This window comes from Heliconius melpomene, chromosome 19 (genome assembly GCF_056956725.1).
Source record: "Heliconius melpomene rosina isolate 202511_hmr_F chromosome 19, ASM5695672v1, whole genome shotgun sequence".
NCBI classification, from domain to species: domain Eukaryota; kingdom Metazoa; phylum Arthropoda; class Insecta; order Lepidoptera; family Nymphalidae; genus Heliconius; species Heliconius melpomene.
The window spans coordinates 3,762,270-3,906,448 of NC_140407.1; the positions used below are offsets into that span (position 1 = coordinate 3,762,270).

The 144,179-nt window shown below is 30.7% G+C and overlaps 8 protein-coding genes, 1 long non-coding RNA gene and 2 other non-coding genes across 14 annotated transcripts; 6 read left to right on the top strand and 5 right to left on the bottom strand.

Annotated features, from left to right (window-relative positions):
• The first annotated feature begins 4,438 nt into the window (after window positions 1-4,438).
• Gyc88E (Guanylyl cyclase at 88E) lies at window positions 4,439-54,715 on the top strand. 3 transcript variants are annotated; one of them, XM_085203399.1, is made up of 16 exons: window positions 4,439-4,673; window positions 39,023-39,195; window positions 39,901-40,182; window positions 41,440-41,645; window positions 42,433-42,556; window positions 43,222-43,363; window positions 45,864-45,990; window positions 46,839-47,043; window positions 48,623-48,769; window positions 48,955-49,087; window positions 50,158-50,385; window positions 50,683-51,075; window positions 51,414-51,528; window positions 52,010-52,091; window positions 52,404-52,491; window positions 53,301-54,715. In XM_085203399.1, exons 2-16 carry the CDS (start codon window positions 39,028-39,030, stop codon window positions 53,600-53,602), a joined length of 2,742 nt encoding a protein of 913 aa, XP_085059525.1. In that variant the 5' UTR covers window positions 4,439-4,673; window positions 39,023-39,027; the 3' UTR covers window positions 53,603-54,715. The 3 variants fall into 3 exon arrangements, 2 of the variants coding, with proteins under 2 accessions (XP_085059525.1, XP_085059526.1); XR_014879112.1 differs by lacking the exon at window positions 53,301-54,715 and having other exon boundaries at window positions 52,034-52,091; window positions 52,404-52,484; XM_085203400.1 differs by lacking the exon at window positions 52,404-52,491 and having other exon boundaries at window positions 53,301-53,552.
• On the top strand, window positions 39,576-39,649 carry TRNAI-AAU (transfer RNA isoleucine (anticodon AAU)). The gene has a single exon. It is a non-coding gene; the product is annotated as a tRNA-Ile (tRNA).
• TRNAA-AGC (transfer RNA alanine (anticodon AGC)) lies at window positions 40,874-40,946 on the bottom strand. The gene has a single exon. It is a non-coding gene; the product is annotated as a tRNA-Ala (tRNA).
• Window positions 54,716-55,824: 1,109 nt separating the features above from the next.
• Window positions 55,825-58,773, bottom strand: St2 (Sulfotransferase 2). Its single transcript, XM_085203404.1, has 5 exons — window positions 58,434-58,773; window positions 57,925-58,001; window positions 56,937-57,131; window positions 56,571-56,724; window positions 55,825-56,396 (listed from the first exon to the last, which is right to left on the bottom strand). The coding sequence occupies exons 1-5, from the start codon at window positions 58,639-58,641 to the stop codon at window positions 56,035-56,037; spliced, it is 996 nt and encodes a 331-aa protein (XP_085059530.1). The 5' UTR covers window positions 58,642-58,773; the 3' UTR covers window positions 55,825-56,034.
• Window positions 58,774-60,011: 1,238 nt separating this feature from the next.
• Window positions 60,012-61,360, top strand: LOC146528386 (transmembrane protein 216-like). The gene is made up of 2 exons (XM_085203407.1): window positions 60,012-60,567; window positions 60,742-61,360. The coding sequence occupies exons 1-2, from the start codon at window positions 60,333-60,335 to the stop codon at window positions 60,933-60,935; spliced, it is 429 nt and encodes a 142-aa protein (XP_085059533.1). The 5' UTR covers window positions 60,012-60,332; the 3' UTR covers window positions 60,936-61,360.
• Window positions 61,335-62,413, bottom strand: mRpS10 (mitochondrial ribosomal protein S10). Its single transcript, XM_085203406.1, has 3 exons — window positions 62,225-62,413; window positions 61,897-62,141; window positions 61,335-61,639 (listed from the first exon to the last, which is right to left on the bottom strand). Exons 1-3 carry the CDS (start codon window positions 62,237-62,239, stop codon window positions 61,387-61,389), a joined length of 513 nt encoding a protein of 170 aa, XP_085059532.1. The 5' UTR covers window positions 62,240-62,413; the 3' UTR covers window positions 61,335-61,386.
• A 185-nt stretch (window positions 62,414-62,598) lies between these two features.
• On the top strand, window positions 62,599-64,093 carry LOC146528388 (uncharacterized). The gene has a single exon (XM_085203403.1). It carries the CDS (start codon window positions 62,763-62,765, stop codon window positions 63,885-63,887), a length of 1,125 nt encoding a protein of 374 aa, XP_085059529.1. The 5' UTR covers window positions 62,599-62,762; the 3' UTR covers window positions 63,888-64,093.
• A 140-nt stretch (window positions 64,094-64,233) lies between these two features.
• Window positions 64,234-65,595, top strand: robl (dynein light chain roadblock). Its single transcript, XM_085203408.1, has one exon. It carries the CDS (start codon window positions 65,101-65,103, stop codon window positions 65,392-65,394), a length of 294 nt encoding a protein of 97 aa, XP_085059534.1. The 5' UTR covers window positions 64,234-65,100; the 3' UTR covers window positions 65,395-65,595.
• Window positions 65,596-65,688: 93 nt separating this feature from the next.
• On the bottom strand, window positions 65,689-78,496 carry mle (dosage compensation regulator mle). Of its 2 annotated transcripts, XM_085202530.1 has the most exons (23): window positions 78,279-78,496; window positions 77,879-78,129; window positions 77,513-77,760; window positions 75,795-75,968; window positions 75,207-75,286; window positions 74,775-74,957; window positions 74,488-74,582; window positions 74,167-74,289; window positions 73,706-73,854; window positions 72,816-72,942; window positions 72,353-72,502; window positions 71,840-71,984; window positions 71,284-71,387; window positions 70,630-70,863; window positions 70,035-70,190; window positions 69,771-69,901; window positions 69,036-69,205; window positions 68,659-68,852; window positions 68,167-68,281; window positions 67,746-67,897; window positions 67,157-67,348; window positions 66,553-66,711; window positions 65,689-66,218 (listed from the first exon to the last, which is right to left on the bottom strand). In XM_085202530.1, the coding sequence occupies exons 1-23, from the start codon at window positions 78,352-78,354 to the stop codon at window positions 65,754-65,756; spliced, it is 3,873 nt and encodes a 1,290-aa protein (XP_085058656.1). In that variant the 5' UTR covers window positions 78,355-78,496; the 3' UTR covers window positions 65,689-65,753. The 2 variants fall into 2 exon arrangements, with proteins under 2 accessions (XP_085058656.1, XP_085058657.1); XM_085202531.1 differs by lacking the exons at window positions 77,879-78,129; window positions 78,279-78,496 and adding an exon at window positions 76,363-76,437 and having other exon boundaries at window positions 77,513-77,562.
• Window positions 78,497-79,283: 787 nt separating this feature from the next.
• Window positions 79,284-85,776, bottom strand: LOC146528391 (vesicular integral-membrane protein VIP36). Its single transcript, XM_085202800.1, has 6 exons — window positions 85,552-85,776; window positions 85,368-85,483; window positions 84,058-84,255; window positions 83,162-83,324; window positions 81,837-82,003; window positions 79,284-81,506 (listed from the first exon to the last, which is right to left on the bottom strand). The coding sequence occupies exons 1-6, from the start codon at window positions 85,676-85,678 to the stop codon at window positions 81,294-81,296; spliced, it is 984 nt and encodes a 327-aa protein (XP_085058926.1). The 5' UTR covers window positions 85,679-85,776; the 3' UTR covers window positions 79,284-81,293.
• Window positions 85,777-102,160: 16,384 nt separating this feature from the next.
• Window positions 102,161-115,458, top strand: LOC146528392 (uncharacterized). The gene is made up of 3 exons (XR_014879072.1): window positions 102,161-102,482; window positions 103,002-103,051; window positions 115,291-115,458. It is a non-coding gene; the product is annotated as an uncharacterized LOC146528392 (long non-coding RNA).
• The last annotated feature ends 28,721 nt before the right edge of the window (window positions 115,459-144,179 follow it).

The window sequence follows — 144,179 nt, forward strand, 5'->3', positions numbered from 1 at the left end:
TAAAGATATGGCTTGAAATTTTTAATTAAAATAATATAACTTTTAATTTTTGTTATTTTCGTGTTACTGAAAGTGTAAACACTGTGGCATAGGGAATCGAATCCATAATCATGGAGTTTTTTATATAGCAGGGCAAGTAGGGGAAACCTAGTGTTAAGACACTCCGTTCCTTGCGCATTGACCCATTTTCAAGACATTGCGTGGTGAGTGGTTGTACACAACTTTGCGCTTTGTCTTATTACCAGATGGAACAAAGCAAAATAATTTATTTCCCCGAGTGAGAATTGAACCCATGTCCGCTGCGTTTAAAGTCAAACGCTGTGCCGCTGCGCTACAACGGTTATTCAATGAGTTAATTATATTTTAGCTCTTTCAACTTCAGTTTAGAAAATTGAAGAACGTCGTCTTCATTCTCTCCGTCTTCTCTACAATACGGAGCAGAAAGCAGATAATGATGAACAGAAAAACGCAAATAGGTGTTATCTCGAGAAATGGCTTGTCCTACAAGCAAATTACATTTCACCTACACTATATATGAAAACTTATACAAATGTATAGCTCAGTTTAAACTCCCGGATTATATTAATCTTTTTAAACTCTTTTGACTACATTATGAACCAAAACATATTAAAGTAGAATCCTATGTGTAGCGTACCAACAAAAATACTTTGGACAAAGGAATTTTTAAAATTACTTTTTGGTAGAAACCACAGGAAAGAACAGGAAACGACAGCAACAAACATGCGTTGTTTATATAACAGATAGAATGTAATATATGAGAAAACTCCTAAATGTTGCTTATTTGCTGACGTGCTGGAAAGAAAATCCCGCTACCTTGGATAATTGTATAGAAAATATTTATATATAAAACAAGTGAAAAAAGCGGGAAACAGACAAGCGGAGAAATAAAAATATAAATTTCAATAAATATAATTAATAAAAAATATAAAAAATTGTTCATTTGTTAATGTAAATTGTTGTAATGATTTTTTTTAAATGCTCTTTTAGTAGTAAGCATATACGAGTATGCAATTTCGTTATTAAAAGTAATGACTATTTGCTCGCTAATAGTATTAAGTAAACAAGGTCAGCGAGGGCAGCACTGAATATCAGAGGATAGTTTACTTAGCAAGCTGATTCCATTGTTCTATCCACTCAATTATAACTAACGACTTCCTTAATCAACCCTGTAGAATTAAAAGCGTTCGCACACAAGTGTTTTCATAACAGCTGTGAGTAGACAGGTAATATTATTTTAAATATTTGCAAGTGTTTTTACACTGGGCTCCTTCAGTGTACTCTGCTAAATGCGGGCCTTATGCTTAAAAACAAGTTAGTAAAAGAAATGAATATCGTTATTATTACTAAAACGTGTTAACTTTTTCAGAAATGAAGTGCAAGTAAATTGGCAAGGATAATTTCATTAATAATTACATTTTAAGTACATATATGTAAAGTAGAATCCATATTATAATTTATAACTCTATCTGAGGAGAAAAAGCAGCAAGGAATGACATTTTCTTAGAAGCCTCCATAAATATTGCGATGTCGTGTAAACTGTAAAATATATTACAATACGAATCGCGCTAGTTGTTAAATTTTATTGAATCAATCCAATCTGTATCTACAAAGTTCCAAACACCATAACTCGCGCCCTGTCTCATTACTTTGGAATTGTGCAATTTAACTATGTTTTATTTGTCTTTATTGAAATAGCCAGGCCAGGCTGGCAAAGGTCAGTTGTGGCGCGGGGGCCTAAGCGTGTGACTGTGAACGCTACAGGTCGTGGGTTTGATTCCCGCTCGAAGAAATGAGTGAGTATTCGAAGGTCTGAAAGAGCCCCCTACCATAGGATATGCCGGTGTCAAGGATTTCGCCTTGAGGGAAGCCATTTAGCAAGTTGGTCAAAGTTCAACCATAAATAGAAGTTTATTCAATATTGAGTCAAAAGTTACAGTTTAGAACTTTCATATCAGAGTTGAGAATAGTAAATGCATTTATTTTCTTAAAAATTTCCTGCGTACTCCCTCGAAAGTTAATTTTATTTTTTTAATTAAATATAGATTGATTTTCTATAACTTTACATCAAAGACGAGGGCAGCTTCAAAATATAATATCTTGGGTTAGTAAAGTCATGATGGAGGAAGAAAATTACTAAGTTTAAAATGCGTTCGTTTACTTATTTAAATTGTTCTCAAAGTTAAATGGAAGTCTCCAATGACATTGTGTTGAGTTCCGGCTCTAATATAATTTAGCGATCCCTTAACTTAGGCAAGACTTGAAATTTAAAGCTAACAATATTGACACTTTAGGTGTCTGCCTTAATTCTAAAACGGTTATCAAAGACTAATATAATAAAAAGTATAACAATATTAATTTCAATTATAACCCCAAGAAGTTACTTAGTTTCTCAAATATACCTACAAAATTAAAAATTGAAACGTCTTAATATTTATTTAATAAAAAAAGGACAATATATTTTGTCCTTTTTTTATTACAAGCACGTTTTGAATCAAATTTTAATTAAAATTGTGCGTAGTTGTTTTACATTAATTGTTTTAATTAAATCCAATTTTTTTCACTGGTCACGTAATATATTCTTTAACAACAATCATTTTCTCAACCTTAACCTAGTTATTATGTAATAATTTACAACTGTGGATTTTCATTTCTTCGCAGTGGTGTCAAGACAAAGTTCGGCGCTGAGTTCCGCCGCGCAGTACACACACATCCACACACGCACGCAGGCAAGCACACTTTAAGCACAGTAAATTTTAAAACATGCATTCTTCTATTACGTAACTTTATCTCTTTTATCCCGTACAACCTCTTTCATGTGTTCTCAACACAACGTGAAATTGACAAAGCGATTTTGTGCTCAACTGGCACGCTCGAAACACCGTAATTAAAAAGAAACTAAAATACAAACCGCTGGTGTGCGCATATCCTGCCGTTTGCGTGTGTATCAACCGTCGATTAAGTGTCGCCTAAAATGAAACAATTGTTTAGCATCCTTGTAGGACACTAACGATCTACGCTACTGTAAATGTATAGAGACGATGTCAATATTGTTATACTCGTAGCTACTATTATACTTATTATATTTGATATAATGTCACTGCTATAGCAATAGAGCCTGATAAGTAAACATTTTGGACGGTTATTACAAACAATAACATACAAATGCCAAGGTGAATTGAATTCATGATTAACTGCTTTATTAATTAATGTTTACTGATGTTGTAAATTATAAATGTCCCTTAATTACCTCAAATAAATAAGATATTAGTCAATTTCACAAGATTTTGAGTAGTTTTTTTTCCAGCTCCACGCTTAGGGTACTCCGCTCGTTACTTTCCGCCGAATTCTGGAAGTATTGCATGTAGAGTGGCGGAACCTAACACCGCGGTTTGCCTCGACACCAAAGCAAAGAAATGAAAATATTAAATACTTATTTAATTTTATAGAGTAGGAATCAGATCCACAACCTATTGCGCTTAGAGTAACACGCTCGTACCTCTCCGCCACGACTGGCCTCGAATAGATATGAAACATTATTGTCTAAGTCTGCGAAATCGATTTGTAATCTATTTCATGATCTCTCAAACTCTTTATATAGGACTTTTATGATCACTTATTATTTATTGAAGTAAAATAAAAATTTACAGCTACTAAAAATATGTAAGTAAAAGATTTAAGTTCTGAAAAGTAAGCCAACACTTAAAATAAATTCATTGGGGCATTTATACTAATATTTTTCATATATAACTTTTTATTTGAAATTTAATAATAATTTTAGACGTACCTGTGGTAGTGTAGTACGTTTTCACTAAATATTTTCGTTATATTACTTGTTTTCGGATTATAATGTTATTGTTTTGAAAATCAGTGTAAATTCATGTTTTTTGTTATCTCTATAGTCTTGGTCCTATCAATATGTAGCGAATTGTAAAACCTAAATATTAATAACAATATGAGTAAAGATTATTGACTACGAAAAAAAACATTGAATTCCCATTTTCTTCAGGCCATAGGCTACTACATTTTATTGAAAATGAAGTTGATATTTTTTGGTCTCCTAATATTTTTTCATTCTTTTCCCAAATATTACGAAAAAGTTAAGTGTAATTGCTTGAAATAAATACTTATTGCGCATTTATTTGGCCTAAAAAATATTCTATTGTATTGAAATATTACTTAATAATGATTAGAGAAAAAGGGCAGCGCTTATCTTTTGTTGAATCTTATTCGTAATATGAGTATTTCATGTATAATATATTATGCTTAAACAATATTATTATGAAAAGGAGATAAACAAAAAAGAAACGCATTACGAAATGAAGCCTTCCCATTCCCCCATTGGTCTTCGAGTTGGTCGTATTGGTCCAATGTTACTAGCATCCGATCTCATCGTTTCAATTCAGTTGATGTAGTCGCGCCTCCGACTGCCGCCGCGTCGCGCGTGTAGTGACGCGCTACAGATTAAATAAAATACATTTTCCCGCGTTTAGCCAGTGACGTTTATGTGACGTTCTGAAATTTTGTGATAAAAACAAATAAAAAATAATAAAAAAATTGTGGGCGATATATAGTTTGCTGGATTTTATTTTTAGTGGTTCTTGTGGATGTTGCTGATTTGTTTTTAGTTATATTTGGCAAAAATAAAAAGTGAGGTAAGTTATTAATTTTGTACTAAATGTTAAAAAATAGTAGTAAGTACGCATATTATATTTTATTATATTTATTTGAGCTCCAAGTGGGTTCGATCTCCACTCGAGGAAATGAAATATTTATTTAAATTTATATTTCCATTTCTTCGCTCTCGTGACCAGGCAAAGCGTGGCGTAGAGTTTCGCCTCTCGACACGCATTGCCTCCAACATTCGGCGGAAAGTGGGGAACGAAGTGTCTTAACATTAGGTTCCCTTTGCCTACATTGTTGTGTTTTTATATTTATTTAGGTGTAAGAACGTAGTTTTATTGCATAATAAAATTCTAAAAAAGGCACACGTATATATTATATGTGACGCGCAACCATATGCCTATATAAATTATTATTTATGTTTAATGTCACGTGTGAGCACTTCCGGTTGATCATAATACCTAAGGCTAGGCATCAATGGAGATGGTTTAATCAATTTAGAAATAATTATATAGTTATAACATTACAATTATATAGAATTTTATTTGTAATAAAAAATACAGAATTACTAATGTTTTTTATATATATTATACGAGTACATATCTTGTTATAAAGTTGATAAATTTCAGAGTTTCGTGGGCGTGAATTAACATAAAAACTTTTATCATGTGAATATGCTCTAACTTTTAAATATAGTTGTGAAGTGAAATGATTACAAACCGAGTTTTTGAAGTCATTTTCTCTTACGTCTGGTGAATATTATTACGAAATTAGAAGGATATTTTATTTTTAGTGTTGCTGCCTAAGCAGATGTTTAAGAAATATTTTATATTATATCAAAAACGTAAATACATATTGTTTACTAATGCTAGAAAAGCAAACAGAAATGATGAAAAACTTTTGGTTAAAATCTTAGTACAGGCTATTTCCGATATTAAAGGCTTCGACATGGGAGACATTGCAAACAAAAAAATAAGAAAAACTTCAAAGTAAAATACAAGGGCAAAACATAAATTCTAGCTTGTTTTGTCATTATCCTTCCTTTATGGTCACTTCTAACTTTTGTTTACTGTAATCTCAAGGTTAAAATAGAATTTCTTTTTTGTTTTTTAGAAAATAGACAATTTGTGTTGATGTTCTTTGAAATTAAAGTACAAATTGAAGTATTTTTGTTTATTATTATGTAACCAATTAGATATAATTGCCTCAAAGAGTAGACCAGATATCAAAACCACAACCGTCGCTTTTAGAATCACATGACAACGGCCTTTGTACATTTTTTATTTATTTTCACTTTCTAGTTCTTATGAAAAATATACCTTTATCGATTTTGAATAAACATATTTCAAAAACTTTGCTATCGTAAGTTCTCCTTATATTCTTTGACTTAGTGACGTGATTAGCAACTTAAAACGAACATAAAATACGAATCGTGCTATTTGGTGTAACATAAATTCAAGTTAAGCCAGTAATTGGACCGTCTTTGCGGTTTTTATTCGTTCTGAATCTAGTGAAGGGACTGAGGCACTTACTCCTGATTTTTTAAATATTTTTTTAGGATTTCTTTCAACAAGAATCGTAAAATTACTGAATTATAGTAATAATATGATTCAAAAGTAAACATATATTTATTTGTATATTTGTTTTATTTTAAAAGTTAATAATAGAAATATCTAACATTCAAAACTATTTCCAAATTTTCTTGTCTCCTAGCCATTTCACTTTTTAAACTTTACGCATTATTGCGTTAAGATACTTGTATGCATTTTTAATATTTACTCGTAAGTCGTAGCAAGAGTCAATCTTCTTACGTTCTACGTTCTTCATTTTTAAAAATAAAAAATAAAATAACTTTGTCGATATTATAGACAAAAAATCACTAATACATAGACTTAAATGACAATAGTTACACTCGTACGACTGAAAGGCAATCGCTAGGTCAAAGAGATGACATAGCAAACGAATATAAATAGGAAACTTAAAATTATATATATATATAATACGAATCTTATTATTTTAATTTAATATTCGTAATTTAATTACAAAGGCTTTGTAATAACATAACAATTACAAAAATTTAAAAAGAGACTCAAAGAAGCTAAGTCTATCAATCTTTCACAGTCACTGAATTTTCCTAAGATTTAATATGTTTTCATAGAACAACCTTTGACATTGGCGAAACGATTAGTGCTCAAATGGCACGTTCGGAACGCCATAATCAAAGAAGAGGGAGAAGAGCACAGAACAATCTTTTCATATACAATTATATACTCCAATTGATTTTAAAAGTATAATTTATATAGCACAAGTCTATAAAAAACAAGAGTAGATTAAGTGTTTTGGTAATTCTGTATCCTCTGAACCAGATGTTATTTTAAGTTAATGTATTTTTATTACTAATGTCATAGAAAATAATTGGTTGTATATATATGTTTTTATTTCTGTACCTACTACCTTTTTTAAAAAAGATAATTCGTTTCGAAATTCCGCAAGCGATCACCTTTATTGGATATTGAAGTAATCGTCGTATATTTACGCGAAATTTATAATTTAAATGCATACTAACTTCGTTAATATAAGCAGTTACCACTAACATTTTTGTACTAACATTGTTGTCTAGGAGGCTGGATTCTAGGGAAGCGTCAGTACACGTTTACGTACATACCTGTTACTGTGTAGGTTGGACCAAACAAATATTTGTTGTATGCGAATATTACATAATATACATGCCAAAGGAGCTACAGACTGATGCTCTTACGGGTCGCATACATAGAATACCTAAAACAAATATTTTTAGCTTTACCCTCACTTAGCATTAGCAGGTCAGAGGGAACCTGAGAACTCGATCTTAAGACCCTTTGTTACCTGTGCTCACGTATCCTGATTTCTGATGCCGTTGGAAAGGAGTGGAACAGAGTCTGACTACAAATATAATGGTTATGAACTTATGAGTCCGACTCCCACTCAGAAAGAAGAATTATTTTAATTTTGAGTTCTGCTACTCAACATGCAACATCTCAAATGCGAGTGGATAATGGAGTAGAAATTACTTTATAGAAGAAAGTAGATATAGAAGAATTTTAGATTTAAACCAATTTAATAATGAAAACTAGCATTTAATTTTGCGTATATCTTAAAATTTTTATTTGACCACATATAATTAATAATAATGTGGTTATTTATAATAACAACTATTACATTTGACTTGACGTTATACAACACTAGCGGCCCGCTCGCAGTTTCACCCGCGTGAACTATTTTATTATTAATTTCTGTCTCCATGACTACGTCCTAGTGACGTCTATCCAGAATTTGAGACTTCGAGCATTTTGTAGTAAAGAAGTTTCATACAAACTTTCAACCCCAAAAACAACCCCTTAGAAGGCGAATATTGCAAATTCCCGTCTTAGCGAGTACCTACGCCATATAAATAACTCCTATGCAAAATTTGAGATTCCTAGCACATGTAGTTTCTGAGATTTCGTGATGAGTGAGTGACCTTTCGATTTTATATATATAGACTAGCGGACGCGCGCAGCTTTGCTTGCGTATTTAAGGGTGAATTCTAGAAGAGAATGAAGAAACTGGAGAAACCCATGAAACATGTGTTCAATGAAATATTTTTAAGAATCTAAATTTAAAATTTTATAATAATCGGTGGCGTTTTAAAGATTTTTCCGTACAAACTTTCAACCCCTTATTTGCACCCTTAGGGGGAGAATTCTAGAAAACGATGAAACACGTGTTCAATTAAATACTTTTAAAAATCTAAATTACAAATTTTATAAAAATTGGTGCCGATTAAAATTTTTTTCCATACAAACTTTCAACCCCTATCTCATCCCTTTAGGGTTAAAATTTTTCAAAATCCCTTCTTAGTGGATGTCCAGATTACGAAAGTAAACATCTCACCAAATTTCACGTTTCTACCATCAGCGGTTAAGGCTGTGCGTGCGTCTTACCTCAGTCAGTGAGGACAAGTCCTTTTATATATATAGATTATGTTTGTCTTATGATTGTTTTGACTAAACTGAAGCTCCCAAGGTCTAGTGAAAGCCACAGCTAAGACTCAAATATAATTTATATTTGCTTTTAGTATAGTTTAGCGGTACTTACAAAGTACACAGATATACATAGCGCTTTAGACAACTTTAAACTTAATACATGTGTGTCAAATGTATATTCTAAGAAACTATTGGAAATATTTAATAAAGTGGGAAAGGTAATGAATTAAAATAAGGCTTCAAATAATTATTAAGCAACTCGAGGAAATTATCTAGCAGTCTAATAACAGAGCAGGCAGAGTGACGTTAGCGATCTTCTTCTTTCGGTCGCTGTTGACAGCCTTAAAAAGTGGCAGCCAGTAATTAGAGTCGTTCTTATATAACCCCTATGGTCATTATTTACTACGGTTGACGAATCGTGATTTTCATACTTTTGATTATTTTCTTCCGTAGTTTATAATGCGCAAAAAAATAGGAAACCAACTTCAGGGCGGCCAATACTCGCCGACCGTGTTGTACATATCTATATAATTTATAATGGTGTGGCGTAACGCGTACCAGCAGGTGCACGTCCTTCCTTCGTTACAGTTGTCTGGTGATATGATAATACGGAGGATGCTTCATTCACTGAGGATATTTTAGTGAACATTATGTTTATTGTAATAAAACAGTGAAAATTTGTGTCTGTACTTTGAAAAAGTAGCGAAAAAATAATGTATGATGATGAGAGCTTTGATCAAGTATATACTAAGTGTATAGTTGATCGAAGGTAGAGAGGCATAAAGATATAAAACTTTATAATTTATATAACCGTTTTTTGTCATAATGTACTCGTAAGAAAAGAAAATCAACCTTTATATTATTTTGTATAGTATATCAATACAAAACAATTGGCGAAATTTTAAAAACCTTATTATACGTGGGTATACTAATAAAATATTTTAAATGGTTTTTTGTCTGTTTTAAGAATAGGCTGTTAGCAGGCTTGCAGAAAATGAGCTAAAATATGTATAACTACTGGAATTTTTATATGTATGTACATTTTTTTAATTAGATACAAGTACCTATACAATTAAGTAGATATATTTAGTCAGATTGTGCTTATTTGTTTGTGTTATTTGCTATACTAGCATATCCAAACCTAAACGATCCGGGTCGAAATCGGACAACGGGAGGCTATTATCCCTAAGTTTACTTTCATCCCAAGTAAGGGCGAGCGAAGCTGTAGATATAATAAAATAATATTTCATTGCCGAAATTAAATCGTGTAGAAAAATCTGCATCCTTTGAAAGAGGGACCAGAGTTACCCAATTCCGATTTTCCTTTTCAATCTGGATAATAAGTAAAAATAACTTGAATCTGTTTTTAAGTGCTAATCAAAATTCATATTTTAAATAAATGATATTTTAATGAGCTTAGACTTAGGTTAAAAAAATATATGTATAAAACAGATAACTAGGGGTAGTAGTAGTAGTATAATTGCAGTAACAGTTCTCAATATAATAATAAAAAAATAAATAAATAAATAGAACGCAATTAATTTCTATCATTTTTAAAGTATCATTCCATTCTATGAAAAGAAAAATATTTTTTAGAAAACGTAAAAAAAATTAAAGTAGACGGGATTCAAACCTGTGTCTTTTGGGTACCGTCCCAGCGCCCTTACCACTATGCCACAAGTTGTATTGACAATTAGACTATTTTAATTTCCAACATCCAACGCTTGACGGCTGCAGAATACAGATTATTACAAAATTATAACAAAAACTAATTTTCATTCCACATTAAGTATTATAATTACTTTAAATAATTTAATTTATAAATATACCTAATATTGGATGAAGTGAGCAATCAACTAAAACTTGAAAGAATATTTCTAACAAATTTTCGTTGGCTGTCTCGCGGGAACTCTCCTTTATATTAGAAAAAATATTTTATATAAGCGCCTAATTCTTTCTTTCCTTTTGGTCACTTGTTTTTAATTGAATTAAACCACAACTGGGGGGTGTTTTGAATTAATCCTTTATTGTTTGGGGAGACATTTATACACAAATAGTTTTATAGTGTGCGGAAAGAGAGGTAGAGGGAGACATCGGCTGACCTCTGAATATTACAAATGTTAATGTAAGTTTGTTTGTCACGCTTTTACGACAAAACTACTTAACTGATTACCACACTAAAAACTATCATAAAACTTTTGTCCACATTCTTAGAGATATTTAAGGTTATACGATTATTTTTATTAAACAAAAAGTGATAATAATAATAATCCTTTGGGTATAATATAAAAATAAAAAATAAACTTTAAGCGAGCGAAGACACTTTGCGTCTCTAGTGTCTAATATCTTCATAAATCGGTAAAGTTATCTTTGTAAACAACTAACTTGCTCATAATAAACTAAATAGGGGGCATTTGCGGAATTTTAGTATAGATAGATAGATATACAATATACATGTATGTATAATTCCATGTATAATTTCTGTGTAGGTGAGATTTGTTCAGTTGGATTTCGTACACGGCATAAGGGCTTAGGGCAAGGGTAGCCATATATATTAAAATTTCTGGGATAAAATTTGATACAATATTCAAGATATTATTAGTATTTTAACAATGTATGTATGTAGGTTAAAGTATCCGCAATAAATAGGTAAATAATAGTTAATTATTTATTATTTTATATATTATTAATTATTATATTAATGTTTATATCATTAATTACATATTCCTAACAATTTCATAACTAGAGAGTAATGAGTAGACAGCACAATTTATTCGCTTTAATATGATCTATCTTTGTATATAGAATATCGAGGGTAACTGAAATTCTTCGTTTATTTTGTAGAGCTTATTATAATATTAATTATTTTATGTTTAATAGGGACAATTTAATGTTCGGGTTATTTTTTATAAATTTTACTCCGTTGATTAAAAAATATTTGTATTTCATTATATTAAAAGCGTCGAATTTCTTTACCTATTTCTTTCGAAGAATTGAATATATTTTCGGTAGATACAAAGATTAAATTTCATTATTGCTAAGTTCAAAGCATAATAATATAAAACAATAAATATATTATGCAACGGTTCAATTTTCCCGTAGAATCTTAACTATATTATATTATTTTTAATTACGTTTTGTTTTGCCATTCAAAAAGCCATATTACAAATCAGAAATCGAGACTAGAGCAATTACAGTCTTCCTGTCTGTCCTGAAAAATATAATACAGTTGTTAAGGAAAAATAATGAATACAATAAATAAAATATCGAAATTTAATATAGATATTAATAAAATAATCCTTTTCTATAAAAGAGCCGAACAATATCAGCGAATATAACTTTTATTGGCAAAATGGTGAACTTCATTTCAAATCGACGAACTTCAATATTTTAATAAAGCATTGCAGTTTTACGCTGCAATGAGTTTCATTATTAAAAGCATAACAGAATTCAGGTAAACCGCAATAAATATTGCTGCAAATACTTGAATATCAATAAATTGCAAGTAATTTAAAAAAAAATGACAATTTTATTTCAAATATAACAACACCTTTGCAAATTTTCTACTTGCTGATATATTTACCTACTTTAAACTTTAAAGTATGATTGAAAACGAAAAAATCTATAAGTGGAAATTCAATTTAAAAGTTTTTATTTCGTCAGTACAATTATTGGGCTTGTATATATTTTTAAATCTTTACGCACATGTTGTCAGTTTTTCTTTATTAAAAAAAATCAGCTTCACGATGTGTAGTAGGTAGGTGGAGGTAACCTGGTGTTAAGATATCCTGTTCCCCACTTTCCGCCGAACTTTTGACGAAACTCAACGCCGCGCGTTTTGCCTTGGTGCAAGAGCGAAGTCATGAAAATATTAATAAACAAAAATTAATTCCCCCAGTATGGATCGAAGTGAACTGTGTATTGCATACATGTATGACAAATAACAGTACTATTTCATAGTGTCAGAGGCAGCGTATATCGTTCTCTTTGATATAAGGGATATTAACAAGAATAGAAGCAGCTTCACTTTGTCTTTATGTAAATAGATATTAACTTCATAAATTTTGTTCCTTTCTTTAATTAAATTTAAGAACACATTAGATATTAGGCCTTTCCATATAACCATTTTTATAGACAAAAAAAATTGATTAAACAAAAATCCCTTATATTTTTAATATAACGCTACTGTACTAAATTCGTGTAAATATAGGCTTACAACTGCGTCGCCGGGATAAAAGGATTATCCTCAAACTCACTCACTCTCGTTAATAACTTTGTATATCGTAAAACGTTTATAATTTGGTTATATAGTCTTTTCACGTTATATAACCTGTTCTATTTACAACTTTTTTAATGTAGTTTTATTTATATTTGAATAGTTCAACGAGGAAATTAATTTGAAGGAGAAAATTGACGAGAATATTCTCAAGGATAGTGATCCTTAAGAATACTCGTCAATTTTCATACAGTGGTATGATCGATGGTTTAAATTATCCCAAAGTGCCCAGAGCTTCGTTTAGTCTGAGCAGAAAAATACTATTCCTATTATATGAATTTAATAATATTTTTTCTTAAAATATTTCTCAAATCTTTAGCAGTTAATAAAAAGATAATTATTAAAATTGTTCAAATATAGCTTAGTTATGAAATTTCAAATTTTGATACCTAATTTTGTATGTGGTCATTATTATTATTTCTCTACTATATGTATTATTTTAAGAATCCATAAGTCAAGTCCACTCAGGAGGAATGGTGATAAGCCAAAGTCAATCATGTTCGAATAAATGGAAATAACAATGAGTTCATACAAATCACGATCCTTTTGTTCTCTTTTTTTATATTTATAGAACTTTCAATAGCTATAGCAATAGCACCTTAATCTATTTATTATATAAAATTCTGTTCGCAAAGCGCGGAGTTCAGTTGCGCCACAATGCCTCATCAGTCAGAAAGTGGGAAACGGAGTGTCTTGTCACTCTTTTACCTCTGCCTACCTTACTATAGACGGGATTCATCTCTATCTATTCACCAAAAAAGGCCTATGGATATTTTGCAGCTCAGCTAGAAATAGTTGATTTATAAGGGATTATTTTTTGTTAAACATTTTCCTATCGTATATTCAAGCATTTTACGAATTTTTGCGATGTACGCCGACTGAATCTTATATTAAATTACTTTTATCATTTTCCGCCAACTTAGAAATTGCTGGATTGTAGAAATCGATGACAAGTTTGGCTAGAAAAGGCTGGGGAAGAAATATTTTTCATATTCAAGCGAGTGTATGATCTAAAATATATTTAATATTATTAAAATGTTAAAATTATTAAATGTATTTTACTTCAATCCCTGATTTCATTACATAAGCTATATATTAAATAAAAAAAACACTGAAATAACCAAAGTCAAAGTCAAAGTCAAAATATCTTTATTCCATAAAAATGCTTAACATTCACTTGGACATGTCATAAAAGATAAAAAAAAATGGAAAACAAAATAACCAAAAAAAATGTGCAATTTTGACTTGAAAAAAGCCCGTTCAAATGGTTGAGCTCATGAGAAGATACAGGCAAAGAAACTCATGGCCACTCTTTTTAAATGCCAACATTTGTTATAAATCACAATTAACAATTTTAACTTAGAAATAGAGCAACTCATTTTCAAACATCTTTATCGCGAACATAATCTTTAACAGAGTAATAAGCTTTTTGGCAGAGCCTGTGCTTTACCACTTTTTTAAATTTGTTCAGTGATAAATTAACCACGTCGTTTGGAAGTTTGTTATAAAAGTGTATACTTTGACCTACGAATGAGTGAGACACTTTATGGAGCCTAGAGAAGGGCACAGCAAGCTTATTTTTATTTCTTAAATTATATTGATGGAGGTCACTGTTTTTATTAAATTTATTAATATTCTTATGCACATATACTAAGTTGTCGTAAATATATTGGGAGTGTAGTGTGAGGATGTTAAAGTCTTTAAATTTATTCCTTAGTGACTCCCGTGGACCCATTTTATAGACTGCTCGGACAGCCCGTTTTTGGAGCACAAAAATGGTATCTATGTCAGCGGCACTACCCCAAAGTAATAGGCCGTAAGACATAATGCTATGAAAATAGCTGAAGTATACTAAACGCGCGGTGTCAACATCGGTCAGTTGACGAATCTTGCGGATAGCATACGCTGCCGAACTAAGTCTACCAGATAAAGTTTCTATATGCGGACCCCATTGTAACTTAGCATCTAATGTTATACCTAAGAAAACAGTTTCATTAACTACTTTAAGTTCCTTATTGTTCATCAAAACCCTGGTTTCTACTTGTTGAACATTCTTAGTAAAGAACCTGATACATTTAGTTTTACTACTATTTAAAAGCAAGTTATTGGCACTAAACCAGTGCAATATCCTAGAAAGAGCATTGTTTACATCGTCAATTTCCAATTGCTGTCTATTAACCTTAAAAACTAAAGATGTATCATCTGCAAACAACACCATTTCACAGATATCTCTCATAAGGTGAGGTAAGTCATTAATGTACAAAAGGAACAAAAACGGACCCAGAATAGAGCCTTGTGGCACCCCCAATGCTACAGGTGACCCGTGTGATAGTTTCCCGTTGACATTTACCTTTTGAATCCTATCACTTAAATAAGAAGTGAGAAGATCCAAAGCAATGCCTCTTATACCATAGTGGTGTAGCTTCCTGATAAGAGTTTTATGCTGCACACAATCAAATGCTTTGGATAAGTCACAAAACACCCCAAAGGCACACCGTGTCACAAATTAAATTTAAATGGAAAAATAATTTAATTTAACATTACCTTATCTTTGTCTACCTTCCAAAACATGCGAGACATAAGAAGATGAAAAAAGCTATCTTCTAGTAATAAATATTAACATATTCAATTCTACCTTTGTTATATACATATATATTATGATTGATGACCGTAGATGGCTTAAATATAAGCTTTTATTGAGATCCATCAATATGTCAATACAGGTAACTTTAGCGTTGCTGATGTAAAAATATGTATGCCAGTTGAATATCTGAGTTGCCATATAAATAAAATACTACAAATATTGCTGCGGAAAAAGCTCCAAGAATGTTTTTTTTTATAGAGGGAACCTTGTGTTAATATACTCCGTTCCCCACTTTCTAAATTCTTTATGCATTGCATGTTGAGTGGCAGAACTTACTTTACTAACGTCGTGGTTATCCTTGTTATCAGAGCGAGAAAATGAAAATAAAATAAATAAATATATATTTTTTATCATATCTCATTACATACATATTATATTATGAACTTAATATCGCTGATAATAAATACGTATGTAGATTTAGTAGTTAGTGCTTATAAGGGATCTTGAAATAGTACTGTAAATAATAAATGTAAAATTGAAGCCGTCTAGTATAACGTAGTTTGCCTCAATTTTAAACAACCTTTAAGACGCCTGGCGAGAGTAAAGGCCCACATAAGGGATCTGGTATAAATAAACAATAGATTTTTTACATTATTTTAATTTAATAATCTTAAAAATTTCAGCTTTGCCAAAATGACGTAGGTCTAGGGGCCCTGGGATCTCGATCTAAAACTAATGTGAATAGATTATATATAATAATAAGGATAAATTCAAATTCAAATTCAAAATATTCTTTATTCAAATAGACTGTTACAAGCACTTTTGAATGAACATATAAGCAAAAAGCTACCACCGGTTCGGAGGGCAGTTCTGCTGAGAAGAGCCAGCAAGAAACTCAACAGTTGCTCTTATCAATGGTATTGTTATAAAGAGTTATTATGTTTCTATCCTTAGAAGTACGTGCATTGCATCGCCTAGCGGCACCCGATCGCCTCGAGATTAAATCGGAAAAAGATTATTTGTATTATCTCTATCTTTAGTGCTATTGGAGACCAGCTCTGTGGAATATAAAGCGGCTGCGAATAGGAACTACTTTTAACTATTATTTTATCTATCGACCTCGTTTTAAATAATGTTATTTATTCAATGTATTTATAGAAAAAAGATTTGCTGATAAAAAGACTTAGGTACAATAGTAAATTTAGAAAAATATATATTTTTTTGTTATTATTTGGTTTATTTATTTCGCATTAGGATAGATATTCACATTCGGATAAATTTTGGCGGACAAAATATTTGCAATGGCTTGGAAACTCTAAAAATCTTTTCAGATGTTTTGCAAAGTGTAAACATAGGTATTTTTGTGAACTGCAAATATATAGCCGATAGTAGACAGGTCAATGTCGAATTTTACTATTAAAAGATTCTTAAATAACTAAGAGGTATTATTACATTTTATAATATATCTTTTTAATTATTTACTTATATTAATTTTATCTAAGTCGAAGGGACGTTTTAATATCAATAAGGCAATTGCTGCAATTTACCAAATAATTATTATAGGGTGTACTAATACATTTTTTCAGTTTTACGCTGTAAGCTGTGAAACCTATTATTAAGACACTCCGCTCCCCACTTTTAACTCAATTTTTGTTGACTGGCGAAACTGAACGCCGTGCTTTGTCTTATTACTCGAGGAAATTAAAAATAACCTATTTCCTCAAGTCAATATCGAACCCACAACCATCGCGTCATAATATGTTAAACAGTATAAAAACCCATACTGGTATTTTAAATAATAAAATAACGTAAAACTAATACATCGTTGCAAGTAAATACGTTAATTCAAATACCGTGTTTTCCACACGCTTTTGTTGAAATACTCTATGTCAGTGGATATTTATTCGTGTGATTAATTAAATGTTTGTTTGAAACTCGTCGGTAAACGTTGTACGAGTACGTGCTTTGATTTGGAAGAGATGTAATTTAGGTTATGTTATACAGACTATTTGCCACCAACTTATTAAAGTTGCTGATTGATTTAGTTCTGTCACTAATATATGTAATATATTATAGCTTATTTCTGTTTGTGAAGAGAAATATAGGAACTTTGTTTACTTAAATTGAAAGGTAATGTATAAAAAATATATTTAAAAAATCAGCTTCACGCTGTGTTCCGCACACAACAGGGTAGGCAGAGGGAACCTAGTGTTAAGACACTCCGTTCCCCATTTTCTGCCTTTGCTACATATGTATAATATGTTAAGCTGAAAGAAAAACAACAGATTTATATGCTTATTTTGGATCAAAATGGTATCAATTGTAAAAGTGAAAATGACACTGAAATATGTTAACAATAAAATATTAAGCAAACGCTACGAGGCTCTACGATTTGCATATTAGCTACGAGAGCGCTACGTAAATGCAACTTTTATGTTTTATAGGATATGTATTCATTAAAATCTTAAATTAAATTAATTTATGAAAGATTAGCAGTATAATTAATATATAAAAATGTGTAATATGTATAGATTTAATTATAATAACATTAACTCCAAAATAAATGTCTCAAGCATGTCTATTTTCTTTTTTAATAAGTGTTACAAGAAAATAACAGGAAAAGTGAATTCAAACGGGATCAAACCAATTCCTATTCATGACGCGTAAAAAGCTTTTTGATCGTAGACTGTAAGAAGGTAGGACTTACTTTCAATATCATCTGTATTTTCGACTTATTCCTTTAATATAAAAATAAAATTTCTATATTTTAATAATCATTTTGTAATATATTAATGTTCTTGCTATTTTTATGAAATTATAGCTTATTTCTTTTATGCTAAAAGATCTTTTCTCTCTTTCTATCATTTTTGCAATTTTTAAGTAATTACTTTTAGTTTTGTAATTAGTTTTAGTTATTAATTCATTAAGCTATTGATTATTGTTGTGCTAAATGAATTAACTTAATAAAATTCTATTTAATAATCTCCATTTAAATTTAGCCCCTGGGCTACGAAGGCTAACCATAATATGTTTAATTTTTCTTTTAAGCGAGAAACTAAATAGGATCACACTTTAATAAAATATTCTATACAATATATATCAAAGCCAGTTAAGCAAAAACAATTATTTTAAGCTTAAATTATTCATTTGAGTGCATCAACAGTAAATTTAAATCTGAAATAGCTCATGTGGAAACATTTGGACCAGACCAGCCTTTTATATAACTTGAAACATTCGGCAAAGCGAAATGAATAAATTCCTAGTATTTTTTTAAATTATAAGACAGAGATGCTTAATTTGGTTTTTTATATAACTTTTCAAATGAAAATGTTGACTCTAGTATGCAAAATTACCATAAGTTCTTAGTTAATGGATATTTTATTTTCAGCAGTTTTAAACTCGGCTCTGTAGATCACCATTTTGCAAATGTAAATGCAAAAACCATTTCGCTTTTTATATTCTAGCTTCAGGAAATTACTTTCTTTATGTCTACGTAATAAAAATTCTTGCTATTCAGCTTCACGCTGAGGGAACCTAGTGTTAAGACACTCCGTTCTCCACTTTCTGCCGAATTCTGGAGGCATTCCGTGTTGAGTGGCTCGACACAAGAGCGAAGAAATGGAAATATAAACGTAAATAAATATTTCGCTATTCAAAAACGACATTTTGTATTAATAGATTGGAAGTAAATTATGTAATTTGTTTTATTGATAATTAAGAATCCATTAGTCTAAATAAAAAATATATTAAGTAAAGTATTGTCATCGTGATAATACAATGTGAATGCAACTGAATGCAATAGATTTAGGTTCCTACTAAAATATTTTTCAAACAGAGGCTAGGCTGTCTAGAATTGGAGAAATACGAGTAATATGTCTATTTTACTATGTTTTTCTTGAGATACAAACAGCAAACAATATAAGTTGTGGATTTTCGAAAGCGATAAACAAAAATAATATATGGAACAACTAGTCACGCGAGCCGGTAACATGTGTATTCATCATTATTCCTTTGTGCTGACATTACTTGTTTTTCATATGTTTTTCATAAACTACTAGAATATACTCTTCAAGGACTATACTTGTGGTTAAAGAGTTTATTTATTTCTCGAAAGAAATTATATTTAACTTAATACAATTATCTTAAATAGGTACATATTAATTAAGCAAGCGTTGGAATCAACCAAAACGTATAAAAATAATAAAAGGAAAACAATATAAAGTATAATTTATTAGAAAATATTGTATATACTTGTACAATAAATGTGGTTTAATCTGTTTCTAGCTGCAGTTAGAGGTTTCATATGAAAAACAAGCTTTTTGTGGAAATAATTTAAATAAATATTAAGTAAAACCTTTTTAAAGCTTTATGAGTTCAAACTGTTTGTCAATCTTATTAATATAGCAAAAAATAGCTTCAACTACACTTATTACGTCGCTGGCAAATTTAGGCCAAATAAATCTTAACTTTTATCTTGGGATAAAAGGATTTTTTAATATTTCCACAGTTTTTTAATTTACGTAAAACAATATATTTCAGATTAATTTGGAAACATTACTTACTATACAAGTGTTTAAAATGTAATTTTATATCCACTTAGTTCCAGATCGCGGTCCCACATCTAAGTATGTGAACCATAAAAACGAATCGAAGAACTTAAGTGGATTAAACTTTTGCTCTTTTTCTACTCACTTGTATGTACGAATATACACACATATTATAAAAATATTTGTATTATATATAATCATAATAATCATAATTATTTATTGTTTTATAATCAACCTCACTTTTTACAACAGCCTCGTTCGTTTAAAAAATATATTTTTTTACAAATAATTTAGAATATTTTTTTTTGCAAATATTTTTTTTATGTAAAGTTTTATCTTTAAATAAATTTTGTAAGAAGAAGAATATAAGAATATTATCTTAGCTTCATAAAAACCATTTAGATATTATAATTACTTTAATAATTATAATAACAATTTTTTTAAACATATTTAAATTTCATTATCTAAAATGAGGTCTCAGGAATAAAAATGGTATTATAGGTAAAATAATCGTGGAATTTAGTTGAAAAATTACAAACCTAAATATTAATACAAAATTTTGCGTGAGTGGCCATCTTTTTTCATGACTTGAAATATTGGATACTAAATTGAAGTAAAACCTCGTCTATACACGTCGCTCAAAAACATAATTTTTATGTAAACAAATTCTAACAAACAATAAACTAACTTGTTTTCAACAACTTAATGTCCATTTTAAAGATATTTAGTGTGTATAAGGAAATAAATAAAACTGATTATATAATTACTTATATAATTTAAAATTAAAGTAAATTTTAAACATATCAATAATAAGTGTTTTAAAACTATTTTTATGTAAAATGTTGCCAAATGATCCGCACTGTTTCAAAGTTAACAGATCTCGTATAGAGCCATATAAGTATCCAATTCAACACGCCCTAACTATAGAGTTACATAGAAGCCCCTTACTTCACAAACTCTACGTCTAAGTCAAAATGTATGAGTGCTACTGCAAGGACTAATAGAAACACTTAACACACTTGCACAACAAACACGGTACAGGGCAGGGTCAAACGAGAATATAGATAAATATATACGAGTACATCTGCGGTGTTGAGGTCCGCCATTCAACATGGAGTCTCTTGAAAAATCGGCGGAAAATGGGGTTTGGAGTGTGTTCTACTTACTACATTCCTACCCGGCTTTGTGCGGGATACAGCGTAAAGCTAATTTAATATTTTGTTAAATATATATTTGCATGAATGTACCCTAAGAAAATAGGACTGACGCACTGAAAGAGTAATATGTCTACTTGTCAGCGAAATATGAAAAGCTTTTACTCTTTTAAGAGGAGACAATAGTGAGTATTCTATTTTTATTATTACTTCATTTTGAAAGGATATATTGGGGATGAAAAGCTCGAGTATCTAGTTTTAAGATCATACAAAAGAAAGAATGTCCATGAATTAATCAAGAGCTTATTTAACGCACATACAAAATATCTCAAATTATTAATGTTATTAAATATATATTGTCTACAACTATATATTATTATCTATATGTTTTCGGAAGCTTGCCAGAATCCAATAGTGAAAACAGTATCTAAATGGGTTAAGCTGATTCTGAGAATAGCGATTACAAACGCACAGACAAATAGACAAAAATTTAAAAAATCATTGTTTTGGGTTCTATTAGGTTAATGAAGGTTCCCAATAACATTTTTTTTTAAATATCTTCCAAGTTCTTCCAAGACCCTCTTACGATTTTATTATAAGTTTAGATATAGATATTAATGTTAGGTATAATAGCCTGACTGTGACAGATGTAGATATATTATTATTATGCACGTCACCATTTGTCAACAGTATTGGTGACGCCATATGTTGCTAGCAAATGTTATACATAATTATATAGATATTTTAAGTTTTATATGATAGAAGCATATTATATTATAATTATATTGACAAAGTTTTTAAAAACGTCTCTAAGTTGTCTAATAGACAATGACAAAACAGAGAAATGGACACCAAACACCACGGAACGCCATACTGTATTAATAAAATTACTCTTTTTTCATAGAAAAATACAAGGTACGGATCACCTGATATCAACCATGAGTCCATATATTTTTATATATTTTATAAGTATTAAGTTTTATTAAGATAAAGGTTTATTATTACTTGTCGTCGCCCGCTACCTGGTTTGTGTGGACTGTACTTTTGTCTATGTCTTGTCTGTTAGTTACTCATCAAGCAAATAATTTTATATATTCATGTAAAATGTATATAAATATATATATTATAATATAATTCAAGTTATCTTCGAATACGAATGCATTTCACGTACAATCATCGCTTCAAGATATTGTCAATTTGCTAGATTATTGGATTATTGCGAACGAATTTCGAAATATCATTCAATAGCTCTCTGTGGATTTTCAGACGTTTAAATTTATCGTTCGCTACGTTTGTAGAGTTCAATTTTAAAATAATAACACGACTTCTATATTTTTCTATTTAAAAGCTTTTGTTTAGGTAGCAATGTTTCTGTAGGTCAAATATTGCAAGTAAACGTTAATTGGAAAAAGAACAAGAATAAATATTTACTTGCTGTTTAAATTCCAATAACGTTGGTTCTACGCTCAGGACTGACCCCAAAGTTCAGTTACTTCTTTACCATAATGGCGCACCGGGTGTATTCAAACTCTTGGACCTCATAGGGCTCCAATGACTAGTAAACAACGACCTAATTCTCTTATTTGTTTTAGTTTCCGACTTTTCCACAAACTGGCGGGTGAATAAAGGTTCCCATATATTCTACAACGGCTGCGAGAAATTGATTTAGGCTAACAGCATAAACAATAAAATACTTACACATTCAATAATAATAAAATTTTGATTTTAAGTCCGTTGTTAGTTGAACATAAACAAATAACCATCGGGAGCTAACATATGCGTACTCGGAACTATGGATATGTTAAAATTACCGTATTATTAAAAATATTAATGGGTAAGTACGAATAAAAGCCTATATAATATTAGGTTTATATAGAAAATTCAATTATATTCCCATAATATTGGGTTTATGTACAAAAAATAAAAACTATATTAAGTAAGTAAATAATATTTTATGATAATTAGAAAATCTGTTCTGAAAGATTTTTTATAAATATCTTTTTATATATTTAATGTCAATAGTAATCATTAAAAATTAGAACAAAACAAAGCTTAAAAATATAGTACTTATGAAAATATTAATTACAAAACAGAGGAAAAATCTAAGTATTTTTCTGCGTAAATTCTTTGAACTCACAAAATAACATTTCAATAGAATGAAAGAACGGGGTCACGGGCGAGATGAGGAGCGTAAACAGATCGCAGATACTACACTTGAGTCGGCCAAAGAAACTATTGAAAGATCAATGTTCATTTATTTTGGTATGGCTATTTTTTTATTAATTTTAAAGTTCCGTAACTTACAAGTAAAACTGGAACGTTTATAGGATCACTTTGTTGTCCATCTGTCTGTTTGTTAAGACCATAGATCTTGAAGCTCGTGGATGTATCAAGCTGAAATTAAAATCAAATATTCAGATCTATCGTCCTTTGTCAAGTCAATTGAATCAAAAAATACCAGCATTTATATATACATAGTTTTTGCTGCATTTTATATATATATATAAAATAGGGTAAAGGGTACACTATCTATGGTTATGAAATATGGCACGAAGTGAGAACTTCCGAGTGAGGGTCCGAAGAGCTGAGGATCGAGTGTGATGACGGGAATTGGGGAAGGCATAGGCCTTCCCCAATTCCCGCCGTCCAGCAGTGGATAATCGATCGCTGTCGATGATGATGATGAGAACTTACAATCAGGAAAAAATCAAAAAGTCAAACGCTGTGTTCCTACGTCTCGGTGGCTTCGATTTTTTACTAGATTAAAAATAAAATCGTTTTAAAATACTTCAATTTCATTTGTATTTCATCGCTTCTTCTTTATCATAATGCCATATTTCATGTTTGCGGCTTCCTACTGTTTTTTAGAATTTGAAAGTGTTTTTGTAATTTTTTTACCGCCGTTACTCTAGTAAAAGCTCAACAATTTCAAAATAGATGTATTTACGTAACTGTGTTAAAAGTGTATTGAAGTGTATAAAATGTTATTTCGTGATTTAAGCCACTGTGAAATCGTTGAAAGTGAATAAGAATAATTAATTAATTATTGTTTTAAGCTTTTGAACACACAATATTAAAAATAAAATGTATTGGAAAATAAATATAACCATAAAGAAATTACATTTCATACAATATGCAATATTTTGATAATTTAACTAATATTTTTGAAAGATATTTTCAAAAATTTAATTCATATAAATAACAGTCGACGTAAAAAGAGCTGTTGTTGTTATTGCGAGTTTCTTTCATTATTGGCTTGAACTAATACCACAAACTCCTACAAGATTGAAAGAACAATTTGGGCGAAAACTATGAAGACAAAACGCCGACCACTAGAACTTAATAAAATTGGACATCGTTATACGTGTTCTTATAAGTTAATGAAGAAATAAATCAATGTTTATAAATACAATAAACCTCGCAAAAACTTACGTACTCTTCTTTGTTTTATATATTGAAGAAATAAGCGCTTTGAGATAGCTTCTGATTGTGTGATAAATCTTTAAATCAGCTTCATGCTGTATCCTTCATAGCAGAGTAGACAGAGGGAACCTAGGGTTAAGACACTCCGTTCTACACTATCCGCGTTTTTCAAGACATTGCGTCTCTAGGAATGTTTTTTTTTTAATGGCCTGATTTTGCGATGACAGGCGCAAAATAATCTGCCAGTGTCACGTATAGTAGGAAGCACACGAATGATATGGTTCAGTAAATTTTGAGAGGAAATATGAACTGATATATAGGAATGTTATAATTTGCATTTAGTTGATTCTTTGAAAACAGATTGACGTTTCACCGAGTCTGTCAACCCTACAAATGGATGGAGTAGATAAAACTCGATATAGATAATTTTAGTTTTAATTCTTAAATTACATTTTGTTTAGAGTACAACAGTATAAATAATTATACTAAAAAAACTCCCTAACATAAATAGACAGGTAGTTCAGGCGTGCAAAGCCACGAGTGCGCTAGTAAAAAATATTTTTGCTTTAATATACATGGACTTTTTAAATTTTTTAACTCATAATAAATGACCATACAGCCACAAAATAATCAAAAGTGCAATTCTTTTAGAAAAGTTCTTAGCAAATGAGAATACCTAGTATATAAAACATTCACAAGTGTCGTGCGGTCCCAATTCACATTAGTTTTTATAGTTAATTGCTTTTTTATCTCTAATAGAAAATTCCGTTCTTAATTGGTATCGATGTTGATGCTATTAAATACAAACCTAATAAAAAATAACTTCTATCTAAATAGACATTTGAGTGTCATATTTTCCTTTGGACGTTCTTGTGGTTATATTATACCATAAGTTCAAAGTTTTATTTTTTTTTCTGGAATTTTATTTTTCCGACTGGTAACCCAACTAACGAGGCGAGTTGATTTCTGCCTTTAAGCAAATGTAGTTTCAAATTAGAACAGAATGTAACAGTAGGTGTTGAAAATAAGAAATAATTACACTTAAAGGTAGCACAGTACACTTTAAATAGCTTCACGCTGTATCTCGCACGCAGCAGGATTGAGTGAAGGAAACCTAGTGTTAAGACACTCCGTTCCCCATTTTCATGATTTGTGCGTGATGATTGGCGGAACTCATCCACTTTTTGGCTCGATTCCGGAGCGAACGAATGAAAATATTAAATATTTCGTTTCCTCAAGTGGGAACCGAACCTACAACAAGTAACATTTACATTAATGCGCCCCCTATGTCACGACTGGCCTCAGACACTTTAAATAAACTTTTAATATATTCTTATAGCTAATTTACTAAATTTAATATTCAATATTGGCAATTTTCATTATTCAAAAAAGAAATTAATGAATAGATAATGAAAAACGAAATTGTTAGAAGAATTTAAATGACGAATTTGAACATCGCTTATTAAAGTTAAAATAATGAAATTGTTTCAAGGCACTTACTTTTCCACAAAGTCCTCGAATTATAATAATGGTTAGACAAATACCAGTGGAAGATTTGATTTCTGATTTTCTGGGAAGACGATAACGTAATCATATAATATGACCTATTAAATTTCAAGTAAGTATATCTATCTCAGAAACTTCTGGCGTGAGAGAAGTGAAGAAGTTTTCATATATCTACGTAAAAATATTTAATTCAGCTTGCATAAATCAATATTATACAAACTTTAATGAGTTTCCCTCTGTATCCCGCATACAGCAGACAGAGGGAACCTAGTGTTAAGGTAAAGTATACGTTAATTGGTATTTCTAGTTCTTCGCCCAAAACGCCATTGCCCCCAGAATTCGGTGGAAAGGTAGGGGAAGTGGGGAACATTAGGTTCTCTCTCCGTACCCTGCTGTGTGCGGGATACAGCGTGAAGCTGAGTTATTTTTTATTATATCGAATGAGTTCACAGCGTCCACGCATCGAGTTAATTCGTAATAACTAATGACTGGCAATCGTCACTTACATCAATGGCGGGTCAATATTTATTATTTACTATGGCACCGCCTCTGAAGCGACGCAAATAAATATGACGGATATTGCGAAAATTATTTCTGTCTGTTCGTTCGTTCGTACTTTGGTTTTTAAGAAATTATAGATATATATTAATCTATTTGATTTTGAGATGCCAATCGTATCGCACGCAGGGGCACAAAGCACGAGTGGTTGTGGGTTCGATCCCCACTCGAGGAAATGAAATATTGATTTAAATTTATATTTCCATTTATTCGTTCTGTTGTCGAGGCAAAGCGCGGTGTTAAGTTCCGCCACTCAACACGCCATGTCTTGAAAAATTTAGCGGAAAGTGGGAAACGGAGGGTCTGAACACTATGTTCCTTCTGCCTACACTGCTGTATGCAGGATACAGGTAAATTTCGACACCATCCACAAAATATGACCTTGAAACAGCTAAGGGTGGTCACGAAATCGGCAGACCCTGGATTTAGTCCATATGTCCCCAGTCCGCCTATATTTTTCCCTTTTTTCCGTCCTTTGTGAGAAAAATTATTATTCATATCTGAATCTAATTTTCAAAACAAAATTTACCAAAAAACAAATACCGAGTAAAACTCAGTGAACCAGATACTGTCTTCGTAAAACGTGACAAGCCTATCCTAAAACGTGTTTCGATACAATTCATGGAATATCTTGTTTGTACAGTCTATTTCTATATACTAGTATCGGAAATAATGGTGGCTGTACTCTTTAAAATATTAAAATTATTGGTTGTTTATGTCATATTTATTCTATTTTTGATTAAAATTAATTTTTGAGGCCGTGAGCGGCACAAGGGTGTGACTGTAACGCGACGGTTGTGGGTTCGATCCCCACTCGAGGAAGTGAAATATTTATTTATGTTTATATTTCCATTTCTTCGCTCTAGTGTCGAGGCAAAGCGCGGCGTTGAGTTGTGCTACTCAACACGCAATGCCTCCAGAATTCGGCAGAAAGTGGGGGAACGGAGTGTCTTAACTCTAGGTTCCCACTGCCTACACTGAAGTGTGCGAGATACAGCGTGAAGCTGATTTAATTTAATAATTTAAACTTATAATTCATATTAAACTCAGTTTATTTGCATTTTAATTTGGGAGCTCTTATTTTCCATCTTAAATTATAAGTTCAGAATAAATAAAAAATGCTTATTCATAGTATATTCTAAACATGTAACTGGATCAAAATATAAATAAGTATTTTATTTTTCCCGGCGTCGGGAAAATAATACAGCATTTCTTTATTTAAAACCTTTATATTATTTTCTTTATCGCTTACGGTCAATGTGTGACAACGACTGGATTTAGAGGGCGTGCTGTCCATTTTATTTGACGCTAACAAGGCGGTCGGTGTAACGAGACCGATTCTGGAAAAGAAGAAATTATTCTTTTTGTTTATATTTATGAGTTGACATCTAACGTCAACAATTAATTGCTGTAGAGTATTATATAAATAAAATCAACTTCACGCTGTATCCCGCACAGAGCAGGGTGAGCAGAGGGAACCTAATATTAAAACACTCCATTCCCCACTTTCTGCCGAATTTATATTACATTTATTATTCGTGTCATATAACCGATAATAAAGGATTTCACAATATACCTAAAGGTAATTTTATTATTCCTACTCAAATAGAAGCTTATTATCGCTGTGATAGTATTTCATTAAAACACCCACAAATAGGACATGGACCTCCATGGTGCTATAACCATAAAATATCTCATAAAAGGGTTTCCAGCATACAAAAGAGGCCATTAATTTCACATTAGCACCTCATCAACATTGTTTTATTTCGATTTTCGATTATATTTACAGGCTGTATGTCAATTTAGTCGGTGCTCGAACGAAATGAGTTTGAAATTGTCCCAAATTTTCCTTCTTTATTGCTTTATAAATAAAAAAATATAATAATATGGTGTCGGTAATATATTCTAATATAGAATTGAATTTGAAAATAATTAATTGATCTTTAAAAAAATCAATAATCGTACTAAAATTTTTTTAAAACTTAAAACTTTCAGTTTAGTTATAATTTCCACTAGGACTACTATACTCTTTAATAATAATCAATAGATATTGTTATATAGCTTAGTGATTGCATATATTTCCTCCATTATTTTTTGTGGCGTCGGATAAAACTAATCGTAACATAACATCGGTCTCTGCTTAATCTGAAGCTTTGGTTCTTAAATTGCGGAACCTAACGCCAATTTTTAACCTGACAAAGTTTTAATTTATATCTTGTTTCAATTTAATCTTTCTGTCACATATTGCCACTTACACATAGGCTTAAAGGCTAAAGGCAATATCAAGACGCAAAAACCATACAACGGTAAATGAAATCAGAAAAAACGTAATACGTTTTTTTATTATCAGTATAGGTAATAGGTATATAAAATAAAAGCTAGAAAAAAAAGAAAATCTTTCAGCGACAAAGAGTACTCTACCTATATAACATAATTTTGTTTAGAGCTTTGTGTTTCCAAATCATAGACCATGAAATATAATAATTTAGCAAATTTGGGCCTTTGAATATGAAATTATTTTGATCTTTAATGCCACAAAGAGTGTATTATTTAAATAATTAAATATATTACGTTACAAATTATGTATGACATTAGAATTGTAATATAAAATAAATAAATCAGCTTCACGCTGTATCCCGCACACGGTAGGTAGGCAGAGGGAACCTGGTGTTAAGACACTCCGTTCCTCACTTTCTGCCGAATTCTAGAGGCATTAAATATTGAGTGTGAGTGGAGGTGTGAAATGGAAATATATACGTAAATAAATATTAAAAACAAAATATAAATATAAATTTACTTTATTACCTTTTTTGCTTCGAAGTAATGCAGAACACAGCCCACTGTTAAAACAGTCTTTACTTTACTTTATTAGCTCTCGTTGTTACTTTTCAAAATAATCCTAATTTTAAAAATGTTCATTATACATGAGTAATATCTATAAATGCAACTAGTTTGCTATTTTATTTTGAATTATTAATTTGTATTTTGTCTAACTTATTAATTAGAAATTTAGTGTTTCGTAATACCTTTTAGGGGAAAGCTCTGGCTGCCTACAGCCGTCAAAAAAATAGGGGCCGCAGGAAGAATGTATTTAAACAACCCATAGGATTTCAGAAAGTGGGGCGAGTATCCCAATTTATCTATCTCGGTTTTACACTATATTAAAATAAGTTGTTTAAAACATTTAACTTTAACCAATAAATATGTTTAACTAATAAAATTAAAACAAAATATGAGTTCATCTACTTAATTTCTTCATTGGTTTCATATAATATAATGATTGGGTTATATGTATGACTCAAATTGTCATGGTTTCTGCCACCACGGTGTGAAGCCCCATATTGATTTATGATTTACGTAATAAAAGGGCTCATGTCAATTTATTAGATTACTGCCCTACTTTCGTTCTTTGTGCAAATTTTATGGTATAAAGTGGGAAAATTACTTCAAGTTTGTTTTAACACTTCTAGACTAATTGTGGATTTATAATTTCATTATAGGTTTTGGCAAAAAGTAATGAAATAATGAAAACAACTCTAGAGAATTTATTTATTATCTAGTATACCTATAATATTATTAAGAGTCGTTTAGAGCTTACGTAGGTTACATACATATCTGTTTAAAGCTCAATTGATTGAGAATATAGAATTTTCCCAACAAAATATCGGTATATGAATCAGAAAATCTGAAAATAATAGGATAGAAGCTATAACTAAGTTTCAGTGACTTACGATCATTGTCGTTTGTATTTTCTACATATTTTTATACTTTATTAAACCTAACAGCGCCTCCCAGACACGTTAATTAACGTTTAACTAATATTAAACAGATACAAATAGACAAAATTGTACCTATTAAAGTGAGTTAAATCGCTAATTACTATCTTTGAGTACGGACACAGCTGTGAACGCATAAAACCTAATCTAACCTCTTTCAGGCGCTCATAATTTTATAGCCAACTTTTATATTATAACAACAGTAGGTAGGTAGAAGGCTGTCGTGCATGTGCATGGGCACAAGGATATGATTGTAACCCGACGGTTGCGGGTTTGATCCCCACTCGAGGAAATTAATTATTATTTATTAATATTTTCATTTCTTTTGCTCTTTCACCAAGCCAAAAACACGGCGTTGAGTCCCGCCACTCAAGACGTAATGCCTCGTAGTAATCGACGGAGGGGGAAACGGAGTGCCCTAACACTAGGTTCCCTCTGCCTACCCTGCTGTGTGCGGGATACAGCGTGAAGCTGATTTATTTGCTTTTTTTTTGTTAGTAGGTACTATAATAGTCATAAAATGAAATTTAGTTATTTATATATAAATTATAGATAAATTATTATCTAACATTCTAAAAATAACAAAACAATATTTTGAATAGAATTCAGTTACCACAATATTAATCGTTAATTACTGCGACGACCCAATTTAATTAAAAACGTTTACGTGGCAACATTAACTATATTATATAGCAGTTTAAAATAAATTAACTGAATTCATTTATTTTTAGATTGTAATAATTACAAACAATTTAAAATAAATTATCAAAGTATAATAAATAATATATTAATAGTTATTTTAAAAAATAATAGAACACGAGGTAAAAAGCAAAAAAAAACAGCTTCATTACCTCGAGTGGGGATCGAACATCGAACACAACCGTGCTTACAAAGTAGTGAAAATTTACTAGTAAGAAAAAACTTATGTGATATCTTTCTTCGCAAATATTTACATAATCTTACATTTTTCAGTACACTACATTTTATATACTTTTGCGACACCTCACTTCGTTATGTTCCTCATCTATCTGGCATCATACTCGTATATATAAAATAATCTTTATATTGCCACCATCATGACAAAATAACTTTGTTTGATTGTACAAGCGATAGTATTGGGTAATTCTGGAGGCATCGGAGGTGTTAAGTGGCGGAACTCAACGCCGCGCTTAGCCTCGACACCAGAGCGAAGAAAAGAAAATATACATTTAAATTAATGAATACTTAATAACTCGATTGGGAATCGAACCCACAACCAGTCGTGTTTACAGTCACACTTTGTGCCTCTACGCCACGACTGGCCTCAAAAATTTCAATTAAGTTTTTTCTTTTACTCTAAATTCTTTATAGCAAGTTAATGTGAGATCAAAAGCTTCTTTGTTTTTCATTAATTAATTACATTGCTAATATACAAAGGCTTTCTGCCATTAGATAAGCTTTTCGTACAGAATACTAAACGATAAGATGGCGGGGAAGAGATCTTCTGTGTTTTAGTTATAAATAAATAATTAATTAAAAAGTTAATGTTATCGTAACTCAGGCGAAACATGGTCCAAAGTAATTTTTAAGGCTATGGTTTGAAAAACGTAATTAAATTAATAATAATCAAGAAATTAGGTTTTTTACTTGATTTGGTTTAAAAAGAGAGAGAGACATTTGCTACTCTCAAAACAGAAACGCACAAATTCTATTTTTGTTAAATTCGCGCTGACCCGATAGGCAGAAGAAACTTAGTGTCGAGGCACTTCACTCCCCACTTTCCGAGATAGTGTCCCTGAGTGGAAATCGAACTGTCAACCGTTGCGTTTCGGTCTCTAATAAATAATTGAAGAATGCTACACAAAAATTCAATATATAAAAAACATTATCTATTTTGACACAGCTTAGTTGCCAAATCCGTCCCCAATATAAATACTTATCCAATTGTGAAATACCATAATATCTATATCGAATACTAAATTAAATAGCATAGACCCGTTATCCGCTGTCCCTGGTGTATTTTTAGACTTGACCTCGGAAAACTGTTTGTTATTCTGCAAAGCGATTGTACCAAAAAGGGTACAGCACGTGAGGCTTTTGTATGATAGAAAATATGTTTTTCAGATTTTTGGGACTACCATTGTTTTGGCAACGATTGCAGAATATCGAATTGACGAATGTGTCGATATTTGGTAATATACTTGTGAACGAAATAAATAAAATCTGTTAGTTATCTAATGTACTAATTCGTATTACATTGGAACGTTGAAGGAAGGTTAAGTAGTGTTAAAAGTTGAATTTGTTAAACTAAACTACTTATTAAGCTTCTATAGCTTTAAAGTTTCCTTATAGATTTAAACAAAAGTTTATGAGAATATCTATTTTAGCTTTCACGAACAATAAATAAAAATAAAATATTTTTCTTTTTTTATAGGCACGTAAATGTTAATATTACAAATGTTATTTTAAAGTTTTATGTTAAAAAATCATAATGAAAGTTAAAAAGTTCATTAAGCAATAAATTAATTTTATCGCCCTTATTCTCTGTACCCTCGACGTAAGGTGTTATTTACAATGCTGTGGTCATTCATATTCTGTAGGGTACAAGAAACAAACCACTATAACAAAATATAATTTTCAATACATATAAAGTAAATAATTTAATATTTATTAATTTAGCTCAGCCCTGTATCAGCAGGGTAGGTAGAGGGAACTTAGGGTAAGACATTTGTTCACCATTTAAGAAATTTTCGAGACATTACTAGTTGGGTGGTGGAACTAAATACCGTGCTTTGTTTCGCAACCAGAGCAAAATTAATTCAGTTAGAATCGAACACACAACTATCAGTCGTTTACAGCGAGACGTACCACTGCGCCTATATGGTCTAGAGACATAGGTCTAGAGATTAGATAGATCTAATAATCTATAGTTTTAGATTACAGCCATTACTTTATACTAGTGACGCGGAAACTATAGATACAATTGCTTATTAATTTTTACGAGCGCCATATTCGTAAAATTTTTTTACGCCAGATTTGGCACAATGAAACAATAGCAGCTAATATTAGATACCATTGTTTGATAATGGCTGTTGCTAAGCAGTTGTTAGTTTTTGATGATTTTTTTTTAAATAGTTTTTAACTTGAATTATTTTTAGTACATTAACTTCACGCTGTATCCCGCACACAGCAGAGTAGGCAGAGGGAACCTAGTGTCAAGTCACTCCGTTCCCCACTTTCTGCCGAATTCTGGAGGCATTGTGTGTTGGGTGGCAGAACTCAACGCCGCGCTTTGCCTCGACATCAGAGCGAAGAAATGGAAATATAAACGTAAATAAATATTTAATACATTATCAATAAAAATTTAAAATAATTCTAATTAAAATAAATTATTTAATGTAAAACTCATAGGATAATCAAGCAGTAAATATGTACAGGTACTACCATGTTCGTATTACAAACAAGAAGCTAAGCCATTACTGAAGCTGCCTAAATGTAAACTGGAATAGTATTGAGAATTTTATATTTTAGGGCTTATTTAAAAAGGAAAAAAAATGGAATCCTTCAAGGATCACTTTTGTTGTCCGTCCGTGTTGTCCGTCTATAAAGCCGGTATAAAACTAAAATAAATCTATACTGATATAATAAAGAAATACGGAAGAGTTTGTTTATTTGTTTTTTTTTTATTTTCATCTATAGATGTTAGTTAGATAATAATAATTAACCTTATAATTAATTTGACATTCTTTTTAACATTAACTATTTTGAATGCTTATGAATCAATACCTTTTTTATACTATTTATTGTAGTTATTATTTTCAGTTCACTATAAAAATATTAGGTAAATTTAACTGATGATTAATGATTATCTTATAGTTAGCTTTTACGATAAAGTTTTAAACCAGATTAATCTTTGTAGTTAACGAGATTCCCACGTTTTTCCAATAACTCACAGACGGGAGATTTATGAGGTGATAAGGAGATAGGGACATGATCAGCCTTTATTTAAGTTTATCTAAATATAGTCTACCTTCAAGGTATCTGAGATTAGGCTAATGAAGCTTTTACGTTTAAATGAGAACCTTAATTAAGTAAAATATGCGAGTGTTCAACTTTTAATATAGGTATTATGACGCTATTTGAAGATTTTATATTTTACCGTAAAATATTTTAACTGAGTAAGAAAATTATGAATAATATATAAAATAATCTTTTATTTAAAAACTAAAACGCAAATAACTAGCTCAATTGCTTAGAATTTTGTCAAAAGTAATATTCATCAACTTACACTATTAAAATAGTTTTTTTATTGATAAAATATTATAATTTTGTAAAATAAAAGGATCTTTCCTTTGCGTCGTCTCACAGTGAAAAAAAAAAAGGTTTAATTAAAATTTAATATAACAAATAAAAACTACTGTTTTGTCCGCTTAACAGTCATTCCGTTCTCCATTTTCCACCTAATTTTCCAGAAATTCCGTGTTGAGTAGAATAAGACACCGCGCTATATCTACTACAGCAGACAAAATTAAAAATATAGACATTCCCCGAGTAAGGATCGCACCCAAAATTTCACATCACGTTAAAAAACAGACATTGTCTCACTCCAGCCACGTACCTAATAAATATCATCTTCATCTTATTCCATAGAGATGTACACTGTATATACCTACCTAAACACATAAAAGTTCATACAATATTTATATACGTTTATATTTCTATTTCTTCGCTCTGGTGTCGAGGCAAAGCGCGGCGTTGAGTTCTGCCACTCAACACGCAACGCCTCCAGAGGTTCCTTCTGCCTACCTTCCTGTGTGCGGGATACAGCGTGAAGCTGTTTTTTTTTTTAAGTTCATACAAAATTGTATGTTTTAAGACCCATTTGTATTATAATCACGTATATGTTGTAAAAATACTAAACTGAACTCTAATAAATTATTAGCATAATTATGTCCAATGAACTTTGTTGCACAATAGTTCATTCATCGGCGTTCGCCATAGAGATGTTCGCACGTCATGAAGGCTTTTAAAGTATGTGTATTATGGGAACAGAATTTTTATTGATTCGTTATAAATCTGTTATATATAATTTATATATGTGATCACGTAGGCATTGAATTTTAAAGATTTAAAAAAAAATAAAATATTTAATCTTTAGTCCGTCGTTCGTTATTTACAGTCGGAATGTAAATGCGAAGGTTGTAAGTTCAATTCTCACTTTTGGAAATTAATTATTTTGATTTGTCGCTCTGGTAAAAAAAGAAAGTTTAGAGGTTTTAGAAAGATTTATAATAGGAAAAAATTAAATTGTTCACTAAAAAAAGTTCCACAGTAAACAAAAGATAAGTTGCGTAAAACCTTATTATGAAATTTTCATTTCATTGTTTTATCTGCAAGAATGAAATTTTCGAATTGTTCTTAAATGCACTTTTGGATATTAAAAATAGACAAAATTATTTTATCGTCGTTATGAAAAAAAATTAAAAAATTCACATAGAAAAAGTTTGCTTCTATCTACGTATTTATACGTTATAATTCAATCAACAGGTATTATATATATTAATATAATTTTAATACTTACAGCTTTTTTACAATAAAAAAGGTCCTTCCGATATTAAGGTAACAATTTATTTCATTCTTTTCAACTGTTCAGTTTACGACCCACTATATCGTTAGTGTTGGACATTAAATTCTCCAAATAAAATATTGCCACGCCGATTTGGTCCTTATCACGTTTGGATACAGTATATATGTTGAAATTAAAAATTATAGCTTTTGGATATCATCATAAAAGGATTCTAATGTTACTTATTCTTTAGGTACGTCTGATGACATTTACAATGAAATATACATTTGATAATGGTGGTACTACGGGTGTTAATTGTTATAATAAATTTATGTAGATTTAAATAACGAAACACATCTCTGCAATTAAACATTATAATAGAAGAATAGGTGACAGATTTAATTTAATTTTGTGTTAAAATAATAAGAAAATATTAAAGATTAAGCTTTTCACAGATGCTAAAGTTTATGCTTTTCAAATCAGATTTGGGAGTTTTCAACAGAAAATTACTTGAAACTACCAAATATTTTTAATATCCGTCGTACTTCGAGATTCTTTTCATTAAAAATAGCCACTATAATGAAGGTTGAAATTCTGGTGTTTGTATGGCAAGAAAAGAATGATTATTGTTTTCATTTGTAAAATAATAAAAAGACCACTTTTTACTATAACATTTTTTAAAAATTGAAAAAATTATAAAAACATACATACCTTTAGAGTTTATTAATTAATAATCAAAATATTCGCAATTTTTACTTTTAGATAAAATGTTTCATTTATTATTACATTACATTTAATATTAAAAATGTTATTTTGTAAAAAAATATGAGTAAAAAAGTATGACAACATATTTTTCTTTCTTTTCAAAATTTATATATGAACAAAAAGGACGAAATGCGGAAGGAAAATTCTTTATATTTCCAATAGCGGAACTAAAAAGATTATACATAAACGCGTGCCAATAATAGCTTATGGACCCCATACAATCTACGACGTTATATTAATAACAAATAACAAAACAAGTACCTATAGAGGCCGTCGCGGCGTCTGTGACTGTAAGCGACGGTTGTGGGTTCAATTTTGTCGAGAGCGAAAGTTAGTGTAAGACACTTTGTTCCCATTGAGACACTTCCATTCCCGATTTTCTGAATTATAGAGGTATTGCGTCTTGAGTGGCCGAAGTCAACGGCACACTTTGTCTCGGGAAGAATATGAAAAATTTTATATTTAATTAATTCGAGTGGGAATCGAACGCACATCCCGTAAAAAATATAAATAATATTCCAGTATTACAATATAGTACTAAACTAACTAAATTAGTCGTGGTATTTAATTGAAAATTACAATAGAAAGCCTATTTAAGCGAGCGAGTTAGAGTTTAAGCTATTAATTCTTTGACTATCTAACCCATATTAGATATCCCTAAATCGAAATTCAGTGAAACTATCACCTAGTAAGATTTATTATAGAATCTGACCGCTTATCAATTATGTTCATGCAATCCAACCACAGCCATTTATCCAGACCATCCTATTTCCGTATACAATTATGACGATAATGTCTTTGATGGCTCGCCTTGTTTCTCTTGTCGTTTCTCTATACACGCTTATAATTATAAGTATAATATGTATGTTAAAGTTGCTGATGTGTCTTCTATATAAAGTTTCTTTTTTAGGGTTCCTTACCTTAAAAGAAAAAGTCCTCCTGTAAAAACAGGATGGGTGACATCGACTTGCATTTCAGTAGGTTTTTTTACCGACTTCTGTGACAAAAGGAGGTTATCAATTCAACCTTGGACTCGATGTTTTTTTTGTTAAATTATTATCGTAAGTATGATGGTTGTGGGTTCGATCCCCTCCTCGGGGTGTTAATTATATTCATTACCTTGTTGTGGTTAAGACAAAGCACGGTTTGAGTCCCGCCGCTCATCATGAAGACATATTGTATGTCTTATTCAGGCGGAGAATGCCGAATAGGTGTTTTCACATTAATTTCGTGTGCGTTTCGTGAAAATAGCAAAAAAAATCAAATACTCTCACAAATCTTGTTATATATTTTTTTAATAAGTAAAACATACTTTATATAAATAATTATAACAAAATAGTATCTTGTTATAATTATTACATTTTTATTAAAAAAACATAGTTGCTTTAATATATAATCACCAAATTATGAAGTATTCATTTACCTATAAGCTTCAATATACATAATCATAAGAAAATTATTTAATTAGGTATAATTCCACTCGGCTCCAAGCGTTCTTGAAATATACTCCCTAAAGAGTTTGGTATCCTTGAGGCTTTGCAAATAAGATGTGAATTTCACTTTCAAATTACGGAGATATATGACTTTATCTTGATTATCATAACACATCGTTATATTATTATAAAAATTGAAGATTTGGTTTTAATTATGAAATATAACTATCTGTTTTTGTCATCTAAATAGTTAAGCGCATACTTTCTTTATTTGCACGTAATCAAAATCGAAAATGAAGATGAGACAGAATCGAAAAGAGAGACTTGAGAATTTGAGCTCTATAGCTATATACCTATCCTGCATTTAATAGAGTAACGAGAGAGAACCCAGTGCTACGACATTTCGATCTTCACTCATCTTCGTTCATTGGCGAAACTCACCCGTGCTTTGTCTAGATGTCTCCAGAATCAAAAAGTGAAAATCGTTCATTTCCCCAAGTCAAAATCGAACCCCTAATCATCATATTTCATCAGACACTGTACCACTAAGGCCATTTGTCATACATTTAATATAATTTAATTGATTCTAAGAACATTTAATAGTTTAAACTTTTAAAGCTTTACATAAAGTTTTTTCGAATATTGTTATCTATTGCGTTAACATCAATAAAAATCGAGTAGTCATTTTACTAATTTTATAAATCTTCTTTTGCTGTATCCCGCAGACAGCACTGCAGGGAATGAAAATATATTTGTAAGATTGTAAAGTATATAATTTTAAAATCAAATTTTTTATTAATTTTGTTGCAGCCATCATGTATGGGCTACTGTTAGAGAACATGGCGGAGTATATCCGCCAGACGTATGGAGAAGAACGATGGGAGGACATCAGGAGGCAAGCCGGTGTCGAACAACCGTCGTTCTCTGTGCACCAAGTATATCCAGAGAACTTGATCACAAGACTAGCTAAGAAAGCACAAGAAGTAAGTTTGTAGTACCTACTTATATATTTTTAAAGTTTTTATTTGTAATAAAATTATTACTTTCAATATAATTACTTTTTACATTATTAAATATAGATAAAAAATATATTTGAAATATCTTTCAATAGTAGGACAAGGGTTCGGGCTTCCGATTGGGAAATCTCATAATGATATGCCTTATCGGATCCATCTATTCTTAATCCAACAGCTAAGCTTCTGAGATATTGGTCAAGGCTTTTTAGTTCTTATCATCAATTTTGAAGAATACAAGAAATTTTCATATTTAATAAATACAATTGAAATTAATTTACATATACAAGACAGTATAATTTACATTTACAAAATATTTTAAGACTACAAATTTTGACATTCTGCTCATCGGCCCATTAGCTCAGTTGGTTAGAGCGTCGTGCTAATAACGCGAAGGTCGCGGGTTCGATCCCCTCATGGGCCAATTTCCTTTTTGTTTTAAATATTTTTTTACATGTTTTTTTATTTTTATAGTATTATTAATAAATTTTAAAATAGTAAAAAAAACTTAATTCAATTTTAACAAGTTTAAAAAAATATAATACCTACACTACAAATGTAATAAAAATTTTGCAAAAAAATCTTAAAAATTAATAATAAATAAAAAAAAAACAAAAAAAAAAATATATCAAAACATTACGATAACAATATTAAAATTTATACATTTTTTTCCAGGTACTCGGTATATCAGAACGAGAATTCATGGACCAGATGGGAGTTTATTTCGTCGGTTTCGTCTCACAGTACGGCTACGACAGAGTTTTATCAGTTTTGGGCCGTCACATGAGAGACTTCTTGAATGGACTGGACAATTTACACGAATACTTGAAATTCAGTTACCCTAGGATGAGGGCGCCCAGCTTTATTTGTGAGAACGAGACCCGACAGGGATTGACGTTGCATTATAGATCGAAAAGACGTGGTTTCGTTTACTATGCTATGGGGCAAATAAGGGAGGTAAGTTAAAAAATTATATAAATTTAAGATTTATATTGAATATCTAGAATAATAACTTGTATCAAATATTTTTTTTATATTATTGTAGTATTTAGATTAAAATGTATATTTATTTCTTTTGAAATCATCCAATGTTATAAAGTTTTAAGTTATAAGTTACTATATTATTTTGCGATAAGAATCACTCACGCCCCTAAGAAATGGATCCTTATTTATTACAATATATATATTTTTATTTATTAATGAATATATGACACAAATAGCAGCGTAGCGTTAAGTTCCGCCATTCAATACACCGACAATATCCCGCAAATTATACAGCGTGAAGCTAAAGAAAAAAGATATTAAAAAGATATCTAGATATTTGTGTACATTTGTTACTATATAATTACTTATTTCACAGAAGTTTCTCCAAATTATCCTAGAACTTTAGTCTTTAAAATACTTTATGTAAATGAAGTTACGACACTATTCAAACGTACGTCGTTTATAACTAAAGTTAAATGATAAATCACTGTTAGTAGTTTAAAAGGAAATTGTATAAGTAGAATTAGTTTACAATTCGCATCATTACCTTGTTTAAGGAAATATACATATACTATGAAAGGATTATTATATTAAAAAAAACCCTAGATATAGGAGAACAGATGCATATTATAAATTTAGTAGTACAAAAAATATATAAAAAAATTGGAGGCGCCGGGTATCGATCCCGGTACCTCTCGCATGCTAAGCGAGCGCTCTACCATCTGAGCTACGCCCCCGTTGGTTCACTACGTAAATTTTAGCTTTACATAACTATTATAGGGACAGATCTTAATATCTTACATCATATATTAGATGGCGCTATAAAATACTTGTGATTCCTATACTTTGTAACTAGATGGCGCTTTTAACTAATTGATAAAAATTGTTTTTTTTTTAGTTTAAAATTAACTTAAGGTCGTCGATTTCCATTTTATATTTTCATTTCGTCGCTCTGATAATTAATAATGCACGGTGTTGAGTTACGCCATTCTTAGCGATATCTCTCTTAAATTGTATGTAAAGTATCTTTAAAATAAGTGCTTATGGTTACCGTCCCGTGTCATATACCGATACAGTGTGAATCTATAAAAAAATATCTAATGTTACCCATCAAAGATGCAATATATGTTTGTATATAGGAAAGAAAAAAATTCAATAACAAAATCTTTAATCTTCCTTTTTAATTAATTAATTCTATATAATATATATATTTAAAATGAAAATTAACAGGTAGCTCGACATTTCTACCACAAGGAGATGCGAATAGAGTTGCTTCGGGAAGAGCTGCTCTTTGACACGGTGCATGTGACCTTCCAGCTGACCTTCGACAACCGTGCCTTCACATTAGCCTCGCTGGCTATGACCAGAGAAGAGAAACATCTGCCGATAAGTGCATCCGTGTTGTTTGAAATATTTCCATTTTGCATTGTTTTTGGGTAAGTAATTATGTAATTTTTATTCATTACCTAAGAAGCGTTCTATACATTAGTAACTTCCATTAAAACAAATACGCTATCATGTTTACTAATTCCGTTTCTCTATCAAAAGTATTTATATAAACGTACACTAAGCCATTTGCTTAAATTTCTACACCTACTTAAGCACGTGTAGAAATTATCTCCCGTCAAAGGAGACAAGTTAAACAAGTAGACTCAGTTAAACTAAAAATAGCAACAATAAATATCAGGAAAGAAAATTAACTTCGATTAGGAGTTACAAAACACCCACAATATAAATTTATTTCTTAAAATAAATAACTTCTTGATTCTTATAAATTAAATTGACTTCTCTCTATATATAACTTTATATAGATAGAGAGATTCTTTCGCTTTATTTTCGAGTCTTAAATTATGGTTAAGGGACTTAAAACTTGAGTTTCAAAGTGTCATATAGAACACTTTGCTGTAAAAACATTTTATAATACGTCTAATGTTATGATAGTACCTGAAAATATTCTCCTAGTTGATCCTGGTGCTATAATATGATATAGATATTTTATTTATGACGACATCATTATAATATAGTAGGACAGCATCTGTAATAAAAAACGCAATGTTTTGAGTTTGATTACCACTTAGAAAAATAAATTATTTTCATTTATTTGGTTTGACCATTAAATATCTCATCAAAGTAAAGAAATTGGCGTATTTAAGAAATTCACCTCACATAACATTTTTTTATTTAAAAATATAGTTTTTTATATGTTTATTTTTTTTGTTGTAGCTCCGACATGGTAGTGCGTAGTATCGGCAACTCCCTCATGGTTATCTTGCCAGATTTAGTGGGAAAGAAGATTACGAACTGGTTCGACCTGGTGCGACCCTTGATTGCGTTTAAGTTCCAAACTGTAAGTAAATCATATTTAGGTTGTAAGGACATAGGACTTTGGACAAGAATAATAATTTTCATTCGCATTTTTATTGTTATAAATATTTTTTTGCATTTTTAAATGTTGAAAATCGCTACTTAAATGCACTGGTTGTATGGTATCATAATATATATAACAATATGAATAAGGAGTTTATGTACTCGTATATAGAAGAAAATTATATTTGAATTTCTAAAAGAATATTAAAACCATTCATAGTTTCCAGAAACTGTCGGCGACAGCCATTTTGCTCTTAACTCGGCTAACTAAATTATTGTTTGTGCTATCTGTCAATTAAAGCTGTAGTACGCTATCTGTGGTAAAGTTATTAGTTATTATAGAAATTGTTCTTGTTGAATGAGTTATTTTAAGGATTATTTGTATATTTATAACTATTGAAATTAAAATAAATATATATATTTTTTATATTTGTCTAATAAACTTATGAAACAAAAATCAAATATTATGTGTGACATTCCCTTTTTCTCATAGCACGTGTGAAATGACAAAAGCATTCTTTATTGCCATTTATTTCTATTATATAAAAAAAAACAAAATAATAACTAATATACTAGTGCGAATTCTATTATTCTATGATTTTATTACATAATTTTAAAGAAAATAAATATATTTAAATTTTGTAGATCTTAAATCGCACAAACAACATATTCGAGCTCGTCACTGTGGAAGCCGTTATGCACGAAAAGGCGCCCGACAAAAGGAATGAATTGGTACGACTTTCGGACGAATCAGATTGTACAACTGAGAAGAATTTAAGATTGAAAGGTAAGATTTGTTTAAAAGAAAGAATATATACTTATTTAGAAAAAAAAAGTATATCTAAATTTCGATTTTATATGATCCAAAAAATTAAAAATTTCATCGTTAATTTAATAAAATTATCTTAAATAAAATAACAGTATCAAACGTATTAAAACAGTTCGATCCATTGTATTTTATTATCAAATATAATAATATCCAAATAAGATAAAAAATTAAATAATGATTATTACTTCAAAACCAAATAAAAAGTAAAAATTTTGATAAAAAATATTAAATAATGCACTTTAAACATACCAGGAGGAACAATTGCTATCGTCATCGGTATCCATTTTCTTGGAAAGCTTTCATTTCCTGTAAAAATGGTACCCTCATCAAACTGACGAGGGCGTGAGTCTTTGTAATGAGACCTTTATCTCATATATCCACTAAAAACGTTGTGTAAACAATTTATTACCACCGTTTTTTTCACGTAGACATAAATTAATTGTAGCAAATTATTTAACTTGATTTTTAGTCCTTCCTTCTGGTAAAAATATTAAATATTTCATTTCCTCGAGTAGGAATCGAACTACAACCTATCGCTTACAGTCGCACGCTTGTGCCCCTGCGCCATGACTGGCCTCTTAAACTAAATATTTAATTGCAGCAAATTTAAAACTATAAAATTAACAGCGTTGAGTTTCGCCGCAATATCTCCAGATATTTATATTATAACGAAATGTGTTAACACTAAGTTTTCTGTCTATACTGCTATATGGGGACATAGCGGGAAGATCAAATAATATGATTAATTAAGCTCAATAAATCTACAAAAAGATTTACTTAAGCTATTATTACGAAAGTTTTGCTTATACGAATATGACGTAGAAGGTATGTAATTATTTTCATTAGATATTATACTAATAGTTGTAGTTAAAACACTCGTTACCTTTACATTGACTTGTAACGAATTAATGGCATATAAACGTTAATTGTATACTTTAGAAACAGACATTTAAAGCATATAAAATGTATTATATTATGTTATAAAGTTACGCTTAACAAGCAAACTTTCTCATCTTCTCATCCACATTATAATTATATAGCTGTACTTATCTAATGTGTTCAAAGGTAAGGCAATCATTTTATTTAAATGAAATATATGTCCGAAATATTTGTTTAAAAATTATATAAAAAATTGATACAAAGAAACGTAACCTAAGCAGGTATTTGAAGAAAAAAATGAATATAGAGAAAATAATAAATTATTTATACACCATCCGGATTCTAAATCTTACCCTTCTCATATTCACACAAGGCAAAGAAAAGAAACTTTTTATATGAATTTTTCAGGCGTAACTCCGAAGAAACGTTTTGCGTACGATGGAAGACGATTACCTGATGTTATAAATTTACATCTGAAAGGTATTCTGTGTATTGCGATGTGTCGTTCCCCTCACTTTAGGTAGAGTTAGGCAAATTGGAAGTGCCTTTGACAATTAAATTAAATCCGAATGTTTGCTTGTGTGGAAATTAACAATTAATTTCCGTAGAATTATTAATAGTTAATTGTTATTTCCGCACAAAAAAATAATCACTTGTTAATATTTAATTGTTATTTGCAGTTAAAATTTTCCCACCACTCACATTAAGTTGATTTCCGCATAGTTTTGTTATCACGGTAGTGTTAATTATAGACGCACTCTCCTTAATTGTCTTTAAATGGACAATATTTTTAAATCAACAAATATCTACTTATTATTTTATTAACATCATTTGAAATGATTATTTTTTTAAACACAATTACGCACTTGAATAGATATTTTATATTATATTAAATAAAGATAAAATTCAAATTATTGATTTTGGATACTACATCAGTTAGAAAATTGCACAATATTCTTGAAATAGCACTTCTACCGATTATTTTTTTACATATTTGATACTTAGCTAAAGCAACTATGGGTGCGTAATGTATGATATATTTTAACCTAATTCATTTGACTTTTTGTATTTATTGCTTTATTTATTACATAATGATATAAATGTTCTCCCTTCTAAAAATTAAATCATCATTTGTCAAATTGTCATTTACAGATGTTATTCAAGTTCCGAAAACTAAAGCTCTTACTTTGCTTACCCAATTTAGATAAATTTATAATAACTATCAACAACCTTTATAATTTACAATAACTATCAACATAGTTTACATAATGTAGGATTTAAGCTGAAAAAAACAAGTGTTCATTTAAATTATTAAAATTTTAATTGCTTGTAATGTTTATTAAGAATTGGTTCCAAAGGAAAGAATCGTGTTTAAAGTCTAATAAATTCAAAATTTCTCACTAATTTCGGTATGTTTATTTATATAAAGATCATAATATTATGATACTGATTGTGAACTATTTTTAAGTTCAATATTCCTCCTTTTCCTTGCCTTTGAAAAAATTTTATATTTTCCTATACTGTAAAAGGAATCACCCAGGATATAAATTTTTTTTCATTCTTTCTTTTTTTCATACAGGTCAAATGATATATATGGATAATTGGCGTATGATGATGTACTTGGGCACGCCGGTGATGCCCGACCTCGCTGCGTTGGTGTCAACTGGACTTTATATTAACGATCTGTCCATGCATGACTTTAGTAGGTAAGTCGCTGGTGCAATATATTAATCACAAAATACAAGTTGGAAATAAATAGCTTGGAATAGGAAGTACTGGAACTTGGAATAGGAGATACTCCATTTTCCACCTTCCGCTTTCATAATAATTTTTTTTCTCAGTTTATACCTGATAGCGAATTGGTGTAAAATTTCCACAAAAATTGTATATGTATTACTTTGAATATTTTATAATTTTTAATAAAATATTTGTTAACGCCAAATTCGATATTTTCCCAAAAAAGTGAAGTGAATTATAACCTATAAAGATTTATAAAGAATATAAAGACTGACTAATATAAGGTTCCCTTTACCTGCCCCTACATAAGAAGATTATGTGATTTCAAGCTTTATACACCGTGTACATATTAGTTGCCAAAATACTTAATTATAAAAAATATTGAGTAAAATATTGAGGACTTTTACAATGTCAGTCATAACCCGTAACTAATAAATGACTAATACGGCGACGTAACCCAAGTCTTATTTGCAATATTTTGCTCAGTAATATTATTTAACTAGGAATTTTACGACGTTCCCTCTACTTTAGTGACGTTTACTTTACGACTTTCAATGTTATGAACGTGGTAATATGATTTTTAATAATGAAATAGATATACATATTACATACCATATATTAAAGTCATATTTATAAAATTAATTATACAATAACTTAAAAATACTTCATAGTGTAAATAAAAAATAGTATCTAATTAATAATACAAATAATTTAAAATGCGACTCTTGCCGTTTTTTTTAATAATGGAGAAGAAAATTATCTAACACTACATCATCTATATTTAAACCTTTTTTAATAATTATTTAAATATTTTTAGAGACCTCATGCTAGCAGGAACGCAACAATCTGTTGAACTTAAATTGGCACTCGACCAAGAACAACAAAAGAGTAAAAAATTAGAAGAATCAATGCGGAAATTGGATGAAGAAATGAAGCGGACGGACGAACTGTTATATCAGATGATACCCAAACAAGTTGCCGACAGATTGCGTAACGGAGAAAATCCTATAGACACTTGTGAAGTATGTATTTATTTAGATTTTCTAAACGTATTTAAATTTTCGGACCTTTTTAACCTATTGTTTTTCTGTGAAAAAAGTATATAATTCTACATGCTATCTTTTTCTCATTAATAGGGAAAATAAAATCACGATTTAGAGTTTTGAATAATTAATATAAACACGTATGTCTAAACGGGAAGAAATGAAATATTTAACATTTTTATTTTTCCACTGTGGTATCGTAGCAAATAAGTTGAATATAATAAAATTACAAAAATGTAGCAATAATAATAGCTGCCTTTATTTTAAATATCTTACAAAAGTTATTTACTTCAGAAGTCAATTTAGGAAGAAAATGCCCTACAACATTTATTAAAATGGCTCTTAATTAAATTTAATTAGCGTTAGGTGTTCTTGTAAAATTTATGGTGAAATATACATGTTTTATCCTTCTGTAATTTAAATACTAAAAACTTATTTACCAACCATGTGGATCAGCATCTAATTGTACACTCAGTAGTTGGGGGTTCGATCCCTATAAAGCATGAAGCTATTTACAGGTTTTCCTTTGTTTATTATTAAAGGAAAATTGTAAGGATGTATTTTCTTAATGATCCCGTTCCGAATTCCTATTATATAAAATAAAAGACAAAATCTCCTTTCAATGTCGTTTGTAAGACAAGCTCACTTGTTTCAAAGATAAGAAGGAATTATCTAAGTTCTGAGTTAATTAATTTTATTGTTTATTTCTTAAGATAACGATAATACTAAAATGGGCGTGTAATCATTAATCATTTATGTTAAAAACCTTCACAAAAATATTTTTCCAACTTGGTAATACTTTCTTTTAGCAAGAAATATCTTATAAAGCAGACTTACCACAATACCACAATCAACAGTATTATTTTTGTCACTTCTCAAACAACAACTTATTATTCTTTTATATAAATTATTTAATAATTTAGTTATTATATCTATAAGTTAACTACGACCTCTTTAAATAAACGCTATTAATAATTACCGCAAGAAAATTAAATAGGCACTTATCCCAATCACAAAGCGATCTCATTTAAAATTATGTCGGCATATTAAGCTTTTAGAGCTTTAGGGCTGTCACCTTTTTCTTTGTAAAACAAATCTTAATTAGTAAAGCTATAATATATAAACCTATGGCTTTTTTTATTATACGCTACACCTAGCTACCTAACTACCTATCTATTACCTACCTATTCTCAGTAGGTTACCGAATGGAAAATATTTTTACAGGGAAAAGCATAACAACGCGCGATGATATATTTAAATTTTATACTCGGAGCTGTCTAAATCAATCTATAATTTTAAAATTACACATACAGAAAAATTGAAAACAAAAAACTTCATTCTTCATTCAAAAAAAAAGAAAGATATTTTTAGAAATTAAATATAGGTAGGTCTAGTTCTAAACCTATTTTAAGTGGCACATATAAGTAAAAATGTATACGTACTTAATCAGAGGAAAATCTTACGAACCACGTGTGTCTAAAATAATAAAAGTCTTCTTTTTCGTCCATTGTTAAAATAACTTTTTTAAAAAAGTTTAAATTTTAATCCTCCATTTCAGATGTTCGATAGTGTGTCAATATTATTCTCAGACGTGGTCACGTTCACGGAGATATGCTCGAGGATCACCCCAATGGAGGTTGTGTCAATGCTGAATGCTATGTACTCCATATTTGATACACTCACAGAAAGAAATCGTGTTTATAAGGTAATTATAATTATTTATTATTTTATTTTTAAGGGTAACTAATAGTAAAATAAATTATCAAAATATTAGATACTATTTCAATAAATATGTATAAATTATTAATATAAAAGTTTTTATTGTGAATTTTATAAATTAATTGTATAAAAAAGAACAAACGAATATAATTGTTAATCACAATTTATCAGGTCGAAACGATAGGCGACGCGTACATGGTCGTATCCGGTGCACCGGAAAAAGAAGACAATCACGCTGAAAAAGTTTGCGACATGGCCCTCGATATGGTAGAAGCGATCACAGATCTAAAAGATCCTAGCACTGGTAAGGTTCCTTAATTATTTTTTTTAAATAATGATCGTTGCTCGATGAAGTTGAAGAGTTTCTTTAAACGAGCTGAACTTAGGAACTGTTGTTTTGAATTGACTTTTTTTGTTGTTGGCGTAAATCGTGATGTTGTCCACTGTATTTGCGCTCAGCTTCCTCTCGCACTTGTGTCATGTAGATATCTTACATAATTCTTATTTATTTCTATTTGAGAATGGAGGTGACGCTACAAGTAGTGGTAAAAGGTATAAATAGATTTACAAGTTTACCTTTGGTTTTACAAGTTAAAATTCGAGTATTAAATATCGAGTAAAATATATAATCACTTAAACGAAATAAATTTAAGCCCAAGAACGCGACGATCTGGTCTTATAAAAAGCTGAAAGATGAAACGTTTAACAGATAATATTAATATTAACATATTGATCATGTATAATATGAACATTAAACACAGTACAACTTTTCAAACGTCGTATCGGGTATTTCGAAATCCCAAAGCACTTGACCGAGGAAGATGAAAATAGATTATGTCCGTAATTTTCTGCTCTTTGGAACTGTATCATGTTTTGGACAATATACGTACATGCAAGAAATAAACTTGTGAGACTCCTAAGCTTAAAAAAATCATATAGGATTAGAGGAAGATATTAGGTATTTTTAAAAAAAAATGATGTCATGGTGCAGTGGAACTGAAGCTGACTGTGAAAGCGATGGTTATGGGTTCGAGCCATAAATAGGGGAATTCATTATTATTATTTCTTCATTTTGGTAAGATACAGTACTTGTACAATTAGTAACGCGGGTGAAAAGCGAACCGGGTTTTCTTTTCCTTCCCTGCTACGTGGAATATTGCTTACTTCTCTAAAGTCAATTATTGTGGATTAAATAAGTGAATTTAGTTCACAAACTATTGTAATTTATTTGCGTTTAAATTATGAAAATAAAAAATGTGTTTTCAATATTTTTATTAATTTTTATATTTATAACTTTATGATTTCGAATATTCTTTAATAGATTAGTATGAACTCATATAATATTTACTTAATGGTAATCACATTTTTTTATAGGATCCCATTTGTCAATAAGGGTAGGAGTTCATTCTGGTGCAGTGGTCGCTGGGATAGTTGGTTTGAAAATGCCAAGATACTGTCTATTCGGTGATTCAGTGAACACAGCATCCAGAATGGAGTCCACATCTGAAGCAATGAGGATACACATCTCGCAAACAACTCAGGAACTACTTTCTCCTTCGTATATTGTGACGGAACGCGGAGAAATACAGGTCAAAGGCAAAGGTAATTCAAGAAACGCAAGAGGTAAAAATTTAATTTTAAGATTATTAGCTAAACTTATTTGTATTTACTTCTATGAAATTGATGTGGATATCCCCGATGGAGCTTACTTTGCTTTTATTTCAATACGTTTTTTATCTAATTAAAAAGGAAATGTTTATTTTTGTCCACCAATAGCCAAGTTATATTTCTATAACGAAAACTGTGATAGGTATAGGACTTTCAAGTATTTTCTTATACTCTAATCGATTCTCCTCATTTCAGAAAAGTGTGTCTAATTTATACAATATTGTCCTATAGGTGCAATGAAGACTTACTGGCTAGAAGATAGGGAGTCTCGACCTTCCCTCACGAAGACGATATCAAAACAGATTAGGCCCGTATCCGAATTAGAATGGGAGAGAGCTGCCGACGTACGGGACAGTATCGCCGAACATTCAGCCCAAAACCTAAACAAAGATAACAAGGAACTTATAATTAAAGAATTAAACTATCATCTTCCAAATTCCATAAATTCTGGACCAAATTCCATAAATAACGTTCCAAATCAAATAACATTCCCTTCGCCGACTGTAAAGACTCCGGTGATGACGTCACCGGTGGAAGAGAGACGGATGTATTCTCCTGTCACTTTCCAAGATGTCGCTCGGCGGAGTATCGCGAATTCGCCGAATAGAACCGACAAAGATAAAGGTGAGCATAATATATTGGTGGATAAGTCTTTTTTTTATTATCATGAAATTTAAATAATTTATCAAGATAATTGTTTTACAGCCAAAACACAATAGTTATGGGTTCGAGTCCCATTCTCGGGAATGAGTTGCTTTTATTTCCTCACAAACAAAACGTTTAACACTAGGTTCCCTTTTCTTAATTTGCTATATAGAGTAGCTGTAGATATACTAAGAGTGAAGCTAAAAAAGATAATTTAAAAGATATAATAGAAATTGATGAGTAAAATACCTAAAATGGCTATATCATGATAATTTAACCATTTTATTTAAATATAGCATGATTATTGTTTTTCAAAGATTTCCGACCTTTCCCCGAGTCGAGATCAACATCAACTAGTGTGGGCGGCGTGTGGACGGACGCTGAATCGTTAGAACCGCAAAGAACACTTGACAGCTTGAATTCATCTTTTTGGTACTTTTATAAATATACTATTTCTATAAATAGCATTTTTTTATTATCCCCGCGACGATTGTGGGTTCGATCCCGACTCCAGGAAGTGAAATATTTATTTACGTCCATATTTTCATTTCTTCGCTCTGGTGTCGAGGCAAAGTGCGGCGTTGAATTCTGCCACTCAGCACGCAGGTCTCCGGAATTCGGCAGAAAGTGGGGAACACAGTGTCTTTACGCTAGGCTCCCTACCCTGCTGTATGCAGGATACAGCGTGAAGCTGAAATAAATAATTAACAATTCTCGAATTTGCAGTAAAATAAAGGAGCTGAGATATAAATGAGTGCCAAGTTCTATAGATAATCCTGGAATTTATTTATAAATATATAAATTTACAGCCGAGGCTTTGCTTTTAAAATAGATTAGAATTAAAAATAGTTTTGAGCATTTTATTTAAAAAATCTATCAATGAAACAATTTTTATCCAATATTAAATCTTAAGTTACAGTTCCACGTCCCCTTGCAGAGCCTTGACTGCGCCAGCACCTAAAGATCGCGATAATGACTTCTTTGCAGAGTCCGTGGTAAGTTTTTCTAATAAATTTTACAATAATTAAAGAAAAAATGCGATCTCATCTTAATTAAAAATTATAAACTCTTGAAAAGGAGTTGAGGAATTCACAATACCTAACCAAATTATTTTAAATCTGCCACTGCATAATTCTCAACTGTTTAAGATTGGGTTCGAACCCTGGGTCAAGGAAAGCTTTCTAAAGCCCAATCAAAAAGCCTAAGCTTTTGTATTGATTTCGTCTCCTTGTATGGAACAAAATAATGCAATACATTAAAATCTATGTTAAAATGTAAATATATTAAGATATCCATAATATTATCAGTGTGTGCGAACATCGCCTTCGCATTCAGCGCCGTTGAACGTCGCACGTCCATCGTCCCCTGCACCGAGACATAGCGTCGATGATATCGGTACTTACTGAAAATGAGTGTTGTGTTTAGATGTTTTAGATATTTTGTGTTTATTTATTTGTCTATTTGTATATTTGTAAAATATATTCGTAATTAATTTTCGTGTTGGAAAGATTGGTAAGAATACTCAAGCTTTACTTTTATTTTCAAAAAAGTACATTTTATTCTTTACAAGAAAAACCAAAAAAAATAATAAATTGATCCACTATGTATAATGCACTATGAGTCTTGTTTGACTCCTTACATTAGTTAATTCTATAGAATGTAAGAAATTTTTCGTTAAATCCTTTTACTTTTCATAAAAACTGGTCTAGATTTTGGTAATAACTTCTCTCTCAAACTATATATTTAGAGCACAAACATCAAAAACATGAGATTCGAAGATCATTGCCATTTTGCCAATCTTTCTGCAGCGAACAGTTGTAATATGTATTACACTTTTACCGCATGAGTCTAAAGCATGACATACCTACAATAGAAGTCAATAAAGAAACAATATAGTTATAACTGATATTAATAAAAAAATATCGTAAAAAATGTCTAATGATGCTTGTTTGTTAATCATTACATAAAATTCATTGTATTTAAATTACAATAATTACAATATCACAGTACTAACACTCAGAACATTTATTTGTAGTACTTGACTAACGTCAACAGTAAATTTACAGGTGATTAGAGTTTTATTACATTTTTACAGGTCGATTATAAAAATAGCACACAATGTGTAAACTTTAACCATTTAATTAATGTTACATGTATTCATTAAATTCAATTGCTGTATGTTAAATGTTATATAATATTTTCAGAAACAGACACGGAATATCAAGATGCTCACGCAGATGTCAGCCATATCTGTGCCATACCAGAAAACATTGAACCTCCGAAACAAGGGAAAGTTGGACGCTTTCGGGCTCGAATAGCACCTGGACACCACAAATCCTGCTCATCTATGAAACATTCAAAAGACTCCATAAAGGAAAAAGTGTCCAATAGTGTTCAGCCTCATGGTCATCATCATACGAAGAATGTAAACCATCATCAATGTTGTGGTGCCTTCGGAAATCCCCACGTAAGACACAAGTCAAGTTCAAGCTGTCATTTAATATAACTTATATTTGGAAATTACTATGACGTGTTAATCTTAATTAAGCTAGACATTGGTGTTATTAGTGAACGTACACGCTTACTAAACCAAAAAAGAAATTACATATACCGTTTAAGAAGAACTTGTAGTCGTAGTAAGTACTAAGTACATTTGTTCTATGGTTATTTTTACTTAAAAATATTTTTTTACTATTTCTTATTTGACTAAACATTGACAATGAAAGCTTGAGGTTAGATGTAGGTAACGTTCAAAACGTAATGTATGTTTTGTTTCGCATATATTAGACAATTTTATAAATTCAAACAATAAATAATAGTAGATATTAAATATTATTGCGGGTCTTATAATATAAGTATGCAATAGAATTTCATAAATAAACGCATATCTTATTGAATTTCCTATTTTAATTATATTATGTGAGGAGTTGCGGACTAAGGTTTATCTTTTCTCCAGAATGAAATTTTACTTTTATTTAATAGGTATGTAAATTATTTATTTCGTATAAAAATATCTGGCGTATAAAAATATATAAGATGAAATTAATATTATTTGTATGATATATAGTAGTGGCCAAATCCAATCCTATATGTTGGTAAAATGTTTTTTAAATTCGTTCCCATTTTTTTCATAAATTTCCAAAGCCTTCTTTGTATTTTTTTTAATAAAACCACCATGCGCTTAAACGTTTGATGTTTCGATGTTTGTTAAATATCATTGTCTTTGGCCTAAGAGGCTATTGTTATAAATGTGAAAATTTTAGCATCTAAGTCGTAGGCACAATATTTTTGTACAAAATTAAATGTGTTGGCTTATTTAATTACACACGTATAATGTGTAAATAAATACATACTTGTCTTCAAATATTGAAATATATATTATTTTTGATATTAAGCTCATTCAGTGAAAGTATTATAATTTTTGCTGTGTTTTTTAATTCTAGTAAATATTAATTTCAATTTTGTATACAGATTTATAAAAAAATAAAACAAAAACAATAAATATAGCTATAATTCATTTATAAAAAAAATATAATAGTCGTAAATATTACTTAAAAATGTGATTTATTACAAGTAAAACTAGTCGTCACAAAGATTTTTATATTTTTTTAATATGATTTTTTTTATAACATATCGTACGAAAAATTATGTATTAAAAAGATTTTTTATAAGTCATTTTAAATTTCATGTTTTCTTAAATAAATAAATTATCTGTCAATATGTATACGTTCCGATATTTTTCCTTTAACAATATTTATTGTAAAAAAATATTAATTAGTATAATTAATTTAAGAGGAGCTTTACAATTTGACAATAGATAAGTAGCTGACATAAATCTATATAATATATTTATTATATCGTGAAAACTGTGTAACAGTAATGGTTATATTTATTAAATAAATTTTGATATTTAATTATACTGTCTAACTCTAACTTAATATACCTTAAGTTAATTATTATTATGTCTAAACTAATTGTTAATTAAAGCAATTAGCTAACAAAATATTTTAAAATAATATTAAAGAAATAATTTTTAATGAACTTGATTGATACGCTGCCATGCACCCAATTCCGACGGCGGCCTGTCGCCATAAACTTTTGACATGACTATGTTTAAAAAAATATATATTATATATTAATAAAATCTCTTATATATTATATTATAATATATTTTAGAAATTAGCATATCTTTCTCGTACTCGAGTAATTCAAGTTATATATTTGTAAGCACTTCGAAGTATACTTTTAGATGTACTTAAGTATAATTGTTTGGTATTCATTCAACTTGTGAGTTAAAATCACCGCGTAAATAAATGTTGTGAGTCAATTATGAATTCTAGTCGTTTCGAGATTACCTAATTAATACAATTTTGTAGACATTGTACTTAATTATCTATATATTTGTTTTTATTGTTAATACATTAATTTAAATGGATTGTGCTGGAATATTTTAATTTATTATTTATTTAATATATCCGTATTTTATACAATTACCGATACAATAAAAAAAAACTAACAAATATGAGTAACTAATATTATAATGCGCAATCCATTTAAATAATTCCAACGTTAATACATTCTGTTATTTTTTGTTAAATATAATTTTGAAGCGAAAGTGTAAAAATCTCCATAAACGTTTTTTATTAAGCTCTCTTATATACAATTCGCTTATGATGTGGAAAATTTAGTTTTATGTTGTCCTCACTATTGTGAAAATAAAAAGCGATGTAAATATGACTAAATTATTTTATTTATTCTATGAAAAAAAACAGATAAATACGCAACTTTTCGTTTAATTATTTTTGATAAGTATTGGTCTGATAAAGAAGTAATAAACAAGTTAACCTTAAGTGAAGCTAAACTAAAGCTTACTTACTTACATATTAACTTACAGTTGCTTACGATAATTAAATTTGTTTAAAGCTAATCCTCTAGAAATTACTCGAAACTTAGTTCACTACCCTTTAAATTCTCTTCAGCCCAATTATCAAAACGTCGCGACATATCGTCCGTCATAAAGTTCTTCCAGTCACCTATTTCACCTTTTCTTATAAATCTGAGTGGAGTTTGCTCTAAATAGTTTTTTCCGAAAGATTTTTCCAGAACTGCTTCCAAGTTGACGGCCCTATTGTTTTTCATGTTTTGGAACGACAGATGATCGCATAACTTGTAAACCTCCTCATCGCTGATATCTTTATTCAGGAATTTGGCCGTTTTACGAACGACTCCCGCTAAATCACGTTTCATTTCCTCGAATTTTATGAAGAGGATGTTGGGGTCGTTGCGTCTCTTCCAAAAACCTAAAAATATTTTTTATCCTCAAAAAACTTTACAGTAATATATTATCTTGTCCATCATACTAATACGTTGGGTAAAATTCATGTCAAGATTTAGTATAATTTGGCTATAGCAGGTATAACAATAAAGTTACGCGTGCAAAGCCGCGGGTGAGCGCTAGTACACTATAATCTTACCTAGTATATGATTCCAAACTGGGCCAAACGGAGCCCTGTCCCGTACGAAGATGTCAAAGAAATCTTCAAAAGTGCCTTTGAGTCCGTGCACCAGCGTGCAATAGTGATAGTAAGATACCACCATGTCTTTGGGATTGCGGGAAGTGTATATGACCTGGTAAATATGACATCAAATGAAAATAGTAAAATAATTTCTCTTAGTTAGAAGGGAATCAATCGTCATTTTTGCCTTATGCACCGGAAACATTGAAGTTCGAACGTTGAACTTCTACCATTACCGATAATATATAATTTTATATTAAATTATTAAAAAACATAAAGATATCATTATAATATAGGGCAAACCATATTTTTTATTTCTTTTACCTTAGGTTTTACAGATCCGTCTTCATTCAATATATCAATAGGCAGCAAGTCCCAAGGCAGGTGGCTGCGAATATAACGCGGATGAGGCAAACGATGTTTCACCAGATCCACTGAAGTACCTCGCACTGATTCATCATGCCATTCCGCGTGACCATCTACCATTATACATGATAGCTCTACCAAAGGGCACCGAATCTAAGGACATATATATTTTTTAGCTTCCCGCTGTATCAGAAAAAACAGAGGGAACCTAGTTTGTTAAATCACTTCGTTTCCCACTTTCCATAAATTTTTTGAGACATTGCGTGTTTAGTGGCGGGACTTAACGCCGTGCTTTGTCTGTTGTGTAACCTACAGGTTACTCATTGCTCATATGCAATACATAGTTTATAACAGGATAAATAACTAATGATAATTATGTTTTTATAGAATTTCATTGGCCATGCTTCATTTAACTGTAATTTTTTTATTCGCAAGTCAAATCGATTTTACCTCACGCACCCATTTCCTTCTTTAATATTTCCTAGCGAGTAAATCGATACAAAATATTAACATAATCTTATTAAAACGATATGTTACTTAGGATTTATTCGATTAAATACAAAGGCAAAGTGAATTTTGAATATACTTTTGAACTGGATAACATTAATGATCTAATATATTTATTATAAGATACTTTTTTGTTAAAACACTTTAGCATTATAATAACTTATATATTTTTTATTTTGTAAAATTAGTTTTTTCCACTTCCGTAAAAATTTTGTCAAACCCTTCTTCCAATAAATGCAGTGTAGATTTGGCTGGGCGTTCTGTGTCAGTCACACAGTAATTAATGTTACAATATATCGAAATATTATAAAAAGTTTTTGCTATTGACATATTTATATATTCGTATGAAGGGTTTCATGTAAAGTTTCCTTATAATAAAATAATATAAAAGACCTGTATATATAAATTTTTAAAATTACTCTTAAGTTATTTTACAAACCTGCTGTAAGGACTTTGCACCTTCATAGTCCAAGTCGTGTCCAATAAGCCAAACCATTTCCTGTGCCCAAGTTGATCCTAAACAATACATAAATTTCTTATTAATGACATAATACATCAAATACGTACAATCCACGTCGGGTAAGCTGAGCTTTGCATTTATGTGAGTGACCAAAAGTAGAGCCAGGAAAAAAAATAAAAAAATATATATTACCTATTTATTTTAAACCAACATAATATATTAGACTTTATTTCTTTAATTTAGAGTTCAAAAATAATATCTCGCAAATAATTTCAAAGTACCTACTATAACACGTTTTCATCATTTTTAAAGTCTCATTCCACACAAATAGAGGATAAGTATAAGCTCGTACATAAATTTACTATTAGTTTTATTCCCAAATTCTACTACAAAAATATAACGTATGACTATGATTGTGGATTTTCGTCAACTGTTTAAAACGCATCGACTTTTTTTTTATGTTATAGGTTTTATATATTATGACTTACCAGTTCTAGGATATGAGCACATCCACACATCCTCCTCCAAAACCTCCATATCCAGAATGTCTTGACCAATATTCATATAATCTGCTGGTAAAATAACACGGCCGGGATTAATTTCGACCATACAATCCTCTTTTTCAAACATTCGATCCAATTTGGCCCTCGTCTCCTCATCTAACTTCGAAAATGTCAAATTCGGTTTCGTCCTCATTGTTATGGTAGATGTTAAAAAATGGAATCTTTAACGCATTTATTGAGTTAATATAAAAATATTTTATTTATTTGAATGTTTGTTTTTTAGCGGAAAACACGTCTTATTTGTGGCAGCTAGAAAATTGCAATGGTCGCGTGCATAGTGTTACGCATCGTGTTCCTCAATTCTCTCCGAACAGGAGTGTTCACTTTCCTATTTTCTAGGAGCTATAAACAATCATAGCTATTAATTATATTTATAATATATTATGTTGTTATTACTTGTACGATGAACTTTTTTCCTCTGTACACCTGTTACCTGTAATAAATGAAAAAAATTAGGTATAAATTAAATGCTACAAAATCATTTTTTTTAAATAATATATAATTTCTAAATTAAAATAAATATAAACGATTAGGTACTAAGATAAATTTATATCATAATTTATTGTAATACTCGTATTAAAACAAAATAAATTTTACAATTTAAGCCACCTGTATAAAGTGCATAAATGCTTCCGCGACTGCTTCCTGACCAACAAGTACCTTCGTTGCGAGTGCAATACCCTGTTACGCACTTAGTTTATATCTTTCTGTATAGGTATGCATTATTATGTTTACTATTTTATTTTTCCTATTATCTACGATCAATAGATGTCCCATCAGTCAGAAGTGATTAGTGCTGAACTGGCACGCTCGGGACGCCATAAATAAAGAACAACAACAACAACAAATTACAGAAATCAATGGTTTAAAAAAAAATCACAAATTATTACAAACTAGTTAATAACTAGCCTCAGCTTCGTACTGTATCCCGCATACAGCAGGGTAGGCAGAAGAAAATCTAAAAACTAGATTTGTGATTAAATCCCAAAAAATAAAAGCCTAAGAAGGGCAAAATTTGGTATTAAACCCGCTAGTTCAAATGAGGGATGAGATGAAGGGGCTCTGGCTAAGCTAAGCCTGAATTTCAGGAAGAGCTCAAGATCTTCAATTTTTGGACGGAACCGGTGGGCGAGCCCGATTTGCGCTTGTCTAGTTTTTTTATATTCAATTCTCCATTTGTTATAAAAAGGACAACGTTAAGTTCCGCCACTTACTTGATTTCAGATGGAACGCAGAAAAAGAAGAACGGAGTGTCTTAACAATATGGCCTCTCTAAATATTTTATTTATTTTCTTAACAAAAAATACCTAACAATTCATTCTAGACTTGGGAATTTCTCTATATTGTAATCTAATAAAAAATGACACCCTTGTGAATTGTAATAAAAAAATATTTATAAGTTCATATGATTTCAGTATAATAATAGTCAATAATCTATATAATAATAAAGTATAAATAGGTTGCATAACAAAAAACGCAGGCTACATCGCTAGCTCTGATACATAACGCCATTTGCGGGCTGAGGAATAAGTATGGCGATGAGAAAACGCTATTGCGTATTTTCAACTTACGTAACCATTTCTAAATTATCCTTTTAAATGTTTATGAGTAAAGAAGTTAAAAATTGTAATAAATATTTCGACTATATACATTGATTATACTTTATTTATGAAGTTATAAGGGTGTTTAACCTTAATTGTTTCGCGCCATCGATTCCTTCCCAGTCGGCATTCGGGAGCCGACCCGTATATTTACTTCCGCCGTCCGCGTCTAACCCTCCAAAACGTCAGCGAGACCACAACAAATAATATTAATGAATTAAACATGTCCAAAATGGCAAATGTGAACTCCAGTTTGGCATACGAAATATTGCTTTATCTAAATTCATTTTATTTAGGAATGTTTTTCGTATGTGAAGTCGCTATGGGGATATTAAAAGCGATAAATGTCTCGTATCCAGAAAACGCTTTACTAACCGAAGCGGGGATATTTTCTGCATTGTGTTTAGTTGAAATTATTCGCATTTTTCTTGGACGACGAGGAAATTTAGCTAGTAAGAGTAAGTAATCAATGAAATTATAATTTATTTATTGTGTATATTCTGTGTGTACTTATATAAACAGTATAAAATTATTATTAAAATCCTTAAATAAAACTTACTTGCTTACCTTTTAAATAAAATATTATAATTAAACTGTAATTTAATACATACCCAATTTCATTTGTTTTACAGAAATCCCAGTGTTTTTCTCAGTAATACTAACCATACCCTGTGCGGTGGGTGTCTGCTATTTCCTTATTTACCAAACATACATTTTAAGACTAGAATACATTTGGTGTGCTGTGATGTTGATGTTCCATGCTTTAGAACTAACATTTGCTATTTTATTCATCTTTACCGTTTGTAAAAACCAACAATATGAATAGAACAGGTTTAAAAGTACCTCCTTGCCAAACAAATATTAATTGTCATATTTCTGTTTATATACAAAATGTTACAAACATAATTGTAAAATCAGAAACTGGGGAGAGTACTTTTATAATAGACTGTTGTAAATAATTCTTAGGATGAGCATTTGATACTGCAATGCTTATAGTGCTTGCTTGCTATTATAAAATAAGATAGTCTTTTTCGACAACTGTTAAATGTACTGTATCCTATTTTAATTAAAATATATTGTTGGATTAAGTAACTTAATGTAGTATGAATTAACCGCCATGTACATATTTTAGTATAAGAATGTTGATATACGTCCTAAACAATACAAGTCCATGTTATGTAATACATTCCTAATGTATCAATCAGTATTAAAAGAAATAAAACTGTTTATGTTTGTATTCAATTGTTTATTCTATTTCTACAAAGCTTATAATCTAATTATTCTTCTTTTGGTGGTGTTATATGTTCTGGTAGTTTTTGGCATTCCACTTTAGTGACTTTCAATGCACAACCTTCTGGTAGATTCCTTTCAATATATTCCAAGAATGTATCACATGTAGAACCTGTGAGTCTTTGTAAATGTATAAATCTGAAATAAGTTCTAATTTCATATTGAACTCTATGTTTCTTGTAAATATGAACACATCTTAGTAATGTATGCCTCTCCTTTTCTGCTTTTCTTAAGGCCCAGCTGTAAATAATACAATTGGCTTAGTAAGATCATTGTTTGTTACTCATACATTTTATATTATACTAGAAACCTGATGTTCCTAACATTTCTCAACAGTCCATGGTCACAGATATAGCGCTCTTTACATATAGGCCTGTGACCACAAGTTGCTTTTTGCATTTGAATTACTTAATTGTATTATGTATTTTATAAATTGTGATAAATTTAATTAAAATAATGTTCTAACAATAGGTTGTTACTGTCTACTCTGATGTTACCTTTTGGTGACTTCAATACCCAAATGAGACGCTGCTGCAATGCAAAACCAAGAATAACTTAATAATACAGCAGGATCAATGCCGCGCATTTCAAGCTCAACTCTTTTATATAATTTATCTAATTCTATTGATGAGGGAACTTGTTCAATTTGTTTTATCGGCGTAATAGTTGCAGTAGAAGCCAAGGGTCTGATCAAAGTTTGAGTGCTAATTACATTTCTTATAATAGGTGAACGCCACAAATTCTGCAACAATTAATTATTTAATCAGTAATTTTCAATTGTTATAGCAATATTTGTTCGTACAAAAATATTATAAAAATACTAACCTTAATTACGTTCATCTTGTAATATAATTTAGTAGTAGTAGTTTAGTATATCAATACTTAAAACACCAATGATTTTATAATAAATTTATAATGTTTAATTGATTTAAATAATGTTTGTTATTTTTTTAGCAAAAATAACCTCCTTCGGCTCGCAATAAGTGAGCCTTCATTTTGACATTTTGAGTATAGAATACAGATTATATTTTTAAATTTCAATACTACCGTGGAAAATATTTCAGTTGAGTTACTATAAGTGGAACTTAATACTGTGTAATAGATAATATATTACAAAAAAAACATTTTCAAGTTTGACTATTTATTTGTTAGACATAGCACTAGTTTTGTTAAACTTAAATTTAACTTCCTATTGGTGCTAGAAATTCATTAAGTCATTTGCTGAAGGATGCTGTCATGTGTCAAATGTCATAAATTAAAATTGTTTATTATTATATTTTCCTATAAAGTATACGTTTTACAGGCCTATATTTAACTGAATTATTTATGAATTAAAAGTGAATATTCACATATAAGTTTTAAAATGGTAGGACACCTTATGTTATTAAAAATATTACACTGCAAATTACACAAACGTCGAAAACGATTAAACAATGAAAAAAAAGATTCGCCGTGTTTACCTGAACCTGAAACATCAACGGTTAAAAAAGAAACAAACGAAATTGATGATCATCAACAAACATGTAGGGTATGTTTAAAAGAAGGTGACATTCCTATTTTCGGTAATGAAGTATCAGAAGATATTTCAGAAACACTTATATCCTTCACTGCCATCGACATTAGCCCCTACGATAACAATCCAAAATTTCTCTGCCGGTCTTGTTACGCTCTTCTACAAGGTGCTATTTTACTAAGAAAAACTGCACAACAATCCAATATATTGCTACAGCAACCTCACCAAAATATATCAGATAATGAAAATAATTTAGATGCAACAGATAATTTTGATACATATAATATTGAAACATTTAAAGAACAAAATGACTACCATTGTAAGAAATGTGCATTAAGTTTCGAAACATTTAATGAGTACACTGATCATAGACTTTCAGAGGAACATGAGAATATGAGACAGACTTGTCCAATTTGTAATAAATCCTACGCTACACTTTATTTTAAGAGACATTTAGCTTTACACAAAGTAGATACCTCATACATGTGTGATATATGTGGAAAAAAGTTTATAGTGCAAGGGCAATTTGCCAGACACAGGATGACTCACTTTTACAATTTACCTTTCAAATGTTCTGTTTGCCCATATAGAGGTAGATTTAAAGAGTCACTCAAAATGCATATGCGTTCACACACCGGTGAGAAACCATACCAATGTAGTCAATGTCCAGGAAAATTTGTAAATAAAAGCAATTTAAACAAACATCTGTTAACTCATAAAGGAGATCATGATTTTAAATGTGAGTCCTGTGGTCGAGGGTTTTATACTAAAAGAGACTTGGATTTACATTTTAAAGTGGACCATACAGGCATTAAAGACCATATATGCAGTGAATGTGGCAAAGCATTTGGTTACAGGAAGCAGATGATGAAACATCAACTTAAAGTTCACAAAAGGGAGAAATTAAAGAGTGGTAGAATGCCCTTGTATTTACAATTAGAATGCAAGAAACAACTAGCAATTGAACCAGAATAGAATAATCTTAAATTTAAAGAGGTTCAACTTACAATGTTAAATTGGGACAGAAAGCAGTGAACAGAGTGTTTGACACTTCATATGCAAAATAAAATGTAGAGTTAAAAAATTAAAAATAACATGAATTTATATAGGCATATTTAATAAACAGTATTTAAAGTTTTTGTATAGCTGCTTTTCAAAAATTAAAGTTTTATATTATTTTTTATTGTAGTTTAATTTGTCTATAAATTAAATGACTCTGTACAATTTACAATTTCCTTTTGATATTATAAAATTTTTTGCAACTAGCTTTTACCTGTAGATTTGCTATGAAAAAAGCTAACCAAGTCTAACTGAAGCTGTTTGTTTCTCTACAAAAAGTAATTACATATTGTGCTTTTTATTAGGCCCATTATGCTGAAACAGTGGCGTAGCTAGGGGGGTGCGAGCGGTGCGGCCGCACCGGGCATCAAAAGAAAAGGGGCATCAAAGTCGACGATCACTTTGTTTTTTTTTTAGAGCTCATCAACAGGAAAGGGGCATCAAGTCCCCTAAGCCGCACCGGGCAACAAATATCCTAGCTACGCCACTGTGCTGAAAAACTTTAATTAAAGCAATGTTTCCATTTGTTGTATAGTTTAGCCAAGCTTTTAACGTTCGTCCTCAGATACTCCATATCTTTAAATTTTGTATGTCAAAAGAACAGTTCTACCCACAGGGGTAGGACTAGGACTGCAGATCTTCGATGTTCCTACATTTGATAGTTTTCCCTTTATGTGGGCAGTAAACCTTACCCCTGTACTAAATTTCAGCTCTGTAGATCTATGGGAAGTACTAGTTCTATCTTGATGATCAGTATGTGAATCTGAGTTGAAATAGTAAAACTTTGCTTTCGCACTTCTTCAGAAATATATGACCTACAAGTTTGAAATTTGAGGATCTGGTGTCTGCTTATTACTAGAAGACGATAATTTAAAACCTCTAAATCCTTCCAAACCTCCTGAATTCATAATTTAAAATACGTCAAAATTTGTGTAGCGCTTGTCTTGGTGCTAAGCAAAGCAGAATAATTGATTTAAAGCATGTAGAAAGCATAATTCAAAATTCTTATGAAAACCTTTTTGATATAGTCCATTTATTTCTATCCAACTAAAAAAAAAACTAACTGACAACTTACTTATTTAAATAATAACCATCACATTGGGTTATGTCAATGCGACAATAATTTAAAATGGCAAACGAGGCTGAGGAGACCGTACGCAAGCTTTCCTTACACAAAGGAGTAGTTGGTGTTATAGTTGTGAACGGTGAAGGAATCCCAATAAAAACAACTTTAGATAACCATATCTCAGTACAATATGCAGGTTTAATGGGTGCTTTAGTGGACAAAGCCAAAGCTGTAGTACGAGATCTAGATCCGTCGAACGATTTAACATTTTTACGTATAAGAAGCAAAAAAAGTGAAATTATGGTGGCACCTGATAAGGATTTTATTTTGATTGTGGTACAGAGTCCTACTGACTGATTTTTATTTTATTTTCGTGTGCATATATTTTGGTATTTAGGCATTATTGTATATGAGTGTTAATGGCTTATATAAAACAAGTGAATGTATATTTTTAATATTTTTTTATCTTAAAGGACAGAAAACATGAATTACGTAATTATTTTACTCCCTCATTGGGCTTGTTAATATACAAAATAATTCAATAAATGGAATAATCAATTGTCTTTTTTATTCAAAATGTTCAATAGCCTAATTTACTTAATAATATTTTTTGACTAAGTACAGTAAGATAGAGATAAAAAAAACAACAAATATCATTATTTTTTTTATTACGTCAATAAACCCAAGTACAATAGTTGTAATGGAATGTAATTTATTCAGTTTCCGAATCCTCCGTAACCACTTCTGCCTCTGTTGCCTCTACCTCTAAATCCATTACCTCTTCTACTCCAGGATCCACTTTGATTACCAAATCCACCTTGGTTACCAAACCCACCTTGGTTACCAAACCCACCTTGATTATCAAATCCACCTTGGTTACCATAACCACCTTGATTACCATATCCACCTTGATTACCGTATCCACCTTGATTACCGTATCCGCCTTGATTACCGTATCCGCCTTGATTACCGTATCCGCCTTGATTACCGTAGCTTCCTTGATTGCCATAGCCGCCTTGATTACCGAATCCTGCATTACCAAACCCGCCTCTAGAACCGCCCCCCCATCCTCTGTTACCACGTTTAGAAGTTTCTGGACGGAAGGAGAATGTGGCGGCATCGCGATGTATTCCGTAATCACCTGCATCCGTGACGCATAAAGCTCTTACACATTCTATGACCTGGAATATTTAAAATAACAAATCAATAATAATATTCTTTACTAAAATCCAAAATTCTTTAATAAATTCCAATGAAAATAGCCGAGTGTTGTGTATGACAACATATTCAGTAAGTAAAGTTAAATGATTAACTTGACGTAATATATCAAAGTAGTTCCCAAGATCACGCGTTCAACTAAACATATTATTTAGCTATATAACATTAAGTACTATATAACCACCGGCGACGAAAGCAAAAGCAAAAATATTACGGAATAATATCATTACTTAAAAATTAAGAAGGCAAAGATCAAATCTAGAAAGCCCAATTAAAGGGCGGCAATACAATACTCACTTTTCTCTCTTTTGGCGAAAAGTTCAAAGCGCCGTCGGGCTCGGCGGCCGCTCGCTCCACTATCTTCTCAATGGCGGGTCTTAACGCCGTCACCAGCGCCGCCGTACGTGGAGACATGTCGAAGTTCAACCAGTTGTCTAGGCGAACTACTTTGTCGATCTGAAAAGAATATTTTTAAATTGTAGATTAGGTGCAGGCCAGTCATGGCGCAGAGGTACAAAGTATGTTGCAAAATCGACTGGTTGTGGGTTCGATCCCCAATCGAAGAGATGAAACATTTAAATTAATATTTCCATTTTTTCGCTCTGGTGTCGAGGCAAAAACGCGGTGTTGAACTCCGCTACTCAACACGCAAAGCCTTCAGAATTCAGCGGAAAGTAAGGGATGAGATTGTTTTATTACAAGGTTCCCTTTGCCTACCTACGCGGGATACAGCGTGAAGGGGTTTCGATTGTAGCAGGGCAGGCTAAGGGAATTATTCCATTTTCCCTCACGCCAATAGTGCAGCGTTGAATTTCGACACTCCAAACTACTTAAAATTAGACTTCCCCTGCCTTCCCTACTTACAAAAATACCGAATAATATAAAAATAAACAAAACCAACCCATTCTACTTTCCTACAAGCAAACAACAGCAAATGCAATGGCGCCACCATAGTAGTCTGTTTACAGGATATGGCGCGAGTCCTCACTTTTTCACCGAACACGAAGAGAGGCGACGGAAATTTTTGCTCTTGATTGGAACAGTTTACGGATGTTTTGTGGATTAGGGCCGGTTTTCCTTCCGTTGTTAACACCTGTTTATAATAATAAGTTACGAATATTAATTATTTCAATAATAATAAAGCTTTTAATAATAATAATTGAGAACGCCGTGACAGTGAAGGGACGGTTGTGGGATCAATTTCGATACGGGTGGATGAACTACGTTGAGTTCTGCCATTTAACGTGCTATGTCTTGAAAACTGGACGTATCTAATACTAGATTGCCTGTCTACGCTGCTATATCTGGGATTGTTGTGTATTAAGGGTAGATTTATAAGTAAATAGTGGCTGCGCCCAGTATGTCGGATGCGGAGAGGCGAATAATAAAGTGTGTATCAAGTTATACGTCGTCTCACTTGTCCACGTACTTATACTTAACAGAAATAAACGCGAAACGCCTAAAAAATGTATATACATAAATAAACCAACCTTCCTTTTTCCCTGATGTAAACAGACATTAGGATACAATCCCATACAAAGTAACGCTACAACGAGATCTAGTACGGGATCGCAGACATTTGGATTCCACCTTTGTGGGATACAACATTCCTCTGAGAAACCTACTGCTGTTGTCAATATGTCTGCAAGCAAGACAGAAATTAGTTTATAATTAAATACAACAAATCTTTTTCTTCAGTCTTTTTTAATTGTACTTCACTGAATGTAACTTTCGAACTTCTGAACCAACTCAAAAATCCTCTAAAATAGTGTCGTACGTAGTCTATCATCGTACTCAAAAATTTTTTACATGAGAAAACTACTAATAACTAAACTTAACGAAAATAAAATAAAAATATTAAAACCTCCGTCAATGATCTTATTATTAGAAAAAATACCATAAAAAAATTACTTATAAGTTGGTATTTAGCTTCAGAAGTGACTCGCAATGTTGTATGCTGGACTCCCTTCCACTCGCACCATTGTATTTCCGCATCCTCGCCTTTAGAACGCTCACGTTCCCACATCTTTAAAAGAATATTATATAAAATAGGTACACGTTTATTTTCCTACTGATTTCTGATGTCATCAACAAAAACACAGACAGGATAAATTATTTGCATGTAGTTTCGAATCTCAATGTATGGTACATTGAGATATATATATATTTATTTTATTATTTGCTTTACAGTTTCACGCTATATCATCAGAAAGGTAGGAGGGGGGGAGAGGGAAACTAGTGTTAAGACACTACTCGCGTTACCTTCCACCCAATTTTCCTCATTTCACCTAGTTATTACTAACAAACTTTAATATCTCACATGAGCTGGACATTTAAATGATATACCAAAAATATAATAACCCAAAAACAAAAAAAAAAGAAGAGAAAAGTGTTAATATATACCTGAAATGCATTCAACATTGCAACATGGTCCGAAGCCCTATCCCCGGCCAAAGCACGCTGATGATAACTGAGCCGCCTTCTACCTTCAATGAGGAATATTTCTGGGAAAGTGGTTGAATTGGCCGCCATTGTTGTTAATGCATCCCCTACGCCGAGCACGAAGCCAAGTACCATCATTTTACCAAGACGAGGTTCTAGAAAATATACAATTATATATATATATATATATACAATTATATTATTTTTTAATTCTCAAATATAAAGATCGTGGTAATTCCTCCATTTGATACCCACTAGAAACTCTGCCTAATTTGCTTTATACGAAATACATTATGAAGCTGAACAAAAAGACCCCACAAAAAAAATAAAAAAAATACCTATAGGCAGCTTAGCAAGTATTGTCCCCAAAGGCGTTAGGGCATCACTATTATCCAAGCAACCCAATTCACGTAGAAGAGCTTCAGCTTCGATGACTGCGTCTAGTGGTGGAGGTTCAGGTGCTTTTGACAGGAAGTGACCTATGTTGCCTAGGCGTAGGAGTTTTATACTGAAACATTCAATATTATGTAAGATTATATTTCAATATTTTATAGCTTAAATATAATAAAAATATATTGCACATTAGTATCAAATTTGAGAAACAAGGCTCCAGTAACAATAGTATCTCAACAAATATAGTAAATCTGGTTCTGGCAAAGTATAATACTGACAACAGAAGAGATATACAAGTAAATAAATTAATTACATATAAATAAAATTCAAGTATTAGTCTGGATTTCAATGCGTTTTATATACAGTTATTTAGACAGTACTAAAACACAAACAAACAATTTTAAATTTCTTCCGTTTATCTTTTGCGGGAACGACCAAGAATTCTAAGCAATATCCAATAAATATCCAAAAGTATAACAGTAGACAGCTGTATAGTAAAATATAAATTTTCTCCTAAACACACTGATAAAAAAAAGCGGACGAAGCCGTGCTGGGCCCGCTAATCAATTAATAAAAAATTGTTATACCTTATTATTTTAGTGTACATATACATCCATCCAAAAAAAGCAATCCACTCCACTATATACGCAAAAAACTAACAAGAAATATAACAAATTCACCTTAAAGCTAGTTCATGAAGTGGTGTACGGAACATTTCAGCAGTTTGATGCTCATCGAGGCGATCGAAGCGAGCTCGAGAACACAGAGTGAAGCACACACCGGGACGCACTCGACCAGCTCTGCCTTTACGCTAGAATTTTTTGTATTTTAATTATATAGAAATTTATGTATTTAAATTATTTAAATTTATTTAACTTTATCTTTTTTTTACTATTTATATATTGTGTATGTAGGGCTTTTATTAACAATAAATATACAAATACCTGTTCTAAATTAGTCCGACTGGCCCATACAGTGGCGTATGACGTCATATTATTGTGTGACGTAAACAATTTAATCTTGGCCTTACACGAATCTATCACGTAGACCACGTCGTTGATTGTTATTGAAGTTTCAGCTATGTTAGTTGATAGAATGATCTGTAAGAGATTGATAGTTGATAAATAATAATTATTATATGTAAATTTTTATTTAATAAGGAAGATTAATTTTAAATTTTTTTTGAAGATCATCAGTTCTTTTCTAGTTTATCAAAAGATGTAACCAAAAGAAGTTTTTGTGTCTATTGTAATAAATCTTTATCTATTATATACCATCTATTATATATATTATACTACATGTATTGGTTCAAACAAATTATATTATGGATGTCCTAAATATAAGCAGCACTTTAGCTTAAAATATAATAAACCATTAATATAAAAATAAACTAAAAATTAATTTCAAAATATATAACTTATAATTCTTTGATATTAAGTCCTGTCAGATGCATTTAATATTTTTATTAGGCAAATGAAAGATTAATAAATATATTTTCTTTAACTCAGTTACGTAATTTAATAACTGTTAATATTATACCTTAGTCATCCCAGGCGGCGGTGTAATAAACACTTTCTTCTGATCATCCCTAGGTATTTGACTGTGCAAAGGTAATATTACATATTTGTCAGTATTACCAAACGTTTTGTTTTGAGATAAATGCTTCATCAAAGCAAATATTAGATTCCACCCCGGTAAGAATAGTAATATGGCGCCTTCGTTGCCCAAAGTATTTATGTATAAGAGAATAGCTTCAATTAACTCGAAACTAAGCTGAAATAAGAATGAAAAACACGTTTATTATTTATTACTATTCTATATATTGTAAATATCAATCTTATCTCTTTCTTTTATATCATAAGACGCAATTTTCATTAGGCTGCAATTTTTAATTAGAATTCCATTCCCATTCGGGAATATTATACAGTCCGCGAGGCTAATGCTGCACTTTACATTTGTGTGTCATTAAATGTAGAAAACTAAGAAACGTCTTTAAAAAATAAAGGTTATTTAGTTACCAATCTACAATATATGCACACTCACACATATGCAAAGATCAGTTTACAGTGTATTATATAGTATTAGATGTGCGTCTTTGTCATTCTCTGTATCGGTTACATATATTTTTTTTTAAGTTATGATAACTATTATTATTATTATTATGATAACTACAACTTATATACATTTACTTACATCTTTTTCAGATAATTTGGACATAGCCTCCATTGTCTTTGGTGAATAATTGTCCCCTAGCTGAGCGTTAGCGTTTAAATCTTCCTCTTCATCAACACCCTCACCTACGTTATACACAAAAAAAATAGTCAAAATATTTAATTTTTTCATAATTCAATTTGTAACCATTGTGGTAAAGTCAGCTTTTGGGAGATATATGTATATTTATAATACAAGTTTTTTGACAATAATTGTGTCGTTTATATGAAAATGAATATTAAAAAGATATTTTAAAAATATGTAAAATATGAACATAGTACTATTATTATGTATTAAAATGATTTTGATTTTTATTTAATTTATTTTTGTGCTAAAATCAAAATAATTGTATTGGATTGAATTGTGCGTTGGATCTTACCACCCAATACACAAAAATCTCTGACAATTGATAAACATTGCGTACTGAACACGCAATATCTCAAATCCTTGCTTTAACCAACGAGGACGAGAACTTTTTCCAACGAGGAATGGAATAACTTAACACAAAAAAAAAACTATTGTATTTTGCTATAAATACCTTCATCATCATCATCCTCGTCATCTCTGCTCGCTTTCTTTCCAGACGATTTTCGTTTCCTTATGACAGGTGGCGGCATGAAGCTGGTCAGTTCTACACAATCTTCTATAAAATACTGTTTCACTGGATACGTACGACCGGGGACCTTTGGATCGATTTATTGCAAGTATGTATTATATGTTAATGTATGTAAGATTGGTAAGAATGAAACTCGACCTGGAATAACAACTATTTCAATACAGTGAAGCGTATGACTGTAAACGTAATGGCCGTAAGTTCAATTTCCACTCTGAGGAATTATATTTCAATTATTTTCATTTTCCCGCCGCAAGGTAACCAAAGCGGAGTATTAAGTTCAACACGCAATGTATCAAAAATTGATCCAAAAGTGAGGAACAGAGTGTCTTAAGACTAGGTTCCCTCTGCCTACACTCCTAGGTTTCACTTTTTTTACCGATTTCAAAAAAGAGGAAGTTCGGCAACTGTCTTTTTAAATAAATATAACAATGATACCTCAATAACAGGACAATTTCCGAAGTAATTAACAAACAGCGTAGTATCAACAGTGGCCGACATAAGAATGATTCTCAAATCGGGATAAGTATGCGCCATGTCTCTTAGCAGTATGAGAGCGAAGTCTGTATCTGCGTCACGTTCATGCACCTGAAATACAAATATCGAATTACAATTGTTAAATAAATCGATTGTAGGGTTTAAAATCGATTTGAGGTCGATTTTTGCGTCCAGAAATCGACGCTCTCATTATTTTTATTTATCTTAACTAAATTTAACACCTATTTATTCCATATTAGAAAACAAAATAATCGCGAAAATATCCTTTCCACCGAATCTCTGTACCAGTCTACATTCTATAACGCTCGGCCGCCTATCAGACGAACGAATTATTATTATAATAATTGCGCCTGTGACACCGCTATATAACAAATATTAATAATAAATAAGAAAACATTATTACCTCATCTACCAAAACATGGCTGACACCTCTTAGTCCTCCTTCAAGTTTTCGTAGTAAAACACCAACAGTACAGAATAATATAGAACCGTATGGGCGGGGCAGCACCGATTCGAATCTTACTGAATACCTAGAAAATGTAATTAGAAATATAAGGGAGTAAACATAAATGTCACGTCGTCACAGGTCACTAATTATGATACATATTTCAGTTTTCACATTTAATTTTTTTTTAACAGAGAAATAAGTTACCATCAATAAAATAATAGGCACATAATATACATAAAAATATATTTTATACTTAGAATTAAACTTTTTATACATCTACTCTCTTTTTATACAAAAAACTCTTCTTGTTTGTTTGTTTGTTTGTTTGTTTGAACGCTAAGATCTCTGGATCTACTGGTCCGATTTACTTTGTTTTTGTTCTGTATGAAAGCTGCATTCTTCAGAACTGCTATAGGCTATATAACATTACATTACACATATAAACTAATATATTTTAAAGTACTTTCTAATTTGACATGCAATTTATTCTGCCATGTTAATAACAACCGTCGGGTCGCTACGCGACCGTTACCGCGACATTTTGATATTCATCCTTATGAAAATAAATATAATAGTCACTTTTAGCATTTTATCTAGATTGAAATTATAGTTTACTGTATAACATACTTATAAATAATTAAGTAGATGTCACTGATTCGAAATGACCTAGCCTACGGGCAGCACAGTATGACCGACGCGAAAATATTCTTATAGTTCAAGCAGGCGTAGCCGCGTCCGGGTCCACTAGTCTTTTATAAATATTATTCTATCCAAGTAGAAATACCGAAAATACAAAACATATAAAAAATATAAAAAGCACATATAAACAGAAATAAATTCCTTACCCAATACTCTCCCCTAAATTCTCACAGCGTTCATTAGCGACCCTCTCCGCCACACTAACGGCTGATATACGGCGGGGTTGAGTTACGCATATGTTAGCCCAGGCGCCTTGACCACTCGCTATATAGTCATCTAGGATAAATTGACACACCTGGATAAAATCGGACAAATGTTTGTTTTTATAATCAAAAGATATTTGCCGGGGGTGTTGGGCCATGTATATAGTCTTTGAGAAAGAATTGACATGAGATTTATTTTTTCAGAAGTGAATCTCTATTCCAAATATATCAGGAGAAGCAAGGGGATTCTAATATCAAGACACTCCATTTTCTGTCTGACTTAGGAGACGTGTTGAGCGCCGGAAGCCAATGTTAAAATAAAAAAAAATCCCATCAAGAAATCAAACTTAGAACTGTCACTTATAGCTATACGTTTAAATAAATAAATAAAGTAAATTAAATACCTGCGTAGTTTTCCCGCAGCCGGTGTTACCGCGTATAATGACGACAGGATTGTCGTTAATGGCCTCCATTATTTGTGACCGCATCGCGTAGACTGGCAAACTTTGTCTCTCTTGAACACTTTCCTAGAATAAAAGGTATATTTTAGGCAGAGGGAACCTAGTGTTAAGACACTCTGTTCCCCACTTTCCGCCGAATTCCGGAACCATTGCGTGTTGAATGGCGGAACTCAACGCCGCGCTTTGCCTCGACTCCAAAGCAAAGAAATGGAACTATAAATTATGCCCCTGCGCCACAATAAAAAAGTTATTTATCATAACTACCTGGTAAAGACTGCTATTTTGGCAAACGTTGCGGTGATGTTTTTCCAAATTTGAACTAATGTCATCCAAGCTGGCTGTCGCTAAGGGGCCTTCGTCTGTGAAATTATATTACTTTTAATATAAAACTTTAGAATTTTCAGTTTGGGGAAATGAAGTATTTAATATATTAATTTTCTCGCTCAGATGAGGAGCAGAAGGACGAAGTTAGAGGGAACCCCCTCTGCCTACCCTGTCCAAGACGACACAAAATTAAATAATTAGTTAGTAATTAACATAACATATCTTACCAAGGTTACACCCAATCCACGCATTCCAGTTGGCCTGCGGCGGAGACCAGGTCACGACACCGGACGGTGTCTGCTTTGCTTCCCTCATGGCCTTAGCCCTGTCCACTTGGAGAAGGGTTATGCCTTGACCTTCTTGAGTCTCTTCTTGAGGTGCGTTTATGTCTACAGGTTGTATGTTGATTTCTGTGAAAACAATAATACATACATATATGAAAATATTGTATTTTTTCAGCTCAAAACCGTGGAATAAAAAGAAAAAATATATTACTTCTTTTTAAAATAAAGCCCAAAAAGTATTTTTTGCATTTATTTGTGTCAAAAATGCCTAACAAATAAATCGTCGTGATTTAACTGTTTTGCTTGTTTCAATAGTCCTAGCAATAGTACATGCAAATTAAGTGAAGTTAAAGGAAAATTATAATAAAATCATACCATCTAACGTATCTTCTAGCAAATGTTCCAACTCAGGGCTAATCGCCACCTTATAGGGTTTCATGATGCCTTCGGATGACCTAAAAATATAATCTCAAATTATATACAAATTAAATATAATAACTTTTACATTTCTCCAGATTAAACTAACAGTAAAAAGTTTCCCGACTCATGCTGGAAGAAACAATAGGAATATAGTCTCTATTTACACTTGGACAAACAACAACACTATGGGATATTAAACTGATATAATATACGTCCTCCTGTTAAATGCAGATGTTCAAAATAATTGTAGTTCATAGTAAAATGGCCATCGAAGCGCAGTGGCACAGCGTGAAACTGTAAGCGCGACGTTTATGGGGTCGATTTTCATACAATAATTAATAATTTCATTTCCTCGCTCTGGTAAGAAGATAAAAGTTGAGATTGACACGCAATGTCCCAAAAATCTAGCGACATGTGTGGAACGTAGTCTTAGCACTAAGTCCTTCGTCCTTTTGTCTTTTAAGCAAACTATATGCGAATTAAAGCATGCAAGAAAAAAAAGTAAATATTTGTAGTTCAATTGTGTAGTTTCTGAACACATACCTGTCCTTCTTCAAAGTGCCACTGAAAGCTTCAATAACACCGAGGTGGTACAATTGCCTCACCAACGACAAAGCGCACGACTTACTAGCCGTTTGTTTGTTGGAGGCGGTCTCGCGCCCGGTCACATTACGTCCCAATTGATGGACGTATATCGTCATTTCACAGCAGAAGCTCCTGATAAATTTTGAGTAAACATTAGCACATCATATAAAAAGTAGTAAAAAAATATGAATGCAAAAGAAACCTGACTATGCTTAAACAAACAGTTATACGAGTATAAGTAGTTTTTTCTTTCAAGAAAAATTACAGTATGAATCCATATAATATAACAATTTAGCCAGTCACTGAACGATAATTTCAAGGGATGGGGCAAATGATCGACATCCACAACCTTGATTATCCAGGAGAGGGAGAGATGAAAATCAACCAGAATAAATGGAACAAACTTCAACAACAACAAACTTCAACTACTACTACTAGCAGATACTTCAATTATCACTTTTGTTTTTATGCTTTTTTAACAAAGTTTACGATATGTTTGTATAAATAATAAAAATCTACAACTTACCATTGTTTTTTGATGAAAAGTGCAAAGTTCTGGGAGTAAGGCGAAAAATACAATCACCTTAGAGAACTCTAGCACCTGTATTAAAAATAGTTTAAGACAATTAATTTAATTCCCAGGTAATATTATTTTATTTTATTTTAAGAGCCTTTTAAACATTTAAAAGAGCACCTAAAATTATATTAGATTTTGTCTTAAACCTTGTTATATGCCCCTTATAGTTCTCCAAAGTGACTGCATATATGTCATTTTGAAGCAATCCTTGCATGCTACTTGCAATAGTTGCTTCAATGAATCATATTTAAATTTCTCATAAACAAATGTGAATTTTCCATATAAAGTAATCTTAATGAAATATATTTATATATTTATTAGAATTATATCAGTTCATGATTGAGTCTTAGGAAAATTCATAATGTTTTCAACTTGTTTTAACAGGATCACCTTACTCCCGTTCCGCAGAATAACATTGTCGCCATCGGTTTTTCAACAAATAATTATGAAAAACCAGTGGCTTTTAATAACTAACACTACATAACATCTATAAAGGCATAGGGACGATTGATTTATCAAATGATAAGGAAGGGTATTCTTTCTTTGAAAATAGGCAACATAAATAAAATGTAGCAACAAAGATGTTCAAAAATAAAAAATATAATAATAACAGCAACATAGTCAGTAATGGCAAAATAAACTTCAAAATTATAAAATCTTTGTAAAATTATTTGTCACTTTTTAGTTTGTTGTTAGAAGTCAGTTTTTATTTTTGTTAAAAATTAATTTATTATATATATACTTTTTGGCTACTTTATTATTTTTTAAAAAATAATGTTGAAAATTTAACTAAAAATAAAAAATCTATTAATATTAACACATTGTTGACAGAGACAGGACTTTTTCATGGTAATGTTTCTAGATAATAGGGCAGATTTAATCCTAATGATCCTTTTAGAACTTTTCAAATAATATATTTTCCATGGCACACAGCAGATCAATAATGTATAAGAAAAACATGACTTAAAAATATACTTTAGATAAAAAAGCCAATAAAAAGGAATGCATGAAAGACATGATTGACTTTATGTTTTCTTATGAGACATGAAAACAAAATAATATTAATGACAGTAGATAAAAAAAATATTTAAAAAAATACCTAGTATGATCTGGTCCTACAGCTTTATATACATAATCAGCATTTATTTTATTAATTTGCATGAACTGATGTAGTTTGGATTTGGCATTCTCCATGGTCCAATTGCCATGGAGACTTGCATTTACATCTAAGTCTTCAGCTTCTTCTACATTCTTTTGTAGTTGAAGGCGATCCATATATGTAAAGTTTTCTCTCTCACCACCATAAGCTTGATATGCAGGGCCCATACTTTCTGGTCCCATGCCATCCTAGAAATGAATAAAACATTAAGATTTATGTAACTTACAATTTTAATACTTTATCAATATAACTAATGCAATTCAAAGTATTATTTAGCAAATTACTAGGTTAATTGATTTCATTTACTTTGAAAACAGGCTTGGTTAACGCTTGTTCGGCAATTGCTTCATTTAGTTGTTCAGTATCTATTTTTATAGCACTTGTTACATCTTCAGGCACATCACCAGCGGATAGTTCTCCAGATCTTACAAGAAAATTCAAGAAATCTCTGGAGGCATTCTTTTGAGCTTCTTTCTTAGTCACAGAATTACCAGCTGCGACGTAGGAGTAACCATCTACACGTACTTCACAGAGAAATCTTTGACGGTGTTTTGGGCCTAGAATACAAAAAAAATACCATACAAATATCTTTTTCTCAGTTATAAGGATAAGTTCAAAAATGACTTAAAGACTATTTTAATTTTAAATTTTAAGTTAATAAGGAATGTACATAATTAAGTTGTTAAACTAAATGATTACAACTTACCAGTTGCCCGTATATCAAAGCTTGGTGTGAGACCTTTCTTTGCTGCCCATGAATATAAATATGACTTTACATCCATGGTGCAACCTGAATTATTGTTAAAGTTATTTTAAGTCGGTCTTTTAAAAAATATATTCACAAGTGGCGTTTTGTATAAATTCAAGCAAAACCAAATACACCGGCCTGCTCCAGAAAGACAATTCGCGATGGTTTTTATTATCGATTGTCGTAATTGACAGATAATAAAGATTTCGTTTAAAAATTATAACAATATTCAAAAACAGATTTATAATAAATAATTGTATAATAAGTTACGATATTAATAGGTACAATAACGATGGCAATAAGTAATAATAAATAAACATATTTTCCACATATTCTCTTAATATAATGATAATTAAAGTAAAATAAAGTCAATATCACGCTTTATCCCACTTATAACAGGGTAGGCAACTAATACTAATGCAAGAGTACTCGAACATACTATAATTAAACGGCACCGGGTGGGCAGGTAAGAGGGTGTCTGTCTCTGTCCCTGAAAAATTTGCAACCACTATCTCATCCGTATCACACTTGATTACTGCATATTATATCGGAAAACATAAGTAGTATAGAGACTGGGCGCTTTTTTAAGCCATAATATATTGACTTTGCTTTTATTTTTTTATGATTAAAAAAAATCAGCTTCACGTTGTATCCCGCACACAGCGCGGTAGGCAGAGGGAACCTAGTGTTAAAACACTCTGTTTCTCACTTTTTGACGGTATTGTGTGTTGAATGGCAGAACCGCGCCGCGCTTTGCCTGGACACCAGAGCGAAATGGGAATATAAACGCAAATAAATATTTCACTTCCTTGAGTGGGGAATCTTCCTACTCCTCCTCTCTATTTGCCTATATCCTCTTTTTTTACGAATATTTACAAATTAATGCATTATCCTTGTCAGAACATTTCAATAAAAAAACATGTAGTACACGACAATCGTAACGTATATAAATCAAACACTGGGTTAAAAGATTATAAATTTTTATTCAAAACACGCACAACATACAACACTCACCCCAATATACATTATATATAATTTATTTCGTTTACAAACAGAACGACATATTACACAAAAATGTTATAATAACATTTACGTTTTATAATTTCTAGAGAAATTATAAAGTTTAATAATGTAAAAAATAAAAACAAAAAAAAATGTTTTATAAGGAAATTAAAAAGAACAAATTTTGTAAATTTTGATAAAATTAGTTTTTTACATTAATTGTCTAAATTGTATTACTAACTTTATTCTAGACTCGCTTTTATTTCAACTATCATCTAGCACATTGATATTATTTTAGAAAAAGGCTGCATCTTATGTCTTCACTGCAGATATAAATCTTATTTAAATTTTTACTGTATAGTAACAATAGTTTCTTTTTGGATTTCATGGTTTATGTCTAAATATTTAAATAGTATATAATACTATTTTCCAATATATATTACGTTGGATCTTATAAAGTCTACCACCAACCATTAAATTACTGTAATATCTATTTGAAATAACAAACTATTGTAACCTAAAGAATACATAATATAAATTATGTATATAATAAAAAAATCTGTACTGTTTTAAGATATTATTAATGAAACATATAATTTATAACATAGTATGAATCTTGGAAGCCATCTGGGCTTTGGATGTTTCAAGTAAATTATATTGTAATTTTTTTCTGCAGTAGTTTCAAATGATAGTCGGTATTATTTTTTCAAAAAATTGTGATGATACAAATACTTCGTTACGAATAAGAAGATAAATACATTATTTTTGTCTAGAAATTAATAATGGAAAGTCTTCGCCTGGAGTACTATTGTACCCTATAATGTTTTTATATATTATAAATATTGTAACAGTCTTCTTTACATAGGACGCATGTAAAACTAATAATTAAATATTTTAGAAGCTAATAAACAAAAGTGTACTTGCTTTTTTAGTATTTTTGCCTTTATAATTATAAAGTAATATATTACGTAACTTCTATTTCGTTTTTCGTCTGAATTATTAACACTCTAACACTATTACTAGCACTGCATGTTTAGTGTCGAATGGGCGAGTTTTGTCTATCAGAACAAAGAAATGAAAATAATTTATTTCACTCAGAGGGGATCAAACCCACAATCGAAGCCAATATGTTACAAAGGAATTTAATATTAATAATCCTCATTTGCTCACCAGTTTCTTATCATAATATATCAGTAAATCATATATTACCAACTAATTACAATGTATCTCAGGGAGATATTTTATATTTTAGTTACAAAGTAAAAATGTCACAAATTGGAATACATGACAAATAAGACTATTTAAATTAAATTTTAATGATATCATTGAAAAATATGAAATTTTAAATTGTACTTTATTGCAACTGCAACACCATTATATTGATTTAGATTGACAAGTTCTTTTACAATGATAAAAAAGCTTAGGTTTTAAATAGATCTCTAGTTATAAATAAATTAGAAAGCACATACATATAAATTAAGAACTTATCATTCTAAATCAATTCTCATTACAAACTTTGCCTCTTAAAGTTTACCTATAAGGCTTATAGCTCGACAAATACTTTATGATATTTATGACTACAGGCTCAAGACATTTCAATTTGAGGATGTACAATCGTGTGCAGAATATTCAATACATGTAATTCAGTGTCACTTTATGTCAAAACAGTATGGCACAGCAAATGATACTTGGTGCCACACTCTACTGTACTTTAGCATATGTTATAATTATGTTAATATTATCATTTAAAAAAATTGTGTTTATTGCATTTAGTTACCAATATTATGTGAGAAATGAAGTAACTAATGAAGTTTTTAGATACGTGAATGACAGTATACTGTCCATTTTAAACAGTAACCAGTAGAACATACTATAAAGGAACAGCTTTGTAGTATACTAAATTGACGTCACATCTCCAATGCTTGCGCCTGCCATAATTCATATAGTTCTTGTCGGACTAGATAAAACTTTTTAATATAGCCTTTTTCTAGAATTTTCTTGCCTCTTCTGGTACCACATGATGCCTACCACTACAACAACAATAATAATGATAGCACAAAACATCATCCACAGGAAGGTTTTCACTCCGGACATGGCCGGTTTTTCATCCTCTATACGATCTCTTGGAGCTTCGAATGAGGCAGCCGAAGGTATTATTTGCGATCTGTCTTCGTCTCTGTTTTGCTGTAAAAAGAAACGATTATATTTATAATAAAGTATCTCTATTCGAGGAATAGACTTGAGGAAAAGGATATACTCAAATAATCTGAATTTTCTAGGCTGGCATGACTGTAAACGCGAAAGTTCAATTCGAAGGTTCAATTTCATCATTTTCTCCTTTTGGTAAAGAGGCGAAAAACGGCGTGTCTTAACAACACCGCATTTGCAAATTCCCCTTTGCTTACCCTACTATGTGCGGGATACAGCATTAGGCAAAAATATATATATTTATCTTTTATACTCTAGTACGCCACAGCTTTAAATATCTTACAAAATAATAATAATAGAACTTACCGAATCAAGTAAATCCAATTCATACATTTTAATAGCAATAATGTCATGGTTATCGCTCAAGTCGCCAGTAGTGGCTGAAGCACCGAAGTAGTAGCCTGTTGGTAGCAACACGTTTTCCACTCTTAGGCATTCTTTCCACGCATTCTTGCCTTCTAAATCTGTTGATACTGTAGAAAATTTTTTTTTTTTAAATTTTATAATGGAGTTACTTTATTTTTATAAAATTATATTGTGTGTACTTTTATTTACATGTATATATTTTAATTTAGTACCATTTTAAATTACAGTACAATGTCGATTATCGAAACATTGTCGATTAACTGAATAACTGCTTATCTAAATTCCTACTATAATAGACCAACTAATTAAAATTTAACATGTCTTAAGCACCTCCTGTTTTTTGGTTAGTTATAAGACTAGACTTTCAGTCGGTAAAAATATAATTATGTGTAAATACGGTTTTTTTTCGTAGATAAATTTGTATGGCTGAATTAGTATGGTTTGATTATCTGTATCACCCTAATGTACACACAACCACTGACTTTTGTACTCTCGCTAACTCCCTACAATCGCCTTTACAGCAGTAATATTTGTATTTATAAATTTTTAAAATACTAAAAATTTGTAAAAATATTTCTATATTAATACTAAAAAGTAAATTCGATATGAACACAATTGTTTAAATAGAATTGTGAATTTATATTATCTTTTTTTTTAAATCTATTTATTTAGTAAAATTAAATGTATGACTTGTATTCTAGCATAATTAGCTTAATTGGCATGAAGATTGACATCTAAACCAAGTTTCCGTGTATTTGAGGTTGCCAGGTCTTGCCCTCATGAAACATCAGAAAAATAAAAACTCTTTTAGAACAGATTAAGTAAAGATTATATCCACATGCTAGCTTTGCATGTGACTTAGTCTGCATAGGAAAATACTAACTTTTTCATTTAGAAACTTATTGGAATAAAACATACACTGAATGTTTTGAATAGTTTTTCAAAATACAAGAGCAAAATATTTAAACCCAGTTATGCTGTTTCTGAGATTGGTGTGCAAATGCGCAGATGAACAGGCAAAAAAATTAAAAATCACTGCTTAGTTTATTTCAATATATGCCTCTATTAATAGCTTTTCTCATATATTTTTTCACACTGCAAGCAGATGCATTATTATTAATTGCGCAATTGCCTAGTGTTTCCAGTGTACTGGTGCAAAGTAATTAATTTATATACATAGTTTTTTCAGAATAATATTTTTGGAAATTTATAATTGCAACTTCTAAATCAATCGAATCAATATTAAAACAACAGAAAATACTTACCAACGAGCGTATCATCCTTATATATAATAGACAAATGAGTATCATGGTTATAGTTTCGGAACTTGGCTTCACAGCCAGAGAGCTGAGTGTGGGTTCCGTCCCGGTCGTGATCGTAGTGTAGAGAGCCATTGCTTATCATAGCCGATATGTACGGATGTTGATGCTAGATAATAAATAATAGTTTTATAAGGACATTGTAAGTTATATGTAATTAATGTATAAGAAATTTGACATAGATAAGGCCTTATAGTACAGTTTGTTGACAAGCTAGAAAGTTTGCCAAGAGGTCAATAAATATATATTATAAATTTGTACATAGCTTTCATTTTGTATTACAAGCAGTGAAATATAGTGAAATATCAAGGTATTTTTAATATTATTCATAACATTTATTGTATTTTATAATTTCAAAACTGATATATATGAAAAAAAAAGAAATTAAATAGCATAATATGGTGTAGCCACTTATGTGGCTTTTATTTATATTCAACAAATTTACATATATAAATAATAGTTTTACATATGTTTATTTAAAACATTTGTGTCAATAATACAATACCACAGTTTCTCACAAAAATAAGACCTTCAATATTATTTTTATAGCCTCTTGTAGTATCTTACACAAAGCATCCATGCATGAAGACAGATTGAAACTAGTGTTAACACATTCCAATCCTCACTTTTTGTTAAATTTGTTAAGACCTTGTAGGTTGAGTAGCAGAACTCAATGGTGCACATTGTCTTGTCACCAAAACAAGGTAATAAAAAAAAATATATTTGCAGGAGGAGGAATCAGAGTTAGACAACTGTCGCCTTTCTAATCCAATGTTCTGCTGCACCACAACAGCCTCAAGAACTTCAACATTACATACTCAAATAAAAAAATATTAACTTACATTATGAGCACCATTATGATTGCTATAGGTATCCAATATGATTGCGAGGCCTTGGAAATAATCTTTACTACCAAAGACTGGTCCAGTTTGCATTCTATCACGGACATACCAAATGGCAAAACCATCTCCAAACAAATCTTTGCCTCGACCATGCACTTTGAATTGAACTTGCAACTCCCAGTTTCTTGTATAACATGGCTGTAATATAAATTAATTACTACAATAGTTGATTTAGACTGCTTGGAGTTCTGTCTTTAATTAAGGTGGAAGATGGGGAACAGTGTCTAGTTTTTATGCAGCCTTTGCCACATAAAAAACATATTGTCAGCTTAGAGTGTAAGCCTACTAACAGCCTATTAAGTTAATTATAGTGAGACAAAACCTACTACTATGTAACTATGATTTTTATTCTCTACTATATGAAATAAAATAAAAGTTAATTTACATAACAATACAATACTGCTAAAATGACATGCAAAAATATAATAAAATAAAACAATAAAATTGCATAAATATTGCATAGCATTAATGTTAAAATATTATAGTGTATTTAAGATGATGATAAGAATGCTTTTTAATTTATATTTATCCTCATTATAAGAGTATGTTTGGTCATGTTGTTTAATAATTGTTATGTGTAATCACAGTTTTAATTACATATTTCTTGGTTTTACTAAACTTGTTTGTTTTAATTAAATTCTAAATTAATTAATAATATATAAAAAAAATAAAAATATACATGTGTAATAGGGAAATTGGGTAACATAACATACTAAAACAATTATTTGACCTCTATTCTGTTGGTTTAGTTATAATGAGGCTGCCTATTATATCTTGTACAAACATTACTGTCTTTGTATGTACACAATAAATTGTTGTAGAGAACAGATATTGAAAAAAATACAAGTATATTGGCACAAGGTCATCACTAAAACTATCATCGCTCATAAATTACAATCTTTTATTAGCTACTTTTATTACTATGCCACAATTTTAAAATACAATACAATATAACTAAAACATTCTTATGTAAATCATTATAATTTTACTATGTTAGTATTTTATTTGTACTTTGTATTTGTGCTATAATACTTTATTTAAAATAATTGGAAAACTCATACAAGTATTCGATTATTAATTTATAGAGTATAGTATCGTAATTAGAGTTAATAACCTCAGTAACTATACCATATAATATGTATTAACTACAAGCTTCGTACAACTAATTACTAACTAATACTAATTAGATTATAAGCAAATCAATGCGTGACATTGGTTACTACATTATATAGCGACCATTCTACACTTACCGCGGTATTCCAAATAGCGCCGGACTTTGACTGCAAATCGGGTGTTAAGCGAACGTAATTTGTAGTAACTATGGTGTTACCCAAAAAGTCCCAGTATGGTACGGACATACCACTACCTGAAATTAACCAATTTATTTTATTATTCGAAAAGACTTAGATCAAAGTCAATGTACAGGTCACTCACCTTGGTAAGGTTTTGTTAATGAATGTTCTCGACGTATATAATCCTTCGTATTCCATTCTGCTAAAATAGGAGTTAACAATAAGAATAGAAGGAAGAAGGTATCAATCGTATATTTTAAAATACACATTTTCGTATTTGTTAACTTCGCATAATCTAGTTGTAGTGGGCACTGAACATCAGAAATGACAAGACACGCCAAATCATGGCATTCGCGGCTCTGTGTTACCAGACTGACAGCTTATGTGGCTGAAATGTAAAATCAAAATTAAAGAACTGAATTGAAGAAATGTATTTATAAACATCATTAATTTTGTTGAACATATTAAGTTTATCTTCTATAGTAACATATAAGTTAATTTGTTCTCTCTGCAAAATGAAACATATCACCTACGTTGTTTATAAATATACCTAGCCCAAAATCCTATCTTTACCGTAATAATAAGGTATGATTTCTATTATGAAATTTCAATTTGACATGTAATAGTATTGTTTAGCTTGCAACGTTATCTACGTATATACACTATATAGCCCAGTTTGTTTTTGCTACCTAGCAATACCAATAAGCTGTAAAGCACATATGTCGGTAAAGCAGTATTACCAACAGGGATAATAAATTAACATAATTATCGTCGTATTTCTGAAGTTTTGTGATAGATGGCGCTTTATAAAAATACATTTTATTGATAACAACAATTTTTATTTTTAGTTTTTACGCTAACGATTATTTTAATACTTCTTTAAAAAAAACTGCTTATAGCAAGGTAGGCAAAGAGAACTTAGTATAAAGACACTCCATTCCTCACTGTCCGCCGAATTTTTCGAGGCATTGCGTGTTGAGTCGCAGAATTCAACGCCGGGCTTTTGCCTAGGCTTGGGGGTCTGGGCTATAGCTTTGCAAAGATATGTTCGTGTAAATGTTGTTTTTCAGATTTTTGTGGGCACGGGCCACCTGGCTCCTCATCCTATTTCCATGGTGCCAGAATGAATAAATATAAATATTAATAAATAATAATTCATTCCCTTGAGTGGCTTCCTGGTTGCCTCTACGCCACGACGCGACGGCCTCAATACTACTTGTAGCCAGCAATTTCGGTTGCGTTAACTTTATTATTAATATCTATTGTTATTAACACAAAAATATTTGTGACTTTTGCGTGGTTTAATTATTTTTATTTGCCAATGAAAACTCGTCATCATATTGATTTAGAGATCGATCCACTGCGCCACAATGCCTCCATCAATAAATTTATTTATAAAATTAATTAAATAACTAATTAGATATAATTATCAAAGAGCGCGAGATTCTCTGCGAGATGTTTTCAAAGATGCAGGTATTCTTACAGTTGCTTCCCAATTTATATACTATAATATTCTCTTTGTCCGACAAAATATACATTGTCATAGTAAGCATAGTGACAATCATACGATAGGAACGAGAAATAAAGATAAGATTGTTACTCCAAGTTTTCGCCTCCAAAAAGTTAATAAATCTTTTATGGGTCTGAGCATACGTGTATATAATAAAATTCTGCAGTGTATTCTAGGTTTGCCACTTCCAAAATTTAAAATATCAGTAAAAAAAATTCTAACAAGTAAAGCTTATTACACTGTTCAAGAATATTTAGAAGATAAACATGTATGGAATTAATGTCTATTGAATGAGATATAGGATAGCTGCCAGGAAATGTAATAGATTGTACCATTGGTTTTGAAAAGAGCAACTGTTGAGTTTCTTGCCGGTTTCTTCTCAGCAGAACTGCCTTCCGAACCGGTGGTAGATTTTTGTTCATTTGTTCATTCGACGATTCAAAAGTGCTTATAATAATTGCATATTTGAATAAAGAATATTTTGAATTTGAATTTGAATTATCAATTTGTATTATTATACTGCATAGGTTTCACACACATCGTCCGGAAGTTAAGTGAAAGCTTTAACATATGCAATTAGAAATATCAATAAAATAGTCATTATTGCTTCAAAGTAATTTGTTCTAATGTCCAGTATATTACTATTAGGAAAAATGTTTGATTCTCCGGAACAGGAATTATTACGTATACAAAGGTTTGTTTCAGTTTCAGTTTCACGCTGTATCCCGCACACAGCAGGGTAGGCAGAGGGAACCACGTGTTAAGACACTCCGTTCCCCACTTGACACACACACCTTGATTGGGTAAAACTAAAGTCTTTGTTAAAATATGAAAAACAACCAATATGTAAAAGGAGCAAAAATAATTATAGAAAGATAAGCTCGATTCGAAGATCTATTATGTATATTTGGTAAATCACTCTTTAAAACCACTACAATTTTTCTATTTCACTAAAATACTTTGAGGACTATACACCTGCTATATTATATACTTAGCCATAATAAAATCAACTTTCTCGTTTCATTTTGCTAGTTAACAAATAAATATATTCATTTACGAGTGTTTTGAAATTATAAATACATATTATAAATCCAGTGAATGGTCATAGGAACTGCATAGTTGCAATCTACGAGACGTTTTCTACTTTAAGTTTACTTTCTAAGCACTTTCACTGTGCTGTGTACAGACAGACAAAACGACTAATGCGGTGTGACTCAATGTTTATTTTCCGCTACACGCATTTTTCCTTTTAGTAACACTTACTTTGTTTACTTGAACTGAATTAATGAATGAGAGAACTTTCGAGATTTGTTTTGAAATTATTTGAATAATGAATGAATGAATGAATGAATAAAATTATATTATGTACAGCACTAGATAATTTTCAGTAGTCACGGTCAAATATAATAGTATTGTATGAACTTAAGGATTCCCTAGATTATATTTACTGAAATATTTCTAGATAAAAATTTGAGAAATTTATTAATTTAAGTATCTGAAAATAAGAATACTTTCATGGAGATTATTGAACAATTTTGATTTCACACAATATACAGAAACCCCTAAGAGGTACACTCAATAAATAGCACAGTAAAAGTGTCTTGACCCCCATATACCCATATCCAAAGGTCAAAGTCAATGGCGGTTATTATAAAAAAAAGAAGGAACTGACATCAATATGACTGGATGAGGCCAGCGACATTAGAATAGGAAAGTTAGGTCTCGTGTAATTCCAATTCCAATTGTCGCACAGCATGACATACATTGAGTTTGATTAAAAAGAAATCATCATCAAAACATTGTTTATTGTGCTTATTTTTGACCTAAATTATGGATCGCGTCAGTCTTACTTCGATCTTTAACAACACAGGTGTAAGATTCTAAATGGCATGCGAGAGAATTTGATAAAAATGTGTAGAGAATGTCAAGAACAGATCATGGCCCAATAGAAAGTTTCACTTTCACCGACCTGGTTTCCGTAACCTGGATGCTATAGGTCGAGTCGTTGGCCTTCAGGATGAAGCCACTTTTGGTTTTATCTGTCACTTTCATTAATCTTCGAGGTAGAAAGTTATGACGTAGCAGGGAGCAGGAATTAGGTCATGGCTGTAAGTACAGGTGGAGCCTTTTTGTTTTTTGTTGGGGCATTGTGAATGGCTAGGTCATGTTCGATTTATTTCTTGTTGGGGATTTTATGGCGTTTGGTATTTTGTTTGGTGCATTCAGCAGTGAGCTCGATTAACGACTTTCGTGTTCAGTGTTTGCTTGAAATTTATTAGAACTGTATAATTTTGTATTTTATTCATTTATTAACTCTAAGACTGTTAATTTTAAGTAGGTAATGTAAGTTTTGACTGGGTTTATTTTGATACAATCATTTAAAAACGACGTTGATTGTATAACTTAATGTTAATATTGAAATCTTAAATTATCAATTTATTTTCATGATAAAAATGTGTTTAAAATAGAGAAACCTGCCAGAGTAATCTTGATATCTATTACATACCTACGAGACTGCACTGAAAATCGGAAAAATAGAACACGACAAAAATGATGTCAGTTTTTCGGATAAAATTTAGACCACTAGAATTTATCTTTTCTATTTATGTAAATAAACTCCTATTACTATTAACTCATATTGAGGCTAAAAAGTAATTATTTCAAAAAGTCCCTGAAGAATTATTTAATTTTTTATTATTTTTGTCTGGACGTCTCGTCGTCTAATCAAAACCTATTGGAGATGATTCAGTCAGTCAGGTCAGGCAGTCGTGAGTTGTCTTACTTTAAATTACCTACAGAATGTTTGGCAAAAAGATAAAACAATTATATACATACGTACATATCACTTTTTTTTTAATTTAAAGATAAAATACTCAAGAAAATAAAATGCAGAGTGATCACTTACAATGTTTTAGTCGAACCTATTAAATGAACAGTACATAATATAATTGATGAAATATTTTGGTGACCTAACTAATTTTCATATAAGAGGTATAAACCGTTTGATATTCTTGAGAGAAACTTTGAATTGCACTCAGGTTTACGATTAATAAAATAAGCAACAGCGTAAAATAATAATAAAACCACCATAAAAATCTAATATTTTAGCTACTTTGGTGAAATAATATGAAGGAAAGTATTTTCAAGTTTATTTAGTTTTACAAAATTATACTACTGTTCCTCTAATTTTTAGGAATTATGACTAACATGTATGTTAGATTTTTATAACAAAAAAGAGAGTATTTCGAATTTCCGATGAAAGGAGGACATTTTAAATTCGGTGAAATCTTGTTTTTTTTCATACAAATATAAAATAAATTGTTGCATTATCTATATATATAAAATCGAAAGGTCACTCACTCATCACGAATTCTCAGAAACTACATGTGCTAGGAATCCCAAATTTTGCATAGGAGTTACTTACGTAGGTGCTCGCTAAGACGGGAATTTGCAATATTCGACTTCTAAGGGGTTGTTTTTGGGCTCGAAAGTTTGTATGAAACTTCGTTATTACAAATGCTAGGAGTCTTAAATTTTGCATAACGTCACTAGGACGTAGTCATGGAGACAGAAATTAATAATAACATAGTTCACGCGGGTAAAACCGCGAGCGGGCCGCTAGTATACCTATAAAGATTAAAGATACATTATTTCAATTGGGCTGATACGAAATGTTTTAAGCAAATCTATTTTCATAATTCCTCCAAGACTTATTTTGTTCTTTTTCTCACCATAATCCTTGTTGTTTATATATGTTTCTAACATAATGTAGAGTACTTTCAAATAAAGGAGCCCTAAGTAAGCACGTTAAATTTATACCGAGTACGTATATACATAGGTACGTATATAAAAGATTGCAAGTATCCTAGTTTCGAGTTTAGCACATTCAAATATACTGACGCAAGAATTTTTAAAAAGGCTGCTAAAGTCTAGACGTTTCTTCGCACAAATACATATGTATGTAAAAATATACAATAAGGTGATTCACGTGTTCCGATAGCTCTCGTATCGATTTCCTCAAATTATCCACGTGCGTAAAAGGGAGTGTCATGCTTTCTCTTGTACTTTCACTCGTGTATATAGTACGTAAGGTCAAAATCGCGGCGCACGGTCAACGACACTGCCAACTTTTACCATGTCTGCCCACGTTCGACGTTCTAGACTAGGAAATAGACAATTTAACATGCTTACCCGGCTATTCGGCTTGTTAAAGGATGTTGAAAGGACAAAGCTAAAGGAAATTATGTTGCTTATCTTATAAGAAAATATTTTATAATTTTTTAAGAAGCATTTATGTTCCTATTGATTGAGTTTTAGCAACTATAGTATAGTAGGTATAAGTACCGTAGTACTTAAGGTTACAAGATCTGTAGCACAAAATATAAAGATGAAAATAAGTGAGATGTTAGAGTCGTACACATAACATTTTTAAAAATTCAGTTTTAATCTCGCTGCTTAATACATTTTCAAAATAAACTAGCTAAACCAGCCTAGAAATTATCAACGCTTAGTTAGTAAAGCTAGAAAATTTACGTTTTCACACACTTGTGCCCCTGCGGCACGATTGGCCTCCATTAACACGCAATCTCTCTCCACCCTCCTTGATTCGGCAAAAGTGGGATGCTGGGAAAATCTGAATCTTAGGATAAAAAATGGAATTGATCATATGAACTATCATAGTGAACTCTATCTTTTTGTCTACATGTAGATGCTTTTTAATTTAAGATGTTTATTATAATCTACATATATTTTAATATATCGTTATCTACATATGTACATGACATTATATTAACTGTATTTATAAGAATGCCTGACTTGCCTCTGCATATATGTAAATATATATAAATATATTTATATATAATGCACAAAAAACTTAATACAAACATTTATATGTAATGAAGGAAGAAAGCATAAAAAGCAGCAGACGCTGTTGCATAGACATTTTGAACATTTCACATGACAACAGCAGGTCAATGACTTCAAAGCAATTAAAAGTGCTAATTCTCGACCAATTAATTGCTAACTTTAATCAACGTTTCCGTCTATAAAATGTTTAATTCTGATTTATGGCTGATCCATCGAGCTTGATGTGCTGGATCTGAGGTTCGACAGCCAGTCAAAGTCCTATGAAAGTGAAAATACATGCAGATAAATGGTATAAAATGTATAAATGGTCCCATTAAAAAAATACTTAGGCATTGGCATTAAATTGGAAATGAAACATTTTTTTAAATAAAATTGAGATTCTCATTTTCCTTTTTCGTGTAATAATAAAAATATAATTCAATTTTTTCTTCCGAGTAACTATGCTTCTGCTTGATTAAATTATATAATATTTTATTTATTTAGGCTGTGTTATAATTATAATGTGTTCATTAAAATGAGATTGAATATATTTGAAGATTTCAGTGGAGTTTTAGATCGCATTTCCGATATATTGTGTATATTTTTTTTTAACATCAACGCACATTTTAAATGCTTAAATATCCAAAATCAATATTATTGTTAGTTAACAATTAAAAAAAAAACATTAATATCATTAATAGTTATTAATGATATTAATGTTTTTTTTTTGCTATATTTTTAGTATCATATTTAATACAAATCTTATTTAACTCAAACCGTTGCATTTTAGAGCCATTACTTTTTTAGGCAATATAATAAAAAAATATGTACTTTATTGTGAAATACAAAAAATCTAAACTTATCTATTATGTAAAGTAAAATATATTTTTTTTATATTTTTCGCACTTGGCCGTTTTTTATGACAGTAACTTTCTCAGCTGAATTGAACTCCGCCAGCGGTCACCCACGGTCAGTGACCGTTTTGATTGAAACGTAATTTATAAATAAATAATAAATTCATAGTTTAATGAAAACGATCGTAAAATCATCAGTTTATTTGCTTACAACAGTTATATAGTAGTATTTGATTGGGACAAAATCCTGTAGAAATTGGCGATGCATTGTTAATTCTCTTGTAATCGTTTGAAATAATGCTTGCTTATTAAAATGAAAAATGTATGTAATATTTTTATTATTTATGTCGTGAATAGTTAGATTTATTTAATTTTAATTTAATTTTTTCTACAATGATTTTATATTAATAATAAATGGTTAATTTCAGCTTTCAGCTATGTTGTAGTTTAAATATTTTTTTGAAATACATTTCGTTGTTAAAAATTCGTTAAACTTTTCAATATATAAACAATTTTTCTTTTTAGAATTTAAAATATCAACTTTATGGACAATAATAAAATGTTATACAATTTACAAAATATTATTAGAAGTTTATGATGATTATCACGTCGTATTAGGTATGAATGAAATCGTTTTATTAGGTAATAATCTGTCCAAACGCTAAAGTCTAGATTATCATATATTTTATTGATACTTCATTGTGTTATAAAATTTTTAATTCCTACCAATTTGATAGATTATTTTATTACTGATTGTAAAATAGAGTTTCTGGATATGTCTCAAGTTTTTTGGCATAACAGTTGAAACTAATCATAATATGCTCGGAGTAGACTATCTGTCTGTTAAGTTTCAGTTCTTTAGAAGTTTAAATGCAACTTTATATATTTTGTTAGCGTTTAGCGCTGTATCGCACAGGCAGGCATCAGGTTGGGCAGAGAGAACCTACTGTTAAGACACTACGTTCTCCACGAGTAGAGGAACTGAACGCCGCACTCAGTAGTCCTCCTAAGTTGATTGTAGTAAAATTACAAATGCATATTAGATTATGAGAGTTATTTTACTTATAAAGTAACTAAATAGCAATTATATATTTTGAAGTAGTGACATTGCGTCTTGAGCGGCTGACTAAGTAAGAAGTAAGTATTAAAGTATATTATTTCAATTTACCCCCTTTAGTTGACTAATCGCGACGTTAAGTTCCATCATCTTTTAAAGATTGGTCAGAACAGAGCGTCCTTATATTAGGTTCCCTCTACAGAAATTCTGAATACGAAACAATAAGGTAAAGGTGTGAAAATAATTGGCCTAAGAAAAATGAAGGCTGAAGTTTTTTACGTAATTAGGAAGGAGATTAAGGTACCTGTACCTATTTTCGATATTTAATTACTTTAGACATGCAAATCATTCATCTGAAAACGCACAAATATCTTTTTAGTTTTATATTTCCAATTAGCTTGTAAATCTTTTAGTTAAATGAAATTTTTAAAATATATGTATTAATTACTTCTTGTTTGAGGCCGTCGTAGCGCACGGGCACATGAGTGTGACTGTAAAGTGAGGGTTGTGGGGTCGACCTCCACATGAGGAAATGAATTATTATTTATTAATATTTTCATTTCTTGGCTGCCACTAAGGCAAAAAGCCCAGCGTTGAGTTCCGCTATTCAACACACAATGCCTCGAAAAATTCGTCGGAAAATGGAACATGAATAGAACGTAGTGTCATGACACTAGGTTCCTTCTGCCTACCCTGTTTTATTCCGGGGTGAAGTTCATTTATGTAGTATTATTTAATTTTTATATATTACTTAGTGTGTTACTAAATGTAAAAAATTAACGAACAAAAACATAATAAAAACCATCTCTAAAATTAATCTATAAAATAAGCAAAAGAGGAAGTACAAACGTCCTCTAAACGTCAATTAGGAATGCTAGATAGCTATTATCACATAGCTCCCCGAGAGCCTTATATGTATACATTACATAGTTCGCGATATAAATAACCAGGCGTGCAACAGAGGCAGGTGGTTCGAGTTATGTGAACCCACCAGCGCGATGTGACCGCGAAATTATTTTCAAGACTACACCAACCTCGGCACGCACACATGCACACAGCCGTGTCTGTACTTACGTCTCGCTACGAAACTGCCTATGTACGCGTAGTCGTGAGAAACTTGACTGTGCAATACAGAACTGTGTAAGTAAGTAAACTATATACGCAAATTTAAATCTTATATCTATAATAATAAAATTCATTAACGCAGCTCTTTACAGAGGTGTTTATTATATAAAAGTGGATGCTAGCGTATGGTAAAGTTGCTATCTTGTTCGTAATGTCCGCGAACGGAGATACATTCAACTTTTAGCCCAGTAAACTCTCAAAGTTCGTTCACCCAGTGCTTGTCAAGTGACGTAAAAGGAAAGGGATGGCGATTAAAACAGATAGTGCCGTCTCCCTTTCGCGTGAGTCAAGTTTAGTTTTTAAATAGCCAAAATAGTTTACTATCCCATAGATATGTTCGCCTGGTAGTTTTGACAGCGTACGTTGACTGTATCGATAGATAACGTGACTACTTGTGATTGCGTAACGTTTCTTTTATAAGTGGATATCGAGGAAAATGTTTTTTTTTAAATATATAACAAACATCATTCGTGTCTTTTTATACTTCGTTTCTTTTTTAACGTTGTATGGAGAGGTTAATTGTTTATTTGTTTTCCGGGAAGCGTAATTATTTATTTTATTTTAAATATCTTTCTCTCATCTATATTTTTTTAGAGATATGTTTTTTATTTATACTAGACTATACTGGTTTAAGCTCTTAAGTTGCCAACGTTCGCCCGTGTGCCTTTAAAAGATGAATTGAATTAATTTATCATTGATTTATTTAGAAAATGTCTTTATTTGATGTTATATTTAAGATGTTTTTTTATACTCAGGGAATTATAACGATTATAATTTTGATTTACTAAAATATTTATAGTTTGTTGGTTATGTATACGTATATATATAGAACCAATAAGGCCTTGTTTTATCTGTTAATGCCTATGTTGGTAGCAAGCGAAAAATATAAACAAATATGTAAAAAAAGATATACTATGTTTTTTTATCATTATGTGCATACTAACTAAGATATCAAAAATGGAATATTTAACCTGTAGACAATATAATGTAGTCTATCATTATCCAAAGGAAGATTTATAGACATCAACGCGTGCAAAGCTCTTATAATGAATCGTACTGTTTAAGAATTTGAAATCGTTCAGGGATTTTGGGGCCGAAAAGCAAAAGCGGAATACTTATTCAATTCATCCTATCCCTTTTTTTCCGTTCATAAGTTTCAAAATCTATTATTGGGCCCATTTATTAATGTAGAACTCAATTTTTTAATTTTTGTCTGTTTATGTGTTTGTTCACGTTAATCTCAAAATTTTATACGATAGTTTAATCGATTCGTATGCAGTATCGTATACAGGTTTCATGCTTGTGTATAACATTTAGTGTTTGTTTTATTTCAATCACTTCATAAGTAAAAAAGTTATGTCAAAAGGTAAAGTAAAAAAGTTATGTTGTACGCGACAATATTGCAACAAATTTAGTGTTTTATTGAATTGGCTGAAATGGTAGATATTAGATCACGAAAGTAATTATGACGAGAAAATAAATAATTGTATAGTATCAACAGGCGAAGCCCCGAGCAGATCACTTGTGTTAAATAAATGGAAAAATTGTATATTCATAACTATTTATAGCGAAATACATTCAACGACAATACCTGTGTCATACCTACAGTAATGTCTGTGTTAATATCTCTAATTTTTGTTAAAACTATACTAAAATAGAAAAATCGAATTATAAAAATTGCTCAATATTTCTTTTTAAGTCCACAAAGAATATTTTATTGATAATTATTTGTTACTAAAATTAAATATTACTACTAATTATGTAAATACAGATAAATTAACATTTCATGAATATCCAGTAGTCGGATGTCAACGAACTCTTTATTTTTCGCCGATAAATAGTAAAAAAAACGAAAGCAATGCGCACGCGCACGTATTATTACGAAATTAAATGCGTTAAACATTCTAATTAGATTTTAGGTATTCACTAGAACTACACGTACACCGCTAAAGGCGCCTTATATACGTTGACCTGTTGCCAGGATGCTTTTTTATTTATTTTTTTACACTAAAAAAATACTAGAATATAGGATTATAACTACAGTTTCTGTTTATTTTGTGCCTTGTCTAGTGTTGATAAAAATAAGAAAATTAATTGTCTTAAGAATAAAAAAACTTTACTTATTTTTCACTACACAGTATATAAATGCAATCGTTAAGTTAGCTCTTTAAGTGGTAAAGCGGTTAACAGCGCGAAATATAGCCCGTACTAACTCAATCGGAAGTAGAGGCTTCGTTTGCTCATTAAAAAGTTATGGAAGTTTATATTACATTTATTTATTTATACATTTTATTTTTTAATATGATATATCTGCCTACATATAATTTTTACCGCAATATTTTTTATTTTGCTAGGGTTTACCTGCGGCTTCGCCTCCGTGGTCAAATGGAAATAATTAAAAGTTGTGTAAGTATCTCTAACCGCAGTACAATGATTTACATCGAAATAATTGACGAGGCAAATAAATACTTAATAGCTAGAAATATTTTATCCATTAGAGCCAGTGATTCCAAAGATTAACGTGTTTAAGAACAAACTTTTCATCTTTTATAATATTAAAAAATAAACTTTATTGTTTTGAATATTCTTATTTGTTTTAACTTAATATTTAAATAATTATTTTTATCCAATAGTTGAAGATTATTTTATATTTTATAAATAAGAACAAGCGTTAGTTTAACATGATTAAAATTTCAAGATCCATTGAAATTCTCAAGGAAGAGACACGAGAGGCTTGTATAAAGCTTGTGTGTCTCATTGTTCTATGTTGACACGTGGGCACCACCGGTTATGGTGCTATCCCATAACCCATTAGTTTGTTGACTACATTCCTTAGAATTTTGGAACTACCTATGAATGAGAAATACTTTAGAGTTTGGTTTTAAATTGTGATGTTTGTTAGTTAAATTAATACTTTCGCCATTTTGTATTTAAGCCATTATATAATATTAAATATATTTATCAACAAAATGTTTAACACTAAAGAAATTAAATGCATTTATATTTTCTATGTCGCCACTCAACAAACAATGCTTCCAGAACTCGATGGAAAATGGGGAGCGGAAAGTCTTAAAAGTACATTCCCAGGTCTGCTTACTCTACTATATACGGAATACAAAATGAAGCTGAAAATAAAAAACTCTATTAAATCAGGAACCTTGAGATATGCCAAGATAAATAATTTCAAAATCTAATATGAAAACAAAAATGTAACCAATCGGCAAAGTTAGATAGACTTACTACAACATTGTATGGACAGCTCTCTCTGATCTATGCATTCCTAGTGCCTTGTCGACTAGTGTTGATTTCTTAGCGTCGCTGTCATCTCCAACTATGGAGAACGAAACTTCTTTTCTTTTTTCAAATATTTATATGAAAATTTCACACCCTTTCAAATTGAACCTGGGGACCTAGTGTTAAGTCACTCTGTACCCATTGAGGTACTTCCGTTCCCCACTTTCCGAATAATTCTTGAGATATTTGATTAAATATGTTTTTTTTAATATTGTATAATATATATACATATTATTTTTAAAAATATGTATATATAAACATGATTATTTATAAAGATGAATTTTAATTTGAGAACTGTTTCAAGCGAACAAATTTTGGAAAAATGGTGAGATATTTAATTTATATAATATTTCCATTTTTAATTAACATTTTAAATATATTTTTGTTATTTATAATCTTATTTTGCAAACTTAATTACTTTTTTATATTTAAAATTTCTAAAAGCTTTTAAGCAGATTTTTTAAAAAAATTTTTCTTCTTTAAAGCTATTGAATATTCAATAATTTTGAGATAACATTTTAAATGTTAACATTTTCTTATTTCACGTTTAATAATTATAGTCATAGTCCATATTTAAAATAAACTAAAATAAATATTCTGTGGGCATCGTGGTCTGACACGGAGTGTCTCAAAAATTGGCTAGTGCGGGGGGAACAGAGTGTTTTCACAATAGTTTCCCTCTATAATATATAGAACACGTGAGCTTAAAAAATAAACTTTTTATTTTGAAGTTTAGATAAAAAATTGTACTTCCAATACAAAAAGATAAATTTTAAAACGTTTTAAAAAGATGTATATAAATATAACAAATAAAAATATAAACATTGTGTCTCCTGGTCGTTGAACTTTTAGCCTAGTGCGAGATGCAAGCTTGTTCTTGGGTTATGTTCTCCTGGTAGGGTTGATACCTACTGTGAAATGTCTTGCATTCCTAGTCTATTTATGTATAAACCACAGATAATATAAATAAGTACAAAATGAAATTGCTATTTTTAAATTTAGAATTAAATGTCTCATTTTCGCTTTTTTAAATTTTTATGATATTTAAATATTTTTACAATAAAAAAATATAATAAAACGCAACATAATAAACATATTTTGAGCTCTTTATATATTTTTTTTATTGTAAGAAAAAGATCGTTATAGTTCTTTTAAACAATAATATCACATTTATTATTTTCATTCAGTTTAGTTCTGTGTCACTTCGCCAATGTCATGTATGGATAACATACGAAGGAGATTGTGTGAAAGAAAATAGATAATATATACAATAAGAAAATACAACACAGCAGGGTAGGCAGAGGGAATCTAGGGTTAAGATACTCCGTTCCCCATTTGCCACCGAATTCTGGAGGTTGTGCGTGTTGAGTGGCGGAGCTCACCGTCGCACTATGCTTCGTTACCAGAGTGAAGATATGAAAATATTACATATTTAGTTCATCGAGTCGGAATCAAGCCCATATTTGTCGCGTTTAGTGTCACATGCTTGTGCCCCTGAGTAATAACGACCTGCCTTGTTATAATAAATAAATAATGAATTATATTATATACAAATTTACTAAAATTATTAAAAATAATAATGATTCAGTTGTCATATAATTTTATACCTAAACTGAGAAAATTTTAAAATGACTCATAAAACATATAGAAATAATGAACCGGCAACACTAAAGAAAATTCTAAGTTGGTGCAGTCCACTCGGTATCTCATGTCAGCTTGCACGGTATCTTGCTTTATCGTCGTTTTTAGCTATCGGGAACACCACAACTGGTCGGTGTACGGCCTAAAGACAGATTGTGATAGCATGAAAGTAATTTGCCTATATTATAGCTAAATATTTTATAATAGCAGTATGAAATTCTTCATCTCAAAAAGAAATTAATAAAAATTTTTTTTGTAGATATGTTCATAGCACGCCTTCGTTGTAGTAGGAAATAGACGATACGTGATTAATATGGCCCATTTATTCATTTATTTTAACATTTACACTTAGTAAGTAAAAAATGCTACGTATAATGGGTTAATAAAAATTAAAAATATAGAATTTTTTTTTTTACTTATATACTATTAAAAACACGCCAGTAGTGGTTTAAAAAAATGCATTTAGAGATAGGTATAAAAAAAACACCTAGAGCTCTGGTTTTGCATAAAGAAGATATTCTCCCTTAGAGATTATCATCATGATTATGACGATGGAATTGAACTTAAGAGGCGAGAAAAATTTAGAGGTTCTTTCGAAAAAAAAAAACTAAACTTAAAACTACTTGAATGTGACAAACCAATTCAAAGATAAGGTAAACTGTGTGTAAATATAATTTCTTATGTAATAGTGTGGACTTTAATTTTACTATGCCAGCCAGTACATGCAGTACAGATTACTACAAAATGAGCGTGTTTATTTTATCACGTGTTTTTCCGGTTGGAATATATCGATAAGCTGTTTATTGCATACGATATTGACTAGTTTCTAATCATTTCCACCTGTTCGTTTATATATTTTATGAATGTACTAGTGAGAAAATATTCTAGACATCGCTGTGATAAAACAAAATTTAAGGATGATAATGTTGCTGTTTTAACACGCCGGCCATTTTAATATAATTTATTTCAGTTTTAAATGGATTTAAATAAATATGTATTAGTACTAACGTACCATACGACCATATAATATGTATGTATAAATACATTTTTAATTCTTGTCAATAGTAGCAGACTGCTGCTAGTAGCATTTTATCTTTTATCTATGAGATAATGATTATTTACATATTAACATTAAAAATGTTAAAATTGTAACACATTTATAAATAAATAGTTATTTAATATAATAATCAAGAAAATTTTTAAAAATTACAGGTAAATGATATTCTTAAGTAAACAATATTAAAACAAGTATAAACTTACACATTGCATTATTCAAGAGTCAGTAAGTTATTTAATTTGTATTCAATTGACGTTATTTTAGGCGCGAACGAACTCTTTCATTTCTTTTTTTTTTCAATAAGGAAATGCAAGGTTTAAGAAACGGACCTGTCTGGCTGGTTATGTTTTAAATGTATAAATATATAATGTATGTAATACACAATCTGATGAACACACCGTTTAACTTTTTGTTTTATTAAATACATAATAACATAAATTTGAATAACAATAATTATAACAAAAGTTGCGTTTTTTTTTTTCGATATCTTCAGCGTCCATAAGAGAACCATGATGAAAAAACGTTTCATTTTTCACTTCTCGTCCATTTTAAAGACAATTTTTTTCTAATATGATTATTATATTTAATTAAATATTTTTAACGTAATCATTCCTTCCAGTGCCGATGCTTTTGAAATTTACTTAAATGCTTCCAAATGCGACCTAAACTAATAACAAATAAAATATTTTATAGTCTGTATTAGAAAAACAAAACATACATTGATATATAATTGCTATCTGTAACTTCTTTATTTTTTTTATAAGAGTAAAAAAATATATTAAAATGTATACGCGAACGAGAGTTCATGTACTAGGCTGGCATAAGATGAAGAGAGAGATATACGGCAACAAGTTGCATCCAGCACTTCTAAGGTAATGTACACACACATGAATAAATGTTTAATTGTTATAAGTATCTCTTTCTAATTGCCTTGAACTTACTATGTTGTAATAAAAATATTGTTTTATTCACATTATTTTACATCATAAATAAGTAGCCGGAAAAATATATAATTGCAACACTATGGTCTATGTATAATATATATTTTATTAATCATATTTATATAATTTATTATAAGTTCCTTTTTTAAACTAAAAATATATATATATACTCTTAATAAAAGATAATACAAATTCTTTTTATTTTATAACAGGAAGTGAAAAATAAGCGGAGATTCCATTCAACTTCATACGAGTACCTTGTATTGGGCAACATAGTTTTATCCAGTAATTACATCTCGGGGGTCTCGATTTTTAAGTCGAATCAAAATACATAATGCAACTTTATATTGAATATTTATGTTAATATTGCTATAAAATGTTTCATTTCTAAGCAACTCGGAAGTGACGATTGAGCTCACTAACGCAAGTGAGTTATCAACATTTCTCACGCTCAGTCTCCATTAGTGTGCGTGTCGATGTGTGTGTGTTATCTGTCGCGGCTGTGTGTGTTAGCTGAGAAGACCGAGGTTGTTCAACTTGTGGCCTAGTAAACTCCGACGTACCTATATTATATTTATACGCTGACATTGCAGACTTTAATTAATAATTATGCGCTGTATGCGAGCTAGTGATTTATGTTCGAAAATAAATGATTGTGTGGTTTTGCTCATCTTTTTAAGGAACAAAGATAAATGATGACAAACAGCACGCTTTAGTTAGATGTTTGCAGCAGCAGATGCCAGTTCCTGGTTAGTAACTACCGAGTATATTGTGTAATGTATTTTTAAGCTTTTTGCTAAAGTAATGTAACTTTGTAAATATATACCTGCCTAGATACCAGAATAGAAAGATTTTTTGCTTATAGTTTTTATTTAATATTTGATATATGCATATAGATATATACAATGGATATTTTTTCATTTGACCGTTTAAGTTAGTAGCATAGTAAGGATGAAGTGAAATGCAATTACAAATATACACGTATGTAGTTGCATATATATTAAATTAAAATGAAATTAAAATAAAACAAATCGGAATCTTAAATGGCACTTAAAAAACAAAATTTAATATCCACAATAAGGATATGCTTGAAGTATGACTCAGATGCACATTACCATTTAAATTTAAACTTAAAGCTTTCATATGTTATCGAAAGACTAATCTTTTTATCTAAAATTTTTGAAACATTCAACTAATACCAATATAAATTCGTATATATAAGTAATATTCTAACATCATTCGATAAAGATCAAAATTAATTGTTACAGGTTGCGGACAAGTGTAGGTGGTTCCACGAATCCAATGCGACAACAGTCACGTAAGCTTTTGGGCACACGTTTTTTGAATTATCTTTTTACTTGGATGATTTTTGCATGACAAACAAAATAAAAATATAAACTTCAAGAAATTGAAAATATATATATGGAATCATTATATAATATTTTTTTTTAAATATAAAAGACAAATCAAACGAGCTTTTAGGGTATCACCATAATAGAATCAGTAAAATAAATGAAGGCATATTTTTTATCGTTATATTACAAAAAAATCTTCTTATGTATAATTTTTACAAGCGTAATTTATTTTTATCTGTATCATTTATTTTACTCACAAATATATGAATATTTTTATAAACATTAATGTTTACTTTTTTGCTTGGCAACAGTCATATCTAAAAACTCTATAAAAATATATATAATAACTATACATTATCGTATGAAAATGTATTATTATTCTTAATAAAGATATAAAAAAATAATTAAAAATACAATTTTACATCAAACTTATTATTTATTTACATACATGATTAAAAAATATATATTAATTCAAAATTTCCTAACGCCATCTATCTTCGAGTAGATGACCTAAGAAAATGTTGATAATTTTGTGCAAACAGTGTTGTGCCATAATAAAGCAATTAAATTGCTTGAGTTAAGAGGAGAGCTATATCTTGTTCATTTTATTGGCTTGTCGGGATTCGCATTATAAATTGGGCAACCTTATTCTGGATCGTCTCTATAATTTTTTACAAGCAAAATAAATATAGTTGGTAGACTTTTTGTAAGCAGGCATTTATTTTTATATGCTACATTAAAATTTAAACATTTGTTTTATTTTTATTGATTTTACGAGTAACTTTCCTAAAAGAAAATCTTTAAAATTCATTGATCTCTGTATTGCAATCTTAAGGATGTATTAAAACATCTTCTACCTGAACTGATTTAATATTCATCTAGTATATTAATTTCGGTCTTTTAAAAAAATCTTTTACTAAAACTTTATAAAAACGCGAGGTGAGACTTTGTATAGGTAGCGAATTCGAGTGAATTTCAGAATAGGGGTGCTCGGTTGAATGACCTCTTAGTTTTCGGTGTGTACGGCGTTAGAATTGATAAGTGATGTCTAGAAATATATATCAGGGCTCATTTTAAATACACGCGCTGGTTTTCTACAAAAAAAAAATTGTAAAATATTAGAAAATACTTTAAAATATTTGCATTTAAAAGATTTATAAATTATGAGTTCTAATACTTGTGATTTTTTTTCAAAGAAATTTCATCAAAATGGTTATTAAAATTATACAATATAATTAAACTACTGTATAATGGCGAGTAATTTATTCATATATCAGTGAAGTGAAGAAACTTCACTAAATCAGCTCTTGCTTGAACCTGAATTCAGTATAAGTAAGATTGCTCAGTACAAATTTCATAATTTCGAATCATTGACTTATTTCTTGACTTCAGACAATTAAATCTATGAATTTCTTCAAATAAAAAAATATGCAAATACCAAATAACTGGTATCCGCACAACATGGTATTAAAAAAATCCATTTTTATGTATTATTTATTATTTTAATTTCTTTTTTTATATATGATTACCAAAATTATAATATTTTTGGTTATTTTACTTTTTAGTGTTTTTTTAATGTATTTAATCATCGTCATGAATAAAATGTTACATAGATAAAAAACAACTTATAATAGAATTTCATCACTACGTTTCAGTGATCATCTATAAAGACATAAAGCCTATAACAATTCAAAATATCTAGTGGTTATATTTAAGGTGCGTTTGGATCAAGCAATTGACAATTGACTACTGAATGAATAAGATTTACAAGAAGTTAATTCTACATCAAATTCAATTACCGAGGTGTCCAGTATAAAAAAAAACGAACGTATAATCAGCTAACTAGCTTTTGATTGTTTCCTCAAGTGATGCACTTTATAATTACACTTTTTATTACTAATTGCCAAAAGCAGTCTTTGCCGGTTGGCAGGTGCTAAGGGAGGGGGCTAGGACGGCCGTCGAACTTTGCAAGACAATGACACATGCAAAAAGACGTATCTACATAATATAATAACAAGCAAGTTTGTACCTTACGCCCTTCAAATAGAAATTTATATCAAAACATTGCGGAAGTGGGATCATTGAGCTTGGAGCAATTTAATCATCCATAATAAAACGTGACAAGTGCAATTTTGATTTTTATTTAAATTTAAACTTTGTTTTGTTGTGTTTTAGTTTGTTTTTGTTTGTATTGTGAGTAGACGTGGTTAGGCGGCAGATACTTCCTGGTCGGTCTCATCAATTAGTCGATTGGTTTGCTAATTTGTCAGGAAACGGGGGCAGCTCGCTCACGCGCGTCCTAACCTCATGATTCACGATCAGATGTGGATTTGGTGTGAGGTTCAAAAATATAACCTGTTAAAGGTCAATACAACCCTAAAACCACGTAAAAAGATTACATGTATTTTCACGACAGTATAAATTAACTATATTATACTTCTATACATTTATATCTAGCTTTCAACTAAAATATAAATATCGACAAAAGATTATCTTATAACTTATAGATATTTATAATTTTAAATATAATCTCAGTTACGATAGTTGGTCTACTTGATTTATCTGAAGAGTAATTTTTATATGAGAGATAAGTAAAATAAGTTAGTGTAGATTTTGTCTATGTCCCTTTGTGCTGCCATTTTATTGTGAATATTTATATAGTTTTAAAGTAGAATCTGCATTACTAAAAGCAATAATTTTACAATTATAAAAAAATATAATGTATGAAATAAAATGACTGTGGAAAGTTACAAATATTCTTAACATTTATTAAACAAGGAAAGGAAGATTTGTTATTTTAAAATACCGTAACACTTTTCTATTGCATTAAGAAACATCAAAACAAAAGGGCTTGTGTCGAAAGTCGACACATTTCGTTCAACGTGCTTACCTTGTTTTGCACATTGTTTTGAAATAGGAAAAAGGGATACTTACTGCGTAGATACTACGTCACGTTATACCGTCCACGTCGCGTAGACTTGTCCACGATTGTAGTGAGTTCAAATCTGAATTAGGGAATTTTCATTTACATAAACTTTGGTGGGTTTTGGTCATTTAATGTCTAATGTTTTTAAAGAGAGAAATGGAGGACTGTTTAATGTATCATCAAATTGTCTCTGGGAATTAGAAATTAGTGAAGATTAATAAAGATATATTTGACTTTTACCTACATACATTCCTATATTTATATATAGATTTTATAAAAATTTACATTAATACTTATTGAATATAATATATATTATAATACATAATTACGTGTCCGTGTATGTATATTATTTTTATTTCTTTGTAGTTATCTGTTAATGTAATGGTAGGAATTTTCTAGGCTTGATATAATAGGGCAAATGTTTATGCAGTCTTCACATAAAGGGTTTAGTGTCGAAAGTGTCCACATTTCGGTCCACGTGATCGGGACCGTGTACAAACACCGTTAGTGAGCCAGGGAATGACCGTTTGACTTAATTCGACTGAATTTCACCCATTTGAATTTATAAGTGATCTCCTGCAACCATGTATTATTTATTTCTGCATGGATGCATCTAATTGTAGCCTGTATTTAGGCTGAATGCATACGGTAGAGGGAATTAAGGGGTACGCCATATTTTTTAAATATATGTAGGTATATCATATAGAAAAGGTATAAGATTTTTTTAAAAATAAATATCGGGCAAATCGAATGATAGAGGTTATCAACGAATAATTTTATACGAAGAAATAATTTCATCGAGATGCTGTGTGATTAATTGCTTAAAATTCAAAAAAATATATATATATAAGTAGTTATTATGCATACTTAAATTAAAATGTGCTATGAATTTTAACGCCCATTGCAATGTTGTATTTTCAATCTAACATTTAAAACTAAAAATAATTTACATTTCTTAGCTATTTTTTATTTTATTTTAAACAAAATATTGCTATAGAAGTATTTAGAGGTTGAGTTTATAATTAAATAAATAAATATTATGGATTGCTCAAACCTCAGTTTACGTCCTAAGACTTAAAATAAAAAATAAAAAAAAAAGTTATTCGAACCATAAATTTGAGTATGTGCAAAAATCTTGACAATTTTTTTCTAGAATTTTCTACGATAAAGTAATTTATGGGCTACATTTTAGATATTTTAATAAGACCTAATGCGTGTACGTTAATGCTTTTAAAATTATTTTTTTTCCACCGTGTGAGTGACCTGTCACGTTGCTAACCACGTTGTATATTCGGACGTACTGACGTACAATTTAAATTCGATATTTTTGTATTTTAAATCGATGTACTTGAATAAGTGTATGCATAATATTATTTGTACGGTAAAAATAGATTTTTCATTTTAAAAAATGATTAATGTACCTAATTATACGATTTAATTGATATCGATTATCAATAACTTCACAATTTACAAGTATCAATCTTAGTTTCTTAATTTCTTATCAATCTTATCTTCTTATTTAGCCTGTTCGTATCTACAGCTACAAGTAAGCCTCCTAGCCTTGGTTGCTGGTCGAAGGGATATCTCTGGAAGGGAAGGAGGAGGGAGGTATACTGTAACATCAATTTCTAATTTTATTTTTTAATACTATTATTGCATGCTTTTTTTAATTATTATTATTTTATTATTTATTCTATTTTAAAGTTTTTTTTTTGTAATGCACTCATTTTGGTCATAGTAATTTATGAATGGACGCTTGTGCTTGTGAGGCGGGCGTTAATAACTGCCACACATTTTGTTAACTTATGCGGTTATTATCGTTATAAATTGTTTTTTTTGTTATTTTGTTTATAAATAAATTATATTATTATATTATTATTTAAATTTATTTGAAGCTTAAGTTAAACTTTACTAATTTCAGAGGAAAATTGTGCCATTCAACAGAATTCTTTAAATATTTCATATAAAAATGGCACAGGATGGTTTCTAAATATTGAAATTGAATGGTTCTGTACTTAAAATACACGTAAACAGACATACAATGAAACTGAATATTTATCATTTAATATGCTAAAAATATTTCATCGACTAGCGTCAAACTGTGATGACGTTTATCTTAGCATATTCTGGATATTTTTTTCCTATCTAGAATAAACTTTACATGTATTGCCATTGATTCACTTAACCTTCAATACTAATCGTTATTATTGTTTTGTAAAAAATGTTTCATTTTTAATTTAAAACAAGTAATTGTAATAAAATTATTTTATTTATCGAACATATATACATAAGTGAAGTAATTTGTGGTTTGAATACTTGAATGGCCATAATAATTACAAATAATTGAAGCGAATGATTAATTTAAAAGTGTTCAGCGTTTGTCATATTGTTTTTATAATCAACTAGTCCAAGGGCAGCGTAAATGTCTCTACCTACAGTGAATAATTAATGGAATTTAAATTATATATTTAATATTATATTTGAATTTAAGAACTTTTGAATGATTTAGAAAATTCTTAAAAAATATTTAACCTTTTAAGCCAACCTTTTGAAAAATTCAAAATCAGTTTAAATTATTTTTCAAGAAAATGAATTTGAAATTATCCATTTCATGTAATACACTAAATGTGTCGAAGACAAAGTACATGGCCTGCGGGAGCCGGGACTCGAGCACCATCCTTATAGGTCCTGAGCCAGCCGTTAAGTCGGAGAAGTTCAGGTACCTTGGATCCGTTATGCACGAGTCTGGAAGCATCGACCACGATGCCCATGGCCGGACAAGCGCTGCCTGGGCCAAATGGCGGGAGGTCACTGGTGTGGTCTGCGACCGCAGAATACCGCCCAAGCTCAAGGGGCTGATATACAAGAGCATCGTCATCATCGTTTATACGGCAGCGAATGTTGGCCAGCACTATCTCGGCACACTCTGGAGCTTTACGTCACGGAAATGAAGATGCTGAGGTGGATGTGCGGCGTAACGCGGTCTGACCGCATACGCAACACATTCATTCGAGGTAGTCTTGGGGTCCGTGACGTAGCGGATAAGCTCCAAGAGCGTCGTTTGAGATGGTTTGGCCACGTTACGCGCCGGCCTAAGAACTATGTCGGACGCAAGTGCCTTGCTATACCAGTTCCTGGGGCGCGACCTCCCGGACGCCCAAGGAAGCGCTGGTTGGATGTCGTGATGCAGGACATGAGAGCCAATGGTCTAACCACCGAGGACGCAAAAGATCGTGCAAAGTGGAGTAGGTTAAGTAGGAAGGCAGACCCTGGTAATAGCCGGGATTAATGCCAGGAAGAAGAAGAAGAAGAAGACACTCGTATATCTGACTTTTTGTGTACCTACGACATAAATTGAAAGTAAATAATCTTTTTTTAGGTTCACACTGTATCTCGAACAAAGCAGGGTAGTAGGTAGAGGGAACATGGAAACGTAGTGTTAAGACATTCCCTTCAAATTAAGACTTTTCCGTTTTCCATTGTCTCCCGAGGTCTGAAAACATTGCGTGTTGAGTGGCGGAACTCACTCACTTTGCCACCGACACCAGACTTTGGACACTAGAGCAAAGAAACGACCATATTTATAAATATTTCATTTCCTCGAGTGGGAGTCAAACCCACAGCCTGTCGCTATTACAATCACACGCTTGCGATCCTGCACCACGACTGGCCCCAGATAAATAATCTAAAAGCAATATTAATCAATATGTATATAATATAAGTGTAAGAACGTCCTAAACTTAATATCATGCATCCTGTTATTGCACAATTGATACATTATGTATTGTCTAATACAAGACAAACGTCGGTTTCAATACGCAAACGAATAGCTTAAGAGGTTGTTGGCAGGCATATGAAATATCTATACATTTTCAGCAGCCATTTACTATTCTGTTCTTTATATTACTATTTGTGTTATATTTGTAAAATATAACAGTTATTACAACTGCGTTTATGTTTGTCGATATACATTTTTATAATTAATATCTTTTAGTATCTTTTACTTAGTTAAAAAAAGGTTTTGTGGTTTTATTTTTGAAAAGTAGTGTTGCGGCGAGATATATATATATATATATATATATATATATATATATATATATATATATTTATTTCTTATCTGTGCAATCTTTCTCCTTATTAAGATTTAATATGTACTCAATGATATTAAATATTGCTATTTCTATATATTATGTTATTTATATCTGCGACAATATATTTAATATTACGAGTGTTTAATTATTAATATTTTTTTTACAAGAAAAATAAAATTCTTATCATTAAGGTTTAAATTATTTAAATATATTTTTATACAAAAAAAAACCAAATTGTAAATTAGTTTTCAGCAGCAAAGTCACCCATAACGAGTAGTCCATATGAAATGTATTTTATAAAAATAACAAAACTAGCTAATTCACGTGAGGTGATCCGAAAATCCTCTGACGTTAGTCGGGCGAGGTATTAATTCAGGATCTGAAAAGGTCGATATTTGTGTTCGAGCTACAAGGATATGCTGTCACGTGGTAGTAGACCTTGACGTTTTATGATAAATAAGGGAGAGTGTACATTGAAAATAAATTTTAAAAACCATTCTAACTTTTAAAAATATATAAAATGTTATATTTAAAGAGGCGCTATATTTTTATATTACCTATTCAAATCTATATATATAAAATCGAAAGGTCACTCACTCATCACGAAATCTCAGAAACTACATGTGCTAGAAATCTCAAATTTTGCATAGGAGTTACTTATAGGACTGAAGGTGCTCGCTAAGACGGGAATTTGCAATATTCGACTTCTAAGGGGTTGTTTTTGGGGTCGAAAGTTTGTATGAAACTTCGTTATACTACAAATGCTAGGAGTCTCAAATTTTGCATAGACGTCACTAGGACGTAGCCATGGAGACAGAAATTAATAATAACATAGTTCACGCGGGTGTAACCGCGACCGGACCGCTAGTACTTAATACAAACGAAACAATTCTACTAAGATTCTTTTCAATTCTAATAAGAAAGGCCAATTCTAAGGATATATCTTACTAGGAATTATAAATCGGAAAAATTTTACCATTTTGTGTTTAAATATGTTTTTTTACATAAAAATAACAGAATAATTAATTAAAATTATTATTTCCACAATAAAATTATTTAGAAACGGTTCCTAGCTTTCTCTAAAATACAGTATAGATTCAATTATATTGCCCTCAATTAGGTATCCCTTATACCTAATTGAGGAAATTATTAGGAAAATATTAGGAAGCAATTGTGAAATATGTGAGATACAATGCACAAAGTTGCTGGTGTTATCGACTTTCTTTTATAATGTAAGGGAAATATTTTTCTGTCTTTTTCTTTAAAACATTTGATTACCGGGATACCGTTTCTCCGAAAGCACAATTATTCCGTCTTGTTGAGTTTTACTGAAGGTCAAAGATAAAGAACAGAATATTTTATCACTAGACTTCCTCAGTCTCATGAAAAACTGAAGATGAATTACAACCAATGAAAATAAAGAAAGATTCCTTGAAGAAATTCACTATGAATCATGTACGTCCATGTCTCTTTTACAATACTTTTCATTTCTCTGTTTGTTTATAGTGGGCATTTATTATAATGGTATTCTGAAAGTCAGTAGCATCGTATTGTAATTTCATATATGATATTTTTACATTTATATTCGAATAATAACACCTTAGTGTACGCTTCAACACGTGTTGTATACGGTTTTATATATGCGTATTTATAGATTTCACTTATAGCTTCTCCATATGAGCCATCGGGAAGAAAAGTAATTTTTTGATAAAGCTCTTGTACACAGGTCATTTCACAATATGATTGGATTAATCGTCTATTTTTTATAGTTAAAATAAAAAGTTTTTAGTTAAAATTAATCCTCTTATTTGAATTATATTACTAATATCTTATTAAAAATTAAAGGCTATTTACAATAATTACATTTTCAGCAACTTTTTTAAAATTGTTATTATTGTAACATAAATTTATTATATTCGATTTTTACCATTCCTTTTTAGTGGCACATGATAAAAGGCAAGGTAAATATAGAACTTAGTAAGTATTTAAGTCTAGCTAATAAGATTTTACACATTGATTATAAGTATAATCATTCTAACAAGCCTTGCTCACTATACTAAGTCTTAGTCGAAATAAATAGATATTAAGGAAGTAGTAGTAGTAGTAGATCTCTTTATAGAATTGCATGAGCTTAGCTGATTAATTCCGCAATGAAGAGATACACCGAATGGTAGGTACTAGCGAGAATGTCACGGTGAGAATGAAGAAGAACGTGCTCAGTTGGTTTGGGCACGTCGAACGAATGAGTGATGAAAGAATAGCAAAAAAGTTTTATGAAAAAAAAGTGTGCAGTAAGAGTTGTAAGGTGAGGTTGACCTTCGAAAACACAGTATCAAAGATACTGGAGGAAGGTCACCTAAGAAGCATGATGATGATAGTAGACGAGGTGTAAGAGATATGCGGAGACCGTAGTGTTTGGCGCTTTTGTCTTTACTTCTCTCTGACCGCTAAGGATTATAGCGTGAAGCTAAGTATATTTAAATAAGATTTTTTGGTCAATTGCCTCTATTAATGATATGTAGGTAACTGAATATGAGTCTGTCCTGTCCTGTCTTTGCTTCGACACGTGACCATCCCCGCGGATATAAAATGAATATTATCCTTGTTTTCCTTTGCGGTCCCCACAGGTATGTGCTTCATGAATACTTTGTTACGTATAAATGGAAAAATCGCTTAATATAACCTATGAAAAGGTAAGGTCGCGTCAAAGATTCGGTTTCTTCTATTTTTGTTACGACTGTTTCTTTGCCTTTATAACTCGATGAGGTAATAATTCGATAGCAACGATGATCCCAAATTCAATGTCAACTTATTTTAAATCTAAGAAATAGATAAATCAGCTTCACGCCGTATCCCGCATCACCGTATCACAGCAGGGTAGGCAGAGAGAACCTCGTGTTAAGATACTCGTTCTTCACTTTCTGCCGAATTCTGGAGTCATTGCGTGTTGAGTTGCAGAACTCAACGCAGCGCTTTGCCTCGTTACCAAAGTAAAGAATTAAAAATATTTAATATTTCATTAGCTCGAGTAGGAATCGAACCCACAGTAGGCTGTGGGTCTCACGGATGGTCTCAAATTAAATGAAAAACTTAAAAATCATTATGATACGATCGAGAATTTCCGAATATCGATATTTTTGTTGTTAACAAGACTAGAATATTTAAATATCGAATAATTTAGCTATTATTAATCTGTGTACAAACATGTCGTTTAGTATATTCATGACATGTCGTTTCGTTGCATACGCAATTTCCAAAGGGGTCATGTAGAGATAAATTTTAATAAATCACCACAATTCCCTACATTGTTTATTGTGAAACAAACCTTCGGATTATAACTATTTATTTAAATTTAACTAAGTGTAATGATCCTACAAATATTTAGAGCGTGACGTTTGTTTTGACATCACTTACATAATGTAATTAGATACAATATTTACACCAAATTTCGATTTTTCTGGATTTTTTCGGATGATTTGCAGTTTCACTTTATTTTGTGTGATATTTTCTGGTAATCTAATAAATATTAATATTAGATTATTTTATACTAGCGGACGCGCGCAGCTTCGCTTGCGTATTTAAGGGTGAATTATAATAACCCATAAAACACGTGTTCAATGAAATATTTTTAAGAGTCTAAATTTCAAATTTTATAAAAATCGGTGGAGATTTAAAAATTTTTCCATACAAACTTTCAACCCCTTATTTGCCCCCTTAGGGAACGAATTCTAGAAAACCATGAAACATATGTTCAATCAAATATTTTTAAGAGTCTAAATATCAAATTTTATAAAAATTGGTGACGATTTAAAAAAAATCTATACAAACTTTCAACCCCTTATTTGCACCCTTAGGGGGAGAATTCTAGAAAACGATGAAACACGTGTTCAATTAAATACTTTTAAAAATCTAAATTTCAAATTTTATAAAAATCGGTGCCGATTTAAAAATTTTTCCATACAAACTTTGAACCCCTATTTCACCCCTTTAGGGTTAAAATTTTTCAAAATCCCTTCTTAGTGGATGTCCAGATTACAAAAGTAAACTTTTGTCCAAATTTAACGTTTCTACTATTAGCGGTTACGGCTGTGCGTGCGTCTTACCTCAGTCAGTGAGGACAAGTCCTTTTATATTTTTATATAGAGCACTAATAATATAATATTTAAAATTGAATTAAAATCACCATTACTAGACTATTCTTCAGAGTATATGGACTGCTGTTGAGATATTTTCGTTAAAACTTTAATATTTAAATTTTGTTAACAATTTTACAGAATAAGCAATTTTTAAAATATATCCTTAGAAATAGACTATTATGCTTAACAAGTTCAATTAGAATTAATCTGAAATTAAAACGGTGATGTAATTTAAATTTTTAAATAAAAATATCCATAATTTGGATTGCGCATGCATAAAATCTCCTATAATTCACACATACATACGTTTGTCTTTGTAATGTGACGTTGTTACATAACGCTCAGCTATTTTTAATTTCTAATCTATACCATTATACTTTTACATTGCAATGTGACATTCGCTCTCGGTTAACTTCCTTTGTAAGTGATTTCCTGAAAATTCATGTAAGATTTAACATTTAATGTGCTTATGTAATAAAAAAAATACGCGTGGAAAGAATTAATTTGTTCTTATTAAAGTGAGATATTTGAAAGTTAATGTTATGCTGAGTACGAGGGAGGAAAAAAGAGGCTGTCGAAGATTTGTAAAGATAAAGATTCATTAAATATAAGCACTAAAACTATTTATAATAAAATTTTTCAAATATGTTTTTATTGGTCGTTTTGAGTTTTTTGATTTAATTGATTCGTATAAAACTCTTCCGTTCCAGAGGTACTGATAGACAAAACACAACCAGAACTATGCGGCGTACAACGCTGAAATTTAGAATGTAGATTTTAGGGGATTATCTACAGGGAAATACTTATAGATTTCGTAAAATTCCTACGAGCACTGCAACTCGCTTAACTTAATCGTTAAGTAATAAATATTTGCTAAAAAATAAATTGTATTACACATTAATCATACATTTATAGCATCTTTTGACATATAGACTAAATACATGTTAAAAGCTAAATAGAAGGAGGATTTGTTACTTATTCTATCATTAATAATTCTCAAAGTATGTTAACATATTGCAATTCTATTGATCGTAATGCTTTTGTTGCAGCGGGCCCGAGGCAGGCTGCGCTCGCGCCGAAAGACAAGGTGGAAAAAAATTTACATGAATGACCATTATGTGTATACATGGTGTTCCTTTTGTGTTAAGTAATATTTTTTTATGATGTTATCTAAATATTTTATAATTAATTTGATTGTTTTAATCTTAGTTTTTAACTTAATTTCAGTTATTTTATAGAAATGAAAATATACATTATATTAATGAATTACTTAAGTTAAAATTGTATATAAAAATATATTTTTTTTTAATTTCTGGATTAGATCTAATGGATCATTCTGTATACGATGTTATGTGGCGCGGCGGTGGAGACAATGACAATGAGTACAAGAGATTATAATTCGCAAATCGACACGACCGCCCCGAAACACTAATGCGGTGCCACGCTACAGAAGTATTGGCAAGATGTGATAAACTAAATTTATACAATAATAAAAAGTCGAGAAATTTACTATTATTGTAATAACTATTTTTATACACTACTCTAATATATGAAGTACTTAGTATTAATAGGTTAGGTAATTTTTCTTTCCTTGATAAATTATTTTTCTATAATTTTTTGTTATACTTTTTTATAAGCATGTACAAAAGTATTATTCCTGTAAACTTAGTTTCTTATACTTACATAATTTAATTATATAAATTCATCTATGCCTATAAATAATTGTTTAAGTATATTTTAAAGATATACTTTCCTGTATCTCCACATTATCATCAGTCACGGCCACAATGTGGTCAGTAGATGGTCCGTCAAGACAAAATACAGGATTAAGCCTTAACCCATTCTCTCCCTCTTACAGTTGTCGTGGACAAGTTTTTTTACACCCAAATTATGAATAGGCTTGAGTGCTTCAGGGATGTTGAGATAGATTTGTCGATATCGATTTTAATATCAAATATTATTGTTATATAAAATGAAAAATGAATTTACAAGTCAATTTAATGTTTAACACATATAAACAACAGTTGCAACTGTGTTATGGACTACGATTTTTTTTGTATTTAAACTGTCAAAAAATGTGAAATATATCATAAAATAGTACAATATGTTCTCCACAAAAATATGTTGTGTGAATTTTGAAATATTTATTATGACTAGGTCATCACTGTAGCCGCTTACCGAATGTTAAATCAAAATACTAAATGTATTTTTTTCAATTTCACCCTTCTTTCCGTATATTTAGGCAGGCAGAGAATTGACAATCATTAATACAAAAGTATAAAACATCGATAAAATATAAGTGTAGTCTCTATTAAATGCAAAGTCCACGGAACTAGCAAGGTGCTTAAATGACCACCGGGTATACAAAAAAGAAATATGGACACAAAGTGAACAACACAATTGCATAGCATGATCGATCGCCAATGCTGCTTAAGCTTGTCGACATCAATGCATGCGGATATATTCATATGGAAAACGTATTTTTATCACATTATATTAAAGCAGTTGTAAAGTTTTTTTTTTATTAGGAACTAGTTTTAGACAAACTGTGAAGAAAAGGACACAGGATGGGCATGAGTTCTGTCAGTATACAGGGTGGAAGAGGCAGCGCTTCTTTTACTGAAACTGCATATAGGGTAAAATATTTCAAACCCAGAATTAAAAAATTAATCAAGGTACCTCAACAGTTTAGACGTAGGATTTTTTTTTCATTTCACGATTTTTATCCATATCTGTATTTCGTGTGACATACGTATGCGACGTTGCCGCTTTGACATGTAAGTGTGTGCGTGCCTATGTTATACTTTACAAATGGCGTTTTATTTTAAAACGATAATTTTATTATTTATTTTGTTTGAAAAATAACTTTTTCATTTTTGGGAATTATTTTTTTTCCGAATTATATTAGGTTTTTATAGAGTAGTTAAAACTGTGGTTTCATTTAAAGTGGTGCTGACATTTCCATCCTGTATAAAAATATTTGTCATTACAATTATAATGTTTCTTTTAAAATAAGATATTTTTAAGTTTTAGTGTAATATTTATATTTTACCAAAAGTGATAATACTTTTTGCCATTGGAGAGGCCTATGTCCAGCAGTGAACGAGGATAGGCTGATGATGATGATGATGATGATAATACTTTTTACAATAAGTAGGCAATGATAATATAAAACAAAAGAAAGGAATAAATTGAGCCTAAAACAAAAGCTACTTCCATATTATTCCAGGCACAGTGTCATATTCTGGCCGTGACTGACACGTATGCTGACACGCGTGCTCAACTATTTGCGATTATACATTTACAAAAATACCGATGCATCTAATATATTCTTAATGCATAGTGTTATAGAACATTTTTGTTTATCAATCGGTTTGAATTAAAATAGCTTTTGTTTAAGTATCTTGTAGCCTATCTTGTGTCACACGTGCCTGTTGAAGTTACTAATATCGTTTAATATTGATAATTTCTTTTTTTTGACTAAACAATGATTATAGGAAATGTAAATAATTTAAAGATATTGTATAAGAACAAAAAGAGTTTCATTTAAGCATAATTTTGCGTTATAAGTTTAGAGTAAATTTTTTTTTTTGGATATAAAAATAATCTGTATTGTTATTAATTTTTTAATATAATAAGGAAAAACAAACGTACGTGCGATTTTTCTTATTATGATTTCCCAACTATGCAAATTCTAGAGACGATAATAATATTATTAACAGTTCAGAGAAAAAAATATTGTTTCTTATTAAATAATAATTAAAGACCTAAAATAACAACTGACAATTGCAATTTGGATTAGCACTTTCATTACTACTCCTTTATAACTAAATATTCAAACGTTTCGTAGGTAGATGGGAACAAAAAAATACCACCCAAACACGTAACGCACATTACTTTCGCGTTTTAAACGAGAAAATTGTCTCCTAAAATCATTTATTGTCAATAGCGCAAAACTAAGTGAGCACATTAGAAGGATATTGTACTAAAATTTACTTTTTACTTTCTTGGGTGGCAGATCCTACGGAAGAAAGGGCTCGAGTGGTCTTTAGCATATTTATTTAAAGGATTACATGGATTACCTCAAAATGTTAGCTCGCTACTTTGCTTTGTCAAGTGTTTTCTTACGAGAAAGGCTTTGGTTGTACACAATTATTTAAATGGAACTATTATTGGTGGTATCTTTTTTTGATCTTTTATCATAAGTAAATAAAAATATTTAAGATTGAATGTAAAATTAGATTATATAAGTACATATTAAATTTCAAACTGTCCATAAACAAAAGTTTCTAATATATTTTTTATTTACATCCCATAACTAATAAAACTAAACATACTAAAATGAATATTATTTATTCTATCACCGAAATATGAAATAACTAAAAATACGAAAAAAAACAGGACGCGGCGCTAAGTTCCCGAAAGGATAATCCCAGTGGAGTTCCAACTCTTTGCCGAAAGACACGGGTTCGTTTCCTTTGTCCACATAATGTCTGAATGGACATTGGGCAGCATTATGCGTGTGTAATGTGTAGGAAGCTATTGAGCTCAATTGTCTACGCTTCAACGGTCATTCTCTATTTAATATTAACATAAGAAAGTGCCTGGCCATGTTTACTATACAAGATATGTGCATTTCATTTGTAACTCTAATGCTTTGAAATAAGTATTATTTTCGTATTGTGTTGTGAGAACAATTATTTGTACACTTTTAGTATAAAATTATTTGACAGTGGAAATCCCTGGGAGATTCGATTATGTTATAAAAATATAAATTTAGTTGGAAAATGAGATATTTTGCACTAAAATTATGGGACGTTCATATTCAGCTTTATGCATGCAAAAATATTTTAAAATAATTTCTATGCGAATAATTTTTAAAGGAAATTCTTAATAAGTTCAAAAGATTCTGAAAGCTCTCACATAGAAATTAAATTACTAACAACGATATAAGAGTTTGATTATATAACCTAAGTTAATAGATGCACCGTAAGCCGTTGCAAGGTTAGAAAGTGTCTGACACATGGAAGTTTTCAAGTGGTTCGATGTCTTTCTGGGAGTATATCAGAAATATTTTCCAGGAGGCAATTTTCAATCTTAATTTTTTTTAATTAAAAGTCTGAGGTCGCCGCCACTCCCACTCTATGCAGCATTAATTACCCCTTATGATGCTAAAATGAGTGAAGATAAAAGGAAAATAAAAAGTTGAAAGCTTCGTCATAACAAAATTCCAAGGAAGAACTTCAATTTGACACGTGACTAAACATTCAAAAATAAGAATTAATAAACCTCGTTTCGGCCAAATTATTATATTTCGCAATCATGTGTAAACGTATAAAATAAACGTAAAAATTTGTGAACAAGAAGTTTTACAATGAAGTCCAAGTACAATATAAAGCTATATATATAATTTTTATTTAGATTTATATATTATTTTTATTAATAAAAAAATATTATTTTGGATGTATAAATGTATAAATGTAGGGAAATTACTATTTTCAAGGGTTTTCAAATCTAAATTTGTTTGTTAAACCTAGCCTTATACGAGTATGTTAAGTCGCAGTTACTGCTACATTATCCTCTCACTTCTCCTCTATCAGAATCCGTTTTTTTTAGCTTAACCCTGTATTCTAGATGCAGCAGGGCAGCCAAAAGCACCCTAGTGTTAAAACACTCCTTTCCCCACACACTCAAATTTTCAAGACATTGGGCGTTTCGCGGCTGAACTTATCGGGTGAAATTTTCAGGATATGGTAATAAAATTATTTAAGCGTTGAATTAAATGAGTATAATTCTGGCAGTGAAGTAGTAAAAAAAAAACAGAAACAATAAAAAAACAAATTTCACAAGAAAATAAAAGCATTACAATATAATAAACTCATATAGAAAGTGTTAAGTGATTCGCACACTCAACTTATTTGTCATTCAACACACTTATCTCACATGAAAGATGATACAAAACATTTGAATCGCGATGTGTGAGCGGTCATTGGCACAGTTTAAATTTTTTTTACGTATTTTCATGACTCAAAAGCGTTAATTTGAGGCTTTATAATGTATATTAGCGAAATATTTTCCGCATAACCGTATGTTTGTGTGTCAGTCAGACAAAGAGTTTTGTGTGTTTGGTATCGAGGTCAGTGTTGTTTGTGCTGATCATTTGTTTAAGTAATAAATGTTTTGTATTTGAATTTGTTTTGCTTAGCTACCTTTCTATTTTTCTTTTCGGTGTTTTGGTGGATTTTAAAATTGTATTTCTCTATTTTTTTATCAGCTTCACACAGTACAAGCTTGTGACTGTGAACGCAACAGGTTGTGGATTCGATGCCCACTTGAAAGAAAATTAAATATTTAATGTTTTGACCTTAAGTTCAGGTACTTAACGCGCCATGCCTCTACAATTCAGCGGAAAGTGTGCAACGAAAGTGTCTTAATGGGAACGGAGGATCGTAACACTAGTTTCCCAGGTTCACTCTGTCTACGCTGGTAAGTGCAGGATATAGCGTGAAGCTAAAAAAACATACGTACATTTATTTTTAATCTGTAAAATCTGCTTGTGTATTGGTTCTCACATATCTGCTTTGCATTTGTTAACCTATCAGTCAACGGAAATGGTAATAGCGTATACTTTAGAGAAATATAACTTTAAAGTAAATTTATAATGAGTAGAAAATCAAGTTTATATGAAAACAGTTTTCTAGTGCAGTCACGGAAGAGAAAGCTAACCGGAACATAGGTACGAGTCAGATTACTGGAAATACGATGCCCGACTTTACTCGTTTAATGATTATTATCGAATGTCCTTTCGTTCTGTAATTACATTTATAAGGAAATAATATCAATAGTAAAAATAGTAGTAAAATGATCTATTTTAATATTTATCGCGTTTTAGGTTCATCAGGTTAGGCAGAGGAAGCCTAATGCTAAGAAACTCCGCCCCCCACTTTCCATCGAATTTTGGAGGCATTGTGTGTTGAGCGACGGATTTCAACGCCGCGCTTTGCCTCGACACCAGAGCTATATTTCCTCAAGTGGGAATCGAACCCACAACCTGTTTCGTTTACAGTCACACGCTTGCCTCTGCGCGACGACTGGCTTCAACTTACTTACTTATCACGTGATAAAACGAATGAATCCTTGACATTAGCAAGCATCACGCTTGCCCTTGTTGTGGATAAAAAATTGCATTGCTAAATGTCGCCATGGTCTGTAGCATGGTTTCTATAAACTAAAATAAAAAAGAAAACATACTACCGAGTTCCTTATACTTTGACACTGAATAACGTTTACTAGAGGTCGTCGACGGTTTTAGGCTGATTTTAACTTCAAATAAATCGCTCTCGCTTTGGTAAAAGAAAAGTAACGTGATGTTTCGCCACTCACCATGTATTTTTTTCTAAAATTTGACAAAATTTGGCTAGTACCAGGTTGTCTTTGCGTGGGTACCCAGCTGCATATGGAATACCTACAGCGTGAAGAAGTAAGAAAAATATATTTTTATTCATTATGTTTGAGTGGTGATTTTCACATCGCCTCATCATGAACAGATAGAACAAGATACAGTGCTTGTTCACTACATTTTTAGCTACATATAGTAGGGTAGACAGATGGTACCTGAGAACTTAATCTTAAGACATTCCGTTTCCCGTTAGGATACCGCTCCCCACTCTCCGCCGAAATGAGGCACTATGTGTTCAGTAGCGGAATTCAATTCATTAAAAATAATGCACGGAAAATAATAAATATTTCATTGCCAGAGGTGGAATCGAACCCACAACCGCTATCGATACAACAATTTAACTATAAAATCATCATCATTCATTTAAGATAAAAAATGTATAGTAAACATCTACCAGAGCAAATTTATTTGATAGCTTCCAGGATTCAAGTAAATATAACAAACAAACATAAAAGAGAAAGTACACAATAGCTGATTCACGGTAAACTTAATGGTAGAGCGTTCCTGCTGCACTATAAATAGAAAGTGGGACAGGATGTCTATCTAGAGTTCTAGACACATCTAGGTATTTCGCTTGCCTAGCGAGGTATTCACGTATTTTATGTTTCTAAGCTATTATATCTATTTTAACTGAATATATGTAAGTGGGAGATGGAAGTGTCTTAATGGGAACGAAGTGTCTTAACAATAGGCGTTTTCATGTTTCTTTTCCCTATCCTGATACGTGCGGGATGAGCAGTGACACTAATAAAATAAACTAAAATAACAGTCACTCTCAACACACACACAACTCAAAATACAGGATATACCTTCTTTTAATTACAGTTATCTTGGAATGCATGCAAAAAAAAACTCTAAATGTCTTAAGAATTAAATCCTGATAGTATAAAGTGTATATTGTATAGAATAAAGTAAGACATCGTCATAGTATAGCTGGGGTAACGTTAAGGGACAGTTTTGAATGCAGTGCAATTTAATTGTTGTTCTTTTAGCTTAAAAATTTAAAACTGTGATATCACATGATTTTAGTTAAATATCAATGTTTGTTTTAAATTTAAGAGTTTTTCTTGATTATTATGTATACTTATGTATGTACAGGTATATTTATTTATTGACAACGTTCTTACAAAGTAACAGATAAGATTAATTGAAAATTGTTAACATTGCTAACATTGCTAACATACAAATAGGTAGATTTATACACTTACGACATTGTAAAAATATTGCAACTTGGCAAATACCAGATTTTATAAACCAATGATTAATTTATTATTAAGGCGGATATTTAGAAGGAAATAAGAAAAATATTCTTGGACTATCCCTAAGACACTGATTCTGGATGGTAATTGCTTAATTTACTAGTAATACATTTGGAATACTTGAAACTTGTATTTTTTTGACGTCACGTATTTTCCGCATAATGTGGACGGACAGATATAACCTAGTAAATATTCTGTTTTCCATTATTTTAGGAATAATTTTCTTGATATATAGATATTTTTTTAAGGAGGTAGGCGGCGGTATTGTGGTTAAGATAGATAAAAATTTAAATTTATGTTATAATTAATAATAAAAAATCGTTTTTATATTTAATATTAATTAAAACGTTACTAAAAATATAATTCATGATTTTCTTTACGTCAAGACTTTACTTCCCACTATAATATGGAAATAATATTCCTATTTTAATAATCATTTAAAATGAAACAATGTATTATCGCATCGGTATCCTAATAACTATGCCTGTTCTCACAAAATACAATATTATTTCTCATCACGTTTGCTACATCCGTTTTGATGTAACTCTTTAATTAGCAATGTCATTTCCATGTGCGTACTGTCAGGGACGACGAAAGTGTGTTAGTCATTCAGGGTTAAATTATTCTTACACTAGACTATAGGAAAATAGAGTTTATTTGCAAATAAAATATTTATTTTATTTTTTATATCAAAACATCAAGAATATACGAGAATATGATGCACCAATTTTTTCAGATAGCTTATTTAGGTATGTTTTAAAATCGTCTCTTTCTCTCTGTCACACTTTGTTTCAAGTTCCAGATTCACATGTCATAGAAAAACAAAAATATTTTAAAGTGTTTTTCTTACATTTTCCATGTTAATATCTTTCCCATTGATGTTTTAATAACATTGTCATTACCTACTCAATATAAGGTACATGTCTTTAAAATGAAAACAAAACACGCATTTACCTTCATAATTTAAATATTCTGTATTAAGTATTTTTAATGAAAAATCGTCAATATATAAAGATTTTCCTTAAAAACGATTTTCCTTGATGTTATTTTTTGCAAATATAAAATCACAATGACAATGATATGAATCAACATACAAAAAAATCTTTGGAATTTATTGAAATACCTAAAACATATTATGTATATAAATTTTAACTACACATATAAAGCTTCGCCAGATGCTAATTTACATAAAAAGGTTGTTTATAGTGGGTGTAGAGGCTTAAGAACTTAAGCGTTCATAAGGATTTGGCATAGTAAAATTACTTCAAGTTATTCATGACATCATAAAATATTTAAGTTTATATTTTAAATGGCGGAAAATGTGAAGAAATTGTACTATTGAGAACATAATATTTTTATTTTAGCTTCACTCTGTAGCGCATAAAGACACCGAGAACCTAGTGTACCCCGGATAGTAGACAGAAAGAGCCAAGCAATACGTTCCAGGCTCCTCCCAATTTTCAAGATATCCACACTGAGTGGCGGAACTTAACGCCGCGATATGTATTATTATCAAAGCGAAGAAATGAAAAAAAAATCGAGAGAAGGAATTGAACACACAATCGTCGCGTTTACAGTCAGAATGTGGCATTTTTTTATAAATGCTTAACTAAAATAGAGACGATAGGTAGTAACAGTACTCCACTTTTAACCATTCTCGAAGCTATAATCAAAAAAAGTTATATTATATACTAACATTAACATACTAACATCTACTTACGAAGACATTTGTTTTTTTAATTAATTAATTATATAATTAATTTAGGCACTTCGCACAAACAAAAACAATCAAGATTATGTCATGAGATTACTGGAACTTGTATAATAGTCGTTCGCAGTCGGTCAAATGTGTTTGTCTAAGCGCGGTGCGTGCCTGCTTGTGACACGCTGCACGTAGCCGGTCATTTTCTATGCTGCACACTTTCCTTGGCCCTGCACGCAGTCCTTGCATGTAGGTGAACTATGATTCTAGGCTAATATCGTTTTGTATTATATTTTATTTATCATCTTCACGCTGTTGCCCGCATACAGGAGGGTAAGCAGAGGGAGCTTAGTGTTAAGACACTCCGTTCCCTATTTTCGTTGAATAATAAAATAATCTAATCTAATAATAAAAGCTAAATTAGATGTAGAAATTATTGTTGTTTTTAATAAAAATAAGGCTGCGGTTTCAATTTTAAATGTCTATGGATATTTTTTTTGTATGAAAGAAGGTTTTTACCTCTAAAAAATAGAGCCAATATTGGACAGTAGTAGTTTTACATTGTATGATGCTTGTGACGTTTCTAAAAAATAGAAAAACATGCTCCAAGTCCAGTTCAATTCTTCGCTATAGAGTCGAGGAAAAGCTCGACGTTGATTTCCACCACTCAACACGCCAACACGCCAGAATTCGGCGGAAAATGGGAAATTAAATATCTTAACACTAGGGTCCCTCTGCCTACCCTGCTGTGTGAAAGATACAGTGAAGCTGATTTTATTATTATTTTATTAATTTATTATTTTATTTATTTATTATTTTATTATTAATTTCTAATACAGATTATATAATTCCGGATGCGCACACGTCTATTTAGTTACCCTACGCAGGTCAATGGTGCAGTGGACTAGGCGACGCGTCCGCCCGCAGCTCCGAGCCAACTGCTAATTTAAACAAAACCTAGTATAGTTTTGCACAGAGATTGTTAATTATTTTATTTATTACTTAACTTTACACGATTTTGATATATTTGTAGTAAACAGTTAGATTTGTTTTTTTTAAATTAGTAATGAAGATAAATGTAAAAGAGTAGACTGTAAAAAATTACAATAACAATTAATATTCAATAACAATTAATATAACAATAACAATTAATATTTTACTAATTGTTTAAGGAAAAAAAATCGTTGTCTATTCTATAAAATACAGGAAATCTGTTAAAAGTAAACAAACAAAACAAAAAAAGTATTTGTAATTAATTGCTAATAGAGTCACAATAAAAAGTAGATCATCTCGACTTACTATTGTAAAATCGGAAAAAATCGTTTTAATTTTTTTTTTTTTCTTAACAGGTAAAAATTTTTACCTGTTAAGAATTTCCGATAAACAATGCCACAACATAACAACTACCATTTAATTAAATTAAAACAATACAATATCCTAGTTTTAGTTTTTTTTTGAAAAATTGTTCGTAATTAATTTGGCCTTACCTTAATAACTCATCAAAGTCAAGATATTATCATTGATGTAAGCCGACATTGACCCAAACTGTCATTATTAAATGTTTTTAAAATACTTGCACGCTATTTGCAAACGCTATTTAAATCTATATTAGTTATTATAAAACTATAAATTATTTTATTAACCTATTTCATAATATTCTTACCCCGTATCCCGCGCACAGCAGGGTAGGCAGAGGGAACCTATTGTTAAGACACTTCGTTTCCCACTTTCTGGCGAATTCTGGAGGCATTGTATGTTTATTGGCAGAACTCAACGCCGCGCGTTGCCTCGGCACCAGAGGGAAGAAATGGAAATATAAATTTAAATAAATATTTCATCCCCTCGAATGAGGATCGAACCCACAAACAGTCGGTTTTACAGTCACAGTTTGTGCCCCTACGCCGCGACTAGCCTCAAGAAAAAGAAAAATTCGAAGAATTTACATTATAGGTACTTCAGAGTTCAGACTTTTGTAATTTTATTCTCAAATAGTTTGTTTTAGTGTTTATTCTGCATCCTACTCTGATCATTTCGGGTGCCGTCAAATATCTATGTAAAATATATCTTTTCTTTTCGAATCTCACTTGGTCGGATTACTTCTTCTAAGACGTTATCTCTAATTATGAAAACTTGTATAACTATTTATAGAACAGAACCTATTTCTATCTACCCTACACTATGTAACAGGTGCATTACAAAAAAAATAATAAAAAACCTCTGAAGCAAAGCTACTCTACGCGCAATGTGATACCCTAATCACGCGCGCATAGTAAAAGTACTTTCGTTCGGGGTCGCATTGCCATTCAAGCTCGCTATCCTGCGTCCATCTTATACCTATATCATTACATCATGGATTTTATGGGAAATTTATATGTTGTTTGTATTTCTGTTGAATTGTTACGCATTTGATGAATATTGTAGAATGATTTACTTTTTTTTTCCGTTGAGTTCCGCCACTCATCCCGCAGTGTCTCCAAAATTAGGCGGGAAGTGGGGAACGGAGTGTCTTAACACTAGGTTCCCTCTGCCTACCCTGCTGTGTGCGGGATACAGCGTGAAACTAATTTATTTATATAGTTTGTATGTAGGTTAAACTTTATTTCAGTCTCTACTGAAGCGAAAAATAATTAACTTACTCTTATACTTATAAGACAAATTGAAAATAATACACAGTATGTGCTACATGTTTACATTATACGTATGTGTCTGAAATAAATTAAATATTACTTAACTTATATTTCTGTAAATCTAAATAATTCTACATATTAAAATTCTATATATTTTACTGTATAATTCTTATAACTTCTACTATAATATAATTTTACTTGTCAAATACAGCTATTTGGCCATAAACTGGGCCTGGCAGGCCTAGGCTGCCATATAATTTTTTCGGCAATTTATATTTATGGTAGCAACGTTCGATTTTGTATCATAAAACGTGCGATGAACTGTTACTATCTAAATTGGCACTAAACATTTAGATATATAAATATAAAAAATGTAATTCGTTAAATACGTGAAGTATGTATCATTTTCTTATATGTTTTATTTTATTATTTTTTTGGTAAATATAAGCAAGATATACTTTTGAAGGCTTATATAAATAACATAATTGAATTATTTCCCGCGTACAGCAGGTAGGCATTAAACAAATAGAATTAAAGCACTGCGTTCTCTATTTTCCGCATAATTTTAAGATCTAGGTGACGAAGTTTAACGCTACGCTTTATCTCACACCTCTGAACTTGACGTTGTATCCAGCATGTAGCAGGGTAGGCAGAGGGAACCCAGTATGTAGTACACTCCGCTCACCACTTCCCGGCCAATTCTGGACGTATTGCGTGTTTAGTGGTGGGAGCGTCAGCGTCACGCTTTACCTCGACACCAGAGCGAAGAAATAATAATATACATTTAAATAAATATTTAATTTCCTCGAGTGGAGATCAAACTCACAACCAGTCGCGTTTACAGTCGCCACGACTGGCCTCGTCACCATAAACTTAGAAAAATGATAATTTGATAGACACTGTAGAATTTTCATCATGATAGAGTAAAGGCAGAATAGTATCCAAGTTTAATCAATGATTTGCCCCTCCGAGGTTATATGTAGATGGAATACCTATTTTCAATTCAATACATTATGTTATGTAGGCAACGAATTAATTTCTAATCTGTCTATCTAAAATTCAAACAAAATTGGATTTTAAAATTAGCCAAACCACAGGAAATTACGTAACTACTGAATTATTGATGTCTTATTGTGGATGTCTTAAAAAGACTTAGTGATTTTATGTGTAAACTAGCGGACCCGGACGCGGCTACGCCTGCTTGAAATATAAGAATATAATTTCTATAGAAATATAATTTCAATCTAGATGAAATGCCTATTATATTTATTTTCATAAGGATGAATATCAAAATGACGCGGCAACGAACGCGGTCGCGTAGCGACGACGGTTGTTATTAACATGGCAGAATAAATTGCATGTCAAATTAGAAAGTATTTTAATTTATTAGTATATATGTGTAATGTAACATTATATAGCCTATATCATTTCTGAAGAATGCAGCTTTCATACAAAACAAAAACAAAGTAAATCGATCCAGTAGATCCAGAGATCTTAGCGTTCAAACAAACAAACAAACAAACTCTTCCGCTTTATTATATTAGTACTAGTGGACCCGGACGCGGCTACGCCTGCTTCAACTATAAGAATATTTATTAAATATATTCATGAAATTATTTTCAATTCTCAATAGAATTAGTAAGAAAATATAAGCTCAAATAATCAAAAAGAATAATAAGTAGATACACATTATTAGAAAAAATTATCTGAGTTATTGAAATGAACTAACAAAAGGATTAAAAGTAACTAAAGGATAGGTATTCTTAATATTAGAAAAAGTACCTAAAGTTTTCCGTGCGTGCGTACATAGATATCGATCGACTCTACGAAATAACTAAACATTTCTCTCTATTAAGTAGGTTTATTTTAGCGGGTCATATCAAATAAAATAAGAAGAGAATCAAAGTGTATTTTAAATTAATTATAAACAACAAATAAAGTTCGAAAATGTATGAAAATTTATAAAACCGTCAACGTCATCTGCCCGTTCGCGTCGGTCATACTATGCCGCCCGCTAGGTGGCTAGGTCATTTGGAATCAGTGACATCTCCTTAATTATTTATTAGTATGTTATACAGTAAACTATAATTTCAATCTAGATAATTGCCTTTTTTCCTGAGGGTCTTGGGACGGGGCATTTATTAAAACCGACTAAATCGTGAAAAAGTTGAGAAACCATAATCAATCTAGATAAAATGATAAAAGTAACTATTATATTTATTTTCATAAGGATGAATATCAAAACGTCGCGGTAGCGGTCGCGTAGCAAAGACGGTTGTTATTAACATGGCAGAGTAAATTGCATGTCAAATTAGAATGTACTTTAGAATATATTAGTATATATGTGTAATGTAATGTTATATAGCCTATAGCACTTCTGAAGAATGCAGCTTTCATACAAAACAAAAACAATAAAAATCGGACCAGTAGATCCAGAGATCTTAGCGTTCAAACAAACAAACAAACAAACAAACAAACAAACAAACTCTTCCGCTTTATTATATTAGTATAGATAAAATCATATAAACATTTTTTTTTAATTTTTATAATTATGTTATTTATTATTTATTTTAGAAACAATTAGAAATACGAGTAATCTTACTCACATCAAGCTTAATATGTACTAATTTTAAAAGTCTGCCGAAGGAAACTGAAAACCTATTGTTAGGATACTCTGTTCCCATTAAGATACTTCCGTTCTTAACTTTCCGTGGCATTATGGGTGAGTAGCAGAACTCAAGGCCGCGTTGCTTCGTTATCAGAGTGAGGACATGAAAATATAAAATATTTTATTCCCTCAAGTGAGAATCAAATCCTCAACCTTCGCTTGCATAAAATAAAATATAATATCTTTTTGAAATGAATAAGTTAAAGTTGCGGTCAAAATATACTAATACAGGTAATTTATATACAAAGAGGGTATCTTTAACGTGTGCGATATAAGTTAAGTTCTGGATGGAGTGAATTTTAACGACATGTTTATTTTCTATGTTGATATCTACGTGTCTAAATTGTATCTTATTTTTAGAGAAGACATTGAGAATGTATTCTCGATTCAAGTGTAGCAGGTTAGAAATACAACTGTAATATTAAAAGAAAGATATTTTATAGCAGACAACCTGCACCCCCTCTTTTAACCGCAACATATTATTTTAATTAGATATGTATTTCATTTAAAAAAAAAAACAAAACTATTTAGCTTTTGATACTTGCTAATTTTTAAATCCTTAGGCTTAATAGTGTTTTCGACCTGTCTGTTATTAAAAAAAATAAAACTAATATGTATTGTTATAAGATAACAATTTTCTTTTCTGATTAAGTTAGAACAATAAAATCTCTATACAGTGATGCTAATAACATAAGTTGTAACAATCGTATAAGAATTTCGAACTAACTTGATAATAACGTGTATATACGTACAACGTTGGACGGCTTCCAACAGGCTCGAGTTCAAATCCTACTAAGTTCAAAATTTGAGATGTTTTCTAGAAAAAACTATAAAATTTAGAGAAAATACAAATATATATAAAAAAATATGATTACAATAAAATTTTATAGATATAAAAAGAATAAAGACTTTTAACTTTTAATTTAGAAAATCTTACGTTGAAATCCAAACGTATGATTGAGAAATAACAATCCTACTTATTTATTAGGAAACGTTGGTTTATTGTTATTACTTTGCGGTATTGTCTCATTATCGTCAATTTATTTCAAGTATGCTAACTATGTATTTGATACAACCTCTTGTTATAATAGTAAAATTATATGTAAATAAATGGGAACGCGGCGCTTGTGGGTTCGATTTCACTAGCGGCGGCGTTAAGCTCCGCTTCTCAAATACTGGGCGACACATGTTAAACACTTTTCAACTAAGTCAGGCCTTCTATAATTTATTTTTTCTTCTAAAAACTATTTAAAAATTTAAAGCATATAAAAAATTATAAACTATTTTAAAATCACATTGAAGAAATAACAGCGACGGAAAATATATGCATCCTATAAATAAAGTACAAGAGCAAACGTAAACAATATAAAGTTCATTATATACTCACAGCTTTTTTGCTCGCGAGGGTGTTGCTCTGCCACGTGCCCTGTCCGGGCATCGAACTCGTTCCTAAAGGAATACCTTGATTTTGCTTATATGGCGGGTGATATTGGCTAGAATATATATTTATATAAATATACTCAACGTTCTTAAGTGTATATTTCTTTTTATTTATTATCTATACGTTATTTATTTTGTAATATCAATATTTAATAAGATTTTAAAATATTATTATATTTTGCAATTATTAACGTTCAATATTTAAATAAATGATTGCCATATCAAAGTATGGACTTGGACGGACAAAAGGTTGTAAATTAGTAAACTTAAAAAAAGTTAATTCGATTTTCAAATGACTAACATTTTCCATGACGTGCACAAAATAAACTAGGAATAGGTATTGTTACGTAGCGTCTATCACATTGCGCGTAATGAGTATTGAATTGGGCACAAAAACCTTGGCTTTGAACCCGTGACCCTACTGCTGTCACACTACTAAGCAAATATTTGTATTGCTTATCTTTACATATCACGTTTTCCGGGGAAATTATCAAAGAAAATTATGATGAATTAAATCATATCGCTTAAGAAATGTTATAAATATAAACTACCCTCCAATATGATTGACATTAAACTACAACATTGTTATTAATATCTAATTTAAAGTAAATTTGAAATAAACAATTATTAATATTAAAACTATGGTTGATCCTTTAAAAGATTTATTTAAAAATTCCATAAACAAAACTAGGTATATTCCATTATAAATTTAAGTAAGCGAAAAGGCTAGTCTGCTTGTGTCATCCAAAGTCAATAGCCTTGCGAGGAGCAAGACCCTTTAAATATAATTAGGTATAACAAGACTAAAAACGTGCGCAAAAACACGTGTTTTTAACTTGAATCAGGTATGTTGTTTTACCAATATGGTCAAAAAATATTTTACGTATATTTAAAAAAATAAAAGACAATACTTACAATGTTATTTTAGAAAAGTAGATGCTCATCATCATTATAAAAAAATATTTCTATTAACAAAAAATAAAGCTTAGATGATTACTCCTATAGTTCGTTCCCGCCAAGTATCTGTCATTGACATTTGACACAGATAACAATCAGAAAAATATATATTAATCGATAATTGCTATAACAATATCGATTTTATTATGCTTTAATAATTAACAAAGATTTAGAAACAAATTAGCCAATATTTTTATTTTCTTTTAAATGGAATACAAACAAAAAACGCCACCACGTGGTCCAATAGGGTCGTTGAACTTTTGTAATTATATTCGGTATCGGATTCAGCCTGTAGTGTTCCGCTCCTAGTTCACACGCTTTGTAGCTTTTCATTAAATACATAGAAGATTTATTGAATTCCGATTTAGGTGGTTAAGAAAGCATTTTGTAGAAAATAAATATAACAACCATCGATATATTTTAAGCACAAGCATCCATATCACTTTATTTAACAAATGGAAAATGTTATTAATTTCAATGATTATAAATATTGCTGACTAAGTAAAAAATAAATAACAAAGGTATACATCAAATAAAAATAATAAATAATAAATCACGTGATTAAAAACATACTATTCCGCAATCACACGATACGACATTACATTGTGTAATAAATGCGTCATTTCACACGACGGAGAAATCGCGGGGTAACGTACGATAAATTGGAGCATCGCTAGGGGCTGTTGAACTGCTGTATCGATATTTACGAATAGGGGTTATCGAGGTAGACTACCTGTCATTCACCGCATTCATGGGGTAATTTGATACTCATATACCTATCAATGAATTAAAATATTATACTCCAATGACTGGCGTTAAACTGATACGAGTCTATAGTTTTCCTTATGAACAGTATGTCAAGTAATTATGATGAGCGAATATTTGTCCATTCGATTTTTCTATTAATAATATTAGACATTTAAAATTTCCACACAGCGTCAGCAAAAAATAATAGGTATGTGTTACGCTCATAAAAAAATCATAATACCTTTGTAAATTTGCGAGACCACACGGATATAAATGAAAATTGCCGTGGGCAAAACTTGTCAGATGGCTTCATCCCCGAAAACCAATTATTCATGGACAGTATAATGGGAGCCTGAGTTCGGACATGTTTCGTCACTCAGCACTCATGCTTGTGTCGTCGGTCAGGGACGAACTTTTGGGGGCCAACGACCGGTCAAATATTCTGCGATGAAAAAAATTGCACTCACTATTAACTTGTAAAAATCGGAGGTGTTTAACATCTTAATAGCGACTTTTATTATCTACGTCCGTTCGTAAGGCGAGTAATAGCTCAAAAATTGACAACTTTTTGGATTTTTGTACTCCGAGTAACGGCTGCGAATAATCAAATTACTTGCAATTCGCTATAATCGATTACAAATACGTTACGTCCATAACAGTATGTATAGAAGCGCGCGAATGTCCAATGCCAAAATTTCAAAATGGCGTCTTTTTTTCTATCGACGATGCAAGCCAAATTAAACTGGCGGACGTTCGTTGACCCCGCCGACGTGACCCGAGTGTGACGTCACGTGACGTAGCGCGTGTGACGTCACAAGATGGCGGGCGCACGTAGCATGATGCATACAGCTGGTTGCTATAATTTTTAATGTTCAAGGTCTTTTTTTTACTTTGACTCGTTTTACTCGGTGATTTGTCACAATGGAAGTTCGCAATTGATATAACTAATGATTTATGTATGTGTATTGTGGCATTTAAGTGTCTACGATAATAGATTTATAGTTGTGAATTGTGACTAGAACGCACCTATTGTGATTTATTAAACGGGATTTTAAAGTGAGCAATATTTCATAAAAATATGCAATATTTATAAATCTAAGCTAAGTGGAAATAAAAATGCAAGTCATCTGTAATTTAACATTAATGAAAAATGTAAATATTTAATCTCTACAATTATTCTGCATTAGAATACAAGTAAAGGCCTTGAAAAGAATGATTTAGGATTGGAATCTATTGAAATTCTTCTAATAATTATAACTTTTACACAAAATATATTTTGCTAGTAGTAACGAAAATGTGCTCATATAAGAAAGTAAAAAAATATAAAAGAGACAAAAAGGCATACTATCTTATGTTCTTTTTTGACCGTATACATCAGAAAAGTATACTTATATGTTTGTGCAACTAAATGAGCGAATGTAAAAATTGGCGGGCATTCTCTAAATATAATTATGTCAATCATGAAGTATAAATATATCAGGCAACAAATGAAAATTCTGAAAATTTGTTGTTAGATTTCAGTCTAATTTTAAATCACGAGAAAGACCTTTTCGAGAATAAGACTATTAATAAAATATTTATATGCGCATGCCAAATAATAATAATAAAAATAAATTATTAGTAAAAGATAATTAATATGATAGCAAAGGTCGGGATTATAGCAAAAGGAACTCCTTTTGAAGCATAATTAACTGAGTGAACTGACTATGCTTCAGGCTTCGAATTTCAAAAATAAGAAAATCTCAGATAACTCCAGAGCGTCCACAATTTGTAGACCGTACTGTAATTTTAATTAAAATGATTGAAACTTTATTAAGATCATTTAAAGCAATAAAATTGTAACTACAATTTTGAAAAGAGGAACTGTTGAGTTCCTTGCCGGCTCTTCTCCGAAGAACTGCCTTCCGAGCCGGTGGTTGCTATATTTATTCGACAATTCAAAAATGCTTGTAATAGTCGATTTGAATAATAAATATTTTGAATTCGAATTTGAATTTATAAGTCAATGTACAAACAAAAAAAACCTGTGTCTAACGAACGAACAATAAAACCCCTTGCAAATTAACCGACCTACTTACACGATATTGTCTCCTTATATTAGCATCCGCTGATTCTCTAACTGGCGTTTGACTTTTGGTCTTTTATATCCACGACATTTTAGCCACAATATCTAAGACATTAGCAGCTAGAATGGTGTGAGCTGCGAAGGCGGTACTTAAGAACGGTTGACCTACATACCGGTCGCGTGGATATGACCTCGCTAAGTTTATTGTCAATACCACTCGTTTGAATACGGAACCATTGTGCTTGGATCATGATTTCGGTATGTCTGACGCGTTTGTCATACTTTTTGTTCAATAATACTTTAGTTGTCAGAAATGGAGAACGTCAATTGAAAATATTATAAGACTCTTTGTTATATACATTTGTTTTTTCTTACGTTATTATAATAATATGCAATTAAAGATTACTTGAGGTTGTCATGAAAACAGCGTCTAAAGAAGGCAAAGATGGTGGCTGTCAGATTTTTTTCATTGTTATCTAAATCAGAGTATATATCTAAACATATATTTTGTGAATAAAGCATTCATTTATTTATTTATTTTTAAAAGTTCAATCACCAAATGTCAAGTGTGGTCTCAAAAGCTCTCATAAAAAAAAAGAAATGTTGTTAAAAAGGTATTTTTGTTTTGTGTTGTATGTAAGTAATGTTTATACTTTAATGGTATTAAAAGGTTCCGATATCCACCAGCCACTGAAAATAAAATGTGCTCGTATAAATGGCGCTTTACCTGTTTTATTTAATAATTTTATGTGGTCGCTTTGTACTGACTTTCTTTACATATTTATTCTTTTTCATGAGATTTTCGATGTACCCTAAGAAAGGGTTTTAAGTTTCGACATTTGATGTTTTCGTTCGCAATCTTTCAAACGTTGGGCGAAAAGATTAAAGTGAAGCTTAATTTATACTTGTGTTTGAGCATAATAACTAAATTTTCCATTTTCACAAAAATTACATATTAACTGATAGTGTCATCCTTTGTACTCGTACATTTTCAATTTCCAATTTCCAATCAGGCTCGTCTCAACTAAATGAAATTTAAAACAAACATCTTAATAAATATAATTTAAAAAAATATATTTTGAAAACTTTAAACTAACATTACATTAGACTGCTGTTCCTGGATTCGTCTTTGAATTACATAGATTCAAACAACTGCATGTCCCTACAAATTCAACATTTCTAAATAAATCCCTTGATCCAAGCCCGAGGTCTGTCCATTACCATCCTACATTGTAAGACCATGGGAGATGCGGCATCGATGGCAGATAAATGACGCTATGCAGAGTCCAAAGGTTTGGTAACGGTCGACCCACAAAACTATCAATACGTAACTGTCTAACGTACAGTTAACAATAATATGTATATGTTGGAACTATGGCTACACTACACTACACTTAAGGAGTCGTTGTTAGTAATTCATACTTATATTATAATAACAACTTGGAATAAATTAGTTTCGTCACGCAGAAATCTGAATACGATTTTAAATTTGGCTCTCTTTATACAAGCTATTGATTTTATGAAATATCTTATATAAATTTACCATATAAGAGGTTTTTCTATAACAAAATCATATTCTTTTCCTTAAAAATAAAAAAAATAATAAATGTTTTAATTTCTTTCTTAGTAGTAGGATGGATAACAAGGGTATAACGAAGCTTAACCACAATTGTAAGAGAGTAAGGTTAGCCTTTCTCTAGGTAATCTCTAGGTATCCTTATGAAATATGAGAAATATAAACCTGAAGATTAGTGAAGTACGAGTACATTAATCTTCTATCTATATATATAAAAGGACTTGTCCTCACTGACTGAGGTAAGACGCGAGCACAGCCGTAACCGCTGATGGTAGAAACGTGAAATTTGGACAGATGTTTACTTTCGTAATCTGGACATCCACTAAGAAGGGATTTTCAAAAATTTTAACCCTAAAGGGGAGAAATAGGGGTTGAAAGTTTATATGGAAAAAATTTTAAATCGGCACCGATTTTTATAAAATTTGAAATTTAGATTTTTAAAAGAATTTAATTGAATATGTGTTTCATCGTTTTCTAGAACTCTCTCCCTAAGGGTGCAAATAAGGGGTTGAAAGTTTGTGTGCAAATATCTTTAAAACGCCACCGATTATTATAAAATTTGAAATTTTGACTCTTAAAAATATTTAATTAAACATGTGTTTCATGGTTCTTTAGTATTCACCCCTTAAGGGTGCAAATAAGGGATTGAAAGTTTGTATGGAAAAACCTTTAAAACGCCACCGATTATTATAAAATTTGAAATTTAGACTCTTAAAAATATTTAATTGAACATGTGTTTCATGGTTTTTTAGAATTCACCCCCTAAATACGCAAGCGAAGCTGCGCGCATCCGCTAGTAACATATATAAACAAAACAATTTTGTCTAAATAGAAGTGGTGTTACTAAAACAAATAAACTTATTTTTTTTAACTAAAATCGTCGTCTCTAATATTCATGTGACATTTAACATTTAAAAAAGAATCAAAAAGTAAGTGGACGTAAAATAAAACAAATTCCAGACTAAAAAAAGATAAATGTAGATAAAAAATAATATGCATGTACGAGTACGTTGCTAATTGCTTTAATAATAATTATGAGAAATTATTCATAATTTAAGTTTGGTTAGATTTTTTAAATAGAAACACATTATGAGCATGTGAAAAAAAGCTACTTTCGACACTTTGTTTTATTTAAAGTAAATTTAAAGATCACGCTTTCATGCTTTTGCTCTATAATTGTTAAAAATTAATAGCTAATTTCTAAAATATTTGTTTTCACTATTATTTCACTTTTTTGGTCAGCTGTGCTTAGATTTGAGTATATTATTAGGATGATCCTTTTGAAAATAAACTAAATTTCCTGAACTTAAGCGTAAATATAGTGAATATTGTAAAGCTATCGCATATTTTTAGTTTATTTTTGTCAATAAAAATGAAACGAAGATAACATAAACGAGAAAAATAATTGAAAACGTGAAAATATACCCTCCCATAAGTAATTGTATATATTTCTAAGTAATTAGAGGCGCAGCCTTAGGAATGAATCATTCGAGAGGCTTTGATATAAATTAAGTTAAAGTATAGTAACGGTTGACCCAGATCGCGAGGTTACCTAACAAGTTCCTAACAGTTAAACGTCACATCCTGATATGGTGTCTCTTGGAACTGGGATGGCCAGATAACGGGGGTCTGGGCACTGCTTTATGACACGGATGTAGGGGCTGGGTGGTGGAGTAAACACTTTATAATTATCCAACTTCTGATGGAATAGAAAATCATATTTAATTTGTAACTGTAGGTTGAAAAATAGTAAAAAAATGCTTCAGGGTGTTCCTGGTTGAGATTATCGTGGTGCAGGAGCACAAGCATGTGTAACGCAACGGTTATGGGTTCTAATCTCCCAATCAATTCCCAAAATTAGGAAATAATTATTCGCCCGGCCACTAAACAGGCAATGCCTTGATAATTCAGCGGAAAGTGGGGAACGGAGTGTCTTAACATAGTCAATAGGTTCCCTCTTCTTACCCTGCCGTATGCGAGATACAGCGAGAAGAAAAAAAGAAATAAAAGAAAGATGTTCCTTGTTTCTTGACAGTTGAAAATTAAAACTACACATATATGTTTAAGAACTTTAAACAGTATAAAAAATAGAATAATTATTAAACCAATCTTAGGTATAATTAAGAATGTTTATTATTATGTATTCAATCAATAATATTGTATCAATAACATAATTAGATACAAACCGCTGCTGTCGTGAGGACATTATCGGTTAACTCCAGAGCAAAAAACACCAATATCTATGCAAGATATGACTGACACATGCGGTTAGACAATATTAATTATGTTATATTACCTTAGATTCCAGATATAACTCAATCTACCACTTCTAGTGAATCCCTTCACATCGGTGTTTATTATCGTGTTCTCTAGAAACGTTTGCGGATCTTACACTTACTTCAATAAATGGATATATTTCTTGGCCGTAAGCTAATTACGTACATACAGACAGACGCGGACCGATAGATTTTTTATTAGTTCTACGTGAAGGTATGTTATAGGGCTTAGAAGTAAGAAATCGTTTGATGAATTTAATTGCTTGAACTATTCTTGTTATGTTCGATTCGTGGTGCAGGGGCACAGGTGTGTGGCTATGAACGTGACAGGCTGAGTGTGTATTCCGTCACTCAACAGCAGAGTTTGACGAAAAATGGGGAATGAAATGTCTTAGCACAAGGTTTCTTCTACCTACTCTCCTATGTGCAGGAAATATGACTTTCAACTACTGTGCATGTATCGAGAAAAGATGAAAATTATTAGCATTTCATGGCTTCCCATTGCAGGCACGTGTCACGGCAGTCTTCTGTCTATCTGACAAAATCCTACAAAATACACATTTTATGAATGTATGGATATACTTGAATAGACCATTCACATTCTAGTGAATTATTTTCGTTATGAGAAAAGGCGTTAATTCAAAAATTCAAATCCACGCGGCGTTGAATTCCGATACTCAACATGTAATGTCTCAAAAAATTAAGCAGAAATAGAAATTCCCCTTAGTACTCTATTGTGCGGAAAATAATTGGTTGTTTTTTTACTTTAAAATTAATCGTAGCACAAACGTCTCAACATTGGTGTCAGAAGCTGATGTTGTATTGTATTTTCTATTTAGAGGAACAAATTTTTCATTTTATTTAATTGTACGTAAGAAATCTATATTTGTTTCTATATTCAATTCAATACCACAAACACGTTTACAGTCCGGCCTCAATCTATCAATATAAAATATATATTTCAAATACCACACATCAAAAAACTAAACCATAAATCTTAACATTCTACGAAGCTACAGACAAACCCGCAGGCAACAACTAATAATTACGAAGTATTAGAATAATAACCACCTCGTGGCCTACCATTAGCTCAGTGTGTCAAACCTAACGGTACCGACCGCGTCCTGCGACCTACATACCGGATTTATAATATTTTATACGCTTTAGCTTTATATTAAAACGGGTTATTTTGAATTTAGAGTGACCATATCTTTTTTTTTCAGGTTCCGTATAGTTTTTTTTTTATTTTCTTGCAAGAGATGCTATTGAAGAATACTATATGTTATATTCTAAAAATATCATTACTTTATATATGGCCTTCGGAAAGACAGTATCAAAGATACTGGAGGAAGATCACGTAAAAGGCATAAGGACCCTCCGAAGGACATGTATGAACAGGTTGATGACAGTGGACGAGGGGAAAGAGGTTTGCAGCACCGTAGCGTTTGGCGCTCCGTTCTCTCTGACTATCCCGCTAGGTCTTCAGCGTGAAGCTAAGTTAAGTTATTATTAATAGTTATATCCTTCGTAGTCTACTTGTACAAATAATATTTATGGTACACAGTTATATTTCACACTTCATATATATGTATTTTTATTTTATACATATAGATGTTGATGACAATGCAGGAAGCGAAAGAGGTATACAAAGACCGTAGAGTTTGACGTTCTCTCCGGCCCACTAGGGATAAAATGTAGTTGTACAAAAATATAATGTATTTGAATGAAAATTATGATTCAGTTCTAATCATTTTATAATATAATAAAAAAAATTTCACCTACAGTTTAGTTATTATATTTGTATAACTAACTCTAAAATAAGGGTTTCCTCAATTTAGTCCAAGTAACGGTGAAAGATCAAGTATGTGTATCAAGTTGCATTCTGGTTTCGCTTAACTTAATTAATTTTCTGTGTTATATTTTATAATTACTTTACTCATTATTATTATTTACATATAAAAATGCAATATTATTGTTTACTTTCTTGTATTGAATTAATTAAATTTCTGCTATAAAATGTACCGCCCATATCAAATTAACAAACTGTTCCAATTTAATTTTAAAAAAGTTGAAGAATGACAGCAGATTTTAGTAAGGTAATTAGAGAGACAGTTTTCAATTTAAGAAAATTATAATTTCTAGACATTACGTGTTTTACGGCGAAACCCAACGGTGCAAGCCAGGAAAAATAAGTTATTATTACCAGTCACACTTTAAGTACCAGAGCATGATAATGAAAATAATTCATTCCCTTGATAAGGAGTCGAACCCACAACCAATACATTTGCATTTAGACTCTCACTAAGCCACATAGGCTTTGTATATATTCCAATATGGTGTAATATAATACCACACATAACTATAACATCAAAATGAGTCATACTAAACTTAAAATGATATATAATTGTAACCCATTAATCAAAAGCCAAAGAAATATCTCAGGAAATACAATCTTCGGGCTCGCTCTATAAACCTTATGTAGTCTCTTATGTCACATTTAACGCTATGAGTTGTTCATTGGACGCAGGTTCGATGTCTGTAACGGTAACCTATGTGGGTCATCGGGCCAGGCTAATATGTACTTACAACGGTACCCCCCCGATCAGACCACATTTGCTTCTCACAAGCCGACTTGCCTAAGGCTATATTTAGTTATAAACTTTGTATGGAATATTTGCATAGACGTTTTGTTGTTGACGTGGTTGTTTGGGCTGTATAATAGTTATAGGCTTCATAGGTGTATTGGAAATTACGTTAAATCTGTTTGTGCTAGTAAAATAATTTATTTTTTCCTTTAAAATATATATTTTTTATAAGGTTTTTAAAATGTAAGGATATTATTTATATTTTTGAAGAATTTGATATTTACAATACCTTAACTTAATTTTACACTGATAGAGTAGTTTAAAAGTTTTTACAAAGTAAATCTTAGTAAATCGTTCCTCTGAAACAATGACACCTGCAAAGCTTTGTGCAAATGTATTTGTCAAATATACATTAATTTTATAAATTTAAAATATTACTAATAAATATATTACCATAAAATAATTTCCAAATTAAATATTAATTATATGTGGACGTTATCCGTTTAGATATGTTTTAAATAAATTTTAAGTACCTACGCAAATTTTCATATTTGGACTATACTTGGATGAAAATGAATCCAAAGTTTTTCCTTTACGTTATGATATATATACCCATATATACTAATAGTGTTTTGTAATGAGATATACCTAATCGGGAAATTAAAGCCTTCGTAGCACAGCGGCACAAGCGTGTAACTGTAAACTGTAAATTATTATTTAATAATGCCTCGAAAATTCGGCAGAAAGTGGGGAACGGAGTGTCTGAACACTATGATCCCTCTTCCTAATGCGGAATACACCAAGAAGCTATAAGAGGCCCTAAGGCTATTTTCTAGAAGGCTTATCTGGGCTACTTAACTGTACATATAGCAAGTACGTTACTCAGTTACTTTAAGAAAGGTGTGTTAAACATTATCGATGGTAAGCAGTGTATATGTTTATTTTTCTCTTTAGTAAATATATAGTAAAATTTTATGTGAAAGCTTAATACTTAATGCAGAGAAATTTTCGTGAGTTTTCACGTTTTACTCATATAGATAAGAGAATTTGTAAAATTATGTGACTGAAAAACCGTTGCTGGTTCCGTTTCCAATCGGAGGAATGAAATATTTTCATGTCTTTTTTTTTTAGTGTACATATTACGCGCAGTGTCTCGAATTCAGCATTATAGTGTAAAACAGAATATTAGGTTTTCCTGCTATATGTGAGACAATGTGTGGAACTTAATTAAATAAGGAATGAGCAAAAATCATTCCATTAATTTTTTTTTCTTTCAATTAAGAATAGGACTCTCATTGCCGCCACTTTCCAGTACTGTGTCTGGCTGTGAATTATTTTCATTTTCTTCAACATTTTGAGGTTCTTTGCACAATTGGACGAAAAATGGAGAATGCAGTATCTCACCACTGCATTCCCACTTCCTACCCAAATAGATGCAGGATATGGCGTGAAACAAAAAAAAATATAATACCCGTTTACGTCGTCCATTCTTAATTGTACAATCATTTAAAAATTAGGTTTTACGTACTACTGGGTTGTATACGTAACAGCGCTGACTAACGTGCTTGTGCACGTCAGATCGTAGAGCCATATCCGTTAGTGTTACACGATAAACCGACTTTGAATAGTGTAGGTCATACTTTCAGGATTTGCGATCATTTATCCGGCCTCGTTTCGGTTTTACCAGTATTTATTTACAAACTAGTGGCCCTTGCGTGGCTTCGCCTGCTTGTAAAACATAATATTTTCTTGTCACCTATCCACAAATTGATTACTAGAGTTTTAGCTAATTCAATAAGATACTTATTTTGTACTAATGTTATTTTGTGCAACTTCTTATATTATACATATTTTTTTAATTTGTGAACCAACTGAAATGAAACATACACTTAATGTTAAAGGAGGTTGCCAAAATAGTGAAAGCTGCATTCAAAACGTCGTTCCTGGGATTAGCGTGAACGCACAGAAAAACATGCAAAAATTTTATATTAACTATTAGATTAATAAAGCCCCCAATAACATTTTTTCTTATATATATATATATCTTCCATTTACGGACACTAATCCGTTACGATTGTACTATAAGCATAGATTGAGTTTGTCATCTAAATCTTCGCATTGAATTTTTAAATTTACTTCCCTCCAGCCTTACGATTATAAATAGAAAAAAATATGACTCATAAACAAATAAGTATGCTTAACAACATTTTAAGAGGATTCGCATAATAGAGATTTCGTATAAAAATGACATACATATAAATTTATTTCACAAGAATTAATTGTTAAGCGCAGTGGACATTAAAAAATAATTATACTACTGCCGGAAGGGTTCACCGCTAAGTCGTTTCGATTTAAATAATATTAGGTATCAATATTGCAATACTAATGTTTCTATTATTTAATACATTCATACATTAAGTGATGTTAGATTTTAAACGTGATAATAATTAAAATCAAATCAGTTATTCTGTGTTCTTTTCTCTTTACGGAATAAGTAGAGAAACTAATACATAAGAATTAACGTGTCCTTAGTTTTCCGCTTCTGTGTTGTTTTTTCACGAAACCTAGTATTAAGCG

Coding starts and splice junctions, on each gene's coding strand:
- St2 (XM_085203404.1), bottom strand. CDS start 58,641: ATGAGGACGAAACCGAATTTGACATTTTCGAAGTTAGATGAGGAGACG. Junction 58,002..58,433: donor GTGCTCATATCCTAGAACTG/GTAAGTCATAAT, acceptor TGTATTGTTTAG/GATCAACTTGGGCACAGGAA. Junction 57,132..57,924: donor GTGCAAAGTCCTTACAGCAG/GTTTGTAAAATA, acceptor ATATGTCCTTAG/ATTCGGTGCCCTTTGGTAGA.
- LOC146528391 (XM_085202800.1), bottom strand. CDS start 85,678: ATGTGTATTTTAAAATATACGATTGATACCTTCTTCCTTCTATTCTTA. Junction 85,484..85,551: donor ATTAACAAAACCTTACCAAG/GTGAGTGACCTG, acceptor GGTTAATTTCAG/GTAGTGGTATGTCCGTACCA. Junction 81,507..81,836: donor AATTGGATTTACTTGATTCG/GTAAGTTCTATT, acceptor TTCTTTTTACAG/CAAAACAGAGACGAAGACAG.
- LOC146528388 (XM_085203403.1), top strand. CDS start 62,763: ATGGTAGGACACCTTATGTTATTAAAAATATTACACTGCAAATTACAC.
- robl (XM_085203408.1), top strand. CDS start 65,101: ATGGCAAACGAGGCTGAGGAGACCGTACGCAAGCTTTCCTTACACAAA.
- mRpS10 (XM_085203406.1), bottom strand. Junction 61,640..61,896: donor GGTATTGAAGTCACCAAAAG/GTAACATCAGAG, acceptor TATTATTTACAG/CTGGGCCTTAAGAAAAGCAG.
- Gyc88E (XM_085203399.1), top strand. CDS start 39,028: ATGTATGGGCTACTGTTAGAGAACATGGCGGAGTATATCCGCCAGACG. Junction 51,076..51,413: donor TAGAACCGACAAAGATAAAG/GTGAGCATAATA, acceptor TGTTTTTCAAAG/ATTTCCGACCTTTCCCCGAG. Junction 51,529..52,009: donor AGCTTGAATTCATCTTTTTG/GTACTTTTATAA, acceptor TTAAATCTTAAG/TTACAGTTCCACGTCCCCTT.
- mle (XM_085202530.1), bottom strand. CDS start 78,354: ATGGATGTAAAGTCATATTTATATTCATGGGCAGCAAAGAAAGGTCTC. Junction 70,864..71,283: donor CCAAATTATCTGAAAAAGAT/GTAAGTAAATGT, acceptor TTCTTATTTCAG/CTTAGTTTCGAGTTAATTGA. Junction 66,219..66,552: donor TTTCGCCAAAAGAGAGAAAA/GTGAGTATTGTA, acceptor TAAATATTCCAG/GTCATAGAATGTGTAAGAGC.
- LOC146528386 (XM_085203407.1), top strand. CDS start 60,333: ATGTCCAAAATGGCAAATGTGAACTCCAGTTTGGCATACGAAATATTG. Junction 60,568..60,741: donor AGGAAATTTAGCTAGTAAGA/GTAAGTAATCAA, acceptor TTTGTTTTACAG/AAATCCCAGTGTTTTTCTCA.